A 107007-nucleotide genomic window follows, 5' to 3' on the forward strand; every position below is an offset into this window, starting at 1 on the left:
CTGTCATTTCTTCATTGTTTTCTTGTTTATCTAATCTATGATATTGTGATTGTTTGAGAAAATATGAGCACAAGCCAATTTCCTGCCCGTTTTTTTTTTTAAATGTATTTTCACTTCCATTATGTGATTAGCAGCTCGCCGGAAGGAACAACGAAATGAGAGTTTTTGCGTTCCTGAGCTGTGGCCACTGCGTCAGATGCGTGAGGCAAGTCTCCCCCCCCGTCACCAGCTCCACTCGTTACAGCTGTGTTGCAACATCATCATTATAACAATATGGAAATGAGATGATTCAATTTGCTATTTGGCAAATTCTAATAAAGTCAAATTAAGTTTATTGCATTCCTCTCAGTCTGCCAGGGGAAAAGAGCGTCATCTCACATCAGACGCTGTCTGACTTCTCCGGGTAAAAGTTTTTTTTTTTTTTTTTCTTGTGACACAAAAAACAAAACTACGTCACACCTAAAAACACAAAATCCCACTATTTTTGCCGCATTTCATCTTCTCCAAAACAGAGTGGAAAAAAGTCATTTCATGCAGGAATGAAATGAGCATGAAAAACATCCATACATCTCCTCAGTGTTTGTACATTTACCTGTTTTTGGAAAAAAAAGGACATCTTTGCGTTGAAATAAGTCAGGTTGTGCTGCTAATATTTTTTATTTATCTATATTGGAACTGAAAAGCCTTCTTTGCGACCTTTGTGGAGATCGTGGAACTATCACCTAGCGGCCTGATATCTCAATAACCTACTGGTGGAGATGATGGTGCCAGCTAGATTCACATCCAAAAGTCCACTTCTGCAGCATGTATTCAGTTGATACGCTGTGTGACACCGGGGTGTATATTTAGCGTTCTGTGGTCGGATCACCTGCGTCATCAGGAGGGATGTAGAACACGATGACATGACATGAGTGACTGAGATGACGCTTTTGTTTATGTGAGCGGAGTTATGTTGGTTAGACTCAAGTATTTAGACATTAAATACATGCATTGTTATCTTCCGATTACAGGATTGGAGATGTAATTAATATGCTGCTGAATCATGCTTTACATCGTGCTGCTATGATAAACTCCGAATCTTTTATTGGTTTGTGTGTTTTGTTTGTTTGCCCTAGGATAGAAAAAGTATTATTATATCAACGTGTGTATAATAATTTAAGCATGAAAGAGGAGAATTCATTTCCTGCATGAAGTAGGCTAATAACCCAAGTCTTTCTAAATCTCTCCCCCCATGTCTGAGCTGTGACTGTGCTGATATGACGCCGGGGCTGCCAGGTCAGATTGATGTCACCATGCTAAGCAGGTACACAAGTCGGATATGGCAACAAGAGACCGAACGCCAGATTCAGGGGGTGCAAACAAGACTACAAGTACTGAAGAGGATACTACGAATAATATGGGTACTTTATCTGAAAAGCCTGATATGTTGTGCATTAGTGAGAGAACTAGGGAAGGGAATGTAATAAAAGTCCCACCTCCCAAGTCTACCTTTCAAAATGAACCCGGGGGCAGCTGCAGATGTAGTTTTATACATCGCAGAGCTTTATCTTGCTTTTAAAAGGCTGTGATTACACCACGGCAGTCACAGAAATGTAAATTGTAACATTTGTTGAGGTGCTGAGAGCACTCACAACATCAGAAGCAAACCTTAAACTAAAAAGCACAAACGCTTCGGGGTTGCTTCAGATCAATGATTTTTGCCAAAGCAAAACAAAATGAACTGATGTGCTGGTTGGATCCAGCTGTAAGGCAGTGAAACAGCTGATGGATCTGCTTCTAAAGCGCTGATGACCCAGGCTGACCAATCAGGACACTCCACCGAGGAGTGGCCCACTACCATCGTCACTATAAAAGAGTCTTTACTCATCACATGGTAACATTTAAAACAGTACAAATACCAACATTTTAAGAGTACTATTTTCACAGTAATTTGCCAACAGTACAGTGTCAAAATAAATGAAGTCTGCTACAAGTTTAAAAAAAATGTGATGCATATACTAGTTATTTTTCTAGTTATTAACTTTTTTGTTAAACATTAAGCATTTAAAATACAATTTGAAAATGTTTCTCAATACAACCCATAAGCCACCACATTTAATGACCGACTGCTGTTTGTTGAGTAATTGAGAGACGTTTTCTGTGGCAACTGAATTGCGTTCAATAAATCCTAACTGCTCCAATTAATAATGATACGGTGATATTTTATTGTATGTGAAACTACCAACAAACGCAGGGTTTTCACGTCTACCGTCACCGCTTCGCTTGGTAACGACTGAAGCTCGTCGGCTTCCTTATCGGCCTTCCTCTCCGGGCCGCTTGGACATCCTGCCGACCTGTGTGCTCAACACACATTAGGGTCACATTCTGTGTGTGAGGGGGTTTTATGGCGCCCATCTTTCGCGGTTACGTCCTAATGTGTTTATGGCTACGCGTAATGGTCAACAGCGGAGGAAAAGGGACGGAAGGAGGGTGGTCGGAGAGAGCTTCACAGTCGGTGTCTGGAGGCTTTTTAAGCGTCACAGAAACGTATGTTCATGCATATTCTGTTGAATCCACCTAAACGTATATTGTTTGATTAGATGAAATTAAAAGAATGAAACGGACCAAACCCAAATTGCACATTTTTTGATTGTGATGGTTTTTGAGTACAGTAGCCAGCTGATCTTTGATTGGCTACTGAAGTCTCCACTGACAGCATCATAGCAGGCGCACGTAACCAACAGAAAGAAGAACCCCTGAGAACAATGACGGAAAGCGTTCTACAAACAAACATCAGAAATAAAAATCATCTCATGAAAATGATGTTTTTGTGGAGAGGAACCAGACCACCAATAATTTACATTGCACAACCTGTGTTTTTGTGCAGATGCTGGGCAGGTACAGTGGGTTGTAATTCAGATGTTTGCAGAATCTGAGGAATTATCCTTTTTACAACAGAAGGTTGAGATGTTGGTCTGAATGTGCGTGTGTGCGTATTTTTGTGCGTCTCAGACAAAAGCTCCAAGGCTGATTCCGATTGCAGCGAGCTACAGCGAGCTACGGGAGTATTTGCGTGATGACTTTTGCCACCATGATTACGGAGTTTCAGGATGCTGGACTCTAACCTGAAGTGACGTTCCAATAAGAAATGTCCCCCAATATCCCGACATTGATCTAGAGCCTCTCATTGACCAAAATGCCACAATCCCTGAAAGAGATTGTGAAAACAATACAGCGTGTATCTCAACATGAGTTCAAAAGCGTTGAGTTTTTCCTGCAGTATTCAGCTGCTGAATTTCTTTAACTCGAGTGTCCTACCGGCAGTGTGACAGCGCCTCGACAACACACTCATCCCCAAACCTCGCGTTGGCACTGCAACACACACAGTTTTTTCATGCGTTTCTATGCTTGACGCACACACACACACACACACACACACACACACACACACACACACACACACACACACACACACACACACACACACAGAGACAGACACCCGTTGTGCCCACTTGACTTTGAGTTCATGCCCGTTGTTAGTATGCAGAGGCACGGCGCTGCTTTTCCAATCAGGGCGCTCCGTCTGTCAGAGTAAGACAGGCAGCCATCGCCTGCAACATTCTCGCTGATTATTTTAATATTGGATGTTTTTGGTTGAACAGCGAACGCAGGTTTTAATCAATGTACACTGGAGAACAAAGAAGCCCAACACTGACACACCATTTTCTCTTGAGTAACACTGTGGTCAAGCTGTAAATGGGACAATTTGGCTTTGTGATTTTCCTGTTGAGAAGATGGATCAAACCTCGGTGGCGATGCTCAGGGGATCTGCACTTTTATAGACACTATTAAATCAGAAGTGGCTCTTCTTGCAATGCAATGTTTCAAAAACCTTTCAAAACACAAACAGTTGTGATGGAGGGTTTATACTCACTAATGAAACATATGCTGTTATAAGAACAGGGCGGCTTACATAAGAAGCAACACATTTTGGTTTTCAATGCATATTCTGGCTACAATAAATTGTACCATTATGCTGTTTGTACCCCTTTGGTATGCAGAAATTGACATTTTAAAAAGCTCCTTAAAAAAGAATTTCCATGTTGCACAAGTGGATGCATGCGGTCTGGTATTGTGTGATTATCATTAACGAAAAGTTCAGTGTTAAATGTGATTTATGATCCCACCTGTGCCACTAATGACCCCTACCTATCATGCTGCTTAGCATTCTTACAGGAAGCCATTATGGTAATAATCATAGGGTGCAGCAGACCATGTGTGTGAGCTGGTGTGTGGTCAGGGCAGCACTCTGGGTTATTGATGGAGCTCCGTATTCAATCCTACATCTGAAAGGGCAAAGATACATTTATTTATTTCAGTGATAGTGATTAATTAGTTACTATCTATGTTTACCTACCTGTGTATGTACTGTATGCTTTCTGTTAGATAAGTGGCTGCTGGCTCTATTTACTGGACAACAGAAGAGATATTAAGTGATAATTCCCTGTCGGGGCGTACCTAATCTGTAACAACACGCCCTGAAACAATGTCTGGAACAAAGCAATTGTCATTAAAGTCCATTAAATACCCAAGTTTAGAAAATTCTTTTTCTTGATCCAAACCTCAGTAATATTTCAGCAGAAGTGTGACAAAACACTCAGATTTAAGACTTATTACTAGATTTATTGTTTATACATATTCACTATGTCATAGGATGTTGGCTTTATTCCAAGATGGTGGTTATTCTTCTAATCCTACATTACGTCAGCAGCAGATAATGAGGATACAGGTTATATGGATCAAGAGACTGCCTCTCTATTACATTAAAGGCCTTCATTTTGAAAAAAATGCAACAAAAGGTTTCAACAGTTTTCTTTCCTTTACGTATGAAACCGTGTCCATGATTTCTTCATGCACTGCGCCATGAGTTGCTATGGTGATCTTGATCATCACTTCAACACTAAATGCCTTTACAATTTTTTCCAGTCTCGTAATAAAAAGGGTGGGTTAATTAAGGCCAATTCCACAACCATGGACTACGTTACCTAGCGATTTAATAAGCTTGAATGGTTAATCCGCACAGAGAGCAACTGTACCGCAAGTCATGTGTGTCGACACCCGCCTGCAGAGACAAGGAATTATGAAGTTGATTCTGTGTGGTGTCTTTGTGAGGATGGAACTGCAGAATTGGGCTCCAATTAGTTCTCTGCTCTCAGGTCTAAGCTTGTGATGTGCGTGAAATAAGCCGTATTGAGCAGGAATTAAAATGTGAACTGATGAAGTGAATGCCATAAAGTTTTAAACAGTGTTGTTTTGTTGGTCAGCCTCAGGGGTCTGGGTTTGGATCCACTCTTCTATGCAAATGGTCTAGCCAATGATGATTTGGGGGGGGGGGGGGGCAGTTATTTTGTAATCGTTGATATCTATCTTTATTGGATACTATCATGAGTGAAATCTGACCCACACATCAAGTCGATTATGTACTACTGAGAGGTTTTATTAAGATTACGAAAAATCCACATTGTTCCACATGCAGTGATTCATGCTTCCACGCAGCAATGGATGGTTTCCAGCTGTGTGCACTACGTAGAGTCAGTGGTTGAAAATGCAGATGTAGTCACCGTCTCATGCTTTGAGACCAGAAGAAGCTGTGAAACGATGTCAGGGAAGTAGAGCTGAAGGCTCCTGCGTACCGCTCTCTCCCCCCTTAAAGGTCAATCCAGATCTCTCTCTCTCTCTCTCTCTTCCCAACCACATCAGCAAAATCACATATCTTACATGGGATTAAAGATTTTTAAAATATAATTAGAATTAGATTAGACACAGTTCACTAAAAATGCAAGGCTCTACACAAATAACAGCGGAATGTAAACGTCATACTATGTTCCACTGTTGCACAATTTGAGCCATCTTTGTGTTGAAAATATTTCAGAAACACACACGGCTTTTAAAATAATCAAAACGCTTTAGTCACTTTCCACAGCATGATATCAGATATTTCTGAAACTGTCAAAATGAAAAAACGTAACTTCTTCAATTCAAAAAGCACAGCCAAAACAGGCGCTGGGCCTCCTCAGAGCTCGGCTCCTCTTCTCTTGGCATTTGCTTAATGGAGAAATATACAAGATTCAAAGCATTATTGTAGCAGCAACTATCCGTTATTTATGCAACGGTGTGGAGGAGTAACGTCCACCTGAGCAGGAAAGGAAATTGGTTGCTGCTCTCAATCCACCTACACAGTAGGTACTGCCAAGCTATGATCTTGCACCTTTAAAAAAGTTTGCAATATCCATTAAGAAAACCGGCTCATCGTCTTACAGGCCCTTCAACCGGGAAGTTTTGCTCAAAGATCTCGGCAGGCACGTGAATCTAACAACTCCTTTCCTCATCCAAGTGGTAAAGAAGAAATGTACAAAAGAGCTTACTTTTGCTACTTTTAAAGTGGCCTTAAATACAGCGCGAGGTTCATTTAGTACATCATGTTCACTTTTGGAGTTGAATAGATGGCGTATGCTTCAGACCGTGGAGGCTTTAAGGTTGTCAGGTCACTACAGCGTCATTATCCCGTCTGTGAGCGGTGTGTTTTTGTCAAACAATTTTAACACTTTCACAGTGTGCCTCCTGCTCATGGAAAAATAAAATAGATTAAAATGGCATTTTTGGATGCCTAAATGCTCCACCCTCTCGCGTCAATTCTGGAGCTAAAAAGCCCAAACGCAGAGACCTGTGCGCTGGGTGGAGACTGGAGCCAGAGATGGGAACATGCACGAAGGTTTGGATGAGCTGGACCGCACATTGTTCCACAACAGATGGATTCACAGCAGATCTACATCAAGAGAACTGGATAAAAGTCTTTTGGCGTCAGCTTTTCAGAAGCTGTGTAGCGAGACTTCTCCCTACGCAGCGAGACTTCTCCCTACGCAGCGAGACTTCTCCCTACGAAGCGAGACTTCTCCCTACGTAGCGAGACTTCTCCCTACGTAGCGAGACTTCTCCCTACGCAGCGAGACTTCTCCCTACAGCGAGACTTCTCCCTACGTAGCGGGTTCCCTTTCTGTGGATAGAAAACGACACGCACAGTCGTGTCGTGGAAGATGGCAGGTGGCACAACGGTAGAGCAGCAATTACTTGCGGTTCCTGCACAACACAAGTATTTCCTAAGAGATAATGACTAAACGGAAACTGAAAATCCTTAGTAGTCGCTTCTTACGTGCCGATTCTGAAGGGCTCTGTGTACACTTGAGGTCAGCTTGGGTTCGGTCACATAAAGCTTTCTTTAATTTCCTCTGGTGGCCTAAACTCACCGTCTTCCTGCATGTGGGTTTCCAGCTTTCACTCCAAGCTTCTCCTCTCTGAACAGTCTGATGTATACTCATCATCTACTTTGCATGATCTCCAACTGCAGAAACTTCCTCAGTCGAAAATCTTACGTCAGTTCAGAATGACATTTAGGACGTTTAGAGTCAAACTGGTTTGAAATTGTATTAACTTTTAAAAAGAACAATCCGTACTGATGGATTTCTCAAAAAGAAATCCCTAATAAGGATGGCAACACATTTGTTCTTTCGCAGGAGCAACCACACGCCGTGTGTTTTACGAGGCACAGAACAGCTTCATCTCCTTTGAGCATTCCGACGTGGAAGGAACGTATCCTCCAAAAGCACACGACACGAAATAAAAATACAAAAACAAGCCACCGGATTTCGTACATACCAATTCTGGTTTGAGTGGAATTCATTTTGTCATGTTTGCAGTGTGCTAGGAATTTACATGACATATGCCTGGTTTTGTTAAAAGTCTAGTAAAGGGCTTCACATCTACCCAAGAACATTACTCGGTCTGAAAAACGGATGCAAAGGGGACAATTTGATTCACTGCAGTAAAGATTTTGTCTTTATCCTGAGGAACCGCCGTGATTTCTGGTCACATATTGAATCGTAGCTTCCACAGAGTCCTCCATCGCTTTGTCTCCTTTAAACCGGTTATCGGCCAATTGGTCACAAATGCAATGAGCGAAACCAGTTTGACGCAAATTTTGGGGGATTTCTTTTTACCAAGGCTAGACACGTTTTCATTAAAGCTCAAAGAGATCGTTTGTCAAAGTGAAAAACGGACAAGGTCAACGCACACACAACACTCCAACCCAACGTGGCAGCACGGGGACGCTACCAAAAAGGCATCTTTTAAAACCACCGTCACTGTGTGTGTCCGATGAGAGCTTCTTTGTTCCTAATGAGAGGGAAAGGGACTCATAACCACTCCAACTTCTCTCCTCCTTCCCCAATCATCCATCCCCACAATCAGAGCCCGACGCCCTGCGCCTCAAGTCCTCTGGATTTGGACCAGCAATGACGCCTCTTTGACCCTCTTTCACAAATGTGGGAGAAAAAAAGAAAAGTACTTGGAAAAATACAAACGTGAAGGTTTGTTTAGAGCCATTTTGCCCTATTTTCGCAAAAGCAATTTGATATCACAGCTTAAAAAGTTGTCTATATTTATGGTTATATATGTAAGATATATAGTCAGTTATTATAAAATTATTAAATGTTTGCTGTTGTATCTGTTATACACTTTTGAAGAGGAAAAGAACTGAGGTCAATTAAACACAGAACTATGCAGGCCATCAGTCCTCCCCAGATTTGTGGAATATAAAATACTTGACATAAATAAAGCTGCAGCCTAATACCTTGAATAGAGTAAACATGAACAAATAGGCCGGTGTGTCAGACTAAAGTCCATTTGATTGCGCCAACAAGCCGCTCGTTTTATTTCCTCAGCCATCGAGAATAGACGCATGTAAACCAACATCTGGTTCAGAGGGATTAGGAGGCGTACCAGCTGAATATTTTACGCCCACTCTCGTCTGAAGATCAAATTCACTCAGTCGTGACAAAAATATGTAAATGTGTTTTGTTCCAGTGACCAAAAGTCAGCTGCTGTCAATTTGACTCTTGCACTTAGACCAGTGAAAATGTTTGTGTCCTCTGTTCTTCGTCTTCTTTTTCTCTTCCAAATAACATTTTAATGGTGTGTCTTCAGGAGACACCTCCATTTATAGATGTGACTGTTAGAAATGACAATATGTGAATGCAATTAACAGGCCTGGCCGTTTACTGCTGACTTACTGGGACTTAACTTCACACTTTTCAAATGTCAAATTATATTTAGCCTTTTAAGAAACTCATAAAAGTACAAATCTAGCAAAGGACATCAGAATCAGCAGTGTTGATAGTAACTGACAATTTGACATTGTATAAACACATGTGTTTAAAGCAATGGTAATTTGGTCACTTAAACTAGAACAAATTCAAAGCTCCATTCTGAATTAGTCAACTTTAACTAAAGAAACTTGAGATAACATTCAAAGGAATAGTTCAACATTTAGCTTTTTTTTCCATGAGTTACTGCAAGTTTAAAGCCTGTATGGTAAATATGAAACTACAGCAAGTTACTGGAGAAGAAATATTAAGCCGCATGAAGGCACCACACATGAACCGACCTGAGATAAGTGCATTTCCCAAAGACCTATTTCAATAAATGATCATGCGAGGTAAGCCATCGAAATGAGTAAATAGGGCTAACAAATGCAAACTTAAAACCCACTTCCATCCAAGCTGCCATTGCAACGGAAAACCCTGAAGCTGAGAGCAGTGCAGAGGGCTGAATGAACGACCAAGCGGGATCAATGAGGAATATTTGTGCTGCTCGCCCAGCTGCTCTCGATCAAATTACACGGAGAAGAGTGACAATAGGTCGTTGATTGAGTGGTTCACATGCAACGGACGTCTGCATTATGCCGAGCAATCCCCAAACCCACACCGCTGATGACTGAGGATTCCGTTTGTGTGTGTGTGTGTGTAAAGCGATTGTGTGTCTGCAGACGCACTGTTGTATAATGTGTGCATCTGGGATCCTCTGAACGGTTACTGAACATCTGTGGGGGACGTTGGACGTCTCTCGGCCTTCTGGAAACACCTACCTCTGTGCTACTATCAATACGGTTATGCATGACCTCAGAGCCTCTGTGCAACATTTATGGGCACAACATTAATCAAATTGATCAGTGAGGCAGATCAGATCAGAGCTCCTGAGTCACGCAGACTTATAAAGTGCATTGTTAGAGGGAATGGAGACCATGCAATAAAAGCTATACTGTGTACATACATCTGATTGTTTTCCTTGGTGTGTTTCCTGTTTGCTTGCAATCTCTTATATTAGCTTAGCTTCTAACTTATTTTCCCCTGTGAGCTCAAGTACATTCTGCAGAAGCATTTCTTCTTCTCATGAAGTCCAAATCAATGGGGTACAAATGATTCTTGTCCTACAGAATTAAGTTTCTGATTTTTACACAATAGTGCAGCAATAACTTTATACCCATTTATCTCCAAGATGTTTGTGATATCACAGTTTCTCTCTCACTGTCTCTATTTGATGGTCTATAAGAGGTGGCACCTCTTAATTTTCCTTTTTGTGCCATCTTTTTAATGGTGTGTCACCTCTGTATTGGTGCCATGCTGCCTGAAGGAAGGAAGGAAGTAACACACACACTGTCATCTGTTTGTTCCAGGAGAGTTAATACACATACGGCCTCACAGTAGTAGAGCCCCTTATTACTAAAGGACCACGTAAACACAAACATGGGTAACCATCGGATGGAACGCTCACTCCGACACTTTGTTGGGTTTTAGGATTCATTGATTTTACACCCTTAGGGACGGAGCAATACGTGGGTAACAGTGTGTGTGTGCGTGTGCGTGTGCGTGTGTGTGTGCGTGTCTGATCCATCATTGTCGTTATTTCATTATCCATGTGATGATGGATCACATACTAACCAATCTACAAAGACCCATCTCGCCCATAAGAGGCTCCCTGAAGTGATTATTTCAGTATATCATGTAATATTTTTATTGTTTGCTAACAGTTTTCTCAAACGCTACAAAAATGCCATTTTTTAAAATTTGATTCTTTTAACAGCATGTACGAACTGGGGGTCGGGACCTCCAAGGGGGGCTGACATCAGGTGGTGATGGAATGTTTGTTCTTTTTCATCATATCATAATTAGCTGCAGAGTAGATTCTATCATTCCTGTGGAAGGGGTAAATATACGTATATTTTTCCTCAAACCCATTGTGTGTTTTCCACTACATGCTACTGTCGGAGGCCCGGACCATAACAGAGACAAATAGTCAAGAAGAGTGCGTCTTCTATTGTTTAAAGGAATCCCAACCATCAATTCACACAAAAAGTCCGCTCTCTTTGACTCTCCTTTCACTTCTCAGTCTGTTGATGGGCAACTCTCACATTGTTGCTATAGTGTCGGTGAAAGTCCAAACCGTCAAGATGAACAACATAGTTCACAACTTTTCCCAAGCAAAGATCAGTCACTCGCCGTTTTTATTCAACAGACATTAATGGGATGAAGACTGGCTCCTCTTTTCAATACAAAACGTTGTTTGACTGAGGAAAACCAAAGACATTCCGACTTTTTTTCAAAATGACCATTGTTTTTAAAGACGGTTTAACTTTGAGTGTAACCTTGGCTCACTTTAATGTAGTAATATACGTTAGAGCTCATCGTGTCGGATCCCCGACTCCTTTTAGACTCCGTTCTGATTTTTTCCAGTATGTGTGCAAGAAATCTACTACAGACTGAAAACTGTTTATTAAATGAACTAAACCAATAAATCAACTCTTCAAATACGATTAAAGTCAATAAGATTAAACTGTTCATTTAATATCTAGATCAAACAAAAACAACAAAGAAAATAGACCATGTGACTAACTCAGTGTGAAGGTGTTAAACTATTTGAAAGTAGAAGTTAAAACAAAATCCAATCCCAGCAAGGAAGATGACATAAACAAACCGCACAATACCACAATACACATTAACCACACAACACATGCAAGATGGCTGCTCTGTCACTGCAGAAAACAACACATAAAAAGGCCCATGCAATCGGCTCATTAAGAAGCGAAGCATATAACAAACAGGGGAAAACAGTGGTTGTCTCGCATGTCAGTTAAAAACAAGAGAAACACATTCATGTTTAAAATATCACACGCATCCATGGAGAACATCTACCTGTCTGGACTTGCTTACTGTCCCTTCCACAGTTGGAACAGGTGCTTGAGGTAATTGCCCCTTGCCAAGCAAGACTAAATGTATTGGTTTCATGTTATTGACTAAAACATATTCAGTATGGACATCTTGTTTTTCGGCAGGTAGAGTAAAGCAGGGCTTACCCAATCAGGTGGCCTCAGGTGTGTAAATCACCAGGATGACGTTCCCCAGTGAGCTTCCAATCCCTTTTATAAGCTCCGCCCCTTAACCTGGGTCCTAATAGTGGGCCGCCCCTCTACCTGCCTTACCACAACAGTAAAATGTTGTTGGGTAAGACCAGCAATAACTCAGTTTAGTATATTAACCCAGGCATCCAGACACATCTTTTCATTTTCATTTCAGAGTGAATGTTTCTCAGAGTTATTGCTGCTCAGATAAACACATTCACAGGAACTAACATTGTGAAGGTTGCCCACACAAAACCTAACTATTTTCATTTGGTGTTGAAAAAAGAAACGACTATACTGGAAAATAAAATGCAAGTAAAAGTAGCCTGAGAATGTCACTTTGAAGACGCATCAGTGACACCTCGCAGTGCGAACCGAGCCTGACCTCACGGATTACAACTATAATCCTGCATAGGAAATCAAGTCCAAACACATCCGCAGAGAAACATTTGTCGTCTGTCAGGAACTCTGATGGGTGGAGCTCAAACCTCGTTAGGACATAGCCCCCCCAGAGGACAACATGTAAATAATGAATATTTGGAGTTAAGAGGTCATCATTAATGTTGCAAAAAACGTATCAAACTTTAAAGAAATTAGATTTATGAATAATGGAGAAAGACAACTTAGCACATAATACACACATACACTCATTTGCACGTTACACGAGTACTTGCTTCTATAATTTGAAACCGTCTGTCTTTTCACGGGCTCCCAGGGGGCCGCAGACAGTCTGCACCATATTAAGCCACTTCATTTTCAGAAGTAATACAGTTCTTGTTGTACATTCAGATGAGATGATTTGATAAATGTTTTTACCAAACATCATTTCTGTATCTTCCCACGTGCCCCCTCCATCTTTACTTCTGCTCCCCCACCCCCACCCCCCCCGCCCTCCCCTTCGTGTCGGCGGATTAGAGCAGAGAAGAGGCTCCGTCTACTGAAGAGGCTTCTGTCCCACACGACACAACGCTGCAATTAACTCAAGAAGAGCCGTGACTCACGACTGGGAGGGAGGGAATAAACAAGCACGGATTCCTTAAAAAGGCCCCGTCTGTTTTCTTTGATGACGACGACAGTGACGTCCTCGTTACCTTCGGAGTTGCCTGTAATTGGCCTTCCGGTCTCTTTTTTCAGACTGCTCATTCCAGGAGAGGTACCTGTGGGACCTGTGTGCTACACAGTCAGCCGGGCATGAAGACACACGGGGTAAAGTACCTTTTGGCGAAGCACGATACTTTGTTCGCTAGTTTCCATTTTTCAAGAAGTTGTTTCATTTCAAAATGTATTTGGTTTTATCATGTTGTGTTTTCTTGTTAACTCAACAAAGCAGTTCAATTGTGAAAACTAAAGCGCATTTCTTTTTTTTTAATCCCTCTAGTGGACACGAGAGGGATTTGACGAGGCAACAGAATACAGTGTGATAGAAACTGCAACATGTAAAACAAAGAATGTAGCTTCTTCCTTATTTGTACACTATTCCCCTTTATTCCCCCCACCCACCCCCCCACACACACACAGCACACAGAGGTTGTCTGGTGAGGCCCACAGCTGTAATGAAACCCTCTGCAGGAGATTGTCGTTTGCTCAGTTGCCTGTGAGCTGAAAAGCACTCTCGGTGTCTTTTGATGCAGCGGATCACATTTTAAAAGCCGCTGGAGCGGAACAGAACAGCGCTTTGTGCAGCAGAGAAGGAAAGGCAGGCGTTTGAACACGGAGAGCCATATATCCAAAGACTGTGTGTGTCCACGTGTCTGCAGGAGTTAGACAGGTGCCGATCAAAGTACAAAACACAAAATGCTCCATCACAGGTTAAACAACGCCAGCAAACAGGCTAATGTTAGCTCATTAACATACTGGAATAGTCCTAAAACACTCCACAAAGCCCACTCACCCACTCACCCACTCACCCATCCTCCCTCACGCTGACAAAGGTCTTCAGTGTAACTTGTCAACACCTTAATCCACGTGTGTTGCCTTTATGTAAGTTCAGATGCATGCTTACTAAATATCCGTCTTTGGTGCTTTAGTGAAAATTGAAAATTCCCAATTTGATGTCGTTTATGGCTTATAGGCTGTGAGCTTATACAACTTTATTTTTAGCCAGCAAAGCCTGGCGAAGATACAATTTCACCAGCAGAGGAACCACTGCAGAACTATAAATGATCTGGACAAACCCTGCAAGCAGACTAGAATCTAAAGAGACACAACAGGAATAATGGCTGTGTGAAGTTGTGTGTTTCTACCGCAACCTAAATCTCAGACATACATGAAATGCCAGATGGTGGGACTATAGGACTCAGCATGAGTGATGCATGCTGGGACGAAAAACAACAACACGTTTCCCTGAACTCTATTAGCAACGCTTCATTTGTCAGTTGGAGCACATTGATCAGCCAATAAATGCTCAATAAACTTCTCAGAATTACATTCTGACCCGTTTCTGACCATTTTTGTAAAACGTCCATCAGTGATTTGTGTTGCTGCATCATGAAGAAAAGAAAGCCGCAGAAAGAAGTCACTTATGAAATTGCCATGGCCTTTCATGCCTGAGAGAGGCTGGTGCCATTTTGCATTTGCTGAAATCGGAGGCCACTGACCTGCACGCCGCTTCTGCTCAGTGAGAAAGAAAAACTTGTTTAAATATTCTACTTCATTTCCTCCATGTGCACATCAACAATACAAATTCACAGAAGACAATCTTTCTCACAGACTTTTCGTTGTCTTTGTAACTCTAAGGTGGCTGGATTGAAATGTTTAAAAAGGAAATTGCCTCCTATAATCTATTCCTCTCCACTCCTCCTGGTCCTCTGTGCAAAAACGTCATGGGGTCAAGGAAAGATGGTTAGGAGAATTCATGAGGAGTTAGGAAAAGGAAACCGAGAGTCATGCAGACGTTATTAACGAGGCTCTACAAACGGTTACCTACACGATCTACGGTGCTCGGTCATGGTCGTTATTTTCTCAGGAAAGGCTGAATCATTCAAGGTTATTTAAAAATTATTGTGGGACAGAATTATCTCTTTTGCTTTTGTAAAGGACGTCCAGTGGTTCTTGTGGTAAAGGAGCAAAGCAGGGAAGCTTCGAACCGTTCCTCAGCATTTAGAGGATCCAAACAGCTCGCATCATGGCGGCCACTCACGCTACTTCCGGGTCATTTCCCTTAGTTAGGAACCTTCCTGAGGAAATGAGATCATTCGATACCTGTGTATGAGTGTTGCTTGGATGGAGGAGACTCGAGGAGGAGGCGCACAATTGAAGCTGCAACCTTTTTCATGACCCTTTTCCTATCGTCAACGTGTGTGTGTGTGTTTGCAGCATGTGTGCACTTTTGCGTCTTTCAATGCGTCAGTGCTTTTAGTTTCTGCGCTGGCAGCAGGTTCCTCCCATATATCCAGAGCCCTCCCCCTTCCTGTGTGTCAGTATAAAATAGGATCTCCTCTCTTGCTCACTCACTCTCACTCTGAACACTGGAGGAGCAAAGATCAGCATCTTCACACTCAGCATCTCTTGGTCCATGGCAACAACCGCAGGTAGGAGAAAACTCTGATGATGAAATACGGGCTTGTGGTGCTTTATGGAGTTTTCTTTTTTAATAATTTTAATAAATAATCAAATCATCACACCTGAAATGTGGCAAATCCGAAAAGTTAATTTTTTTTATTTTTTTTAATCTTTTTACATGAATATACCAGTATTTTAAATATAATAATGAATAATGATATGCTATAATTAATAATGAATGCATGAAGTGCGTATGGCAGGTGGCCAACTTGCAATTGTTAAGATAATTGTTTATCTGAGTGTGCAAATAATCCAATTATGAGATTGGAATTGTGTCGGTTCTCTTTTGCGTGAATAAAAAGTATTGTTTGAATATAATATATATAATATTGCATTTTCTGTGAATCTTGGCCCATTAAAGCAGCAAAAATTCCAGACAAGATCGGGGCTCATTAATAAAAGTAGCGGGAAAAATGCCAATTAGACTCAAACAGTTTTCATCTTTGTGCAATAAGTGAAAATAAAGTTGTTTTAATGAAAAAATAAAAAATGTAAAAAATGTTAGAGAAATGAGATGGGGAGAGTGGTGGGCTTTCACAAACGTTACAGTACCGCATCATTACCAGCTCACTGAATAATGAATTAGAGACAATGACCAGCTGCTAAAAGGAATTATATTAGCATCAGGAGAATGACTGTTTATACCTCCACTGTGTCAATTCAAACACAATTATTCAAACGGCCTGTCGCATCCAGGAACATTAGCAAAATAACAGTTAAAATCCTAGATATCATTTAGTTTTAAAGGATTTAAATAGAGAGCTGATGTTCATCATGTCCAGTGAAAAATAACCAGTGGAGAACTGACCTTGTGGGAGCCACTAAGGGACGGACTCACATTGCTTGAAGGAAACATTATTAAGAGTTTTGCTTCTGTAACTCTTGAAATATTCACTTAAAAAAATGAATTGTTGAACAATGGACATGTGGTCAACAGAACAGGGCGATATGAACGTTGGAGATTGAAAACCTCAGAGCGACTGGTGTTGACTCTTGTAACGGGAACATTTGCTCTTATTCTGTTATAAAGTATGTTCCCCACAACTAATGGTGAATTCCAAATAGATACCATGTTGGAGTCAAGTGTCATTATATGCCATCTTCTTTTTTTCCCTTTGTCACACCAGTGCTATTTCTATTTAAATATTAAAAATATAATATTCACGAGGTGTGTTACTGTAACCGTAACGTAGATTTATCGCTCCACTGCCTGTGGTTTTTCCCACTCAGACTCCCACTCTGAACAATAAGAGAGACAAGAAGTATGGAGCAACCAGCGGCACTTTAGATGTGGAGTATTTCTTTTAACTGTATTTTGTCCCCCCCTCCCCTCTCTCTCATGTCAGTCATGAATGTATGTGTCTGTTTGTGTGTTCTCCTGGCTGCTTTGTCCAGCAGTTCGCTGAGTCTGCCCTCTCCGTCCATGGTAAGACACACACACACACACACACACACACACACACACACACACACACACACACACACACACACACACACACACACACACACACACACACAAAATAATAATAATGGTGGACTTAAGTGATTCTAAAGACCGCCCCACTTGCACCTTTGCGCTCTCCATACAACGCAGATGCTACAGATGTGATACCTGCCCCTTTCCCTCGCCCCCCCCCCCCTTCTCTCTGTTTCCCCCCCGCGCTCTAAAGTCACAGAGAGCCGAGGGTGAGGCTCTCGTGTCGGACAGCCTGCCTCCCCCCTCGTCCCTCCACACGCGCCAGGCCCTCTCGGCCCCCGCGGCCCCCTCAGGCCGCCTCGCCAGCTACGACCAACTCCGGGAGGAGGCAAGCGCTCGGAACAGCCTGAGCCAGCTGCTGGCCAGACTGGTCTCCAGCAAAGGTGAGCGGGCGCGTGGGCAGCGCCAGGTGAGCGGAAAGTGTAATCAGAGCGAGAGGCCTCCAGTCATCGCCCCTCAGTACACACGCAGCCTTCATTTTGGGCTTGTTATTTCCATCGTGCCAACGTCCATCGCTCACGCCGAGTCCCGTAGTCCCACCATCTGCCATTCTACCGCCTCCCTGTAGCTCTCTCCCTCTCTCTCTCTCTCTCCTCCCTCCATCTTTTCGTACCGCCTCCTCCGCCCGTCTCCCTCCGTCTCTGCGCATCTCTGCATCTCTTTCGATCCGACCCGGCGTGACCGGGAGACCTGAGCTGAGCTCACTGGTCTCGCTGAAACGCACGGAGACAAAGTGAGTCAGCGCGAGTCACTTTCGACCCTTCCTCACCCCCGAGTTCCACGGCGCACGCCATCGAACGCGCCCGCTTCATTCAGTGTGCTCGCGTGAGAGTGACGGCTGCGTCTGTGTCTCCCTCAAGGCTCCCCCTACGAGGTCAGATCCTCCCTCAGCAGCAGAGCCAGTGGTCCGGCCCCCGTCCACCGGATAAAGGACAGAGACTACCAGGGCTGGATGGACTTTGGAAGACGCAGCGCAGAGGAGAACGAATATCCCTCCTAGAGGCCCGGCTTTGCCTCGCTGAAAACCTCACAACCCCCCCCCCCCCCCCTTATCACCGACCAATAAAAATAAAATAATGAGCCCTTTTCACACTGCACTTACTGTAACCAAGCGCTGACGTGGCAGGACCCCTGAGTTTATCATCATGGTGTGTGAATGGAGAGAGAAGGTGGGATGGGGGGGGGGGGGGGGGGGGGTCCTGCAGACTGTGGACACTGGATCTCCATGCTGAGGTAAAGGAGCACTTCTCAAACCGCTCCCCGTCACAATCGTATTCGATCACAAATGTTACAAAGAACGCTCGATATTATTCAACATGTTTGTTATTGTCATGAAATCCAATACAAGATTTATAACCAACAGTGCTCGCGAGTTCTTTTCCCAATATTTTCTGACTCCTTTTGTTCCAATTAAAAAACAAAAATCATTAAAAAAAAACAGCTCACAAACGAATGGTTTGATTCTTACAAAGGCTCAAGTCACCCTTTAATCACGAGGGAATCAGAATCTCAAAAGGAAGCGGCAGTGCTCATCTTAATGGACGAGCTCGTCACACTCGCTGACAGGTTTGTAACGTTGTGGCACGGAGGACACACACATCATTTGATCATCATGTGATCCTCTAAAAACAGAAAACTAAATAAATAAATTGGTTTATTTTACCAAACCTCTGCTTTAAGACCAACAGAATCAAACTGGAGGCTTTGTTCTCAGCCCAGCAGGTCTTAGGAAACAGGAAAGAGGAAAAAAAGACTATCCTTTAAAATAACTTTTATCCCTATTTCCTTACTGACATTTCACTTATGACTTTAATTGATTCCACTTAAACTAATTAAAGGGTCTCATTAGGAATGTATCACAACCTTTATATTTGAACATAATAAGCCTCTTATTCAATTGGATCAAAGCTGTGATTTAACTCTTTATCTTTTATTGGTATCTCCATGCATTTAGGCAACTGCAGACCAGAGCTGTGATTCTTTAGTCTAATCCCATCACATGTGATGCATCATTCACTGCAGGCATGGAGCGAATAAGCTCCTCTCTGAACTGTAACAAAAGTTAAACATCACCAACTTTCCACCCCCCCACCCGCTTACTAACATTACAGTAACTGTGGGCTCAAGACCGCAGTGTGAAAAGCACGAAGTACGTCCTAGAAAGCACAGTGTGCTGTTTGCTGCTTATTGCACCATGGAGCTCAGTGGCAGAAAGTACCGCAGGTATGAAGAGAAGAGCATCTAAATGCATTTAGATGCAGCGCTGAACATACAGGAAACCCAAAGCACCTCGTTCAGAGAGAGAAAATGTGATGAAATAAAGCTTTAAGTTTGCAAATACATTACATACAAGGAAAGTTGCTGGTCATATATTTATTGCAATAAACAGGGCATGTTAAACAGATGTGATCCAAAACAAGTGTACATGTATATCATGATTTCATGAAAGGAAGTAAATATATTGAGTTATGAATAAAACTCAACCTGCCACACACTGGTCCCACTGAATAATGTCCACATAGAGAACAGATTGCACTCTCTTCACCTCTTAAGGTCCTCAGATACTGAGGCGACAGATGAACTGTTCTCTCAAAGAGAGACACACACACACACACACACACACACATTCACATCTACTTAACTACAAAACCAAGGGAACAAAAAACAGTGATGTAAATGTAGACTAAGACTAAATTCAGACCTATGTAGTTCTATTATTCATTTACTTTAAGTATCAATAGTTCCCTGTGGCTGTTTTACTATTCGACTGTAGATGATACTTTGGATTATTATTACTTCGATTATGTGTATGTTGTATTTATTGTTTTAAGATTGGGCAAAAATTGGGTTTGAACTTTATTTACTCTTGAGCAATTTTTATATAAGTATCATATTCAATAAGAAGATCTTTCAAGCAGCTTTCCACTTTCCAGAAGTTCAGAAGCAGCATTGTTTTCAGCTCTTGACGCATTTCACAGCTGATCCAACGGGCTTTTTAAGTAGTCCATCAATCAAGAAGCAGAAGCACTTTCTCAACAAATAAACAACAATCGAATTAGTCTAAAAATATGATATAGATTTTTTTTGTAACATGAAATGTTTTTTTATTTTTTATTAATGGGACTAACTTTGCTCTTTACTGCACCCACATGGATGCAGAGAACAGCACACTCATGTAGGTCGTTTTTGCAAACCAAATATATCACCAAACATACTTTTAATAGATCGGTTTATTTCTTCATTTCAAATACAACTTTGTCTCCTAATTCAGTGACACGTGGGAAGTGACATGCACACATTCATCCTTCTACCATGTGTTATCCATTACAGGAACATTCACAAACAGTGTTAAACTAAATAAAAAAGCAAGAAAAAGAAGATGTGAAACAAACATCCCATCAGTAGTACTCATTTAACGGTTTAAAAAGTCACGGCATCAATATTTGCCTTTCACCCTAAACCAAGCCGTAGTGTTAGAAGTCATGATCCCCGTTTGTAGCACAGGAAATATAACAAATAGCAGCCTTTTGCATTTGATTGATTAATCTTAGGTATGAATCTTCTTATTTTCTTCCACAACAAATAACTTGGAACTATGAAAAATGTTTACTTCTGCTCCGCTTGAACAACCAACAAATCCATATGAAGCACAAGTTTTCTAAAGGCGAAAAGGTAAAAATGTGTTTGGTCAAAAAAAAAGAAAAATGTTTGGTTCCTTGTTTGTCTTTTTGTTCTTAAATCAGGGAGTAAATGACGGCTTAAAAGAGCAACATAAACAAACAATGTATTGCTTTCACCAATATAATTTAAATGAATATGAACAATGACATTTTTTGCATTCCTACTTTGTGGAATATGAATGAACTCATGTCAAGTCAAAGTTGCGTGCACAGACATAATACACATTCACACGACAGTAAGAGCTCTGCACTTACATCTGTACACATTCAAACATTTAATGCAATAACGACATGGGAACCACATCGAATGCGTTCAAAGGGAGAGAGGATCAATTACAGCATCTCTATGGCGCTACTACAACACAATGTTCTCAACCAACATTTGGCAATAATTATTCTCAGTATGGCTACACTCGTCTGCTCGGTCGGAGTAGTGGTTCGATGGCGGTTCAGGCTCCTCGGTTGGGCCGGTGTGTGTCTAATGGCTCGACTACGAATGGAGGAGTAGAAAAGGCCGCCTGCTTTACAGTGACTTCCGTCCGTCACCTGGCTGGTCCGTTTGTCATGACGGGCGACGTGCGATGCCTGCAAACGTTCTGGCGGTAATAAAACGTTCCTGCTGACCACTCATGTGAAATCAAAATCTGCGTGCAGATGCGGTGGACCAATGGATTCATTGTTTCAGCTGGTAGTGTCCACAGTGGCCACTTAGTTGCAGCATCTCCTCGGCTTGGAGGTCGAAGGTTCACAACACTAGTGTAGATTGCTTAACGGTCTGAACTATTGACAGATTAGATACTGCCCGGTTACAAAAGCAGCGCCGTCGAGCCTCGGTTGTTATTTTAACAAGGACACAAGGCGCCGTGGAATCAACATTTGGATCTTTTAATCTATGTGGAGGCGAAATCAACATTCTGAAAGTACCTCAGAATGCTGCATTCTCTCCTGCAGCACAGGTCCCCAGCAAAGGGCTGCGTGCACAACCGCAACCACACATCACCCTTTCACAAGCACGAGTCCCTTCTGTCACAGATTGGCCCAAGGAGGACAAAAGGGAAAGTGGTTACCGTCGGTTTATTGCTGAATGAATGAATAAGCTCCATGATCTGGACTACTGAAAACTGCAATGAGATTTTAACAATGTTTTTTTTTTTTTTTGTCATTACACCCAAACCAAGGCCTCTTCATTAGAACGATGGCTGACAGTTTAAGACTAACATGCACAAATCTATCATGAAATGCTGGTATGACGACGTGTGGGTTTGTTGTCATGAACTTTAAATGTTCATTGCGCTCATCTTTTCACATATTTGAAGAAAGTGGATTTATTCTAATGGACATTTTACATTAGTTGAAATGTGGTCGTAGCTGCTGCATTAGAAACCTCTATGTGCATGGTGTATTTCACTGACAGCGTACACATCTCTGGCATTGTGACAAACTAAAACACCACGTGGGTCTCTATGGAGCAACACAGTCTTTGGTCACCAAAGCATGGCTAAGAATTAACACTTCCATTCAAGTAGCACAGTTAAGTGTCAAAAGAAGTTTAACAAAGCTAAATATATGTGTATGTGTGCATATGAATTTGTACCAGTCTTTATTTGTATGATTTTGAAACATAAAATCTGACAGTTTGGCTTCTGCCTCCTTATTTGTTGCTGCTTTGGTCCCTGTTTTTTAGTTTTAACGAAGGTTTCAGTTGCAATATGTGAATACTGTTAGTGATTAAACATTTAATGGTGGGCTCTAAATGTTTTTTTGTCAACCGTGGGCCTGATCCTAAATATTCCTTTTATTTTTCTCTGCTGTAGTGGCAACTAAAGGAAACGCTAGGATATGAATGTGTGTGTGTGTGTGTGTGTGTGAATAAAGGTCTTTGTGTGTCAGTGGAAACGTCCCATGGCCTCAGCAGCCTTCACTCTCACCACAGGATCTGGATCTTGGAGCAGCATCACTAAACCTGAGGACAAAAACACACACAGATACCAAGTCAATAAAACATAAATAGTTAAGCTTTTTGGAGGAGGAGAAGGTTGTGCAGTGAATCACCTTTAGTGATGGTGCCCATGTTGAGGTGGGAGAAATGCTCCTCTTGAAGATTCCCAAGAAGAAACCCTACAGCTCACAAACAAAACCTTATGAGCAGGTGAAATCATTTCCAATAGGAACGCACCGTTTCTGAGCCACACAATCAGATGTCCATGTTGTGGAGTTTTTCAGTCATACCTATAAACATGGCAGCTCCTGCCCTGACCTCCGCCCAGGTGCTCTTGAAGAACTGGATGACTGATATGTGATAAAAGTTCAGCATGCCCGGAAAGTCCTGAATCTAAACACAGAAAACATGCAGTGAACATCAGACACCATTTAACGTCATTCAACAATTTCATATATTCTGACTTTGCAGGGAAACTGAGTCGTTGATCCACTTTGTGTTTAAAGCAGTAAATGAACAGATGGAGAAGGTCTTTTTCAGATTTCCATTGTTTCTCAACTTTCATGAACTATGAACTTGTCAAACTAATTTCACAAAGTAAACACAAACTATGTAAGGAGTTGTGGAGTTCATCTTACTCAGCTATTTGTATGTGTGTGTGTGTGTGTGTGTGTGTGTGTGTGTGTGTGTGTGTGTGTGTGTGTGTGTGTGTGTGTGTGTGCGTGTCTCACCAGGTACTTGGTGAGGTCATTGATAAACTCTCCATAGTGCAGACTTTTCTCATCGTGGAGGTGGTTCTGAAACATGGCTGTGATCTGCTCTGATCCCACGACGGGAGCACACACCCGCATTGAAAACTTACACGCCTGCACCAATGCAAGACAACAAGATCTACATATACAACAGCTTTATAACATTTATTGAATACAATATCAGTTTCAATCAAAGATAACATTTTGCTCAACTGACTTTTGGTTCCAGTACTAATCACAATAATGTATGCACATGTCCTACTTACCTTGACCACCTGTGGGTTTGGGTCCACCAGGTGTAACAGCAGGCTGACAAGGACATTGTGGATCTGGTCTTTGAACACTTGCTCTCCTGAGCCAAACTTGGACAGGTTTCCCATAAGATGGATGGAAGCACAGCGGATCTCATCGTTCTCCTGCGTGAGCACAGAGAAGTAGTGTTTGTGTGGGAAAACAACTTCCCCCTTCTAGGCTCTGCACACCAACAAACCTCACCTCTGAATAATTAAAAAACAAACAAAATAACTCCAGCATGCATAGAATGACTTTGAAACTAATTGTTGCATTGTAGTACAACACCACAAACCATTTGTAACGATTTTAAGGAAACTTACACTTTCCAGGAATGGTTTGATCTTCATGAAGATATAGACCACTAACATTTGGACGTTCTTCTTATCCAGATAGACAAGAACTTTGGAAAGACCCGACATTGCTTCTAAGGTAATCAGCTTACCTGCACGAGATGGAAAAAAGAGCATTTCTACAAACAACCAACCCTGCACAAGAGGCCCAACCTAAAGTACGACATTCATCATCGGTGTCATTGAGGTATTGTCGCCTGACCTGGATCGTCTCTCTCCTCCATGCCTGAACTCATGGCTGCCAGCAGCTCTTTAGCATATTTGTTTACCTGGTGGTAGAAGGAGGAGAGGGTAAGACACAGGACCCACGATAAACATGTCCATCAGCCGTGTGCTCTCGTGTGTGAGCGTGGTATGGACCTTCTCAGGTGATCCCACTGCTATGTTGCCCAGCCCCCTGACAGCCAGCATGCGGACAGTGCAACAGGGGTCCGATATCCTCTCCATCATGTTGTTCATCAACACATCTATCAGCATCAGCTCCGTCACCACGTGATGGTTTAAGAGCTGGAGTCAGTAAAGGAGGAAAACAAAAAGAGTTATTCATGTTCTTCATCTGCTCGTCAATAAGAGAGGATTTGATATCATCATACACAACAGCGCATCACTTGAATGAGGGTTAGGGACATGAGATGTGGGAGCAACACGTGTAGTGCTGTTCAATTAAGCACTTTAACCCTCCAACACAGACGAACTAGATCTACACCAATATTTCGTGGTGGATCACCTCAGAGAAGAATGCGGTGACGGTGACCCTCTGGCATTCGTAGATGTTGTTCAAGGAGGGACACAGACACTCCACAATGGAGGGCAACCTGGGACCAGCATGCTTTGCCATTGCCCTGTACACAGCAGAAGCATATTTACATTTACACCGCTTTGTATATAAAGAGGGGATTTATTATTTAGAACTCATTTTTTTATGAGAGAGAGAGAGAGAGAGAGAGAGAGAGAGAGATATATATAAACAAGTAAATGAGTAAAATGCCCTAAAGGAACTATATTTTACTCATTTTATATATTTTACTCATTGTTAGGATAGAGAGGAATAGGTTTGTGTTTGATTTACTTTTTAATGATAATAACATCATAACATATTCCTTTATCAAATGGATTTACTACATTTTTCAGACTGCTGATCACGTCCCACATTTAGTTTCTAATACCTTTGAATATTAAAGCACCTTTCACACAATACTATTGATGAGTAGTGATCAGCAGAAATATGTTGACACAACCAGAAATTCACTACAGATTAATGCTGAGATCTAAAACTTGTGTAAAGGTACCTTGCCAGTAGAGTAACTCCAGTAATGTGTGTATTTGGCTCCTTTATTGCGTCCCAGGCTTTATCTTCATCCAGCCTTTTCATCACCTCGTCTAACTGGGCCCTCGCCAGCAGGATCCGCAGAGCATCGGCTGCTACCCTGGGTCACAAAGACCGGTGACACCAAAATGTTAGCTACACCCGAAGCCGACTCGCTTCACGAGTAGATGTCATTGGTTCAAACGAGGACTAAAAACGCCCACCCTGCTACATGGATGCAGGCGGTTTGTTTAGTGTTGTTGTCTTTCGGTGCAGAGACCCCGACACTCGCTCCCAGTCGGACAGTGAGACAGGAAAAGAGCTGCGGAAACATGCCGACTGCCGGCTCCTGACTTTGGCCGTTTAATAACAGCTCTTTGAGACCACAAGTCATCTGGAAACAACAACAAAAAAGACAGGGACACAGGTGAAAGACATCTTCTGCTGCAAATTCAGCAGCAGTACATGAAACTGAAGACTGTACAAAGTTTACACATGAATGCTTCTTTAGGATTTGCCTTAAATGGCATTGATTTCTTATTTCGATCAAGGTGTGAACTGTAGAAGTTAGAATAGAAGGAATCATGAAATCATAATTTTTTTATCTAGAATGTATACATGATAGATTACATTTTATATAAAGTCTGAGTGTTCGGGACTTACAGCCAGCGGCTGACTGGTTGCCACCTTCTTTGTCCCTCCTCTCATCATCGACTCCCTCTGGTCGACGTAGGGCGCCATGATGAGTAGCTTCTCAATCACCATCCCCAAGATCTGACTGGCTACAAGGGGGTCTGCTCCCAGGGCCATCCACATCTCACCTGTCCAGCTGGCCAGGGAGATAGAAAAAGTACACCTTGAAGTGTCTTTCATTGATAACAAACACTTGCTTTTGTCCTGCAGAAGACAAAAAACGAGCAGAACATGTGTGGTCATGCGGAGTTAGTGTATAGGTTAATGATTCGTAACTATACCTGTCATAAGGGAGTGGTTTGTTAACTAGTGCATTGATAACAGCCTGGAGATGCTGAGAAGCCAGGATTAGTACCGTCTGTCCCACCGCCACTCTCACCTGAACACAGGTACAATGGTTAATGGTCATGGATGGTTAATAATTTGCTCATTGATAACAAGATATCATTAACATAAAATACCCCTGGCAAGGGCGTGTTGTTTATCCAAGACAGAATCAGAGTAACAAAAGTCGGCATTGAAAGTTTAATATCTGTGCTGATTATTATTGTGTGTTACCTGCTCCTCTGTGATGTTCTGCAGACGTACATGTAGCACCTCCAGCATCTCGGGAACCTATCAGATAAACAAACCCAGATGTACGTGTCGAATAACTGAATCAATAAGCAGATGCCACAAAGTGCAAGTATATGTTTGCGTTTGCTACCAGCTCCTGGAGTCCTCCTCCTCTGTTCTTCAGCAGAGTATTTAGGATGACAGATGAGGCCCTGCAGCAGTTTGGCTGACTGTCGACCAGCCCTTCAAACAACATGAACACCAACGCCGTCAGCTGCTCCTGAGGAAGACGCTTACTCATCACCTGACGCACACAGAAATAGACACAATTAAACTTTTACTGTACGAATCAAGAAGGTTCATAGGACGTGAACAATAGGCAACATTGATCCGTGTGTATGACTATATTAAGCAGGATGAAGGCGTAATAACAGAACGGCTTGTTTAGAGAGTTTTGAACTAAAGGGAACAATAATCCATCAGCAAAAAGAAAACAGGGGGATCAGTAGATGTAAAATATCTGTGTTTATAAGTGTACCTTGGTCAGGTCAGAGCAAGTCTTGTATAGAACCGATGGGTCAGGGTTATCTAGTCGGTCTTTTAGGAGCAACAGACTGTCCACACCGTCATCCTTATAATCTAGGGAGAAACCTACACATACACACAGGAAAAAAAAAACTACAACATTCAAACAAATATTTCACTTTCATTAAACATAAAATGTTTAGGTCAAAGCTGAACCATGTTAGTTAGGTGATGAATTTCTTAGCAATTATTAGGTCATTTGGAAGAAAAAAAAAATGTAACGACAAAGGTAAAAGGTCAGAGCTGTGTACCTTCATAGCGTAGCTGTATGTAAAGCAGAGAGTGTATGCAGTCCATAGCAGCAGTGCGTACAGCAGGGCAGGGGTCAGAACATCGTGGAGACAGTCGACCCAGCAGAGCACCAAGGTTGTGGAAAGAAACCATGTTCTACAAAAAGATGCACAGAAACAAAAGAAAGAAGGCTCACAATGTCAGATTTAACGTTAACGAAGGACAAAATGCATCCGCACTGATGAGATGATTGAGCAACCTCAAATGTATGAATATAAGTAATACTAGGGAGCATTTACATTCAAATGAGTAACAATTCACCTCTAAACAAAACTGAGATCTGTGGGGTTTCCAGGATAGCTAAATCGTCAGAAATGAAAACAAACAAGACAAACATCTGAGTCTGAGTGAGTGTGTGTTACCTTGACAGTCAGTGAATCCAGGTAGAAAGCCAGCATGTGAGCAGTGACTGTGACAGCTCTCTCTCTCTCGTGGTCGTGTCCAGAGCTCAACCAGGATTCAATGTGCTGCAAATAATGATGAACCCACAGTCAGACTACACAGTGTTGCAGTATAACGTAGCAAGTTAATGGAGGCCAATCATTATTTTTCAATTAAACAGCTGAAATAGCAGGACTACTAATGTAGCCCCAGAAGTAACCCAAAACATCATTACTTTAAACCAGGAGTTAAAAACGCTGGAAATTTCCGAGAAATTGGTAATCCGGGTTTTCTAACGTAACAACGTACTTTTTTCCAAATTAGAAAACAGAATGTCGTGACACGAATAATAATGGGACTGATTCATGTTAAGCTAAAATACGGATTCATGTGAAACCGCGAGCTTCACCTTGAAGACACTCTGCAGGCCATCAGGTGTGGGATCCTTGACCAGAACACTTTTGAGAAGCTCCTGCAGTGCAGCCAACGTGTCTTTGTACAATGCCTGAAAATATTCATTAGGAAAAGTTAGTCCGACAACATAAAAGCATTTGAAAAAATCTGTGAACATTAAATCGACAGAAGGAGGAAGTTTAAATGGTTGTGAGCATTTAAAATGGCACAAGACAAATACGAAGTATACGCTGTGATGCAGTTGCTTCACCTTTCTCTGCTTGGGGTCCAGTGTCTCCTCTTCTTTTGTTTTCTCTGGTGTGCGCGTCTCAGGCGGCAGAGAGAACACACCGTTCACACAAACCTTCAGCAAATCAGAGCTCTCATTCTCACTCAGCGCAGGGTCCAGAGGCCTGAAGCGCAAACGGTCAAAGAAAAAAAAAAAAAAAATGACAGAACCTCCAGTGCAAAAACGCATGGACATGTGAGCTCTTTGTGATCGACATAGTCACTGAAGCTGAAGGATACATAAGGTTGGCAAAGGTGGTCATCACTAGATGGCGTACTGGAGTCCTCAACAAATCCGCTGGCTCCGCTTTGATAAAATCCTAACCAGTGTAGAGGAAACAACATTATAGTTTTGGCACTTAACCTTTATGCCTTTATCTAACAAAGTGAACTGACCAACCACTGACCAGCATGACAGTGATGAGCTCCTGTTTGCGAGAGAAGACGTAGCCTTGTTTCTTCACGCACTCGCTGATGGCTTTTGCTATGAGCCCAACACTCTGGATCAAACTGAGCTTCATGGTCAGGTCCTGAAATGAGGGGAAGACACACTGAGGCATGTTGACAAAAAAAATGCAGACAACTCGAGATGCACAAGGCCGATAAACAGAAAGGGCATAACCAGATCATAAGATTCAAGTCAGGAGGGAAATTAGAGTAAATATAAAGTCAATCAGATAATTGCATTATCCAAATTGTCAGGAATGCAAACTAGGCCATCTGCAGCCCAGTTCAGCAGAAGCAACTCCACAAGCAGCTGAGCGCTAGCAAACACAATCCAAAATCAAATAGAGCAATCAATCCACTCAGTTCATCAGTCGATCAAATCAATCCGATAGCAATATTGCAGATTGATCCTCCATGCCTATGGATGGGGAGAAGTTTAAAATCACAGTTATGAGATTAGAGATTGGTCGAGTGGCACAACACCTGCAGGCTCTGGTCGAAAGAAAGTGGCAGAAGAGCGGTTAAGGGTTAGCAAGAAATAACAAGAGCCCTTTCACACAGTCATTTGTAGGCATTTAAAACTCAATCCGCCAATATTGTCTGTTGATCATGTAGGACGGAGTTCAAAGGGATGACTAGTTTCCCTTGAACGTGCATTAATAATGCAGCATTGTTGTTAACAGCCTTATAAACGGAACAAAATCCAAAGAAAGGTCAACTGGCTATTTACAAAGAGGCTAACCATTGAAACTCAGGGGTAATGCAGTGGAATGTTGCTAGTAATGTAGGTCTAAAGGACATTTGAAAACAGGATCTAGTAACCATGTCCATGGTTTGACATTCTCCAGATTCACCACAGAGCAGCAAACAGTCAGAAAAATACGTTTTGATACCTTTTTTAGGTGAAAATGGTTGAAATGCTGCGTAACCGACTCAATGTTACGCTATTGTCAATTAATGTGGAAATGACTAATTTTCACACAGTACAACGAGGATGGTTAAGGTCAACTTGCAGCGTCATAGTTGGTCGCTTTGTTGTACGGAGCTGTGTTTTCTTGGTTTGTAGAGTTTCAGTAAAGGTTTTAGTGAGAGTATCACCCCAAGTGAAAAAAGAAGAGGAAGGTGAGAGGAAGAAAAAAGGTCACAAGCATTAAAACAAAGAAAACTGAGCAAGACAGCCCCTGTATTCCTGTGACAATACCTTTGTCTCTACTTTAATCCCCAGAACCTGCATGAAATAGAAGTGATATAGTCATGAGTGCACATACAAATACAGTCTAACCTGCAAGTTTCTTGGCAACGACAAACAGAGCAAACAGGTGTTGGGCATCTTTTTATTTATCGTGTGAAAATTATCACGCAGCATTTCGAAGGCAAAAATCCATTTTAATTTGTGGCGTTTTTGACTATTTATGAGGCAACTTTGAAGACACCTACTGGTTGGAGTGTGCTTTAATTAAAATAGTTTATTCATATGCACTAATTATTACTTTACAGTTACTCTTTCTTGGCTCTCGTTGATAAGATCCTGCAGAAACAGACGTTGTTCCCTAAGACGTCTATTTCGAGTTGCACGGGACCTCTCTCCGGTTAGTGCCGCTCTTCTCACACGTGCTGGACATTGCACGGTCACAAGAACGCAACCCTTTGCATCGGACATGATGCCGACTCAGCCGAGAAAGGTAGATTGCCATAGGTGTGACGCAACATGTTTGCCAACAACTTTTCATCCACTCTCAATGAACGTCAAACAAACAAACACTAAGTACAAGGGTCAGTGGCGGCTTGAACGTAGCCACTACTTTACTGAAACGTTAGCAAACACATGTAGCGAAAATAGCTATTAACTTGAATATAAAAGGCTTGGATTTGTCTACAGGTTATTCTTCCTCATCATCAGTGCAGCCTTATCTCAGAAGGCAAATTATTTAACCAAGCCATGCTGCCGTACCACTTGCTTTACCTTTGTGTTGAAGTGTTTACTGATGCAGCGGAGGATGTCTTGGTCAATGCGGGTTAGTATCTTCTCTCGAGGTGCGTTCAAAGCCACTTGACCGTAACACAGGATCAGCGTGCTTTTCACCTTCTCCACCTCGACGTCATTGCGTTCCTGAGGGGGAGGAAAGGAAGGAGAGATGAAGAAAGACCCACGTGCGCTCTCTTACCATCAATAATCGCAAATAAAAGCACCTTGAGAATGTTGAATATGCTTGGTGACTTCTTGAAGGCGTCCGACTTGCCAAACTCTTCCAGCTTGGCCAGAGTTCCCTCGAGGTGGCTGTTGGCACACAGACCAACGGCCATCGCAACTCCCTGAAAGATGCGCGCGACAGACACGACAGATCAGATCGTCAAACCACTGATTGTGGGATGTTTTCCGTGGCGTGTTAAAGAAACGGGATCAGGCGGCGTCTCTTGGTACCTCTCTTTCGACCGCATCGTAGTGTCGCGCTGCCAGGAGGATTTCCTGCAGCTGTTTTTTGACCAACTCCTTGTTGAAACACTGTTGTAGAGTCACTCCTAAACATCGATATAGGAAACTCTAAAAGGGGGTGAAAAGTGCTCATTTTATTTTTCACTATACTGAGTATACACTGTGTTGTACTAGCTTGGCCATGGTTGACATTCCACTGGTTGGCCCCTATTGTTAAATGAAAAGCTCATCATTTGAGTTGAGCTCTTAACCTCTCTAAAGTAATGAGGCATGGCTCTGTTGAAGCATGTGCCCAAACGGATGATGACCCTCAACTTTTTGATATAGATGATGACTAACCTGAAGCCCTAAATTAGGCTTTCTGCAGGGGATTAGCAACCCGGAAAAAACTGTGTCCTCTGATTCAATGTCACTGGACTAACAAAGCAATCCGTTGGCTTTTGATTTGTGCGTGGACAAGATGTTGAAAGCGCTTACCTTCTCCTCTAAGGCGTTGTTGTACGTGGAAAGGTATCTTGTTGCTTCAGCTGCCAACTGACACACCCACTTGTCATCATCAATAGTAGCTAGAGTTTTAGACAAGAGCTGGAGAGAAATTGATCTTCATTAGAAAGACAATTGAATATTTCCAACAAAGAAAATGAAATGGGAATTAACTAATATCTGAGATATATTCTTTAGCGCCACATTTTAGTTTTATTCAGAATGAAAAACACGGACATTATGTTGGAATGAGATGATATTATCAGAAACAAAAGATAAACACACCATCAGCAACTTCTCCTCCCACTGCTTTTCATCCAGGCTCTCTGTGGTTGACTCTGGTGACAACAACACACAGTCAGACTTCTGTACTCTAGAGGAGGAAAACTACTGTATATGTGGAATGAAAAGCAAAACAAAGTAGTGCAGATTTAATGTGGTCTCCGGTGTCACTGCAGGAAAGCAAGAGCTTATTTGTTCGGCTGTATTTCCATACCCTCTAAGGTGGAAAGCAGAGGAGGTATGTCTTTCTCCCACAGTGTCTCCGTCTTGGGGTGGATGTTGACGCTGAGGATTTGAAGGAGAGAGAGAGACGGAGCTCCATGACCTCTGCTACTGAACGGAAACGCAGCGTTCACCTAAAGACACATGAACAACAAAGCAGTCAGGTTATATTCATCCTATAAACAGTACCACTTCAGTAGAATTAACATGAAACTCCAGTCGAGCTTCCTCTAGTTTAAATAAACACTAAAAGCCAATACAAAAATTATAAAGTAAGAGATTGTTGCTGAAGCATTGGAGGGAAGATCAGACTTTAGTATTTGGCTTGAGAAACAATTTGCCTAAACCAGACCATGAAATGTCTCAATAGGAATCTTTTTCTCAATCCATTTATGAGACTGGATCATACTGGATGTTGAGTGAGTATCTGTTCGTTTTAAACTCCAGCCACAAATGGAAAGATGGACAGTTGAGATTTGGATTAACTTACCAGCAGTCTGACCAATAGTATTTGAGGGGAGGGCAGATTGACTAGAGGAGATATAAAAACACATTTCAGTTTCAAAATATCACACAGAAAAAGACAAATAACTTGTAAAATAGTACATTTGAATTGTTAATGATATATTGTTGATTCCATGTGACCTGCATCTAACATGGAACAGACACAGCAGATAGGTCTTGCACAAATGCCCCTGGTCAGAGACTATTGCTCCTACCTTCCTGTGTAAAGTCGATGTTGAAGCTGATCTCCTGGTTCGTTTTCTTCTTGTTGCCCAGCACTATCAGACTCTTACACAGCGGAGTAGTGGCATTGCTGTACTGTGAAGGGGTCAGATAGTACAGCAGCTTTGGCCATAACACCTGCAAACAAACAAAACATCCAAAGCTAAATCCCAACTAGGTTTGTCATGAAGCTGCAGTGAAATATTTTCTGCAACACCATCAGCAGTTAAAGGATTTAGGGAGGTAGATCAATCAGGGAGTCCACGTACATCTGCTAGTCGTCCAACAGTGGTGGTCAGGAGGTGAAGAGTGTTGTCACACATCGACCTCAGTGCCTCGTTAGTCACCTCCTCTGGATCTGTGGGCCTGTGGCTTCGCTGGAGACAGACACATGAATAAATGTTTCATATTCCATCCGCTCAGAGGTTCTCCTGTCATGGGTTTCAAGTGGTAACAGTTTCATTTGCATCTGTGCACATCATCTGTGGCATCAGGTATTGCATTGGTTGGGGTATATCTTACATTGCGTCCATTGACCTCATGTACAGTACGTGTTTGATGACTTAATGGGTTTTTTTGGGTCAGTAGTTTTGTCTAACATGAGAAGGCAAATTGTTTAAACTTCTTATTTACGGTGCTTGTCTTTCGAGAAGATAAAAAACATGTGATCACAGGCTCCGCAAGCATTGAAGGGTATACATGCATGAATACAATGCTATTGAGCAATAAATCCTACATATATACACTTCTCTAATATTTCATTAAGCAGCTGTACCCTATACGTGTCCGGTAAGGCACAGTGTTGAACGATGAATCGAACCAGCAGCTCCCCCCCCTCTAGCTCCAGGTAGCCGTGATGAGCCATCGCACTGATGACCTGAACCACGCACTTCTTGACCTGGATCAGAGTGTGAGACATGACAACACCGTGATTAACTGCAGGACAGACTAATAAAATATTTTTACAAGAAAAAGTGTCGTTTTGATTCAGCGGAATAGTCACATGGGCATCGACAAGTGTGTTACCTTGTTGCTCTGGTCAGCCATTGGCTGTCTGATGCTGGCCAGAATCAGCAGTTTCTTATTCTCCATTGTGGACGCTACAAAAAGACATTACAAAACACACAGAAAACATAAGTGGATAAATAAAGAAGACTTATGTACTTCATATGACTTTGCTATAATTCACAGTGCACTGCAGGGCTGATGAATCAATTACTGATGTATGTGCAGCAACAGAAGTGTGTGTTTGGGGAAGTACAGGTGAGAGTATTGTCTCACTGGTAGAGTTGATGAGGTGACGCAGGACCACCAGGGAGCCCATCCGGTTTCGCTCATTACTGTTGTCTAACTTCTGAAGAACAAACATGACCAGTCGGTCAGGAAAGAAGTTCGCTAGAAGGAAAGGAAAAAAACATAAGTAGACCAAATGCCACAGTTAATATGATTATCTTGTGAAGGACACTAATCTGTGATTTCATTACTGTTCTTCAGACGCCGTAGAAGTAAAGCACAACCTTCAGCGACTATCAGAGACTTAACTTGGTCACCACAGACCCACTTCAACAACTATCAGAATGTGATGTTGTGGCATACAGACGCACACACAAAGACAGACACAAACTGGAGAGCTTCTGTACCTAGTAAGCTGAAGCAGCGCAGGACCTCGTTGTGGTTCTTGACTGTCGGAGGGTTACTGTATTCAACAGGGGCACACACCTGGGGGGGGGGGAAGGAAATGTTACACTGTCATGTTTTAACTTGTGCTCCCTCAAACACAACAAAAAAGAATTAAAGAATGGAAGAAGTTTATTGAAACTCAATGGAAAGGCCTCACTGTGAAACCTACATCGACTCATGAAGCAGTAGTAAAAATAAAATTTTTATAAATGGCAACGGCAGTTTGCAGTGACTAATATTTAATTGTCTGAAGTAGATGTTTGTTTTGTACTGTAGCATCCAAGTACGACAGTATTGACGTATTAAACAACCACACTCTGAGTTTCAAGGTAAGTGGACATAATAAATGAGACTGTTAAGGACAACTGTTTTCAGAGCCAACCCTTATAGGAAGAGCTGCGTTTTCAAGCAGCAACTTACGTAACACGCGTGTGCATGCAAAGCTCAGAGATTGAGTAAGATCATTGCAATGGGAATGATAACTGACAGATCCGGCTGCTCTGTCATTCCTGTCAAATACTCTTGGTTCATCAACAAGATAATCCAGATCTCTCGCTCTCACTCGCTCTCACACACTCTCACACACACACACACACACACACACACACACACACACACACACACACACACACACACACACACACACACACACACACACACACACACACACACACACACACACACACACACACACACACACACACACACACACACACACACACGGCTGAGTCACTGTGGTAAAATGTTGCAACAGTCAAGGCATAGAGCCAAGGGTCAGCTGAGGCACGTCGTGAAAACATCTGACAGCCACGCTCTGGCAGTTATTTGACAGGTCTTAAAAGTTGGCTGTGAATACAGTAAAATGTAAAATGATTAATCCATTCCCCAGATTTGCGGTTTGAAGGGGGCGAACTGATCTGTCACTTAGCAGGAATGACTAAGACACCATAATATTGTACCGTTGGCATGACAGAAAACCTGTCTGGTGGGAGCGGTCAAACAGGACAGACCTAGCTGTAGCACTTAAATTGTACTTATAATGGCTCTTATCAATAGAAAGTTTTACATCGGCTCATTTAATGAAATTGCACTTTGTTGTTTTTTGTGTTCGTATCCTTATGGTTGAAATGCACTTATTGTAAGTTTTGGATAAAAGAGTCAGCTAAATGACATGTAATGTAACGTAATGCATGAATCTTTCTCGAAAGCCGATACTGGCTACTCCAACTGCTGTTTTTAATCACCAATTCTGCCAGGAAAACCACCCAGAAAGTGAAAAACCCTCCTGACGCATGTCTGCTACATGTCTGCTCTCCATGTCTGTTTTCTATACCAGAAGCAGTGTAAACCAGGTTAAACTCTCAGGGCATTCATAGTTCTTATGGGCAAAAATATTCTAAAAAGTTGTTCCGTTTTCCAGACAAACATGTCAAACAAAGCAAAGGATAATTACCCTACATTTTGCAACTTTGCAACATCCGATTTAGAATTCACGGTAATTGTCAAGGAATTAATCAAGGAAAAACATATCATTTTCCCTCTTTATCCAGTTTATAACTGTTTAAATTGCCAAAATATCCAGTGAACAATATGTATGCATGTACCTGTAGATGCAGTACCAAGAGTAGCCCGTCCAGCTGGGTCTCCAGCACCCTGCTGCCCATGCTGACGGAAGCATCGAGCACGAGGCACAGACTCTGAGCGCGTGCAGGAAAAAAAAAAACAGAAAGCTCACTACACACACACACACACACACACACAGGGCACTGCCAAGGCACATTCATTTACAGAATTACAAATGAATCCTTATGAATAGTGCAGACGTAGTTTGTGAACACAACTGTTTATGATCTAGGTTATGAAATCCGGAGGAGACAGTCCAGCACGCACCTTGCTGATGACATAGTGCTCGTTGTTTTTCTTGTACAGGGACAAGATGGCAGGAATGAGTTTAGGAATCTGTTCCTCCAGCTTTTCACTGGCCATCAGATGGCACATAGAGCCCACTGCCTCGGCTACTGTTAGCCTCAGCTGGACACACGGAGACGGAAAGACAGGATGTCAAGAGACAGGCACGAGATTAGAGAACGATAGTTTCACCCACTTTTAAATATGGATGAAAAGGGGAACACGAACAATCACCTTACCTTAGACTCCCTGCTTTGTAACCAATTACCGAAGAGGATGTCAAAAGCAGCAAAGATTTCACTGGAAAACGTGTCCTTTCTCACAGTGGGATCTGGAGCCTTGTCCAGGTTGGCAAGGTACTCCAAGATACTGTTGCTAAAATGACACAGAGCTGGAGAAAGAAAACATTGGCCATGTTTCTATTCAATTGTGAATCAAACAGAAATGCAAACTTTTAAAATGTTGCAAAAATAAGGAACATTTCCATCAACTGGTCCTAAGAGAATAACCTCTGCTAAGAAGTAGAGATTGCAAATAGGAAACAAAACAACTTTCAGCCGTTTAAAATGGACCAGCCTTAGTCATCTTGAATTGACCATGTTTCATACGGTTTAGTATGAAACCAGCATTTAGTATAAAACGAGAATTTGCCCCAATCAGAGAAGAAGACAAAGTTTTTATTTATTTTTTGCATTTACAGACTTCTTTTCAAATGCAATCATCAGGCCATTAAATTGAATCAATTACTTCATCCTCCAGGTGCTGCCTGCATACTCTTGCCACATGAGGCCAGCATTGTCGTAACCCAAGACCTACTGCACAAGTGAAGGGTCTGACCATGGTCTGTGCATCTCTCCATGGAAATGCCTCCCCAGATCACTATGTTGCAAGCAACAGTGTTGCAAGCAACATAGTGTTCTCCTTGGCTTCTTCGGACCTTTTACGTCTATCACAGTTGGTGAACCAATTCACTAATTATTTTCAAACCCTGTAGAAAGTTTCTTACCAGAAGAGAAGACCCACTTCATGTTGTCGTGTTTGGCCATGCTCAACATTGGCAACATTGTTCCCAGAATAGCATTCAGGAAGGGTACCATGCCATAAACTAGAGAAGAGGGAAGAACAGTGCATTAATGGTTATAATATACCACTTCCTCTGTAAGGCAGAGACACATACAATATAAAACTGCAGTGAGTAAGAGATAATATTTCAAGCGTTAAACAAAAATCAAGGCGGAAGATTTCCATAGTCACTCGTGAAACCTAACTTTTGTTATTCACAGTATGCATTGAAATACTGTAAAAATAATTACAATAGTACTCTTTACTGGTCATAGTAGATCTGCAGAGTAGATCAGCGTATTATCTGTTACAGTCTAGAACTGTTGTGGCAGGAAAGTTTGAAATATCCAATACTAAACAAATATAAATTATTTGATAGTTAGGTAGCTTTGGTGTGTAAGGGCCAGAGTTGCTGTTTTTGGATGAGTTTAACAGGTTTATGTCTTTCCCATTATCCTCTGAATACCCATGTTTCTGTCTGTTCTCTCTTATGGGCTCATTAATACCTGAAATGTGGGTATAAATATTCTCTTACCATTGGAATCAGAAAGGTTTGCCAGGGTCTGGACTACAAAGTAGTGAGGTAGAAGCCCCGGCTGAAATTTGCATAGTATTTCCTCCATGATGTCATTGATGTACTTGTTACCTACGGCAACCAAAATATTACTGGCTGCTTGCTGCCAATCAGGGATGACCTCCTGAGTGAACCAGGAAGAGGGACAGAACAAAGTGAGGAACATCATTTATTATCAGACTTCTTAACAAAAAATGAATTATTAAAATCTCAAATGTTACTTTTGATCGCGTCATCTCATCTGAAGCAAGGGAGATGATACTTTTTATCCTGGGGGAACTGATTTCGTCTATCCTGCAGCCAACGATCAGCTCAATAGTTTGAAGAATCACAACTCTATGGCTCACTACCAACTAAAAGGGGGATGAGGAGGAAAAGAAGAAAAAATTAATAAGGAACAACGGTTAGAAGCACATTTAAAAATACAGCAAGAAAACTAAATGATGTTCTCATTATGGCAGCAGCATATACACTGTAGTAAGTTGGCTTTCATATGCGTTCCATAAGATAAAACACATAAAAGGACAATAAACTACAAAGGGACATAATTTGTAATACAGTATGTTGCTGTTGATTCCCACTGGGTTTCTTCAGTGTAAAAAATGTTCATCATCTAGTACCATTCTTTAGTGCCTGCTGCCATTCTGCTTGACTTGACTAAACATGGGAAACTTCTGTTACAGCTTCCACTCTTAATGTGGACAGAAGGACACCCAGTGACACCAACAATATGACAAGAGGCTAGCGTAGAGAATTAGTAGTCTAGAGTAGGCTGATACTCATGTGGTGTAATTGAGGGGTTTCCTTGGGTTGTACCTTTGGGTGTTTCAGGAGGTAATCTTGACACATGGCTAACACTCGGTCTGGCTGCTGTTTTCCCAGTGTCAACATGGACTTTCTGACTTGTTCCTGGACCTCGGGGTCTTTATCTGTGGCCGCATCCAGCAGAGCCAGGGTCACCTCTAAGTGGTAAAGAAAAGAGAGAAATATGCAACTGTAGAAAGAGAGCGAATGGAATAAACACTGGGCACGAGGTTGAGACCAATGTGAGGACAGATGCAGTACTGCCCAGAACTGTGTCTCTAAATAGAAGCGGACTTCAGGCAAATTGTCAGAGAAGAGGAGAGAAGAAAGGAGAAAACAAGAGCAGTGAAGAGAAAAGGCTCACGTTCAACATCCGTCTCTTCCATGGTGGAGAGCAGGAGGCGGGCTTCCTTGAGCCAGTGGCCGAGGATGAAGCTTCCCTCCGGGGGCACAGGTGTGCGCAGGCTGCCTGCCAGACAAACCAGATAGTGGAGATCAACGCTTTGAGAGAGAAAACACGTTGAGAGGACTGTTGTTTGTAAATATAACGGTCTCTTACGCTACGTTATTATAAATGTTACCTGTTCCATTCACTTCCTTCAGTACGAACTTTACCACCGACTACATTTAGCAAACTGATGCAGCAACTTTTAAGATTACGAGTTCCCACAAAAGATGACATCTAAGCAGACACACCTCTCAGTGTTAGCTTGGTTAAATGCAATTGTCACGCCTTTCTTTATTTGGCGTTGTAATATCATATTTGGCTTTAACCCGGCTGCCGTCTGAGACACGTTAGCATGCTAAGCTAGCAACTGCTGCTACGGAAGCGCCAACAACGTCCTCACGTCCCGGACTGAATGGAAAGCAAAAGCCGTGCAAAAGCTCACCGAGACAACGTGAGGGCCCGCTGAACAACCTCCCTCACCTCAAAATAGTGCTTCTTATCTCGGTTTGAAGACAACGCTGTCCCGTCAGTGTGGTCTCCGGTGGTGTTTTCTGTCAGGTGTAAACACGCCTGGTCATGTGCAATACGTCAGGAAGGGGGCGTGGCCTTGACGTCAGTATCACGGGACTGAGACCGATAGAGCGGCTGCTCACCATCTATGCTACCTGAGACTTTTATCTTATGGAGTCTGATGTTATTCAGGACTCAACTTGAAACACGTATGTCTTTCATTTCATCCAGGTTAAACTCTGCATAATGAGACTGGTGAAATAACTAAGACACTTTGATTGAAGTGCCTGAATGTAATGTGTTACAATGTTGTTATTTATTATTTTAATTTTATTATTTTATTGAGGCTTGTGTGACTCATAGTAGATGAGCCTACTTAATATTGTGTTAGGTTGTTTGAACTGTAAAAATACATATTGTACAAATTTGATTACATAATGTTTAGACTAAGCACAATAATATAAACTAGAGCTGTCAGATGAACGCTAAACTCAAAAGAGTTATTGCAGTCAAGTACAAGTGCCTTAAGTTATATCTAAGTCATACTTGTCATTGCGCATTTCAGTCTAATTTCAACAGATCCTTTTTATAAAAGCATTGGAAAATAGAATGTGTCACGCATTCCTCAGCACCTCCGGAGTCTTGATTGCCACATCTTTTATCAATCGGTCTTTAATGAAGGTCTGACTCAGGCATCTCTGCTAATCCTCAACTTCCTCCCTGTACTCATGCGTGTGCAAGACCAACATCAGAGCTGTTTCACCCTTCTCCTGATGAGTGACGCATAGCTGTTGAGTAGTGGGAAAGCATTTGACAACAGCATCCTCAAAAACCCAAATATGCAAACGTTTTTGTGTGACATCCAGTGAGACGAGAAAGAGGAATTATGTAAATGAAAAATTCAATGCATATATTCTTTGACTTATCCAAATGCAATAATAGTAAATTATGCTGGTCCACAGATTTCATGGACAGCTTTGACAAATATCTCAATTAAAATAATACATCCATAATACAACATCATTTTTGACATCCCTTAAAAACCTTTACTGTCAGAAGGTGCAAACATTCACTTATTGAGCATCACACGCCACCCTGTTTGTGAATGAGATTTTTTGTGAGCATAAGATACATTAAGCCATTTTACAGTCCATGTGTTTATCAAACTTACAGCTGTAACGACATGTGTATGTACAGTGGACAGTGCTCAATGCAATATTACATTACATCAATATCAAAACACTTCATTTACATTGAGAGGCAATTTGCAAAACATTCATTTTACTTGATTATGTTATAATTAAGTAGCTCAAATCAAAAAATCTGTTAAATATTTGTCTTGAGACATTTGCACTCAAACGTATTGATTACTGTAAATGTAATGACAATACAATACAGCAATGTACAGAGTAAATACATTTTGTTAGGTTAATATATCGTTTAGATGTCAGATATTAATGCAGGCAGTAAAAGCTGCTTTTAAAAGTCAAATATGGCTTCAAGTTCAAAGCCTCTCGTGATATATAATAATAAAAAATCTCTCGTGTATGATTTGAATCCAATACATACTAGTACATGAAAATAATGTAAAATAGGTAGGTTAAGTTAATTCTGAGTACAATGTCAGTGTGTAAAATAATATGTTTACTCACAATCATTGGAAGAGCAGCCACAATGCATGTTGATACATAGTGAAGAACAATTAAAATATAAATATGGAAAATAATCATTAACAAAGAAATATTTATAATGCATTACACAGAATATCATTATACAATGACAAATAGTAAAAATGTTACCCTGTTACCCTGTAAGACTTTGTCGTGTGAACCAATCCAAATTAGAGCACAAAACCACAATTTGACCTCATCTCCTGCCAGAAGCCCATGTCGGTCTCCATGTGAACTGGACGGTGTGAGATGTCGATCCCGCCATCTTCTCACTCCAACAGCACAGACGTCCCTCCCATAGGAGTTGTATTAGATCACCGCTAGTTCTCACTCAATCGAGTCAATAATACCAAGTGCTTGTTTGATATCTTCTCTTGTTGTTTGCACACCATCCTCGCCTTCTTACACCTATTCTTTTTTGTTTCTCCGGTTTCTGGCCTCATGCATTGGCCTGTTTTTTCCTGCGGGAGAGAAAACAAGACATTGGTATGAAACCATTTAAATGTACAGAGATCAAGCATTTACTTTGTGGTATGGATTTTATCTTCATACGCCAGTCTAGATGAGCAGAAGGAGCCATCAGACAGATTTTTATATTTTCCTTGAGTCAAACACTGTCTTGCAGAAAGATCGAGTGAATGTTCATAGAGATATTTTCTTCATGAATAAATTTAGCCTTCAAAGTCTTCTTTCTGTTCCCTTCCATTAGTTTTACTTTTTAACAAGCTAGCCAACATCCATGCATTTAAAGTAGGGATAGAATTTGGTTAACTGCTCATTTCTGCAATCGATGATCAGATTTAAATTAATGAACATATTACTCTGTAAAAAGGGACGTGTTTAAATTTCTCAGTAACTAGGTTTGGTGCATGAGGACATTATTTAACATACTCGTGCTTGGTAAGAGGCGCTTTGTCACATGTGATCTCAGTGAGTCGCCCCCCGTCCTTAGCGAGTGTCTCCTCCTTCGCCTCCGAATGTTGCACACTGCCTCTCGGGGTGGAAATACCCTTCAGCTTCACTTCTCTGCCGTCAAACAAAGGTTCCAAATACGACGGTGAAAAATTGTGAAAATTGACATGGAAATATACTGAGACACTTTTCCGTGAGCTACTTACCCATTGGTTCCTTCTCCTACTTCAAGCATTTGGAGGCCTGGGACTTTCTGTCCAAAGATTTTCACGGCGATGGACATCATCAGGCCGCAGCGATTTCTGTAGCAGCAGGTGGCGTCTATCACGAAGAATACCACCAGGAAGATCACCATGACGATGGCAACCACGTTGCCTTTGGTCATTCTGCTTACTTTGAATTGAGGGGGAAGAAGAAAGCGTTAAACGTGGCCTAATTGAGAGTGCGGGAAACATCTTCATTGTGGCCAGGAACACATTTTTGTGAGTGAATCTGTCTCGCCACAATGGGCAAGGTGTAGCTAAGTTCAATCTGCACTGCTCCATAATGATATGACGTAGGGAGTGAAAGAACACATACCAGGTTTATCTGCAATGGTGAAGTTGAACATCGCAGGGAAAGAGGAACCGTTATGGTTGACGGAAGAAACTTCCAGTTTATAGTCTGAGCCGTAGGACAGCTCTTGAAGGGAGACAGAGTCAGCATTGGGCAGCAGCTGCATCTCTTTCCAATCAGTTCCCTCTTTATCCTGAGAGAGCATAGGAACCAAGGGAGGAAAGTAAGGAGACAACGCGACTAAAGGAGAGTTGTTCCTTGGGAAAGGCGAAGACAGGTTCACAGCGTCTCCTACCTGTCGGTATCGTACGTCAAAGTGCAGGATGGGAGTTTCACCATCATCAGTCTGTTTAAGAGGGATTGTGAAGGAGTTTCCTTCTACTTTCATCTCATTGGACAACAAAACTGGGCTGTCTGGTTCACCTATTGACAGGAGGCAAAGACAAAAGAAATGATTAATGAGCAACTAATGAGCTTTGATACTACAGTACATACAAAGAGATACAGGTTGACTGGGCATGTCAATTCCTATTTTGCAGATCGCTGTGGCTACCTTACCTCCTGATTGTGGGTAACATGTTGTTATCAGCAGCATGAATTTAGTCAGGCAGCAGATGATTTTTGCGGGAAAGATGAATAAGCAAAATTACTGAAAGCAGATGAGGACACAAATCCTAACACGCAGGAATAATTGCACTTACAACATACATATATTGAACATGGTGTAAATATCTCTCTCTATGCTTCACCCATATAATATATGGATGTGGTTTGTATTGACAGTGATTCTTGCTGATGTCGACCACTTACTTAATGCCTGGGTGCGGGCGTTTTGTTCGTCGGAAAACTTTCCCACTCCCACTGCATTCAAGGCCGCCAAACGCACTGTGTACAACGTGTACGGCTTCAGGGAGGTGATGGCTAGAGGATCTACAGAAGAAAGACAACACATCAGCTAACTTGCATGATCAAATGTGGGTTGATTTAATTATAAGTCAAAAGAATAAATTATAGACTGATACTATAAACTTAACGTTAAGTTTTACCTGAAGCTGGCACTGTGATCTCCTTCCACTGCTCTGTGGCACTTTGCCTCCACTGCAGGACAAAGCTTGTGATTGGTGTTCCTCCACTGATGGGTGGCTTTTTGAGGGAGAAGAAGATGGAGGATGGGCCAGGAGACACTGACAGGTATTCTGGTGAACCAGGCTGGGCTGTGTATCAGGAGGCCGGATGGTGAAAAATAGAAATGTGTAAGATTTCATGGTTTAGTAATAATCAAAATGGACTTTTCCTCCACTTTTCCTTCAAGACAAAGCCAGACATAAACGCTCACTGTGTATTGCAACGTCTCTTGATGCATTTCCAGAGGCGCTGACAGCCATGCAGGAATACATTCCACCATCAGAGGGCACTACCTCATCAATCACCAATGCACCATCAACAACATGGACAGGACCTGAGGTAGAGTCCTGACAGAGGGAGGCACAACAGGAAATGACCAATCATATGTCGGCCCATTCTTAAGCCCGTACATGCTCAAATGTAATTCTGTTAAAGCAACAGTAGCATGGAGTGAACTAGACTGTTTGTCAGATCTATTTTGGCTGATAAAGAAGTTGATGGAAAAAGTGATGGAGACATGCAGCGGATGCTGTGTGTCCCTCACCAGCGTGCGTCCATTGTGCTTGTTGAGCCAGTGCAGCTCCGGCTGAGGAAGCCCAGAGACGTTACAGGACACAGATGCTCTGTGGCCCGCTGCTACACTCTGCTGCTCTGCTGACACAAACACCTCTGGGGCCTCTGAAATGAAACATCTCACGTGTCATCACAGCACAACAGGATGCAGCACACGTGCAGAAGGTCCATAATATATGTGACTTTTGTTATTGTTTGTTGCGTTTTGGTGAAAACAAACGCTAAAACATTGAGATTACCATGAACTTGAAGCGTGATGGTGGCGCTGATTTCAGCTATCTTGTTGGTAGCGATGCAGACGTACGTGCCGTTGTCCGCCCTGGTGACAGGCGTCACAGTCAACTCACTGCGGTCTGAGTTAAACTCATGATGCAAAGGGTCAAACGCCACCGGCCTGGGAGGAGGACAAGCACAGAGAGACGTCAAATGAAAAATGCTGTAGGGATTTCCTTTTCATGTGGAGTCCAAAGACTGAAGCATGTCATGCAGAACACGGCATGGTGGAGGATGAATTCATTTCCCATTATACTTACATGAACACATTATAAACAAAGTAATGCATTATGTGTTTCTCTGAACAAAATACTAAACTTACGAGACCATGTCTCCCAAAGCAAGGACTTACATGAGCCAGGTGATGTTGGGTTTTGGATGACCGTCCACCAAACACACCATGGAAACGTTGGTATCTGGTCCGGCCATCACCTTTTGCACACGATCTCCCCGACTAAAAGAAGGAGGAGCTGCAGGACGGAAATGTGTTTGTTAATTCCAAATTCTGCTTTGTGACATAACAATTATGCACAATTATGTGGATTTAAGGTTCAATAAATAAATCAAGAAAAGATGTTTGGGGGAAAAATGATCCGTTAAACCCCTAAGCGCAATGTCATATTCACGTTTAAAAGAAACTGACCATTGACGACAACAGAGACCTGGAGCATCTGATTGATGGGCCTCCCTCTGATATGAGCCTGACACACGTACGTCCCAGCATCCTCTCTCTTCACAGTTTGAAAGAGGACTGTGTTGTCGGGCAGTCGACGCACACGCTGCCTTGCTGCAGTCAGGGATGGTGGGACGGAAAGAAAAGGAAAGTGGTGTCCAGTCATGTCAAGTTAGCTAAATGTTTTTTGTAAACTACAAAAATAACACCCTAAATAAGCCCGGGCTGCTGCTCCTACCATCAGAGGAGATTTCTCTGTCGTTTCTCAGCCAGTGAACATCCACGGCCGGCTTGCCGGTCACCAGGCACGGCATCACCCCCTCCGTGCCCACCAGGAACTCATGGTAGGTCTTGGTGCTGCCAAAGGATGGACCCTCTGGCGGAGGAAGAGATGGTTAGGATGCTTAGTTTCTACGCGACAGAGGGATGTCATCGAAAAACGAAAAATTGATTATTCCCATGTACTAACTAAACACACTCCGTTCCGTACCATTAACAAACAGCTGCATCGTGGTTTTATCCTCGTGTCCGTTGTCGAACGAGCACGCGCAGGTATATTTGCCCGCGTCCTGCAGCTTGGCCTTCTCAATGATCAATTTGGAAGAAGTCTCATCCACCTTTGACACCATGTTTTGATCGTCGATGTCTTCCATGTCCTTCTGCCACGTTATATCTCCCTCTCCCCCAGCTAGGACAGGAGAGGAGCAGCAAAGGAGGAAGAGACGAGATTGAAAATATTATTCACATGGAAAAGCTTCACCAGTCGTCAAATGAAATTGAAATGACTCACCTTTACACAACAGTAGGATCTCATCGCCCACCGCAATATCTTGCTTACTGGTAACAATGGTCATACTTGCATCTAGAGGATGAGGAGAAGAGTTTTGTTTTTCTTTTGCACCTGCTTCAGCTTTTTCCAAAAAAGTCATGGTGCAAAAAAGACAGATGTGATTTGAAGCTCCTCACACGTGAGAGCATCTGAACTAAAGACAACAGAAACTGATCTCAAAGGATGAGCTTTCATTTGTCAATACATTGCTTGACTTTTACAATGCTGATGGATTAGATTAAAGCTTTCTCGCCTAAAATCTAATCCATCAGCCTTGTAAACGAGGACAATAATGTCAACTATTTCACTTTTTTCTTTTGGTGACAAAAAGTCAGATATCGATCATTTCCTGCTTACACTTAAATCACCTACATCGGCTTTCTCAAAGTCTGTCGTTATGTCACTATTTTTCTTGAAGAAGTCAAAATAAACTCCACAGATCTTACCTGTGCTTTGCAGTAGCAGCAGCATCAAGGTCATCTTTGAGATGACAGCGGATTGCTTCGTCATGATCACCTGGCTCCTGATTGCCAATCCTGTATCCTTTGGAAGTTTGTCTGCCTCAATTATTTGATGATCTATATCACTCTGAAGAGCAGACACTTGTTTCCAAACCACCACATATGAGTGAATGGGAAGGGAGAGGGTCCTTGGCAGAGGTTATATAGGAGCACCAGAGCAAAGGAGATGGGAGGAAATGAGAGAAGGAGGGGGAGAGAGAGAGAGAGAGAGAGAGAGTTTCGCTCTCTCACCCTCGATTAACCGTAAACGAGTTACTGGTGGTCATTTATGAAGAGAATCGGAAGACTCGGCGGTGTCCGTTCCCGTCTCGTTTCCATTTCTTTCTTTTACTTTTCTCGCAACGGCCCCTACCTGTCCTTTGTACTTCTTTTTTTTTTTAGGATTTTACCTCTTCCCCTCCCTCTCTAACTCAGGCCTGTTTCCTCTCTCTTCCCTTAGGCCACCGGATGAAAGCCCCCCCCGAGGGAAGAAGATATGGGGAAAGATATTTTTTATCATTCCATCGTTCAAAAAAAGGTCACATACTTCTCAAGCAAACGCAACAAACTGCTGCCAAACACTGCCACCATTCACATTTCCTCAAAGCATCTCATAGGATGCTGACATCAACAACCTCAATGACACCCATTCTACTGCAAACAAAACATGTCTTTGCCTAACTTAACAGCTCGTACCCCGGTGATTAAAAAAGAGACCGTATATATTTAAGATTTAATTATCTGATTCTTCTAGTCAAGTCAAAGTCCCATCTAAGCAGACTTTTTGATAAAAGTGAGTGGTGGGTTGATTGTGCATGATGAGGCTAAATGTTATCTTTCATCATTAGGCCTTTCTTACAGCAGACCTCTCAAGCTGTTTTACTAATAACAATCATGTCTCTCTTCTCTTGACCAGTTCAAAGTACCAGTACCAGTACCAAAGGCTGCTTGTACCTTTCCTTTGAATCGGACTGAGGGGACAGCGAAATGAGGTTCATGGACTGAAACATCAAAGGCTGGCTGTACGTCATCACTCTTTCATCGTGTGGTGTCGGTGCATGTTGCCAGTCAAATTGTGGTCCTCTGGGTCCTATAACTTCTATTGGACAACAGCCAGCCTGCCCCTCCCACCTCCCCCTTGATAGCCTATCGGTGTCTCCACGCCGCCGTCGGACCGCCAATAAAATGACTGGAGTCCAAAGGGGCCACCTATCAGGTTGACCATCAGGAAGCGCTATTATGGCTCATTAGATCGAAGTGTGCTCATAATGATGGCTGTTAACGAGGGCCATTAACGAGGGTGGGCACACACACATCTGCCCTACATCACATTCTTATGAGCCCTCCGTGTGAGCTCTCTGGATGTCTAATTGATTCTGGTGTCCACGTTGTGTTACTGCAGGCCCAATACTCACCACCAAGAACAGACTGTATGTTTAAATGACTTGTTGGATTTATTATGAGCATTATTCTTATTCTTTAGTTCAATAGGCTTTTAAATGGAGCCAGTGTGGACAGAGAGTACCTTCTCCATCCACAGTGAGCAGTCACATAACGATAACAATACACAAAATCTACTGTATGTAGTAAAAACTTAATGTATTTAAATGTTTCTGTGTTTGTATGTACATGTAGTAACAGTCAAAAGTTTGGGAACCCAAGGGGAAAATGTGTCCAAACTTTTGACTGGTACCGTATGTGTATTTAATGATATGTAGATAACAGCTACACTTAACACACAGACTGACACAAGAGACAAAGTCACAGCTCAAGACGGATGGCCAGAGAGCGAGAGAGAGAGAGACAAACTCTCGTGACGGGAAAACAAATTCAACAGACCCGAGCATGTATGTGTGCACGTCTTCAGGTGCTCTGCTCTGATAAGCTTCTCTAGGAAATTTGTGGATTAAGCCCTTGTGAGAAATCAAACGTGGGGAAACTCGCTCTGGCTCCCGTAGGCCGGGCGTAACAATCTATCCTCACAGCTTTTCCACGGTTTCTGTATCTGGTTCAGGCTCGACTTCTGTTTTTTTGACTCCTTTTTCTCAGCCCAGTGTTTATGTTTAAGATCTCTTCTTTGTTCTTAGATCTTGTGTGCGTTTGTTTTCCTCGACCGTGAGCGATTTTGATTTCAGCGGCTCTTGCCCTTCTTGTCAAACTTCGTTGTGCGTTTGGATTCAGGGCCGTGACAAGATGTCGTAGGAAAACACCCGGTCCCTCCCTTAATGTGACCCGGGGCAATCATTTGCTAACAGACAGAAGGCAAAGCATACATCGGTTCCAGCTGTAATAACAGAGATTAAGTCACAGGTTTCCCAACAAGGTCACACTGAGTTTGTGACATTTTCAACGACCATCAAAATCAAGGAAAAAAAAGGTAAAACAAAAGCTCTCAGTTCGCACATCATTGGTGTAAATTTAGACAGATTCAGAACATCACGTCGTTACCTTTAAGTACATGAGGCTATAAGGTGGAGTCCATTCAACACCAGACACGTCCTCACTACCCAGGGGACAACATTAGCATTGAAAATGCATGATGTGAATTTGGAGCGAGCATCGGTCTGACTCACTGCCTGCATTGTTGCCTCACGAGCAAAAAAGATTATTACACGTTACCGTAAATAAAATACATGTAATGATATATGTACTTCTATCTATCTACTAGTCTATCTACTACCAGGATCGTTTAGTTATTGCGAAAACAATGATGTAACATTGCAGCAGTTGTAACTAACATCGCAGTGATCCAAGTAGGGCTTATTCTCATAGCCATGGCTTGTGCTCACGTCGTAACATAATCACTGTTACTAAAATAGTGTCAGACCAGAGGACTCTCAACAAAAGGAAAACGTCACTTCTCTAAATTCTTTATTGTTATTAATGTAAAAATGAAACCGCCTGGCTATATTTATCTAGCGGATATTTATACACGGAGAGGACAGTGAAAGAGACGACCCTACGGTCATCCAAACCTGTGTTTAAGCCAACCATTGTTGGTCACCTAAACAATTAATAAACAAACCCCGCGGTGTGTTTTCCTCCTGTACACAATGTGTTGTGTCTATTCCGTAGCGCTCCAGCGTTTAGCCGGACCCCTGCACCGTCTCCTGCCATTAAAGGGAGTGACCCCGTCTGCTTCCTGCTCCTCTCTTCTTGGCCTCTTGTGTCCTACAGGAAACTCAGTGGATCAGCCGAGACCGCATGGCAGGTGACAGAAACTGCCTTCCAACCTTTGTCTGTCTGCTCGGTTAGCATCTACGGCTTCCTGTCGCTTGATGGACCCAGGGCCCAACTTTGGAGCTTTGTTAAGATAAACGGTGGCCACGCAAGCAGAGGGATGAGCAGCTGGAGACGAGGAGGCGAGAGGAAAGCCACATCGCTCATCAAACAGCCGGGTAGTCTAAACAGTCCTGATGTTGCAATCAAATATTTGATCTGAACATCTAAGTCGGCTCTGGGTGATCCAGCTGCAGATGTTCCTGCAACATCAATGGGGAGTGTGAGAGCTGAGCACTGCAGAGCACACTTTGGGAATTACTTTTGTTTTTCATCCAGAGGAACAGCTGATGAAAATGGTCCTGAGATATTTATGAACACACAGCAACAGGATACTTGTTTTAGAATCTGGGTCCGACATAAATGTTCTCGTTTCATTACTCAAGTCGTTTGTGACGGCGTTTAAAACCCGTTGACAAACCGGGAGGGAAAAGTGCCAAATTTAGAGAAGAAATGATGAATTACTCACTCACACACATTCTGTCCATCATCAATCTGTCATCTGAGGCCTGCCTCTGTCATTGTTACTGTAAGTCACTGAAATCCAAAATACAATCAGCAACAACAATAGAAGGAAGACGGATGGTAGGCCGGTTTGGAGTCAACTTGTCTGGAACCAAGCATCTTTTCATGTTTGATTGGACTAATCAACTGTCTTTTATGTAGACAACAAAACAGTATGTCGAAGTCTCTGGTTTGCCCCAAACGTCTTACATGCTGCAAGGATGAATTTAGAGCCCTAAACATGCTCAGGGAAGTTTAAAATTAGATTTGTTGTCCTGTTAGAAGTTACCAAAGGATTACATAAATAACATACGTCTGATACAATGGATAAAGTTTGCATTGACATTTTGAACTGTATGTTGTTGACCACATCCCAGTCCTCAGTAACACAAACAACATTTACAAGAATGGAGCCCTGTTTATTCTACTTATAGTTTATTTTGCATGCAATCCGATTACCGAATAAAGTCAGCTGCGAGCTATTTGCCAACAGCTGGTATTTTACTAGAGTTTCCGTTAAGGATGTTTTCTTCCAAACACATGCAGCCCCTCATTTAGCACACATAATTAAAAAAAAGGCCCGTTGTGTATCTACTACAGAACTTTACGAGAACAGGATTTTTTGTTGGGAAAGTGGAGGCATTTCCGTTAACAACAGCAGATATTTGTATATTTACATTCACAAAGTGGATGAAGGTAAAGGTCCAGTGACGCAGTGCTTGGGTTACTGGTACGTGGCCCCTCCAGGCTACGATAGTGCAAGTTATTTGTTAAACCGGCCTTATCCAAAGCATCTAGTGTTGATTGAGACCTTTTTATTTGTTAAGCACAACAAACAAACAGTACAATACACCTCCCTCCCTAAACTAACATGGCCACTGTATAGCATGAAATCAGGTTTGACTATAAAAGATTTGTGTCATTAACACCATCTTACAGCCTTTTAAATAAATATGTTAAATGTGTTTCCTTGCAGAGCAGAAGAGATGTTAAAAAGACAAAAATATATATATACACAGTCTTTTTGAGTAACTCAACCTGCTGAAGCCACATGTTGAGTTTGACAAATTCATGTTTACAAATCATGTGGAAACAAACTGAAATGTGTTAGATTAAACTGGGATAAAAACCAAGGGAACTATTTTGCGACTGCATCGGTTTTCAACCGCGTGGTCACAACACCAGAAGCTCCACTTTGATATAGTTTGATTAAATTTAATTAGTTGCTCACTGGCCCATCAACAACACATTAGTAACCAGTTTGATAAAAACAGTTATTTGGCACCAGCCACAATCTGCGCTCCAAGACAATACAATAGTAAGTTTTAATTAGTCTTTGAACTTGTCCTGCCAGATGTTGATATAAATGCTGCACTAATACGGTCGCAGGGGTCCGTCCACCCGTGTGGGCCCGCGGGGTCCGACGATGTGACCCGCAGCTCGTAGGACCTACGTGACAGATGTTGTGTCTGAGCCTCACTCAGGGATTCCTGCTGTTTATTTTGTTTGGTCTTTTTTTTTGGCGGGGGGGGGTGGGGGGGCCTCCGTGATCACATCCTCTCTGCGATGTGCGGTGCCACTCATACCGCCTTCCCTTTCACCCCCGACCCAAAACACACCCACCCACCCAGACACCAGTAGACATGCGAGTGGTGACGACGTGCGCGCAGGAAGACAGACGCGCTGCTCGAACAATAGAGAGAGAGCAGCAGTGCAGCTGGAGCAGTGGCACATGGACTCTATGTCATCCTGCTGCTTAAAAATAACCAAGATGACCTGTTAATATTGCCGGTTAAGTACTAGGTGTCCATGTTATAGTTTGGCCTCGTCATAACCAGCCGAGAATGAGAAGCAGGTGGATGACACGGACGTCCTCATTTGGGGGGGGGGGCATTTGTCCGAGAGCTTTGGCTCTTTGACCCGTCCAAACCGCGGCCGACTCCCTCCCAGTCTTTCTGCCCCCGACTGTCTGTCTCTCTACGTGACCGGGCCAGGGTCCGTCAGAGCCAGTGGAGGCCGCCATGGCAGCAGATAACACTAACTAGTTTCCTGCCATTACCGCTAATTGCCCGACGGCCCGGAACTGCAGACACCCTGGGTGGGGCGTGACTGAAGAGCGTGCGTGTGGCTGCCTACGTGTACGTGTGTGTAAGCTCTTCACATGTCACAGGCTGCCTACCTGTTTACATGGCAGAATGTGTCCCCCCCCCCCCCCCCCGTATACGTCCCCTGTCCCCAGTCCCCTGTGGATGTGTCCTGTCAGCATCTTGGGTGCATCCATAGTAAGTAGTAAGTATAGTGGTGGGCAGCGGAGGAATGGTGGAGCCAGTGTGTGCATGTCAGTATGTATGGTAGGAAAACAGGAAAAGTCTGTTGTGGGTTTTTTTATATGACGTTTTTTTTTGTTATAAATTTGTTTGTGGTTTTAAGTCCAGTGTGAAATGTTTTACGCTGCCGTCATGGCCAGGAGAGCCTTAAAATAGAGATTTTTAATGGGGAAAGAAAATAAATGAAGCTGTGGTAGTGAATTAAAATAGGGGAAAGCAGTTGTTATCTGGATTGATGGGGCACAATAAATGAATACATACATTCTTGTATACATACATACATAAATGTTATTACTAAAACAACGTAAATTTTGTATTAAACAGTTAACATTCTGGAGCATCAATAGCAGAAAAATCAAGAATGATCAAGAAAAATCAAGAAGAGAACATCCCTTCTGCTTTAAACTGTGTGTCCGTAGATGTGGTAAAAAGTTAAATAATGATCTACCAACACAGACATAATGCCACGTACTGTATACGACAAGAAAGCACACAAGGGAGATGGCGCATCGCTACTCTTAATGACTTTATCATTCAAAAAGTGAGGAGAGGATGTTCCGATGTGTGTGCGTCACTGGTAACATCTGCAGATGTCTACATGGGGCGAAGTGGAGGTGTGGATCGCTGGCTGAGTTCTGTATGTATTTAACAGGGACATCACACACACTCAGCAATGCGAATGTACCAGAAACATCACAAATGAAATAGTCAGTTTAGGGCAGTGGTTTCCAAACCTGGTGCCACTTGGTGCTTGTAAAGCCGAGGGACAGATAGGCCTCGTTATATTTTGTGTAACTTTGCCTTTCTTGTGGTGGCCGCGTTGCCTCTTCCAGATGTGACAGACTAACATCCGATTTGAGCTTTACGCCAGTAACAAATCTGTCCATCTCGGCACATCGCGACCTCGTGTATCTCTCTTATCTTTTTCTTCTTTTCTTTCCTCGTCTCCCTCCCTCTGGCGCTGCTGGCGTCTGAATTGGCCGCTCCGGGGGGCGTGGTTGGAACACAGTGTGTGTCATCTATGTTCTGCTTAATCTTCATTTTTAAAATGTCATTTACATTTCTTGGATAAAACCATATTCAGATACAAGTTAAATTTGTGTCCTATCAACCTGTTGGCAATTGTATTTGTTATAATACAATTGCGTGTGAGGGTGTGTGCGCGTAGTTTGGGAAACACTCCTATTTTAGGCCTTTGAGTTGGTGTTTGTTTGTATTTTGTGGCTGAAAACACTTATTCTCTGACAAGTCGGATAAGATACTTTGGTACATGTTTAGCCAAAGCGACTTACAATAAGTGCATTTCAACCACAATCACGTTTGCTGCACACATCCATGTGTGTAACTAGTTTCCGTACAGTACATATGTGATGCATGTCTTTGGATAAGTGTTGCTGGAGTCAGCAGTCACACGGGGGACCCTGATCCTACTTTTAGTCCGTACTGAAATGTCAAAAGGGCCATTCCACAGCGATTTAGGGTCGCAATGTAACGCTGCAGCAACCTCCATCGTTCCCCTGCATGTTCTTTAAAATAATGGTGAGGCTAATTGAGGAAAGCAGGTTGGCACCTCTCTGTGAGGCAGAAGACACCAGAGAGTGAAGCAGCCTCTCCCAAACACCACAACGCTGTCCTGGACTGAATAATTGGCATTTCTCTGGGCGGAGGAAGTCAACAGACTCACGAGGCCTCGACAGACTGACTGTTACAGACTGTTACAAAGATTACAGCATCTTCTAAGGAGTTATTGGCTTTCTTGTGAGAGTGTGTATGTCTACAGCATGTGGATGAGAAGAGGGCATCAAAGCAGTGCCGGCATCCTGTGGGCAGCCCAGGGCAGGACCAGTGGGCACAGGGCGGCGGCGAGGTGGGTGTCCTGTGGCAGGCACCACACCGTCTGCCTCAACAGATGCACTTAAACACACACACACACACACACACACACACACACACACACACACACACACACACACCCTGCCCAAGGCACAAAAGGCCACCATGTAATTGAGGTAGTGTCAGAACCCAGGGGAGGGAGAGATGGATAGATGGGAGGGACACACAAACACACACTCAGAGGAGCAATTCTACACAATTAACTAATTTAACCTAGAAATGAATTGTCAAAAGTCACTAAGTGCTGAAAAAATAAGAGGAGATAATAAACACAAAGTGGTCATACAAGGGCCAATAGAATGACATGAAAGAACAAAACCATAAAAAACCCAGACCAAAACGTTTACAGCATTGATTTATCCAAATGCAACGTGTCGGCAGAAGATCACCTGATTGCAAGTGATTGGATAATTAAGTCAAAACTTATTGTTAATTATGAAGAGGATTAACGTTCAGGCTCGCTTGGCTTATCAGACAAAAACATACTGAAGTTGTACTTACACAACGTGTAAAGAGAAATGTATTAGGTTGAGTGCCCCCCCCCCCCCCCCGGTTGTCAGTGACCCATGCGTTGGGTCGAGCTGGTCCCCAAAAGAACATCACAATCGAGAAGGACATCTTCAAATTTAAATATGTCAATAAAAAAGCTTTCTAGTAGCAGCTTCACTCACTAAACTCTGAGGTTGTTGTGAATGTACACAGACTCTATTCCACGTTTTACTACTATTAGGACCTGTGTGAGAGTGTGTGTGTGTGTATTTGTGTGTCTGCCATGTAGTTTTCCTGGTGTTTTCATGAGTGATTGCGTTTGTATTCTGTGAGCAATCTGCTACACACACAGTGGTGCGTCTGCCATCTATTGGTTGAATCAGGTGTGTTTGAAGTAACTAGGGGATCTGCTGCAGCATTTTGTCTGACATAGCATCATTTCACTTTAATGTTTCATAATTACTCATCTCAGTAATACGAAACAATGTCTTTCGTGGATACATGTTCAAACACGTATATTCAAGATGTCACCTAACAGAGTGTCCAGGATCCAACTGGACAGCCACAACAAACAATTACATCATTTGCACAGACTTTGACTTTAACTCGGTGAGGGTTTAGGGATTTCTGAGAATTCGAGGGCTCTCAGGCAGACATTTTGAGCCCTTTATGAGCCCTTTTTTTGTGGGAATTACCCACAAGTCATTGCAATGTGACATTAACAAACGGGATAACCAGTGAATGCAGTAAAAGAAGGTGAACAGTTCACACTGTCGTAATAAAATGTATACATTTAAAACATTAAGGATTGAAAGTGGACAAATAAACAGATGAAATTACATTATATTTATTTATTCATTCAAATATAAAATGTTGTCTCCAGTGCAATTTTGACAAAAAATAACACTATGACACATTATAACACAACAATTTCATTACATATTAATCTTTAGGAAGGATAAAAAACAAACAAAAAAGAGAACAAAGAGTCCTGAGGATGGCTGAGGATCAGGAACTTCACCTTCTCAGTTTTGCTTGCACAGGTAAGACAATTGTTGTTCCATTCATTTAATCAAACTCTGCAACAATGGTTGTCTAAACCAATCATCAGCGGTTTTAAAATAACTAAAGGGTCACATGCTCAATGTTAAAATGAAATGAAAGTGAGGGTTTCTGCAGCTCTTCTCCTCTGTCTCTGCTCCGGCTGATGATCAATCCAGGCTCCATGGCAAAGTGAGGTTCTCTCCCTCCAGCTCTTTGCGAATGACCGATGTGAATCTGGCCAGTTGCTCTGGGCTGAAATGTTTTTTCCAGTCTCCCACAACACCTAACGCAAAAGCAAACAAAAACATACACACACAGACACACACCAGGACAGTCGCATGAAAACAGCAAATCTCTGATATGAAAGAAAATCAACTGAAATCTGAAAATCCACAAACACATCTGATTAAATCTCACTCTTCAATTCGAATAATCCAATGTGAACCTCACCTTTCCTGAGGAACGGAGATGTGTCAGAGTTCATGTACACCTTAGGCACCATGCTGAAGTTGGACATGGTGTTCTTCTTCATGCTCGTGAAGGAGCACTGTTCTGCAATCTTCTGAATGACTTCTTCACTCAGATTGCGGCCCAGGAAACCGGAAATACGCCTGAGAGCTGCCGGGAGGTCCTAAACGAGCCGCACATTGGTGTAAAGCAACCTCCGTTTGCATTCATCTTATAATGCCCATATTCTGAGGAGGATTTTCTGCATGGTTTCTACTATGAGAGCTCGCTGTGCCTAAAACGACTCCTGTGTATTTGTGTTGTTTCAGAGGCCCATGAGAGCTCTGGGGAGTGTTTTACCTGAACCATTTCTTCATATGTGATGTACATTATTCTGTCTCCCAGATCCGTGCCCATCCAGCCCTTCACGTGCTCTGTCCACTTTCCAAACAGCACTGCCGACAATAGACCACAGCGTATAGACACAAACAGACACTACTGTTCTTTCGTGATAATGACAAAGATGACTTTCACCATCTAAAATCTGTCCGCGCGTTAACACCTAATCGCTCTGCTGCAATTAAACATTTTCTAAATCAACATCCCATGTGTCATTAGACCGCTGACCTTTGCCCTCCAGGAATTTCTCCATGAACTCATCAAAAGTCCCCGGCTTGTCGAGGAATTCGGCCATCTTATGGAAGTAGTATGAAGACACGATGACGTCCTTAGGGTTCCTCATGACATAGATCACCTACGGCAGAGACACCAGACACTAAGGACTTATGCATTATGGAAACGTGGCCATGACAAACACATTTTTACAAAGAGGCAAACGCGGTTACGCTCCTTTAGGTCGTCTGGAGGGAGGCTAAAAACATCCACATTGATGGTACATTTTGGTGAGGGAAAACGCTTTAGAACTTGACTTCACTGTATAAAATGACCTGTTTTGACCTCTGTGGTTGTTGCTGTGTTCAACGTGTAGAATAATGCATATAATGAAGAGAAGACACGACACAGGAACGTTACCTTGGCTTTGGAGGCGTGGAAGGAACGGGGCATGAGGAAATAAGGGAAATGCGTGACCAGCCCCCGCGGAGACTTCATCTCATCCACAACCACGGCTAATCTTGTTTCCTCCAGCCAAGGGACCCTGTCCCAGTTTGGAATGGTTTTGACCGGCGTGGCATCCCCCCCATTCAGAACCAGTGGGAGGATCTCCTGCATCCAGATAGTACCTTCAAAAAAGAATAAAACAGGAGACAAAACATAAAAAGACTGCTGCAAGTACACTGTAAAATGTAGTTGTTGACCTTACTTAAGGAATTGAGTGCACTTAACTCATTTCCGCTTCATTTGTTGACCATACTAAAGGAAACTTGGTAAAGTACACTTTGGAGATGAGAACACAGACTTCTACAAGACACGCTTTGTCAAAAAATCTAATGTGTTTCCTCTGTTAATCTTGTGGTATAAGTTACTTATCTTCCAATTGGAAGATAAGTAACAAACTGGTCACAAATCAGGACACCCGTTTAGTCCACATTAGATTCCATTTTGTCCAATCTACCATTGGATCACAAAGTATGACGAACTAGCAAGTACTCGTTGATGTTTGCAGTGTATGCCTGCAAGTACAGACATCTATCTTTGTATTATTTTAATGTTTTAAAAAAAACTGTCAGTCTAGTTCAGTGGCTGCAAGGAATGCTTACTCGTCCTTTTTTTAAGCAGATTTGTAGATATTCATTTCTGATGGACATTGCAGATAATGACATCCATGTAAAGTCTTGTATTGGCCTAACTTGCTCAATCAACGAATGAGCAAAAGGGCACATTCCTTATTTAAGCACACTAAACTGTTTTTGTCTTAGGCTGATGAGGTCATACCTCTTGGAAACAATGCTATCAGAACTGAGTTTTTGTCTCTCTGTGAGGACCGATTGTAAAGTGTGGACGGGCTCTACTCTCAGGAAGCACACAATCTCCACCAAGGTTCAAATTCTTGAGAAACAAAATCATTCATTAATGATAGTTCCTCGAGCCAATTGCCAAACAAAAAAGGTCAGAGTAGCTCACCCATGACCCATACATGCAAGCGTGACAAAAGACGGTTAAATAAAGTCACATGGCTGAGTTTTAATCAAATTGGTGGCGTAGTGACCGGCTTCCTTCACTCATACCAGAAAAAGATGGGGTAGTAATTTCTTTACGGCTGAATCCACCCAAATTGCGTGGCTGTCCAACAGTCTGATTTGGCGTATTTTCCTTCTGACCGATGACGACGGTATTTCTATAAGATGTAGGCACAAGCTAACATTCTTTTGCGCAAATTTGGTATGTGTACAGATGGAGTGAAGACGTCTCTGTTTAGAGCTCTATACTGCACACTGGTGGTCCAATTATGAAAAGGCAAGTCCACAGAGACTCCAAGTAGCCTATAATGATGCCATGCGAATAGCTGAAGAGGCCCGGATGGCGTAGTGCACTGCGGGAGTTAACACTTTCAAAGCTGTACTAAGAAACCTTATGTATGAATGTATCTGCCGGGTTCACGTCTCTGAAAATGTAATTACCCTGGCTTTGTCAAATATAAAGTTTAGCACTTCACGCTACCAGTCCCAGCGGTGGAGACATTGGTACAGCTGTTTGTTCATGCAGCCTTTGTAGGTCTATGTACTCAGCTTGTTACCCTGTTGGTATTTTATTTATTTTTAAATATGTACTTACTGTTGTTTGTACTATCTGGACCTTGAGTCGGTAATAAAGAGATGATATATACTGATATATAAAGTCTGTGAAGCAATAACTTTGTTTAAAGATGACCTATTATTAATGTAACCATTAACACACATTGGCTTAGGTGCACCTGATTGCTCAAGTTTTTCCTAAATTCCTTTCTCCTGGTTGGCTTTTAGTGTCGTCCTTTACATTAGACGTCATCTAAATTTTTATCTTCGCCTTCAGTAATGCTAATTGGACTCCCGTCAAGAGCATCAAATGCCTCAGTTTTGTCTGTTACGTCCCTTTTCCTCATCTTGGCGACTTGCTGTCTTACATCACGTTTATTCTGAGTTGACCTTGGGAACTATGCAGCACTGATGAGTTGTCACCAATCTGATCAGCAGATACATCCGGAGAAAAAATAATAATATATCCCATACGCCCCTACATCAATGCCTACATTACGTTAAACAAAAGAGGGTCAGATCGGTCTCGGTCTCGGTCTCGAAACTTGCATCTGACCGTTTTGGGATCGTCTTTGACGTCTGTCAAGACAGACAAGTCTCATAGAGAAAAGACCCTTGTTTATTGTGAACATGTGATGGGAAACAATGGGTGGTGTTTCTTCCCATGTCGGGGGCCTATAGCCACACCACCAGGGACTCATTTGTGCTGAAAAGGAGCGTGTTTTATAATTATGTCAAGTTTAAAGTGTCACTTACAGATGACTAAATCACCAATAAGAAGGAATTGATAATATTTGTACTCTTATTCTCATCGGAGCCATGTGGATGGATACGATTTAGGCTCTGAAACAATACTGCGTTCGTCCACATGGGAATATTTAACGATTATATTCACATTCAATTACATAACGGGGTTAAATTTCTTGGAAATGCGAATGGACAAGTATTTCTCATATGGTGGAAATAACAATTAGTCTAAATCACGCAAAAACGTTTCTGATTCTGAGGTAACTCTCCCCAAAAAAAGAACAACTTGACTGTGGAAATAAGACTTCGGGTTAAAAATAATCCCGGTACTTCAGAGTCATCGTTACGCAACACTGTGAAGTGATTCGTTCAAAGAGGGAATTTGCACTTGCTAACTTAAAATTGTATATAAGGGTTCTAAATCCAGCCAAGCACGTATTGTGACAACATCGAGAAAAATGAATTACGACACTTGCCAACTCACCGCATTAGAAGGATGAACACTCTGTACAGAGTGTAAAAACAACCTTAAAAACAATTTTAAATGCCACTTTGAGTCTGACACTTGAGTCTGAGATCTGAATATATGTAGGATATACGTTAGTACACCCAGAGTAAAACGCATGCCCTACTGTGGCTCTCGATGACAACAACAACAACAAAAAAATGATCAAAAACCAACCACCTGACTTTGGGTACACTACGGCCACGACGTCCTCGTCTTCAAACGCGAACTCCTGCGCAAACTTCAAGCTCTCCGCTGAGTGGGTCAGCGTGGGAAGCATTAATCCGTGGTACAGCGTGTACTTTTCTTCAGAGGACATCGTGTTGCGGAGGTAAAGGCAGGTGAGACGCTGATGCCGCGTTCACGTACGCGGGGCGAAAAATCGCAACTGGAATTTTGTCGGTTACTTTTAAAGGTAACGAGATGAGCAAAGGGCACCCCTTGAGAAAATGCTGAAATATCACAGCATATCCCCTAAAACACTTCAGTATCTTAAAGTGTCCAGGTGTGCACACACGCACACACAGGTCAGTTCTCTCCCTCGAGCAGCACTGATGCTGATTAAAATACCTGAGGCTGTGTGTACCTGCAGAAGATTTTCTAAGCATGTGACGTAGCCTGGAACAACACGTGTGGCATAAAGGCACAACCACATCATTATAAATCAGTTATACGTCAGACTTTGACATTACGTCTTCTCCTTGCATGCGCGAGGTTTGTGTCCACAAAGGGTTGTTTTTTTTTAACGTGCCACGTCTTTGGGGGGGTACAGTGGAAAAACGGAGAGAAGCTGGAAACAGTGATGGGAATGAGCACACGGTACCTGACTTGGGGTAGGTCACAACGAACACGTCGGAGTCCTCCACACGGAACTTCTCGGCATAGTCCAAGCTCTCCTTGGGGTGAGCCATGCGAGGCAAGGGGATCCCGCGGTACTGAATGTACGCCTCGGAGGACATGATGCTTGTGCCTGGCTCAGGAGAATCGGTGGCTTGTTGCATGCGCTTGGCTCCCTCCTCTCACGTTCTGGTCACGTATGCACTCTCTGTTCTCTGCGCTGACCTTTACCTCCTGTTGTAGCCAACAGAGCAGACTCACTGTTCTCCTCCGTGCGTTTGTTTTGAATGGCATGCAGTGCAGCCAATCGATTAGTGTATAGTAGTTCAGGTGTTGATCCTACACGTATGCTGTGGCACACGTTGAAGGATTGTTGCATGCTTCCACAAGCCTATTGACAGGATGAACGCATTTAGTGTTATTTAAACTCCACACAAGTAGATGGATTTTGGGTGCTTTGGATCCTGCTCCAACAACAATGTGCTTTGTGAAACTCTGGGGGGGGACCAAAGTATCCAGGATGTGACTTTAAAAGGTCCTAAAAACCACACGCTGAGTTGTGTTAATTCTTTTTAAAAGTTCATTCAGTTTTGGGCTGCCTTACAACATCTGGCTGGGGACAGCAGACGGAAACTGTCTCACTTACAGTGCAGCTGTTGATTGAAAAATGGGCTACAATGGTGCTTGCAAGCCATACCACGTATCTGTTAGTTGTGCGTTAACCTGTTTGGGCTGGGGTGGGAGTCACGCTCCATTAATTCAGACTGGAATGCACACGGCCGGCCCGACGCCACTGAGTCACTGCAGCCGGCCTCCTCCTCTCTCCCTCCTGGCACACAAGCAGCTTCAGCAGCGAACACAAAAGGTGGTGTGTTCACATGCATACACACGCATTATGTGACAACAGAGCATTGTATCATTCGAATGAGAGATTTGTCAGACTCCAGGGAATAGAACGGGAGGGGGGGGGGGGGGGGGGAGAAGCAGAGTGCAGGCAGTCAGCTGAAGGGAAAGGCAGGAAAAGGGAGTGAAACATGACCTGGGGGGTAACAAGAGGTACATTGTGCGATGAGAAGGTAGAATATGTTGTATTTGGAGTCAAGTCTGTGTGAATTAAACTGTTTTCTCCACTATATTCACATTCACTACACAGAACTCAGATTTGATGTATATTACTTTAGAAATAAAGGGTTTTTTCCAGAATTCCGTAGGCAGTATCCGTAGGGAGTATTTTCTGTAATCATTTGTTCTAACAAATGTGCTCATAAGTTTCAACACACATTTCTTTGCATCGCTCACCTTTTGTGAGACACGTCCCTCCTGCCGATGCACCCCTTTGCACACCCTGTTCTTCAACATTCCTTTTAAAGTTCAGTTGCTCCAGAAGCCAGGATGGGGGAGGCAGAAGGGAGGAGGAGGAGGAGTTCTAGTCGTTGCGAGCGGGCGTGTGTGTATGCACGCACGTATCGGGCGGAATTGAAAAATACATTTGTAGATTCCAGATGTGTGTTCAATGGTATCACATCGGGAGATCAAATGATATTCTCAAGCTCGAGTTGACTTCAAATCGCAGCCAAGGTGAATAGAGCGCTGGTCAGTTTCCCAGGTTTAAAACGACTTTATCAAATAAGAGAACAACAAAGAACAAAAAGTTGAGTTGTTATTATTTTAATGTCAAAATCTCAGATGCTTAAAATTCACCATGTGGTCAGAATGCTGACATGACTTGACAGTCGGCATGTTTTTTTAGTTAAATCTTTAATACAAATGATTTAAAAAAAAGTGAAAAAGATATCTTGCTACCGTTAAGTTTTAACTTGACTAGAATATAAATAAATTGATAAATGGGTGGGCACACAATGAACTATCAAGTATCAGGTCATTCATTTTAAAATTCACATTATTATCCCATTAACACATAGAAAAAAAAAAAGATATTTATGAAATTCAACTTTTAACAAAACCTACACAGAGTTCTTAGCCAATCACATTAAGATGTTTCCCGGTGTCACCACTCAAACTGCAGCTTTAACTGGAGGACTGAGAGCAAACGAAGCTTCAGTGCATCTCCACAATCAATGATCTGTTCAGGCGATTAAAACTAACTGGAAGAAGTTGTTTTCTTACCAGTTGGTAGATTAGCCTCGTTTTAACATCAGATCAGTCCAGATTAATAAAAAAAAAGCACTTTTAGTAGTCTTTGGTGTTGTATGGTGATACTCAGACTGAAAAGGTATCAGGAATCAGCTGCAGATTTATGACAACCGAGGTCCAGTCTGGACCACAGGGATTGTTGCAGGTTTAACTCAGACTAATGGTTTGTGCTTAGTTGCTGTGGACCAGAGTGACGAAGAGAAACAGTGAGCAGAGAGAGATGCCACCAGTCAGCACGGCTTTCACCAACAACACCGTCCAACTGCCCAACAGGAAGACATGGACGAACAACCTGAGGGCAACACAGAGATAAACACAATGTTAGGAACAAAACGGTTCATTGGCATTACGGAGACCATCCATCAGAGACTTCAGAAAGTCCCAACTCTTCCACTGGTTGATGCATTTGTATGTCTAGAGTTTAATAAAGCAACAAGGTACGAGAGGCTGTACTTTATCTTCAATAGTGTAACAGTTCGAAGGTGTGGTTAGGCCTGACGCGCAGCTATTTACACACCCTGTGACTCACTCTCAAACAATCAGAACACTGGATTTCATCTACCTGTGTTATAATAAAAGTATATAGTCTCTTCCAGTCACCAATGGTGACAGCACAATGAACCCATTAATACAATGGTGTCATAAAAATGCTCTGCTCCTCCTCCATTCCTTTTATTCAATTTATATTATATTTTTTAGAATTTGATTGGTATTGTGTGCTACTAAGACATTTGAAATCTAGCTAAATAGGAAATAAATCAATAGGTTAAGACAATTAAAGGACATGACATACTTTGTAGCTTAAATGCGCCTGTATTTTGCTATTAATAACTTGTGCAGTTATTCCTGTGGCTGATGTTACTGCTGTTAACTAGTGCCATCCTGTGGCCCACAAAACAAAGTGCAGCCACCGCATAGGCGGCTCAATCAAACCAAAACAGAATTTTCATTGAAGGAAATTCCTTTTTGGAAATATGCTTCTCCACTCTCTTGTCCAACGTTAGTAGAACACTGATATCATGTGGCATCTTACTCTCACACCACTCCGCTCTCCGTGTACTTTGCGTTATGTCCATGTTGGTTTTGAGCATACACGTGTTAAAGTCAGACTTACTCCATTAAGAAGGACTTGTAGACGCAGAGAGTCAGCAGCACAGTAACAGGAAGCCTGAAGCTCTTAGGAAGGTCATATCGTGTGAACATCCACACAACTGCTGCCATGCCGATGTAATGGATCTGTACATACAGAGCAATAAATAACACTTAAATAAATTCCTTTTTACAAACTCAGGTCCCATCATGTACACATTTACACCGCAGCAACAAATGCATTATAATGTATAGCAACAGAAAGACAGAAATTCTAGTTTTTGGACAGGGAAGGAAGCAAATCCTTTTCATAGATTCTACAGACCATTGTGGTATACATTGTGCGTGCGAGAAAAAAAAATTGAGCAGTATTCAAGTATTCAAAATGAGACAGCCCCTCTGAGAACACTGCGGGAGGAGGTGAGATGAGAGGAAAAGGCTGACATAAGATAACGAAAAGTGACAAAGGGGTACAGCTACTCACCAAACTAATGTTAGAGTCAAAACTCATCTGGATGTACTTCCAGTCAAACTCAATCCCTCTGGCTCCAACCCAAAGAGGAAGACACCTGGAAGGCCACAAGCAGGACATCATTTGCACAACAGTTTGGATCTAATGTTTCTGCAGCAGCTTCAGCATCACTGCTCACCTGGACATCACAAGTTCAGCGGTTGCCCAGCCCATGGCAGCCACCATGATCTTGTACTCCCCTTTACCAGCATTACGAGACATCACAAGATGGAGACCCAACAGGTCGGCTAGGTCCACCGTGGCCTTCATAAATTCCTGGACAACAGAACGACACATTACAACCTCCTACTGGCATACTTTGTTATTATATTTCACAAAATAGGACCACGTGCGAGAAATGTATCTTTCTGGTCTTTTGACACTTACTCCAACAAAGTCGTAAACTCCAGCTCCTCCTTCCCACGTGGGGAAAAATGTAGCGAGAAACAGCATCTGAAACACAAACGCACAAAAAAAAAAAAGATGAACACTTTAGCAAAGCATAGTTTGTGCTTTCCGATGCCGTGTCTGTGAAGGATCGTTATGGGAAAGCTCGCTCACCTTACAGAGCTGGACAAACAGGTAGGTTGCTCCAGCCTGGACACATCTCCAGAAGGCATTGTACTCTGAACTAAAGTTTGAACAAACAAACACAATGTCAAATGGCGGGAAATGTAAAAAAAAACGAGGCAATTTGGGGAAAAAATGCTTCAAGAACTTTAGTGCAACAATGTTCATTGAATCAAGTTATATTGTTGCAATGCAAGAGCACGCTACACAGTGTTAAAGAGATTATCTGGTCCTTCCAAACTCTGGCATTACTAAGCAGATTATCAACCGACTGCTTAGCATCTGAGCATGTGTTGCTGCAACAAAGGAATAAAAACTACATATCTTCTATATCACACGGTTTGTACAACTTGCATCAGTAACCACACATTGCAGATCCCTTATTCAAACACTTACAGGCCACTGCACTTGTATGCTATAAAGTAAGGGAAATAAGCCAGAGCGAAGCAGTTCCCAAAGTGAAACAGTGTCATGATGCCTGGTCACAAAACTCAGCTCCCTGGAGAGAGAGAGAGAGAGAGAGAGAGAGAGAGAGAGAGAGAGAGAGAGAGAGAGAGAGAGAGAGAGAGAGAGAGAGAGAGAGAAGATGTTACTTCACAGAATGGCGATACGATCAGATTTTCTTATTACACCCATGAAAATAGTGAAAATAACCACTTCTGGGAGAGGCCAAGGAAACCAAACAATATCTGGTTTTGACCGACTAACAACCCCGAAATCCACATATTAAATATAAATTGAAGCTCACTGTAAGACAAACAAAGCAGATCATTGCACACGAGAAGCTAAAAGCAAATATAAGTGACTTAAATGACAAACGCTAAACTGCTGGCTTGTTGACTGGCTAATCGACTATTTAATGATTTGTGGACACATTCATCACGTGTTTATTTCTACCCAACTACCGTTACAGCTGTAGCGCAGTGTGCGTGTAGCACAAGGTTATTACGGGTAATGCTAACGTTACACCGACGGACACACACACGAGCTCTGTCGATAAAAGCAAGCTAACAGATTGACGCTCCGGCAAGTCTGTCATCACCCATTAAAGGTATTTAGCGGGTGTCTATATGATCTAATTTGCGGAGTTATTTAACGATACAAAGTTAAAGTATTTGAGGAAATGAACAATCTGGGCAGAGGGTTACGTTAGCCGAACTAACGCTTACGATATGGTCGTCGGACACGTTTCTATATCAACGTTAGAGAACAAGCTCGGAGGACACCGTATCGTCCTATTCCACCACAACACCTCCATTAAGCCATAATTTAATCAACATGACAGCCACTGTGAAGCAGAGCCTTTCCGCGTCAACGCTTACTGAGTTTGAAGGGCTGGAGAGACGCCGTCGTTCAGCGGGGCCGTCAAGTGACAAGCGGAAGTAGGATGAGCTCAACCTCGAAATGTGTCCGACTACACCAGCAGTCATTCACCAACAGGTTCCACAAGGTGCGTCATACAAACACAGGCACACAGAAACGCGATGAACGGAAGTCCCGCAGCTCAAAATGACGTGCGCCTCTAGTCATGGGGTGACGGTACCGGAGGGCTTGTTCGGCCCAAAAAGCACGCAAAATGCAAATTGTTTCATTTAAAAACATTTGGGCATGAAATAGCATGGCATATGAAGTTACACTACTGAAGCTTACTGTTTTTAATTGAAAAATTAATTATATTCAATATGCGAACTTTGTTTGCAGCAGATGCTTTAAACAAAGGCAAAGAACCCTGAAAGGTATTCGATTGTTGTATATGAAGAGCCCTGTTATTTCTTTGTCTATTTTCATATCATACTGTACAGTTTTTTTCAAAGACAATTAAAGGCAATGTCAGCTCAAATTACATCATGCCCTTCATAATAATGGTGGAATGAGCTCTCTGATGACATCATGACCGCACAGAGCCTTCCACTTTCCAAACTAAAGCCACACCTCTTCAGACCAGACCTGGACTAAAACACTGACAAATTGTAGCACAATTGTACTTACAATGGCTCTGATCTATTGCAAGTCGCAAATCAGCTTACTTACCACTAACATAAATACACACTAACATAGATGTAAAATATGATGCACCAACATGTTTCTTCGCTGCGAGCAGTTCCTGGCGGTCCAGTTGTGCCGGTCTTGTTTGGACGGACAGTCTGGCAGCATAAACCCTGCCCTCCACTGTGTGTCCATCATCAACTAGCAGGCTTTCAGTCTCCCTGTATTAAAAGGCTTTGGTCAGGGAGGCTGATTGATGAGTTACAACTTCGAAACAAGAGGCAAAGACCCAAGTAGCTGAAAGATTTAAGTTGCCGTGAGCGTCATGACATAAGTATAGTCTGATCAGAATGTAGCTTAGAATTGGCCCCAAAAATGAAGCATGGTAGCAGTTATAATTTATAGATTAATTGAATTTCGAGATAATAAAACAAGCCATTAAATCAATTTATGGCTTTTGATGTGTTAATATAAACCCTGTAGCTTCAAGAGGTTAAGGGACTTCCAGTTCATTTTTGTGGCGGCCATGATGTTCACTGGGGGCCGCAGGGGTAACACACTAAATAGTGGGAAGGAACCAGTCATGAGAGCTTGAGAACTATATAAAAATGTTGAACAAGTTTAAATGCATTTTATCTACTTAATGTCACAAAAATAAAATCGTGTTCCACGTTTAAAATTTACCATTGTATGCATGTTTTCAGTTACATTTTTGATTTGTCTTACAGCATTCCATTTGAGACAAAGGACATTACAGGAGGACAGTTTGTGGTTCTCAAATTCTTTATTTTAGTTTACTACTTTCCACGCAGAGTTACAGTAGTAGTTACAGTAGTAGAGTACTGCCTCTCAGATCTTATCCACGGGTGATTAAGCCTTTACTTATAACACAACAGTGGGATGAATACAGTAGTTACCATAGCACTGGGCCATAAGGACACATCTAAAGTGGCAAGGGGGCACACAGACAAATACGGTCACCAACGGTTTGTCATTAAAAGGAAAAAAAGACAGACTCAGAACACTTAACACATATGCTGCCGCCTACGTATACTGTAGTAGAGCTAAGGTCTGTGATGCTAAGACTTTGCTGTGGGTGGCGCCTCAGTGTAAAAGAAGGGAGAGAGTGGGAGGTTGGGGTGGTCCCTTTCTGGCTTCCTTTTTAGACAGGAAGTGTCTACTCCTTGGAGTGCATGTACAGCAGCAGGTCAGCCACACGGTGGCTGTAGCCAAACTCATTATCATACCTGAAGAGAGAAGCAAAAAAAAAAAAAAAAAAAAAAAAAAAAAAAGGAATTCATGATTTGGGTTTGAAAAGACAAAAGTGCTTTGGCTTAACTCTTATTTCAAGACATTTGAAAACTAACCAGGAAATGAGCTTGACAAAGTTGTCGTTCAGGGAGATGCCGGCACAAGCGTCAAAGATGGAGGAGTGGGTGTCACCGATGAAGTCAGAGGACACCACCTGCAAGAACAAATCCAGTGCCAAGTCAGATATACTGTGGTGCAGCCAGGTATAACTGAGGCAATGCATCACCTGCGGAATTCCAACTCAATCATGCCCAAAGCAGGCCTCTTTTTTTTAATGCATCATTGGTGAAAGCAAATCATCCAACTGTAATAAATAATGTAAATCCATGCATTTCAATTGAACAAACATCTTTACCCCATCACCAATAACTTAAAATTGTAGTCTAGGTCATCATTACTACGCTTTGCATTTGCTTTACAAATAAAGATTGGCCGTTACCTGGTCCTCTGTGTAACCAAGCACTCCCTTCATGGGCCCATGTGCGGCCTTCTTGACCGCTTCCTTAATTTCAGCGTAAGATGCAGGCTTGGTCAGACGGCACGTCAGGTCCACCACTGACACATCAGGCACTGGCACCCTGAAGGCCATGCCGGTCAGCTTACTAGAGACGGGACCAAAACAGAAGTTGACCATGGTCAGTTTGTTTTCAAATGCACCTGGCTGATTGACAAACGCGCAGCTCATTATCACACTACAAATAACGCGGTAGCCCGTACCCGTTGAGTTCGGGAATGACTTTGCCCACCGCCTTGGCGGCACCAGTGGATGCTGGGATGATGTTCTGCGCGGCAGTGCGGCCGTCACGCCAGGCCTTGGCGCTGGGTCCGTCCACTGTCTTCTGCGTGGCAGTGTACGCGTGGACAGTAGTCTGCGGAGAACAGTCGCATTACACGAAACATGAGAAACTTTCACAAATACAGTGCCACTATTAACAAAGTCCACGACCAGTGGAGTGTACTGGGACGTACCATGAGCGCCTCATCAATGCCAAAGTTATCATGGATGACTTTGGCCAGGGGGGCCAGGCAGTTGGTGGTGCAGGAGGCATTGCTGTCAACAGAAAGGGTCAACAACCATTATGTTGACAAATCAAGGAAAATGTTTGGGGAAAATTCAAAATGAAAGTCCAAAACCAAAAGCTGTTTTTACCTGACAATGGTCATGGTGGAAGGGTCGTATTTGTCCTCGTTAACTCCCATGACAAACATTGGAGCATCGGGCGAGGGGGCGGAGACTACCACGCGCTTTGCTCCGCCCTGGATGTGAGACTGCGATCGGAGAGAAGCGGGAAGAGGGGCACGGGTTAGAGACCGGACCCACTGGCCGCCTGTGTATTGGTTTATGTGACCCAGTGCAAGCGAGTACATACGGAAGCCTTCTCCACACTGAGGAAGACTCCAGTGGACTCCACCACGTACTTGGCTCCAGCGCTGCCCCAGGGGATCTCAGCTGGCTTCATACTAGAAACAAAGAACAGTCTGAGATCAATGTTCATCGATGCCATTTAGTGTTCTTAACCTTTGCAAATAAAAAAAAAATACTATTACCAAAAAGCTACATCATTTACAGAGTCTAGATTATGAGCAAAACATAACCCGTCAAAATCTAACACGACACCTCCCATATTTACGCTTCGTGTACAGCAGAAATGTTGCTTGTATAACAGCCCTTTCTGTTGGTGTTGCCTTTTGCAGAGCGGCACCATTACTGAAAGGACTGAACCAACAGCCAATAGAACGGTTGTAATGGGGACTCTGGGTTTAGGCTTTAGTCAGCAGAAACATTTCCTCTACACCTCATATTAAAGCCTGGGAGGGGAAACTGGCATTAAAATCTGTAATGCAATTCTATAATTTATGGAAATGGTTCCCTCTTAAGTCAGATGGCTCTCAGCAGCCTCACTTACCACTGGAACACGGAGATTTCGTGTTCGTCGACGATGAGCTTGCCCCCGTCTTGGGAGACCTCGCCAGGGTAACGGCCGTGGGTGGAGTCATACTTGAACATGTAGACCTGAGCGCCAAGAAGAATAAGTAACGGGGTTATAAGAGCAGGGCGGGAGGAGGCAAAGCAAAACTGCAATAGAAGACTAACTTATCAAACTGTATACATCTGACATAAGTGAAGGCGCTCAAAGCTTGTCATCCCAACAAAGGTTCAGGTATAGATACAGTTTGTAACCAATCAGAAAACATTACACGAAGATTCACGCCTACGGTGTGTATAGTACAGTAGTTGTACATCACATGCGGATTTGTAAGCATCTTACCATGTACTTCAAGTCAATGAAGGGGTCGTTGATTGCTACGACCTTGATCCCTTTCTGGAGACAAGCCCTCAGGACCAGACGGCCAATACGACCGAAACTGCAGATTGAGAGAGAATGAGAATTATTAACAGTTGGGGGAAACTGGTGGGAGACTTCAAACCGCTCCTGGTACCTCACGTGCATCCTTTAAAATATTTAACTCACCCATTGATTCCAACACAGAGGTCTGACATGGTTGCTGCTTTGTGGGGGATTGAGTTACCTGAGAGAGAAAAAAACATTTTTTTTTACAGCTACTGATTAAGAAAAACACAAATGCATTCAAATCTCCATCCAATCTGTAAAGCTCTTCCAGCTGGCAACGCAAAAAGATAAAGGTCAACGTGACAGATGCTTGCGTTCTTTGTTGTAAAAACACATTTATAAAACTTCTGCAATGTTACTCTCTTTTGTGGTGTCCTGTACAGAAACAACATGAACACTGGTAGCATAAGGTTGTTGCAGTAGATGATGCATTTGCACCAATTAGTACCAGGGGGTGAAGTATTTTGTGTGCTCCCCAAGTTCACATGACATGACAAGTCAGATGCACGAGTTAAAGTCAAGTGAAAGTGTGCGCCGAGTTTGTTGTCAGTGATGGAAAAATACAGGCTTTGACCCCCCCCCCCCCCCCCCCCCCTTTACATGCATCTGCTGCACGAGCAGAGACATGCTACACCATGCAGGGACGTGTTTTGGAAACAACGGAGACGGGTGGCGGGCGCTGGTGTACGTAACGAACACAAACTTGTATGCACAGGGAACAAAAGAGAAAAGGTTGGCCTTCACTCAGCTATGTGACCTCCTTTTCCCCGGCCTGATTCAGCGCTCCTCGCCACACACTTTCCAGCCCACGTATTTGACCACTTGTTTTTCCTGCCTCCTCTACTAGCCCCACCTCTTCCTCCGTTAAAAGGAGACGCAGACACGCATTACATCTCAGTTTCCTTTTTCATTGCGAGAAGGCAGTCAATATGTTGTGCGCATTATCGTCAATAGGATTCAAACCAAGGGCAACCCAAACAATTGAGCATTATGGTTATAGTATTAACAAATGAATGCAGGGAGCGAGTTGTAAGGGTAATGCAGATCGTCCTTGAGACCCGTTGGTCGACATTTTAGACTACAGTAATCTCCTAATCTGTTGTGTGTGTGTGTGCACGCGCCAGTGGGGAGCATGAGAAACAGGATGTCCATCTGCTGAAATGCATTGTGGGAGCACTTTAAATAGACTATAAAGGCAATCAGATTAATCTCCCACTCGAACGCCATCGTGCATTGAATGATCAATTTCAAGCGGTTCACTAAATGAGTCAAAAGAGAAGTCACCCTTTGTGTTGCCAAAATCAAGTTATTAAACAGTCTGCCTCAGGCTCAAGTGTCATCCTTCTGACAAGGTGATTTGCAGAGTAACTCGTTTGAGCACCATTTCTTGTGGGCCTTTTGTTTGCAGCCTCCATTCAGGGTAGAGCAGCCATTTTGTGCTCTGGTCCCATCATTCATTGCTCAAGGTCACAAAGGAGAGCGGCAGAGGGTGCAGACGGTAACACCGTGGTGTTCTCACATCATTTCTCTCTCTCCTTTATACTTGTGGATTCAGGAACAGATGTGATTAAAAACTCCTCATTTACAATTCACTGAAAATAGTTGGATTAGTTGCTTGCATGAGATTATGAAACTGAAAGTGTGAGTCAAACCACACAATTTTATACTTTACACTCCCTCCTCCATGCCAGTTACTAAGCAACAGTGTGGGGCTGTGATTGAGCAATGGGGAAAGAGGGGGGGGGGGGACCAGCGACTGAAAAAGAAATTCTGTGCTGAAACACTTCTGTTAAACCACCACATTTGAGCTTAAGTAACAAATGCTTTCTCGTGCAGAAAAACCTTCTATGGCAACTCCAGCCACAGTTCCGCCTCTTTGGTCTGCCGACCAATCAGCGCACACCCTGTGGCGACATTCACACAGACATGGACCAGCTCACAGAGACCGTATTGTGCAGGGCCAAGACGTTGCATGCTGTCAACTGCAGGTTGCAATCTGCTGACACTCAAAATGAAAGACTGAGGGAAACAGAAGGAGATATTTTGAATGTGGTAAACTCTTGTGGACTAATGTTTGCAGCCAAATTGATTAGGACGCTGAGGTAAAATACATTTTGATTAATCAAAAGGGGACCCAATTTGTTGCATTGATTGAGCAACCTGAGATCATAATAATCACCTCCTGATGAGCCAGTCGGCCACAGGAAGCAGCTTTGGAGGTGTTCAAGCCTCACTAATGAGGAAGCTGGTGATTTACAACAATCCATAGTGTTGTCAACGCTTTCACTTTAATTACTTCCATGGTTCAACTGCCTTGCTTTTTTTAACCATGAATAACCCTCCCACCCCACTTTACCAGAATCATTGAAATTCAACAACCCGCCTGAGTCATCACTCTTCGTCTGAACCCCCACATTTAGGACAACTCTGCCCTCCATCTGGGCTGTGACCCATTTTCTCTGAGTTCAACTGCACAAAGAGGGAAAGGGGGGGCAAGGGGTCGAATGACTGCGGCTGAAGACCAGACGGACCACAAAAAAAGGAAAGCAGATAATCAACCTAAGGGGACATAGAAAGGCAGCATCAGGTGGCTAAACCTTACAGTTCACTTGGGCAAAAAAAATCCTTCCGATTTCAAGCCCCACCTGTTTGCCAAATAAACAAAGACTCTTCTCTCCGTCTGAGGTGAACAGTCTCAGTAACGCGGCTTGTGGAATCTGGTCTTGTTGACCTTATATGGACCGGAGTTTACTACTGGAAAGTTCCAGCAGCTTCAACAGTGCGATGTTCAAAATACAGAGCGGTCACAGCACAATGTCATCAAATTCTAAATCGTAATCATGGGATTGATGTCCTGGCCTTGAGTGGTGCAGACTGGAAATCCTACGGCGAGTGAATGAACTCACGCTCTTGCTTTTCCTGCCCACCAATACACGCCCCCCTGCCTTCTTTCAGTGGAACCCTTCCCCCCCCCCATCCTACACGCCCTACGTCTCTCCAGTATTTTTCCACTGCGGTGGGTTGCCGGGCTAGAGGGCCAGACTGACTATTTGATTAGTAAATGTTCCCTCAGCTTTGACCCACCTGAAGGCCACAAAAACTGAATAAATGAGTGTTACACCATTGAGTGAACACAGCAGTGATCAGGGATAAAAACTTTGTACACGAACACAAACTTTTCCCTCAGCTCATCAGTATACATTTATTCATTTTAATAGCGTCATCACTGAAAGAATGCCACTTTACTGCAGTAAACTAATCAGTTACATGTCCGGAATCCCCTCACCGGACCACCACCACCACAGGCCCGACTCCGACACGGTCTCATGCCGAGGTTCATTCACCTGCAGCAAACTAACATGCGCAGATACGGAGTATAATAAAAAACTGTTAATTGAAATGGACAGATAAGGCAGTTTATCGTGGCTTTGTGTGTGTGTGTGTGTGGATGGTAAGGCAATGAGCACATACGCCATCATGAATTAGTGAAAAGGCGCGCTGTATCAAACTGCAGAGGCATCTGAAGGAGACATGCGACCACAATGACACAATGCTCTTGTCCCCCTCCCCCCAGCTTGGGTCAGCAGGCAGATGACAAATAGCCTTCCTAAAGCTTACAGCCCCATCCTCTGCCTCCTCTCCCAAGAGTGTTTACAGTCCTACATCTTTAGCCTCATTGCTACTTTGAATGATTGGATTAAAATAAAAAAAATTGTTTTTAATATCACAACAGATAAGTGCAGAATGACTCAGGAGTTCCTACACACATCCTGGACAAGATGGCCGATTGATACGTCAGCTGATGAGGATAATCGAGAAGACATGCCATACTCCTAGGAAACAACATTTTTAAATTCGGAAAATCAAAACACATTTGGCCTTCCCCGTACATTAGATTGAGAGTCAAGATGTCCTCAACATCATGTTGTAGCTCGCTATAGGCTGAAAGAGCATGTCCTGTGAATTGCTGGTGTGCTGTGGATATTCACCTTTGGCAAGAGGTTTACTCCGTCAATAACCCAGTCAGATGATCCCCAAACACCCTGATCCGAGTCAACTACTACAACCGAATGAATGCGTCAAGTATTAGCAACCGCAGAACGCCTTTGCTTCATGTGCAAGGCGTCTCAAAGGCATACAACTCCAATACCACTCACTCTTGGATCAATGTAGTGCATTGATGAAAATAGTATACAATTACATTATGAGATCTTATTGCTAGCAAATGTCATTCTAACCTATTCCCTAGACAATTTCATAAAGACAAGTATACATGCATTTCCAAAGTATGGTTGAGAAAGGAGTCTGGAGGAAGGTTATGATAAATTGTGTTACTTAAGAGGTATTATCTGCAGATCTGTGACTAAGTGGCAGTACATTTAGATTTTCCTACTACAACACTGGCAAGCCTGTTGGCGAGCGTCAGTCATCCAGAGCCTGTGCAAAGAGAAGCTACTCGATCGGTATGGATCGTGGAATAAAGATCAGCAGCTAGTTAGCATCCTACAGCAGCTGCAGGGCCTGCAGGGACCTTCCTCAGCTGAAGGGATGACCTTCAGCAGAGAGACAAGGCCATGAGACCATAGAATAACTGCTGCAAGAGTACTGTCACAATTAATTTTATCAACACAAATGATGATAGTAAGTTGCACCAAAATACCGTGTGGTTGATTAAATCATTACATTTAATAAAGATGTGCGGCTTTAAGCAGCATAGGGCCCTTTGCGTAACCCCCCCATCAACAGGTCTGTCGAGTCAAACTGCGACAGAATTATGCGACACTGCGCTGCGTCACCACAGGAAGGCTCCTAAGCACGACTCTCCCATCTTTCGACATGCCATAAAACCAAGGTCATTGGTTTATCGGTCTTCGCCCTCGCGTCACCGTCTCTGCCGCGTAGGCTGCAACGCATCTCACAGGTCCAATGGCGCCACGACGTCCGACCTCATCACGCAGCGCTCAGGCGGCACGTACCCTTTCCATTAGCGTGAACTCACTCACCGAGTGACGACTACACGGCGGCGGACTACAATTATGAACGGATTTAGCTGCGTGGCTACAAAATGGGCTAAAACACATTTTTTGTATTGGGTTAAAAAAACATGGAGACTAATCCACTTCCGCAAAGATGCAGCAGGAGCTGCCAATGTCACATTCGCTCGGAGCGACTATTGCGCTTCAGATGAATAGATTACACACTATGAATGGGACACTCACTTTTTTTGCGGGTTTTCTTAACAAAACAGGAGCAACATTGGTGGTCATGTTAATGAGAAAATACGTTTTTTTTTATGACGCCCGTGTGATGCAACGAATCGACTCTTACGTAAGGACTAGCCTCTCTCCGCACTGCAAGGCCGCGGCCGCATCCCTCCCCATCCTCGCGTCTCTCTTCCTGTGCTGACGCCGTCAGCCCGAGAAAAAGTGGCCGTTTTACAGATGCGGTCGAAGATAATAACGCCACAACGCACTCGCGCGTTTGTCTGTCGTGCACTGGTGTCACTTTTAGCCCAAAATATGTGGCGGAGCAGCCAGTAAATTCGCCACTAATATATATATATACATAAAAAGATAAGGCATATTATGAAACCGGCAGCAGAGACTACGTCGTGTTAAATGCGTCTCGTATTCCAGCTGTTAGACGGTGACGTTCTTACCTTCCGCTTGATGCTTTTCGGGTCTGTGTGCGCAATCCTCACTGCCGCCTTCCGCTTTTATACAGGACACGTGCCACGGGGAGCTGGTCGCCTTGACGACGTGACGTCACGTCCCCTTTGGCTGCTCGGCTCCATTCGGGACGAGGTGCTGGTCACGACGGTCTCTCAACGGTGCTGCCATGGTAACTAATGGGATGAATCCCCGATCTGGTAACGCATTTTTTCACATATCGAATGGACACCCGCAGGTTGTGTCGACGATTAAAGATAATATCAACCAGAGAGGAACACGCACAGAAATGAGCGGTTAGAGATACAGATAGGTAGGATGACAAAAGTAAAAGAACAATGACGAAGCATTTAGTCCCTTTCGCACATGTACAGAGCTGGTCACGTGGATGTGATGAAATAGTGAGGAGAGATGCATCGACATCCTTTATTTGAAATAGGAAAAGAGCAGCTGTAGCTCACAATGGTCAAAAGCCACAGCGTCCATGGTCACTATAAGCATGGTGCAGGGTCCTGTTGGATTGCCGGGTCTGGGCATATGTTTTTATATCCAGGCCTCTACGCGCTTTGAACTGAAAGGGACTGGGTCGCCAGTTCGTGTGTGTGTGTGCAGCCATGTTACGTAAGAAGTCATGCCACTAGACAGCCTGTTCTGCTGCTTAACTCGACGTATACGTCATGCACATATAGAGACGATCGTAATATGAAACGAAGGCAATGACTATACAACTAAAACAATAGAAAACTAAATTTAAAACGAGCTGTTCTACACTCTCAGTTCCTGTTTGGATGTCACAGCACGTAAAACCAGCCTACGTGAGGGAGGGCGCGTACAAGTGTAAGATGGGAAATCCCTGCAGTGCAATAGGGAAGGAGTTACAGGATTTACACACACTGCACATCCTGTCTTAAGATGATGTAGCATATAAATGAGTTCATGAGACGGACATCATGCTACTGCACATATCGATTTGTCAATTAATTTATTCATTTTTGTCAAATTAGACAAAACATGTCTTTTTTCAGGTCATATTACGTCTCAATTTGAAATCATATAATACAATCATTGTATGTAGCTCTTCTGGGTGGGCTATTTATTTATTCTTCACATTTCACCACCGTCACAGGACCCACGCAGAACCAGAAATTAGTATGACGCCATCTTCTGGACAAACCATAACACTGCAGCTTATTGCAGAACCTTCTCGTTAATGTTTTAATGGTTTTAAATCGAGTGGTCCCAAGTCAGTGGTCGTTAACCGTGCGGAGCAACGCCAGGAATGCCACTTTTGCAAACTTTACCTTTAGAGAGATAAGTTAGTTCAACGAGACGCCGAGTAAACGTGTTCGCATCCCGGCCACCAGTATGTGGCAGAATAAATGTGTTTAAACCATAGATTTATCTAGGTCACCACATATGTCCAACTCGCGGCCCGCCGCCGGTGCTTAGTGTTTTAGTTTGAACTATCAGTGGGGGAGATTTGGCAAAATTCGACACATCCTTGTCAGCCATCATCGTTTCAGCTGCGAGCCTCATCTTCGTCATGCCTCTACCGGTGTGCCTGCATGACGTCACCTCTGTAAAAGCACATTCTTCTTTTCAAAGATTTTTTAAAGAAAGTATTTCCAGATTGATTGTTTCTCACAACTTGTGCATTCACTGTTCAATTCGGGTTGTGCTACTTGTTGTGGCAGCTTCAAGTGAGAAACAACAGCATGGAAGAGGAAGGCATATTTTCGGGGCAACCCTCAGGTAAATTCGATTAAAGCCACTGGTGATGATTGTGTTAAGTGCTTCTCTTTGGGTTGTTTTAGTGGTTACAGTCAGATAAAAAGTGTCACATTTTGATCATTCATGTGGGTCACTTTCCTGCTCCAGTATGGTTATTGATGTTGCTGTGTTTTTTAGACATTTCTAATCACAATGTAAATACTCTTTAACAAAAATTAAGAAAATAATTAACAGCATTAGTGACTTGCGATTGTAAAACCAGCATTAAATTGAATTGCACATGGTTGCTGTGGAACCCGCCAGTGTTTTAGGGCCACGATGCATTCCATGACACCTGCAACTTTCACTATTCACTATTTCAAAAGCTTCACATGAACATGAAGGTTGAACCAAAGAAATCTCCAAAAAAAAGTGTTCCATAAGATGTCTCAAGTGGTTTATTGAATGATTCCACTTAGCAGTGAGGTAGAGAAATGTGCTGAGTGGACGGCTCTGGGCGCTTCTCTTCACATCCACCCTCAGGAGCACCAGGATTTCCAAAGGACACAACAGGAGTGCTGCCCTAAAATCAAGAGATAGGAGGGTTTTTCCTCTTTCGCTTGCTAAGGAATGCAATAAAACATGTATTTCCCTTTGTCGGCTCTCAATAATATTCCATATTCAGTTACACTGCGTGTTGGTGTTCACTCTAAATCCTCTCTACTCTAACATTACCAACCGGTCGAATGTTATTGCAATTTAGAGACATTCACAGGCTTCATTTACTACACAGAGTATTACGAAATATGTTAAAGGGACGTTAGCTTTAAGAAATATATGTTTACTCTTGATGTTTCTGAATGTTAGCAAGAAGCTACTTGCTCACTTACTCCAGTGAACCGTGCCCACGGCCCTCCAGCTGGTCCTCTGGTCAGCCATCCTTCGCATCTGGTCGGGAGTGAGCGATAGTCTTTTCTCCTCATGGTCACCATGGATATAGTCCAGGAAGTTGAGTCTCTGAAACAGAAGAATAGAAAGTATTTCAACTAGTCTGCTCTCCATCTTGTCCTGGGAGTGGACTGTGAGCATTTCTTTTTAGAGAGTGTACACCTGGATGTCCGGCAGGAACACAGAGTCTGGCTCTTCCTCCTTTGCTGCTCCCTGTGTGGACGTCAGAGCGCGTCTTGTGATGCTGCAGACTGAGAAAGATTATCTTTGCATGACATAATAAAAAATGTGAACAAATAAATGGCAAAAATTTAGATTTAGTTTATATTAAATAATATTACTTTGTATTCATGTTATAGGTCACTGTTCCAACAAAACAGACACTGGTACTTACTTTTTCACATGGGGGAAAAAAATGGGAAAAACACATCTGTATGGCATGTAATTGTTAAATATTATGAACTGTATCTCCTATATTTTTGGCCATAGAAAGGCCTTTCTGACCTTGCGAGTTCAACTTACTCTGTTGTCATCAGTTTACACTGATATCTTCACTCTTGACCTGTAAAGGCCTTTCTAACGTCACAAGTTCAACTTACCCTGTTGTCATTATTGTCATCAGTTTTCACTGATATCTTCACTCTTGACCTGTAAAGGAATGCGGGGAGGGGGGGCAGGGATCGTGTGTATGAAAGCATTTTTGTCTTCTTCAGCCCTGCCAGATGCAAAGGCTACTTGCTCGGGGTGTCAACGCCTCTGCCAGTCCCAAAGGCCGGCCCTCAGGATGAAAGAAGTTGATCGATCCACCGTGCAAAGATGAAGAAGTACTACAGAAAAGCCCCAGTGCAAGACGCTACATGGGGGACACTAGCCCTGCCAGACTCAAAGACTACCATGGCAACCACTGTTCCTGCTGCAAGTGGAGTCAGTGGTTGCTCCAAAGCTTCCCGGAGGATTGTCAATCCGAGTCGCTGTCTTCGGACAACCGCCCCCTCTTCGCAGCAGACTCCTCCCCGTCGCTCTCTTCCCTGGGTCGTTTAGCGGAGAAGTCGAGGACAGAAGTTGAAGGAGATTCAAGGACTTCTACATCCAGGAGCTCATCAGAAGAATCTTCTGGGGGCACTGCTGGCCCAAGGTCTTCAATGTCCAGCAAAGGGACCAGAAATGGTAACTCACCCTCGCCATCAAAGCCCTCCTCCTCATCGGGTAGCCCTAACCTGTACCTTTCAAGCATACGGTCAATTTCATTGTTCCTATCATCATCATCATCACTATCATCAGCATCATCATTGTCACCATCATCATTAAAGAGGTCAGCGTGAAAGACAGCAGGAAGATAGTGAGGGTGAGCGTGAAGAAAATCACTGCTAGTATGAGGGTCAGCAAGAAGAAAATCACAGCCAGCATGAGGGTCAGCAAAAGTGTAAGCATAGGGTGCAGCATAGGGAGGAGCAAAGGGAGCAGGGTAGGGAAGATCATAGGGAACAGGGTAGGGAGGAGCATAGGGAGCAGGGTAGGGAAGATCATAGGGAACAGGGTAGGGAGGAGCATAGGGAGCAGGGTAGGGAAGATCATAGGGAACAGGGTAGGGAGGAGCATAGGGAGCAGGGTAGGGAAGATAATAGGGAACAGGGTAGGAAGGAGCATAGGGAGCAGGGTAGGGAGGAGCATAGGGAGCAGGGTAGGGAGAAGCATAGGGAGCAGGGTAGGGAAGATCATAGGGAACAGGGTAGGGAGGAGCATAGGGAGCAGGGTAGGGAGGAGCATAGGGAGCAGGGTAGGGAAGAGCAAAGCTAGCATCGCAGGGAGGAGGAAAAGGAACCTGCAGCCGACCGTCCCCGCCGGGGGGCTCGGCCTCAACCTCCTGCAGCTCGTCCACACCTCCCTCCTCGTCCTCCGGGCGCTCAGCGAACTCGTGACAAACTGGGTAGAACAAATTCATAAAAAGTTACATTCACAATCAACACAAATATATAATATAATATATTTAAAACATTAAGGCAGAGTGAGAGTGATCTTAGCCAATCAGAATCTCCACGTGTGCCCTGTGTAATAATCATGTTACATCTACACATTTGACTTTGGAAGTTGTTGTAGCATATTGGACTGCTAGAAAATGTTCAATAAGGTTTGCACCTTTTTGAAACATTAATGAGGGGATGTTGGAGCATGACTCTTAAGGAAAACAATTGTCTTAGTCTGCTTTAAAAGTAACTAATGTCACATCAGTAATTATCAGCAGCAAATATGAAGATGCTACTTCCATAGCCACCGTCTGGACTTACTAAGGTAAAGGTCAGTGTGCACCGGCACAAACTATTCTCCTTCATAGTTTATAAGCAAAGTACATTCATCGTAATTTAAAGTGGTGCTGCCAACTCTTTCGCCGTGTGACACACGTTTTTGCCTCTTTTCACACGCACTCACGCCACACATCTAATTTCTCACGCAAAAAAAAATCCGGCCAAGACTCGTTCGTTCCTTTTTCAAAACTCCACGATAGATGGCGCTGATGAGCCACTGAGCCATATGCGCTGCACCCCGAAATAAGCCACAGAAGAAGAGATACCAGTGGCGCGAAATAAAACCAAAACTGACGAAGAAACGGTCACTACCGACTAGCTAGGTATGAAGCAATGAGATAGCATCCAATTCACTACTCACTCTCTTAAACTTTAAATCTTGAAAGAAATTATTCATTTGTGAATGTGAACATGATTAGTGTGGTGAATGTAAACTCAGCTGTCAACAAGCAGCAGGAGAACACATTATTACTAGCCTATTGGTATACTAGCTAGATGCTTAAAATAGCTAGGGATGCACTGAATCCAGGATTCGGGGGAATATTATTATTATTTGTTTCTAATGGACCGTGTGGTGGGAGGCTTTGAATGAAGAATAATGTCGTTTTTGGCTGAACATAAATCATAAAGTGCTCTTTAAGAATACAGCTATTTACAACATGGGTATAGTTTCAGTTAAGAATTAGTATAATACCATTCTAATCAAAATATCAATCTACCTACCTAGGTCAAATCTTAAACACTTGTCTTGTATAAGGCTTACATGTGGTGCATAGGCAGTCATTTAGGCAATAGTTTTCTGGTTTAATGTTAAGTCTAGAATGCTGAAGATGAATCAGAATTTCAGGTATTGCACGTTTAGCAGACCACTCAAAATCCACTAGAATGCAGGAAATCACATCTATATAATCCAAAATGTTGTGGGGGGGGGGGGGGGGGGGGGGTGGACCTTCAGATATGTCTGCTTCACAAAATGTAACTAATATTGTCCATCTCCAATAAGCTGCCCCTATCAATGGCTTTGTGCCTCCCCACAAACCACCAGAATGCAGGGTACAACATGGGTTCACCAGCAATGTACAGGTATGATATTCCCTATAGTTTCTGATTAATAAATAAAAGGTTTTATGTGCAGAGACCCGCGTCCACAACAACAGGCGTGGGTAACTGCCTTCAATAAACAACACGGGTCTGTAAAATATCCACACGGAAACATGTTGGAAACTAAGCTAACGTTAGGTCCATTAGCTGCACAGAGCTAACGTTAAAGTTTACTTCATCTCTTTCTTTCAGGCTCTTCGTCTCTTGAATGAATATCCGAGTCATGTGTAAAATGGAGCCGTCTAAACCTGCGCGTTCTAAAGTTCGCTCCCGCAAGTGATGATTCAAAAAACGTTCTTTTCCCCCCAACGTTCTTGTGTGACTGCCGACGGCGCCATTTTGTCTAGCCAATTTCCGAGACAAACTTGGAAAAATATATGCATTTAAGCAAAAATAGTAATACCATTTAAATCCCTATACATGTGTTGAGACATTACACACCGTCCCAGCCACAAACAACGCGCTCGTAACGTTTCATTACCATTTACACGGCCAGCTGTGCCCCAAATCACTTTTTCCATCATTTGCTAGCTTAAATTCTGAACGTTCCATTTCTCAATATTCAACATTTACCGTTATTAAGTGCATTTTTTTACTGAGATAAGCCACATGCATGCTAAGAACATTAATAATCACATTTGGCATGACATGAAAATATGTCTTACGTCCACAGGCAAGGGTCCACGGTCTCCAAGGCTCCATGGCAGGGGGTCCACTGGAAGACTACGCCTCCTCCACGTAACACTCGTTAGTATTACTCTAACACTCGGTTCGCCAACAACTTATTCGCAAGTAGTTTTCCACTAACCACTAACCAACCAATATCGGGCCTCAGACTGTTCAACTCTTTCAACACAGCTACACTCGTCAAGTTCAACAGCAGAAGTGAATTCTGAAAGGCCAGCAGCGCTCAGGTGACCTCGGTGAAACGTCACCATTCTGTTGCCATGGCTATCGCTTTGCGTGAGGCTGATTTAAAGTAGTGGATTGTGTACATGTACATGTGTTTGGACTCCTTTGTACAACAGGTGTTTTCCTCCATTGAGTACAATTCTCTTTCCTGATACTAAATCACAATCTCAATAAAGTTTGAAAAAAAAAAAAAACACCTACCCATGGTCGTAAGATACTCATTTATGTCGCTACGACCACCGGAGGAACCTACGACCGACCATCGCCACCGACCACCGACCATCACCACCGACCATCGCCACCTGCCGATCTGACAGGAACCTTCCATCGACCACTTTTCGCACTCGGCGTCCCTACATTACACCAGCGGGGCGCGTGTGCGCATTTGTCCGTATTTGCGCACACACCAGCGGACACACATCCGCCCCGCCGCCGTGTGACAGCCGCGCCCCCTACGACCCGTCAAATGGTCTTGTAGCCCACACAGGAACCCTTGACCAAATGTCTGTTTAACGTGACAACAACTGAGACGTCACAAACAGAAAGGTGATAATGAATCCTACTGATATTCCATCGTGGACAGCCCGTGTTTCACGCCATTGTTATCCCACACACGCCCAGACTCACAAACACCAAGTCCATTGGTGGTAGAGGTATTTCCTCATGGTGTAAAATTAGTATGTCCTCAAGTTATTTTGCTTCTGATAAATTGCAGAAGTAGGATATTTTACCAACCAGAGTATCCAAAGTTTAGTTTTAAACAGAATTGACTGTTGTGTGTGTGTCACAACAGTGTGAAGCAGCATATGTGCTGATTCATAGTATTATGTCACTCAAGATGTAGAGTAAAAGCAGCAGAGTATAAAACGTCACGGGGACACCGAAACACAGACAAACACACAGATTTTTTTATTTTATGTAAAACAATATCAATATAGCGAAGTTGAAAAGTCACAAACAACTTCACTCACACTCAACCATTTGGTCTCCATGTCTGTGAGACATCTTACATTTCAATCATCTACTCCTTTCAGTTCATCAATCAGATTTCAGGATCATTTGTTGCCAGTGTATGTTGGCCACACAAGGACTTTGACATGGCAGGTGGTGCATAACATTGGACAGGATGAAGATGTGCGACTGGATTTGAAGGCCATTGAAGGCCAAACACAACATTTTCCATGTGCTGCAGCAGGGGGCAACGTTGCCCTTTTTATAAAATAGTAGTTTGAGGCTACGTTAATCATGATCATTTTTAGGGTCCTCGCTACGACTAGTAGTAGAGGAACCTATTGTATTTCAAGGAATTATTATTATTATTATTAGGGTCCTCGCTGAAGCCCTGAACACACCCTAATTCTTTCCTAATTTTTGAAGTACAGGGGCACTGTAATTAATGGTTGAAAATCTGCCTTTTTGGCCGTTTTTTGGCTCGCAGCTTTAATTTAGTGATCATTTTTTTGTGTTCACCTTCAGCTCAAACTAATATTCTATAAATAACATCTAATCTAATAAAAATGTATACTATTTAAGAACAAATATTATAATAAACAAATAGCAGAGCAGTGTGAAATGAGTGCACTAAAAGATGTTGGGGTAATCAATTTATCAACTGCTCTCTTTCTTACAAATTTGACTGTTAGTCATGTGACCATTTTGATGAAAGGCAGAACTTCACATCGTGTCAACGATAAATTCAGCCTAACATAAAGACATCTAAAACTATATTCATTGGGTTCCACACTCAGGGTTTCTTAAACTTGGGTCTAGACTTTCATACAGTACATTAAGTCGAATCCTGCTCGGAGAGAGTACTTGTATTTTTAAGATTTTTAAGGATCCATAAATAAAATCCCAAAACGGAAGGTTATGTAGGGCAAGTAACCTGCCAATTTCCTTGTTCTGACAAATATTTGATCAATTTTGTCCACATAGCCATGTATTTTTCCGATGTTGGTCTCAAGGGAGTGTCAGTCTTTCCGTATGGATTTCTCCAATGATTTGTTTTCACTGAAGGGGTGTCGGCCTATAACCACTTATGAGTCATTTCTTTTTTTCTGCTACTTTTAATAAAGAATGAGCCATTTCAACACGTTTGCAGGGAATCTGAGGGACTAGTAGCAGAAAAGGCAAATGTTTGATGATAATAGCAATATTTTTTTATTTACCCTGCATGAACTCCAGTGTGCCATACATATAACTATACAAATAATAAGAGAAGTACAAGTTTATCATCTGCTATGCTAAGGAGTGGTATGAGGAAAATCCTTTACAATATATTTGCGTCGTTCTTTTTCTTTTGTGTTGTTTCTTTCCTCCATACACCATAGATTATGTCTAGGAAACAGAGGGGCACCTGTGTAGCGGAACAAAGTATTTATTGATATTTAAACTTGCTTATGTAAACCGTCAGCTGGATTGAGAGCCTAGCCAAATCTGTCATATACACCTCCTACTACTACTTAACAGGAAATTTAGGTCTGAGCCGAGGTGTTTGTGTGAATCTGCAGATGTGAACATTTATGAGATTTCAGGCTTTCTTTTATACACAACATTGGAAAAACAAACCATTTGTCATTATACTTCAAACTTTTAAAATAATTTCCATATGTTCCAGTTATGTCATGCGTTTAGTCGCCAGAGCATTATGCTTCATTTTCACGTTTACATTACTCCATCTGATTATATCTTGCATAGTTTATCTTCACATTCTCAACCCACTGAAAGTGATTTAAGACAACGCTAATGCCGTGGGCTCACACAGTTCAACACACTGAGCCCATGGTACCATTAAAACAACCTTCTGACCCCCTCAGGCAGAGAGCCGGCCCTCTGATAATATTTTCGTAGGCTGTGAATTATAAGTGTTTAAAGGGGCACTAATCGCAGTTACGCTCATGCCAAGAGCTGCTGAGCATCAGTAAACCACACAGTCTGCATAGAGAGAGCCTCGAGGCCAAGGTTTAACCAAAGTTAAAACATTCATTATAACAATTATTTTTAATGGCGTATCTGCCTTTTAATAAAGCACACAGTGGAAAACGAAAAGAAAGACGGGGGAGGCTCTGGGATGAGACGCCGCAGAGCCTTTTGGTCATTTAAACCTTTGACACCACTCATACGAAGTTCGCAGCATGGCCGCAGCTTTTCCAAACCGTGTGACAAATATGGTGGACGGCTACAGCGAGTCGGTTGGAGGCTACGGCTCGGGCTGGAGGACTTTGGGGTCGAGTATGATGCTCTGAACAGATATTGAGAAGGCAGTGTTTTGTTTGGACATTTAAAATCTTCCACACAGTCCAAACAAAACCAGAGACGCGGAAATAAAGTGAAATGCAACACACGCTGTTAACTGAATATTTGTTAATTTCGTCATGAATTTTCCGAGCACCATTACATGAAATCCCAATAAAGTGAGGCAGGCGTATTGCATTTCAGGGTTGTCCAGCAGAGGACAGCACACTTCTGCCAATCCTAAACGCAAAGCACGGCCATTGGTTCACGAGGAGGTGCAAGAAAGTGTTGTGTTCTAGAAATGAAGAAGAAACTCCGGATGGACAGAAGACGTCTTGGATTGAAAGTTAAAATCAAAAAGATTTATTAATAAGATGTTGTGCTGATAAGAACCTCTCAGCTGAGGAGCCGCTGGTCTCTGCAATCCGGGCATCCCATTGCCCACCTGAGAGTGACCGTCTCTTCCTTCTACCAACCAACTCCAGAACAATGGGTGCCTACAGGTATTTATAGAGATCAGTGATGCCTCTGGGCATGTGACTTCTCCTGGTGCTTTCGATGTAATTCGGATTTCAATTGTCTCTCGGTTAATGTCAGTTGTCCTGTCAAGTATTGCATGCATGCATTTCGGCTGATTACATTACATTGAATACAATCTTAGCTGTACATTGGTATTATTCTATTGATTTCAGTTTTACATAATAGTTACACTATTCTCATTTCTTTATTGATTACATAGTTTCAGAATCATAGCTGCATCCTTTTATTAATCATTTACGAACTGGGTCGTCAGTTTTTTTCCTAATAATCTACAAAAGTTTTTTTTTTAAAGTTAACTCATAAGCTAACTCATAATCAGATAGCCGATGGGTTCTTTGATTGTATTTTAGCCAATGCGTTGTGGCTCTTTTCTTCTCCAAACGGACCGTTTACCTGAAAAGAACCAAAGGCCCGCTGAAAGGAGACCGGAGCATTTCTGACAACAAAATCTTGTCCCTTAGCCTCTAGATTCTGCATTGATTTGCAGATTTCTGATACAGAGATTCATCAAATGTTCCCCCTGCATGCAGCTCAATACACACTATTCTCACTCAGCAACCGAAAAAATATTTTGGGGATAATTTCTCAAGTAAATTAACAAAGCCCCAGCCCCATTTCCACAGAATTATGTATACACATCTAAAAATATTAGTTGAAAAAAAAAATCCAACAGGCTCCGAAATCTGGATGATGGAAAATTCTAGTGTCTGTGTGGATGCCAGGCTCTGAATGGTTTTTGTTGAAAGAGACTCAGCTGCTTTCAATGTCCTCCTGATTCTCTGCAACAGAAACAACAACCCAGAGAGCCCTAAAAGAGGAGCAGCTGCAGAAGCTCTGATGATGTTGTTTTTCCACACAAAGTAAGTCTAGAGATGTCTACCTTTGTTTGTGTCGTTTTGCTGCACTGGACATCATTTCCAAATCATCTCAGGAGACCCAAGACCATTTTTCCACAAAGAGCTCCTTTTCAAGGGTAGTACTGCCATGAAAAAAAAGATTCCAGACGGATCAATCAATTTGTGCGTCAGTCCTGATTCCTTCCTCCATATTTACTGTGTATATCTCCTGCACTTCCTGTACCATTCTGCCATGTTTTATTTGGCTGTGGCTCTGAGGGACTGGAAGTGTCACCTCATCACAGCAGAGTTTTGTTTCCCTTGGAGCGCATGCAGTGGGATGTCTGTTAATCGGATCTGAAGTCCGTGGAATTGGCAGCTTTCTACAAACACTGTTGGCTCTCAAACAACTACGATGTCCGTCTTACATTGTCTTTCAGGGAGACGGACTGCCTGTATGAATCTACAATCAACCTCCGCGGTGCGTGGGAGCATTTTACCTTTCCTTCCTGTGGCTGGGTTTTTAGTACGGAAGCAAAAGGCTGTTGTGCCATAAAATGCACACAAATTCCAGCTGCCACAGCATATTTCATCGTCTGAGAAAAACATACTTGAATGTGCAATTTATCAGTCACACATAGCGTACAAAGGTGAGATAGGATGAAATGAGTTGGCATGATTACAAGAGCAGAGTGCAGAGCGCACAAACAAAAATGAAACAAATCATTTAAAGTAATCACACAGTAAAGTTAAGAAAGTAAAAACAACAATAGCTAAAAATGTAAAATAATCGTAAAGAAAGGTTTGTTCAACATTTTTGCCATAAATACGAAGTGTTGATATTGCGCAGAGAATTTTTACTGCCTTTGATACATTTCGCAAATGAATGAATGAATGAATGAATGAATGAGGAATACGTCTGAGAGAGGTGCTGGTGGTGCAGTCTGCCAGCGTCAGGAGGGTGAAGCGGCCGGCCACGGTTAGTGTCCTGCATGGGGTTGGAGATGCAGCAAATCCCCTCTCCACTGCAAAACTCACCCACAGAATAGAACAGATTAAGTATATTATGATCAGAATCATTATTCTGTGGCAAAATACCTCCACATTTGCAGCCAGCTTTTTGTTATTATAACACATGAGAACATTGCACCAAGAAATTAAGACATTGATTGAAATTGAAGTGATCTTAGCTGACTGATAATTAAAGGGGGGCTCCTCAAGTACTTTTGGGCTCAAGAGGGTCCAGCCGGATATGATACATGTAATCGCACTTAAGTGGATGTCAAGTTTGAAAAGGAATAAATGTGGGGCCGGTGAGCTTTCCTGGCCTCTTTGGCCCTCTCATCATCCAGGTTCAGTATGTTCTGTTGACCTTAACATTTCTCTGTGTCTCTTCCCCAGTATACACATACACAAAGTTTATGTTTTGTGTTCCTAGGTGATTGCTTTTCTAAGTATGTTAGGCTACTTGTTGCGGTTTGAATTCAGCACAAGAGCAAGTTTTCAGTCGTAAAGGGGTTTGGATGAGTGTCAGTATTGAAGTAAGACAGTGGAATGTCCTCACAAAGGTGTCTGTGAGAGAGAAGTGTGATGAGTTTATGTGTGCAGGACGTGGTATGGCAAGGGTAGGACGACATTCTTGAGAGTACAATGTGTCTCTTCTCTTTTGCTCACCTTCTGTCAAAAACATCAGGTGGCTCCCTGGAGAGATGAGCAAACCTTTTTTTGGAGGAATAGAGAGCGAGGCCGAGCGAGAGAGAGAGAGAGAGAGAGAGAGAGAGAGAGAGAGAGAGAGAGTGATGATCATACCAGAATAAATTAAGCCTGACATAACTGCTAATTTTAGTGTCCACCGTAAATGGCTTTGTCAAAGCAGACATACTTTTAACAAAATAGAGTTGACCAAAACTAAAACATTACTAATAAGACAGAGGCAAATAGGAAAGTTCTTTGAAATGTATTTTGGAACATCTGTGAAAGCTCTCTGACACAATCTGCCCCTTACCACAGAATCCTAAAATAGTCTAAAATAGTGATGGTAGCAAAAAACTATAGATTTTCCTATATGTTAGTTTATATTTTAGTTTACAAACTACTATTGATAGTAGTCAGTTATTCATAAATTTCAGTCAGAGGTCACAATATTCTGTAAAATAACGTATTTTCTTTAGGATATGCTATGACGTTCATAAAGTATGTTTTTAGACTTTATACTTATTGCCTTTTATTCTTAAAACATTCTGTGCATAAAATCAAGTAAAACGTATCACTGCATTCCCCCATGAAGAAACCAACAAAGGAAGAAAAGTTCTTTACGGATAAACCCTAAACTTTATACTACCCAGTTTCTTCTGAGGAATTCTCGTTTGAATTATTTCAGTTTAAAACACTAAAAGTAATAAAAACAAATCAAATGTCACAGACCAAGTAAGCTTTGACCATGCTGGACAGCATGAGAGGTTTTTTTTTAATCTGTAGCTCCATGCTGTTAACAACAAAGCACATATAGACATTTAATAAACAATGAATTACCATTGAACAGTTTCTACCTCAAGTCCTTCTCTACAAAAACTAGATGTACATCTCCTAACCCCTTTTCATCTCTTTATTCTACACTTTTTCTCTCTCTGTCTCCACATAGCTCTGCTGTTTTTCTGCCTTTTTTTCTCTTCTCTTCTTTCAGTATTGGGATTTACAATAACGCTTGTAATCGCCGTAACTCTCATCTTCTCCTCCTCCCTCTTCTTCTCTTCCCTTCAAGCATCAACACCGGCTCTGGCATGTAACCTCCAACCATTGTTTCACTCCTCATCTTTCCTCTTCTCTCACCATTATCACATCTGCCAGTAAGCGATGGTAAAGTGTGTTAAATACAACGGTTAGCCACCCAAGAAACACATCCATACACTTTCCTTTGTTTCAAATTCATTGTTTTCTAACTGTCTTTTTGACGTAATTTGGCCCATTTGTTGTTGCAGACTCTCTTTCCGCCTGCTCATCCCACACTTCATCTTTCATTCTCTCTCAACACTTTGTGTCTTTACGTCCATGTTTCTCGCTCTCACTTTCTGCTGATGTCATGTGTTTTTCTTCGGCTTCTCCGCGCTCTCTGACATGTATTTGGAGCAAATCCTGTGATACTGTTTACCCAGACAACTCCCTTAATTGGCTGTTTATCCAAATACAATAATTCACACTTCTAAATTCCTAAGGAGACTTATTAATGAATGAGTGTGTGCAACACAGCTGGAGATCTGGCTTTCGGCACTTAAAACCCACGGGTTCGAAGCAAACCAATAAATAAATGCACATTCACTATAAGTTCCAGCCTGCTTTGCGTCACCTTGAATGAACGGAGAAGAGATATGCCTTCCTCATGAGCAGCGAATGGGTTCGAAGCCACACAACGAGGAGCAGCTGCTGCACGAGCTGATCGATGTTCAACAAAGAAGCTGATTTCCACGGGCAAATACGGCAGCGTATCGTATTTGTCACAGGGGGCCCTGCTTTCCATCATATTTAGACACAAACTTTCCATCCCCTCCTCTATGTAAGGCAACACTAAATCTGCTTCATAACGATGGAGGAGACAAGGTCGTCGTGTCAGAATCAGACCTTGAACCCCTGCGGTGATCGACCACTGAGCCACCAACAATAACAAACCTGAAATCTTCAATTTGCTCAAATAACTCACCAAGAAAGGCAAAACATTGTTTGGTCCCTGATTGCCCATTTTGTGGTTGAGGAGGGAGTCATTATAGTGGGCCCCTACATTTAGGACTGAATAAATAATGTAAATATGTTGTAGAGAATGAAATCTCAAATTGTGTTATTCCTTCTAATATTAGATTCATATTCTTGCACATTTTAATTTTTGTGTTTGTAAAACCCACAACCAAACACGACAGATAAAATCTCCAGTACATTCATATTTAGCTTTACGCATTCTGACTATATTTCTTGCATCGGATCCAGATGCTGTCATCTGCAAACCTACATCAACAGCGTTGTGCGTATTTCTCAGCCCGCTCACCACAGACACCTTGTTAGTCATGATTTCAGGTTTTGACCCAAATCTTGACCCAAAGTTTCATTCGCCTGATTCACTCCGAGGTGGACCAAAGGATCAGATGGTGCCTCTGGCTTCCTGATGTGTGTGTGTGTGTGTGTGTGTCCTAGTGCTTGTTCTTGCATCCATACTACATGTGTCTGCATGCATGCACATGGCTTTGCTTTTAGAAAAGTGTGGAAATCTAATATGTGTGTGTGGGTGAACACGTGTGTGTGTGTGTGTGTGTGTGTGTGTACGGCATAAGGCCTAGGTATGGGTTGAGGAGAAGGATTGATGGTCCTGGAGGGACTCGGCAGCTGGAACAGAGAACACCAGACGGACGGACGGACGGACGGACGGACGGACGGATGATGAGAAACAGGGGAATGAATCAGCCGAGCGAGGAGACGAGGAAGGTGGCAGGAAGCGTGGAAGATGAAGAGAAAGAGAGCGTCGTCAGAGGACAGGAGAGGAGCGGAGGGGTCAGGAGGAGGAGAGGGTTGCGTAAAACCCCATTTGTCCAGACAAACAAACGGCAAATTCTTCAGAAATGATGTGATGCGAGATTTCAATAAGAGTCCAGAAGGCTGCAATATGTGCCGTCATTCAGAAATGCCAGGAGACCATAGGAAATATCATATAATACTAATGTATCTGACCACAACCATTCTTGACTCTGCGCAGACACAGACACACACACACCTCATATGCCTCTTTCACTCTTCTTTTCTTTCACTCTCCACTTCTCTTTTCCTATTTCACCACATCCCTTACTCTCTCTCTCTCTCTCTCTCTCTCTCTCCCTTCCTTTTGGCTGCTAACCCTCTGAAAACACACACACACACACACACACACACACACACACACGCACGCGTGCACGCACACATGCGCTATATGCCTCTCTCTCCTGACCACATCCCCTCCTCTCTCCTCTCCTCCCAACCTCAGGTCGTGTGGTAATGAGTGTGTGATGGAGCCTCGTGGCCACCAGACTGGCAGAGGTATTTTTAGCACTTCTAGTGGTTTCCATCACTAAATATGCTCTAACTTCATATTTTAAGATTTTCTCCCTTTGATTTCTCCTCAAAGGGAGAAATGGATAGTTTGTTGGAGTTGGTTTAAGCTGTTAGACAGAGCTGTTAAACTCAGCGCGACGATTTGGGGATTGACGTGTGGCACGGCAATTGTTGAAACTGAAAAAAACTAGAATATGGACTTGGATTTAGGGGAAGAAAAAAATTGAAACAGGTAAAAGGCAAATACTAGAACCTCACATTGGGGAGAAGAAAAATCACATGCTCCACCTGCGTTGAGGTGAAACAATGAGTGGAAACAGTCATCACATTTAATCAGTCGGAGCAAAAGATTTTCCTTAATGTGGCATCAATTCTTTATTTCACACAGGTGTAATACATTAAAGCGGTAGCTGAAATTCCATCTATCTCGGCATAGCTCACTTGTTGCAGTCCTGATATGACAGTGTGCTGTGTGTCTCCTCACCTCTAACTCACCAATTACCAAATGCGTGATGTAATCAGGGGAGACACTTTGAGAAAGAACGACAAAGAAAACGCACAAAAGGGAGAAGCCTGGTGTGTTTTTTTTAATCTTATTATTTATTTTATCGTCTGTCATCTTCATGATTTGGAGGAGTTTACACAGCAAAAGACAAAAAAAAACATGACATAATTGTGTGAACAGAATAACAATAATAATCCTGCCACAAAACCAACATAAAAAAGGCTAATAAAGGCTTAGGAATCCGAGCTGGCTTTAAAAAGCTGACTTCTGTCTCCACATATGCCATACAGGCACTGGCATGTGTTTGTGTGCCATTGGCAAGTCACGGGAGCCATGAAAGATCGTGAAGGAAGACCCCAAAACGCTGACCTCACTGAGCGCCTCACCAAGTATCAACACTTTCCCCCGAAATGACAGCTTCACCTAACTTCACCGTTTGGCCATCCGTGTTCTGCGCTGATGAAGAAGCTTGTCGCGCGTCACTCACTTTCGTTTCCATCAAGACAAGCCCGCTGCAGTATGTTTAACTCTTCAATTCTTCACCGCTGGCAACAGCAGAGAGGAACACCAGGGATGATTCTGTTGACTCTCTCTCTCTCTCTCTCTCTCTCTCTCTCTCTGTGGTTTATTGTTTCAGAGGAAAAAAAAGTGCTAATAGGGATTATGGGAGACAGTCAAACCTTTTTGAACACTCAACAGTCAAATGATCCATGTTATTATTCCTGGCAGGAACAAAGTCAAGTGGAAGAGAACTCATAGGAAGCCAATAATCTACTTTAGCTCCTTTTGTTGTCAGCTGATCTGACGCCAGATCGGAGTAGAAATAGAAGATATATTATATACTGCCTTACGTCAGAAAAACCATGCAACATGTTTGTCAAAGGGAAGAAAGTGCTGTAAACAGCTTCGAGTGTATGCTAAAGAGAGGCTTAGTGATCTTCTTCTGTCCTTCACTTAAAAGCTTCCATACTTTTCATACATCTTTTATTTCTGCTGGTGGGCTCATCTCATTCTCCCTCAACATCTTTCCTGTCACAAATATGCTGATTTTATGAAGAGGAGAAGGTTGGTTTATTGTCCATCCAGAAACACATGGCACAAGCACATTCCATAACTTATTGGGACCCCAGAATCCCATCACTCCACATCTGACAGTGTACGTTTGCACAATTTAACTGCTGTGGTCAATTTACTTTATTTCTGTATACGGAACCTGATCCGTCTACATGGTTTCACTGTTTTTTTTTATTGCGTCTTGACTTCAAGCATCAACGTTCATTATGTCTGTGAGGTTTGGGCTTTCCTTCTGTTTGTCCTCCGGTCTTGTCTCTTTTGTAATTTGGGTCTGTGCAGAAGTCTGTGTCATAGGCCTTCTGGGAAAAATAGTTCCCGAAGCTCTAAACCTTTCCACTGTAACCACAGCTTTATTTTGTATCAGCCTGTGTGTCTGTGTGTGTGTGTGTTTTTGTGCAGTGACTAAATGCCATTGTTACGTGAACTAGAAAAACAATACATGATGTATAATAAATGAAATCATATTACTGCACACAGTCTGCTGCTAGCTTCTGCCCGAACCCATCCATCTTTTATGATGCTGATGCAATCCTGCACGCTGTCAGAAACAAAGAGGAGCTCCAGTGGTAGGATGAACCATGTTGGGTCCATTTTGTATAGAATATTTTACTACTGTACTTACTTTTCAAGGCGTATCATTCTTTTCAATCAAAATGTATTTTGTATGTCAGCTTTGTTTACAATGTAGCTAGTAGTTATAAAGAGATTATGCTGTAAGGTGAAGAAAATGGAACCGATATTCAATCAGCATTTCCCTAGCTAGACTGCCCTGGCAGGGGGCAGGAAGTGACATCACAGCGTCAAGGTGCTCACAATAAACCTCAGGTTTCGGAATCACTTTCTGTTCACGTTTGTATATTTTTCTCGCCAGTCGGCTGCTACTTGAAGCGGGATCGTAAACATAATACTTATAAGTTACTTTAAAATGAAATACTGGAACGAGACAAAATGACAATCGCGATGAAGACAAAAACGCTGCAGTTACTGTCTGGCTAAACGTCTCATGGAAGGGGAAACAAAGTCATGGCCCCCCAAATTCCCCCAAAAAGGGAGTTCTTTCACTTGATGCTTCACTTGAGCAAAGTGAGCTTTGCAAAGGAAACTGATAAGAAGAACAGGTCAACTTCTTGGCAGCTGCTGAATTATAATTGATCGATTATTGTATTACTGTATTTTCCAATCCCCTGCGTCCTTGCCTTGTGCAAATATATGTTACACCATCTCTACTATGGTGGTCTACATGAACTCTTTTTGAATTAGGAGCTATATGGAGTAATTCCAAGTGCATATTTATTTCATTTATGTAGTCAATCTTTTTGGGATCAGTTACTCAACTCTTTTTGTTACCTTCACACAACTGCTCTTTGAGTTAATGATGCAGGGGATTGGACATTAATACAATACAGCTCCTCAATGAAATGTTGTTTTAATGTTGATTGATAATACTGTGAGAATGTTTTATGATGCCACAGGAAATGTACACAGAGCGGCCGTTAAAGTACTTGACTAGTGTACAAATATCTAACTTCGTAACATCAGTCTTTTTTCCAGTAACTTCATATTTTTCCTGATTTTTTCTTTCCTTATAAATGAATGCACCATCTCAACCTGGTTTTCACCCTTAGAACATTTGGTGATTTAGGGCTACAGCTCGGAGCCTTAAGAGCCACAACACACTCCTCCTCTGAAAGGAGATACTGTACTGACCTGAACCTTTCTTACCTGTCGGCTGAGCCTCATGAACAGTGAAATCCCCTCAGTTTGTGGCCGTGACAAACGTATCTCACACGAATGCACACAGGACCTGGACCAGCTAAAGTGTAAATGGCTGGAAGCCAGGTCGACACTCAGGTACTGAGGATATCTAACCTCTCCACAGGGACAACCGATCCACGTCTCCGCTTCAACTGTTATTGGTCCTGTAAAATGACCAGTACAGCAGAGAGAGGAACACTAAGTCCCTCAGAATGTGCAGACTGTCCTGTATTTTAAATTTCCAACCACACTCCTGTGACTGATGCCCCTTTTTCCATTTGAGCCACTGCCAGCGTACAATCCTGCTCACATTATAACAAAAAAAAAAAGAAACGTTAGGTCGAGATGCCACATACCAATTGAGTTTTATACTCAAAAACAGGAGATGATGATCTACTAACCAGGGTTTGGGACAAATACATTCTGGGAGAAACTAGGACAGGCCTCCTGCCTTTGAATTCTACAATATGGTGAAGATCTTAGCTTGTTTCTTTACCTCTTTTGTAGTTACCGTCTCATATTATTTTATTCAGGATGACTAGCCTCCAGAAATAGTTAAATAATCCCGTGGATTTCATACTGGGAATGAAACAAGAGTTTGGTCTCATTTACTGACTGACACACATGACTGGTTTGAATAACAAATCAATGCAGAATTGTAGCCGGGAATTCAGGAGTAAAACCTGCTGCAAAGAATCAATCATCCAACAAGGCACTGACCCCAAAACACACAGCCAACATGGAGGCAAAGCCCAAATATCAGCTGAACGGAGAAGGAAGACACGGCCATGACGATTTCATTTCACCCATTTTTCCATTTCAGTAAGATGGAGCAATTTAGTGTAGTAAGAAAAGATTGGGCGAAAATTGCTTGGTCCAGATGTGCAAGGCAAAGATTATTCAACACAGACTCACAGCTTTAACTGCTACTGAAGGGCCCTACCAATTTTCTCATCAAATTCTGATAGGCCAATATTTTGGCTGAAGGGTTTATGCTACTGCTTTCCTCTGCATCACATTGTCCACGACCGCACATTGAAAGCCGCTGAACGACTATAACGGTCACATATGTATTTCACGCTTTTACCAAATGCAAGCCCTAAAGCTGTACTCACCTATCAATGTCATATAAACAATAGACCAGATATGTAAAGGACAAAGGGATTGCTCATCGTAACAAAACGAAAACAGCTCAACTCTGCAGGTACTTTAAGCTCTTTCAGATTAGCGCCAGGTAAAATGGAAAATATGCAAGACAAAGTGAAATACAATACATATAAGGGAGTGGACTGAAACAGGGAGGTGCTAATGAGGGAATGAGGTGGAGGTGATACGAGCGAGGTGAGGCCAATGAGTGCTGATAGGGAGTGAGTTAGTGGCAGGATCAGAAATGACAGGAGAGTTAATCAAACAAACCGACAGACACATCTAAGAGGATGTGGAATTAGTGACATTACTGGTGGACACGCCAGTAGAACCAAATGGAGAGTGAACACTGGACCGAATTCATATGTGCAGCTATTAACAGGGTATTATACTGTATGTGACCACTGGTTATTTAAGCGTTGTAAAGCTCAATTTTGTGTGACGTTCAGTTCAGTATACAGTTTTTCGCATCCTGGCGCCACCAAACAGCAGCTTACATCTGAGCAAAGACTCCAGTTGCCGCTTCACTTTTTACTGTCTCCAAGAGCCTCCGTAAACCTGCAATATCACCTTGACTTTGATGATTTTTCCTCGACCCTTTTTTTATTGATGGCAGACCAGTACGTCAAAGGACATGTACTTTACAAACATGTGCAGCTGGGGGTCGGTTGACTCTCCAGCTGCTTATCGAGCAAGAAATATATATCGGGTCACATGGTACAAAAAGACTCTGCACAGATAAAACCACCTTTCTCTGTAATTCTCTTACTCTCTTTCTCTCACACACACACACACACACACACTTTTTTGGGTTGGAGGGGAGAACCTTTTTTTTTTTTTTTTAAATTCCACAAAACGATCTGCAGTAATTTATGTTATGTTTTCCACCGAGGGGAGTGATACCGAGTTCTGGGCTGTAAATGTTGCTCTGTTTATTTTCATTTAATTTTGTTCTGCCTCTACTAACACTTGGTGATTTAAAGAGGCTAAGAGTGGTTTTGGAATACAACCAGCTGGCCGAGTATGTGTGTGTGTGTGTGTGTGTGTGTGTGTGGATGCATGTCCTCTTAAACAAGCTATACTGAGTCGCCTTCTGTGCTTCTTCTTTACTCTTTTTCTTTATCCTGCATTGTTTGTGTGTAAGCTGGGATTCAACAGCTCACCCATTTCACTACGTGCCTCCTGGTCTCAAAGTAATTTAAAACATATTCTTGAACGTTTTACAGCTCTTGAGAGGTCAAGTAAGATTAAACCCAACGTTATGATGTCACCAACGGACCATTTCTTTTCATAGCTGATGACTCTTTGGAGTCTGTTTCTAATTGGCATCTTTTTGACAGACTTTTTGAAAGCCACAATTTGCTTTCATTATTTTAATAATAACTGTGTGAGATTGTGATCATCTTTAAACAGGACATCCCGACACTCCTACCCTCTGTGTTGCACTCAGCATCAAGTCCAATCGTTCTACTGAAGCTGGAACCCTTTCAAAACCATCCACAAATACGTATGTAGTGTCATCTTTAAAAATGGTTCAGTTGTTTTCCTAAAAAGATGGCCACTGTAGTTCTTGGCAAATGTTACTCAAACGGGAGGAAATAGATTTTCTGTTGGGGTCTGTTTTCAGCAGCAGATTATTACACATTTGTTTCCCTGATAATTATATCCAGCAGCATGACGGTGTGCATGGGATTGAATCAAAATAAATAAAAGACACAATGGGGGTTCACGGTATTGAAGGATCTTTGTATCCAGTGCGACCGGGATTCACTGATTTGGTTTTAATCGTTTTGAACAACAATGGAGCTCAACGGCACAGAGGAATGAACTGTCACTGTAGACAAATATTGAGGATTATCCAAAGTATTGATGAAAACCATCACTGAAAATCACGTTTATGAAAACAATTGTAGTTGAAAAGTCAGGCTTCATTCTGACTGACTTGCAGTCCACTCGGGCCCAAAGCCATAACGTGAAGGACTTTTCCTTGGTTCAGCAGATAGAATAAAGAGACCATTAATCTCACACGCACTGAACGCGGCCAGCTGCCACTCAGTCAGTCAGTAATGGTCACTCATCAGTCATCCAGTCCATCCTTCACTCTGTCGGCCCACGTAAGCCAGCCTGTCAGCACCCAACTAGCCCATCAACTAGCCAGTTAACCAAACAATCGCGACCCCCCCCCCCACCCCCAGCCCCGAAAAAAAGCAAACCGGCCAGTCAGTCAAATCCGATCCAATCATGCTGGTTAAGACTAGTTTTCCTTGAGGAAATCTGATTAAGCACGGAGTGGAAAGCGAGAGAAACGGGAGGCTACATGAACCATGAGTGTGTGGACAAAGGAAGATATGTATCTGTGCGTGTGTGTGTGTGTGTGTGTGCGTGCGCGTGTGTGTGTGTGTGCGTGTGTGCAGGCAGATCCCGGAGTTATTTTCTGTAATACCCCCAGTTTCATTTCAGGTTTGGTTCGGGTCCAGGTGGTTGGCTTTAATGTAGTCCAGATGGGAGACGCAGAGCAGAGAGTGGCCAGATTTCCTCCAGAGTTTCGGTCGAACCGAGGCTTTGCTAATAAAAGCAGAGGAGATTTTCACAGTTCCGCAGACAAAACCTTGCATTCTAATTCTCCAGGGGGAACGCAGAGCGAGCGAGACCGCAATGTTATACTTTGTTTTTATTAAAAGGGGTGATTGACAGCTTGCAGGGAATTTTCCAGCATTAAACCAGGGGTCTTATTGGAGAGGACAGAGCGGAGAGCACAGGGACCTGGCGATGCAACGCAACGCTCTGGCAAGCTGCTACTGACTGAAGACTTGGCCGCTCTTGTTGTCCTCCTTCTTACCATCTACTTCAATCTCGCTCGTCCGTCTATAACTGGGGAGAAGATTGCTGTAGTCTATAGCTATGCCTCCGCCTCGCCCTTCTTGCTTCTCTACGACTAGTTAACCCGTTCCCTCCTTCTGTTTTCGTCCGTTTGATTTCGTGCCTTTGTGCCCCGAACAAAAAGTGTGTCTTGAGTGCTCAGAGCGTGTGGAGGTGAGCGCGTGTGTTCATTGTTGGATCTGTACACGCCTGCTTAGAGGCTCTGAAGTGCCTCCTGATTCACCGAGGCCGTAAAGGATGAAACACTTTGCAGCACTCGTCGCCCTGCGGGCCTCCGTACGTGCACGAAAGCGACCTCAGAGTGTGCCCCATCCGCCATCTGTCTCAATGTCCATCTTTCACCAGCCCAGATCAAGTAGATACCCCTGCATAGGTCCCTCCAGTGTTATCTCACCTGACAACTTAATGCAGGATTCGAGGAAGAGCTCAGCATCACCTGCAGTTACCAGATACATTGTTTTCTTTTGGTTGCTAATATTTCATGCATCTCCATTGATTGTCAGCTGGCGGTCCCTGAGCCTGTACTTGGTTAAGTTCTGGCTCTGTTCTCCATCCCTGACAGCAAAGAGCTGTTATGTCAAATGTAAATCTCTTTAGCACTGTATAATATTCCACTATAGGTAACACATGAATTAATTTTTCTTGAAACAGCTTGGTTCTTTCCCCTTTACAGTAGTTTAGTTTGGTTAGTTTGTTTTCCAAGGTGTACAAAACCAATTAGTTCTATTTTTTAAATGCACAATTATTCACCTTTATGTTTATTTGGCCTGCTTTGGTTTAGGATCAGAATTGGTGCCCTGTGGTTTCCTTTTGCTGTTTTAAACATTTGGGAGCCTCGTCCAGATTGCACACGTGAACTATAGCAACAGCATAGCAGCCAGTGTCAACATCAACGCTCTGAGAATTAACGTGTATGCAATCAATCACTGGCCAGGAATGTAATTATGCATTTTTTTTCTACCTTTTCCTGTTTCTTCAGCGTTTCCTGGCGATACCCGTGCGCTACCATCATCCCCTTTCTCTTACTTTCCACTTGTGTTTGCGATTACCACACTGTGCATCTCAAAGAAATGTGTCCTTAAATCAAACCTTTAACCAGTCAACGCAAGAAGCCAAAAACGTACATCTAACGCAGCGTTTTGATTAGGCACTGACTCAAAACTGTCAGCGCTCTACTCAATCTTTTCCTGCAAGGAATGTGTCACATGTGAAAGACAGTACGCCGCTCGCTGCTCCTGCTGCCGGTGCACATTGCATTGACATCAAGAGACTAAAGCCCTGCCAGCAGCTCTGTGAGGTCCTACATTTTTTGACCGGGTGCTCGGCTTGGTGATAATTCAATACAGGATGAAATGATAATCTATCTATTCGTTCATTGGAAGCAATGTGATGAAATTGTGTTTGGATTGATGACAACGAGAAACTACTAGTTGGTTATTTTTATTTGACAAGAAATCAGTTCTCACATGAGAACCCCAAAATAGGTTTCCGCATTGTAGTTGTTGAATAGACTATTGATTATGTGAGATACCAGAAAACATACCATTCATACAGGATGTTGTATCAAGACAAAATATTTGGTGATCCAGCTTCTCAAATGTAAATATCTGCTGGTTTCATTGGTCCTATGAAAGTAAGCTGAACATGTTTGTTTGGACTTGTTGGCATATGACATATTAATAAAATAGACGAGATCAGTTGTAGTTTTAACCCTTTTGCTCATAGGGGTGACTTTTCTAAACAGACTCTGCCCCTGAGGCTACTCATTCAACCTACCAGCTTTTATAAAAAGCGGAAACAAGAGTAAAAACATTGGAGGAGCACAACGAGGAAACAATCACTGGCTTTAGATTGAACACCAAGCATTTGATTCATTGGTAGATCTCCCTGATCCACAAGCTCCAGTGAATGGAAAGATGCTTTGCAAGTGCAGCTGAAGACAAACAACTGGCCTTTGGAGTATAATAAGGAGACAACACATTTCGCAAGGTTTATAAGAGAAAGGCGTTTCTACTGATTGTCAGGTGTTTTTAGGATCAGGTGGCTGGATACAAATGATGATTACACCAGTGATGCTGGTGACCTTACAGGAGTAAACACATTCTTGTGTGAACTACACAGTTGCACACCTTCATAAGGGGCTACCACGGTGGTATCCTCATGAGCAGGAAATGTCTTTTTAACAACCAATTAAAGGTGCACCAGTCTGCTAGCTTACAAGAGGAACGTTTACACAGAGGAGCTCTCTGAAGGAGGAAAAGAGTTAATCGAGGAGGGGGCGCAAGAGATAGTGAGGCAGTGGAGGTAGGGAGAACGCCAGAGAGCTGATAGAGGTGAAGTCTAGGATTTGGCACTTTCACAGGTGTGCACAACAGGGGGTTCGAGGAGGAAGGAGTTTGTGTGCGTGTGCATGTTAGTCTGTGTGTGTGTGTGTGTGTGTGTTCAGGAGTGTTGGGAGCTGCCAAACTGGCCACCTGTCTTTCCCTCGTTGTAGTTTTAGTGTTTCCTTTCATCCGGCCCTCAGCAGCACAGCTCCCACTTGGAGCAGTTAGCCTCCTGCCGTGTTTGCGAATGTGTGTGTGTGTGTGTGTGTTTGCGTAGCTCAGGTCCCGGTGGGGTTAGAAAGACTAATGTTCCTAAAGGTGTATTTCGCTCTTTCCGCCACGTTTTTATATCTTTGTTCTTTATGTTTTATTGAGACAGTTCGAGAGGAGGCAGGAAGTTGGCCAACAGGCCTACGGAGCAGGAGAGGACACCAGAGGAAACTTCTGCTCCAATGTCAACAGGAGGTCATGCTTCAGGAAAAGCACGGCTACCCATCCATCTTTAATTAATAGACCTTATTCAGCTGGGTACCATCTGAGCACAAAAACATGGATGAGTTGGAAAAAAAACAGGAAGTACTCATGTTATGACAGTTGAAAAAAGTCGACATGTTTCTGAGTTCAAGAGCCTGTCTTATTTTGAATATATAGTTATTTGTAAAAGCAGTGGTGGTTACATAAGATTATTTGTATTGGAGGATTTATTATCTATAAGTTCACCTGTCGATGTCTCTGGTATTCACATTCTTTTGGAGCGTTGGTTAAGTACGAAGTCAGAAATGAGAGCGAAACGGTTAAAAAGCATCACACCAACAGCCACAACAACATCTTAGAACTTCCCGTTCTACTACTTCATTTGTGGGGGAGTAATTAAATGACACTAATTATTTCTTGGCTACATTTACCTACTTTTAAATTAAAGTGATTTTCTATAAAAATTTACCGAAAATGTTTTGTATTTCAGGACAACTTAAGAAGAGGCTCAATGTGTAGACTGACAGATGCAGTTTACAATACCTACGTCGAAAAAGCAGTTAGCTTAACAGATTCATTATTGTGTTGGCAAGTCACAATCCTACCTAAGGTTAACTTAAGCAACATGAAAATCAGTTGGCATGATAATTATTGTTGTGCTCACCGAAGGGCATAAAGCTGTTAAGGGATACCTTTTCATTTCTTAACCGTTAAACCTTCTGCCAGCTTTCCAACAGTCGCTGTGTTTATTCCAAATATGTTCAAATTTCTCCAACACGTCCTCAGGCAACATCCACCAGCCCCTCTGCTACTGGCCCCACCTTAGACTGTTTATTACTTCAGCTATCAGCATTCGCGCGGCAGGTTTCCACGGGGGCCATCTTCGTCAGAGGCCATTATATCGATAATAAGAGCCGGTCGATCGTCCAACCTCCGGTCCACCTTGGTCCAAAACCGCCCACTTAAATAGACCACAGCAGTCTGCCCTCTCAGCTGATCTGTTTTCATCAATGTAAAACACAGAGATCATTAGACAGCTAAGCTATATCACAGATCCTTTCCGCTTAACCCGCGCGCGTGTGTGCATGTGTGTGTGTGTGTGTGTGAGCGCGCATGCATTGGTCCATCTGTTTGTGCACGTGGAAGTTCATCTGCGTATGAGTGTGTAAATGGTCATCTGTGCGTGTGTGAGTGTAGGCGTAGGGGGGAACCTGATCTGGTCTGTGTGGGAGGAACAAGTTCCTTCCCCCCCCCCCCCCCTCTCTCTCTGCTGCTCAGACAGACGGCCTGCTAGAGAGATCAGACTCTCAGACTAACTGGACCAGAAGTCATTAGGACACACTAGACACACAGCGCCTTTTTTTTTTTTTTTTTAAAGCTATTGCTTCCTTTTAAAAAAAGAGAAAACGCCGCGCAGTAAGATTATCTAGTTGTCTCATCGGCTCATAACAGTACAAAGATTTTTTTTAAACAAGACACACAGCGCTTTTCAAACCTTTGTCTCAGGAACCAGCGGGCAGCAGGGACCACTTACACTGAACGTGTGCCCTGAGATTTAATCTTTTGTTACGAGAGGAAAAAACCTGCTCTGGCACTTGAATTTAAAGGGCGAAAAGCTTCATCAACTTCATAGAGCACGCCGTCCTCTGTGAATCTGTCCTTCTCCAGTCCCAAATTTAAATTTACACCTATTCTTTGTCCCATTTGAGAAATACTTAATTTAAATCCGAGAGAAAAAAACAGAAACAACAACTCTAAAACCGACTAGTGTGATTACATACTCAATAAATCGGCTTTGTTTTTCGGGGGCAGTGTCCACTTTAAACTGTGTTTTGGCAGTGCAATCGAGTCAAATATTTGTTGGTTGTTATTCTTTGCCGGGCACTTGTCACATTGTAGGAAAAAGCTCCATAACTGGCACCTAGGTTGCAGTAACAGCTTGTTACAGCATTTCAAACAAAAAGAAATTGGAAACCCCATGTTGGTGCAGCACAGGGGTTGGCCTCCTTTAAAAGAACGGCGCATTTACATTTCACTAACTGGTGGAAAATTGCTGCAGGAATACTGTTGTTATGTGGTATTTAAATGATGTACTATGAAACCGTAGACTGGGTATGGACTGTATTAATGGGTTCCAACACTCTTAATCCTAGAAAACTACAACATCAGTCAAACTATGCAACATTTTCAGGTATCTTTGGTTTCCACATTTGCTTTAAGTTTTATTGCAATAACCAGAGGGGCAAAAAATGCAAAAAACAAAGCACACTTGGCCTCAAAGATGAT

General features: G+C 42.7%; 7 protein-coding genes across 13 annotated transcripts; 1 reads left to right on the forward strand and 6 right to left on the reverse strand.

The window, feature by feature from the left end:
• The first annotated feature begins 15687 nt into the window (after positions 1-15687).
• On the forward strand, positions 15688-19120 carry LOC119197104 (cholecystokinin-like). Its single transcript, XM_037453106.2, has 4 exons — positions 15688-15798; positions 17176-17255; positions 17500-17689; positions 18167-19120. The coding sequence occupies exons 1-4, from the start codon at positions 15783-15785 to the stop codon at positions 18304-18306; spliced, it is 426 nt and encodes a 141-aa protein (XP_037309003.2). The 5' UTR covers positions 15688-15782; the 3' UTR covers positions 18307-19120.
• Positions 19121-20989: 1869 nt separating this feature from the next.
• Positions 20990-40467, reverse strand: mroh1 (maestro heat-like repeat family member 1). 4 transcript variants are annotated; one of them, XM_037453100.2, is made up of 45 exons: positions 40364-40467; positions 39800-39904; positions 39448-39593; positions 38853-38984; positions 38593-38755; positions 38002-38100; positions 37235-37386; positions 36978-37118; positions 36692-36784; positions 35048-35126; positions 34689-34802; positions 34434-34507; positions 34183-34305; positions 33677-33784; positions 33401-33545; positions 33172-33212; positions 32674-32815; positions 32463-32515; positions 32172-32279; positions 31683-31802; positions 31451-31573; positions 31224-31370; positions 30462-30488; positions 29221-29343; positions 29054-29133; positions 28797-28938; positions 28542-28637; positions 28114-28218; positions 27712-27847; positions 27414-27526; positions 27027-27179; positions 26879-26935; positions 26602-26699; positions 26291-26456; positions 25852-26021; positions 25611-25748; positions 25049-25163; positions 24682-24828; positions 24524-24590; positions 24292-24413; positions 23944-24093; positions 23657-23791; positions 23216-23318; positions 23039-23104; positions 20990-22949 (listed from the first exon to the last, which is right to left on the reverse strand). In XM_037453100.2, exons 2-45 carry the CDS (start codon positions 39819-39821, stop codon positions 22873-22875), a joined length of 4911 nt encoding a protein of 1636 aa, XP_037308997.2. In that variant the 5' UTR covers positions 39822-39904; positions 40364-40467; the 3' UTR covers positions 20990-22872. The 4 variants fall into 4 exon arrangements, with proteins under 4 accessions (XP_037308997.2, XP_037308998.2, XP_062421250.1 ...); XM_037453101.2 differs by having other exon boundaries at positions 40326-40444; XM_062565266.1 differs by having other exon boundaries at positions 39800-39900; positions 40364-40437.
• A 589-nt stretch (positions 40468-41056) lies between these two features.
• On the reverse strand, positions 41057-49273 carry ncam3 (neural cell adhesion molecule 3). Of its 2 annotated transcripts, XM_037453103.2 has the most exons (16): positions 47450-49273; positions 46965-47036; positions 46665-46862; positions 46413-46550; positions 46145-46288; positions 45854-45971; positions 45468-45622; positions 45200-45333; positions 44867-45002; positions 44577-44744; positions 44340-44460; positions 43826-43955; positions 43555-43723; positions 43182-43368; positions 42955-43089; positions 41058-42524 (listed from the first exon to the last, which is right to left on the reverse strand). In XM_037453103.2, exons 1-16 carry the CDS (start codon positions 47511-47513, stop codon positions 42503-42505), a joined length of 2091 nt encoding a protein of 696 aa, XP_037309000.2. In that variant the 5' UTR covers positions 47514-49273; the 3' UTR covers positions 41058-42502. The 2 variants fall into 2 exon arrangements, with proteins under 2 accessions (XP_037309001.2, XP_037309000.2); XM_037453104.2 differs by lacking the exon at positions 47450-49273 and having other exon boundaries at positions 41057-42524; positions 43826-43953; positions 44341-44460; positions 46965-47441.
• Positions 49274-56833: 7560 nt separating this feature from the next.
• On the reverse strand, positions 56834-62551 carry sult2st3 (sulfotransferase family 2, cytosolic sulfotransferase 3). Of its 2 annotated transcripts, none has more exons than XM_037454931.2 (6): positions 62255-62551; positions 58519-58727; positions 58114-58240; positions 57847-57941; positions 57490-57670; positions 56834-57322 (listed from the first exon to the last, which is right to left on the reverse strand). In XM_037454931.2, the coding sequence occupies exons 1-6, from the start codon at positions 62430-62432 to the stop codon at positions 57207-57209; spliced, it is 906 nt and encodes a 301-aa protein (XP_037310828.2). In that variant the 5' UTR covers positions 62433-62551; the 3' UTR covers positions 56834-57206. The 2 variants fall into 2 exon arrangements, with proteins under 2 accessions (XP_037310828.2, XP_037310829.2); XM_037454932.2 differs by lacking the exon at positions 62255-62551 and adding an exon at positions 61612-62022.
• A 1369-nt stretch (positions 62552-63920) lies between these two features.
• On the reverse strand, positions 63921-68061 carry tmem147 (transmembrane protein 147). 2 transcript variants are annotated; one of them, XM_037455010.2, is made up of 8 exons: positions 67915-68061; positions 66989-67091; positions 66584-66653; positions 66410-66475; positions 66162-66298; positions 65996-66080; positions 65537-65658; positions 63921-64714 (listed from the first exon to the last, which is right to left on the reverse strand). In XM_037455010.2, the coding sequence occupies exons 2-8, from the start codon at positions 67063-67065 to the stop codon at positions 64594-64596; spliced, it is 678 nt and encodes a 225-aa protein (XP_037310907.1). In that variant the 5' UTR covers positions 67066-67091; positions 67915-68061; the 3' UTR covers positions 63921-64593. The 2 variants fall into 2 exon arrangements, with proteins under 2 accessions (XP_037310907.1, XP_037310908.1); XM_037455011.2 differs by lacking the exon at positions 67915-68061 and adding an exon at positions 67762-67882.
• Positions 68062-69343: 1282 nt separating this feature from the next.
• gapdhs (glyceraldehyde-3-phosphate dehydrogenase, spermatogenic) lies at positions 69344-78051 on the reverse strand. The gene is made up of 11 exons (XM_037453718.2): positions 77903-78051; positions 72364-72421; positions 72160-72256; positions 71797-71903; positions 71260-71350; positions 71040-71158; positions 70859-70940; positions 70607-70758; positions 70329-70491; positions 69946-70043; positions 69344-69825 (listed from the first exon to the last, which is right to left on the reverse strand). The coding sequence occupies exons 2-11, from the start codon at positions 72390-72392 to the stop codon at positions 69756-69758; spliced, it is 1008 nt and encodes a 335-aa protein (XP_037309615.1). The 5' UTR covers positions 72393-72421; positions 77903-78051; the 3' UTR covers positions 69344-69755.
• Positions 78052-80048: 1997 nt separating this feature from the next.
• LOC119197432 (uncharacterized) lies at positions 80049-84937 on the reverse strand. Its single transcript, XM_062565590.1, has 4 exons — positions 84640-84937; positions 80733-82493; positions 80513-80639; positions 80049-80205 (listed from the first exon to the last, which is right to left on the reverse strand). The coding sequence occupies exons 1-2, from the start codon at positions 84674-84676 to the stop codon at positions 81529-81531; spliced, it is 1002 nt and encodes a 333-aa protein (XP_062421574.1). The 5' UTR covers positions 84677-84937; the 3' UTR covers positions 80049-80205; positions 80513-80639; positions 80733-81528.
• Between the last annotated feature and the right edge of the window lie 22070 nt (positions 84938-107007).

This window comes from Pungitius pungitius, chromosome 11, assembly GCF_949316345.1.
Source record: "Pungitius pungitius chromosome 11, fPunPun2.1, whole genome shotgun sequence".
Lineage (NCBI taxonomy): Eukaryota > Metazoa > Chordata > Actinopteri > Perciformes > Gasterosteidae > Pungitius > Pungitius pungitius.

What these genes read in the sequence shown, in the direction of transcription:
- LOC119197104 (XM_037453106.2), top strand. An exon ending in GTCTGCCCTCTCCGTCCATG is followed by an intron (nt 17,256 to 17,499) that starts GTAAGACACACA and finishes CGCGCTCTAAAG; the next exon opens with TCACAGAGAGCCGAGGGTGA. An exon ending in CAGACTGGTCTCCAGCAAAG is followed by an intron (nt 17,690 to 18,166) that starts GTGAGCGGGCGC and finishes GTCTCCCTCAAG; the next exon opens with GCTCCCCCTACGAGGTCAGA.
- mroh1 (XM_037453100.2), bottom strand. Translation starts at nt 39,821, where the DNA reads ATGGAAGAGACGGATGTTGAAC. An exon ending in TGGACCCCAAGCAGAGAAAG is followed by an intron (nt 28,638 to 28,796) that starts GTGAAGCAACTG and finishes GAATATTTTCAG; the next exon opens with GCATTGTACAAAGACACGTT. An exon ending in CATGGGCACCATCACTAAAG is followed by an intron (nt 22,950 to 23,038) that starts GTGATTCACTGC and finishes TTTTGTCCTCAG; the next exon opens with GTTTAGTGATGCTGCTCCAA.
- ncam3 (XM_037453104.2), bottom strand. Translation starts at nt 47,103, where the DNA reads ATGACTTTTTTGGAAAAAGCTGAAGCAGGTGCAAAAGAAAAACAAAAC. An exon ending in GGTCTCTGTTGTCGTCAATG is followed by an intron (nt 45,972 to 46,144) that starts GTCAGTTTCTTT and finishes TCCGTCCTGCAG; the next exon opens with CTCCTCCTTCTTTTAGTCGG. An exon ending in AAGAGACGTTGCAATACACA is followed by an intron (nt 44,745 to 44,866) that starts GTGAGCGTTTAT and finishes CCTGATACACAG; the next exon opens with CCCAGCCTGGTTCACCAGAA.
- sult2st3 (XM_037454931.2), bottom strand. Translation starts at nt 62,432, where the DNA reads ATGCAACAAGCCACCGATTCTCCTGAGCCAGGCACAAGCATCATGTCC. An exon ending in TCCACGCCTCCAAAGCCAAG is followed by an intron (nt 58,241 to 58,518) that starts GTAACGTTCCTG and finishes TCTCTGCCGTAG; the next exon opens with GTGATCTATGTCATGAGGAA. An exon ending in GAAATTCCTGGAGGGCAAAG is followed by an intron (nt 57,942 to 58,113) that starts GTCAGCGGTCTA and finishes TATTGTCGGCAG; the next exon opens with TGCTGTTTGGAAAGTGGACA.
- tmem147 (XM_037455010.2), bottom strand. Translation starts at nt 67,065, where the DNA reads ATGACACTGTTTCACTTTGGGAACTGCTTCGCTCTGGCTTATTTCCCT. An exon ending in GCATACAAGTGCAGTGGCCT is followed by an intron (nt 66,654 to 66,988) that starts GTAAGTGTTTGA and finishes TTCAAACTTTAG; the next exon opens with TTCAGAGTACAATGCCTTCT. An exon ending in GCTGAACTTGTGATGTCCAG is followed by an intron (nt 66,081 to 66,161) that starts GTGAGCAGTGAT and finishes GTGGCCTTCCAG; the next exon opens with GTGTCTTCCTCTTTGGGTTG.
- gapdhs (XM_037453718.2), bottom strand. Translation starts at nt 72,392, where the DNA reads ATGTCAGACCTCTGTGTTGGAATCAATGG. An exon ending in TCATTGACTTGAAGTACATG is followed by an intron (nt 71,904 to 72,159) that starts GTAAGATGCTTA and finishes CTTGGCGCTCAG; the next exon opens with GTCTACATGTTCAAGTATGA. An exon ending in TTTGTCAAGCTCATTTCCTG is followed by an intron (nt 69,826 to 69,945) that starts GTTAGTTTTCAA and finishes TTCTCTCTTCAG; the next exon opens with GTATGATAATGAGTTTGGCT.
- LOC119197432 (XM_062565590.1), bottom strand. Translation starts at nt 84,676, where the DNA reads ATGGAGCCTTGGAGACCGTGGACCCTTGCCTGTGGAC. An exon ending in GTGGACCCTTGCCTGTGGAC is followed by an intron (nt 82,494 to 84,639) that starts GTAAGACATATT and finishes TGTTCTACCCAG; the next exon opens with TTTGTCACGAGTTCGCTGAG.